This window comes from Megascapheus bottae, chromosome 17, assembly GCF_031878675.1.
Source record: "Megascapheus bottae isolate mThoBot1 chromosome 17, mThoBot2.hap1, whole genome shotgun sequence".
Classification (NCBI taxonomy): domain Eukaryota; kingdom Metazoa; phylum Chordata; class Mammalia; order Rodentia; family Geomyidae; genus Megascapheus; species Megascapheus bottae.
Genome location: NC_143525.1, coordinates 12,051,415 through 12,177,127, shown reverse-complemented (window position 1 = coordinate 12,177,127; position 125,713 = coordinate 12,051,415). Strand labels below are relative to the sequence as shown.

Here is a 125,713-nt window from a genome sequence, read left to right as displayed (position 1 = left end):
CTGGCAAAAAAAAATACATTATATATATATATCTGTATATATATATTTGGGGTTAGGCACTAGTGGCTCATGCCTGTAATCTTAGTTCCTCTGGAGTCTAAGATCTGAGAATCCTGGTTAAAAGCCAGCCTGGTCAGGAAATCCATGAAACCTTTATCTCCCAATAACTATCAGAAAGCCATGCCTTGAGCAAAACAAACAAACAAAAAACTTATGGACGACACTCAAGTCCTAAGTTCAAATCCAAGGATCTGCACCTAAATAAATAAATAAATACCAGTTGGTGAGAATTGGGAAGGAAATCAGTTCTACTTAAGAGCCAGAACCCTAAATCTCAGAAGTCAGTCTGCAGACTTCACTGGAAGCTCTCAGATACCCCACACCACGAAGTCACACTATTCTCTCTTCCTCATCTGCTGCCTTGTGCCAGGACCTTTCCCACCCCACCCTTTCCAAACCCCCAGCTACCGCTAAACCAGGAGACTCACCTGGCACTGGAATAGTTACTGCCCAGGGGATCTGCCCCACCCCAGCCCCACCTCGCCACTAGTCTATGTCTGAGCTGACCCAACCCAGCCACTGCCCCAGGCCAGAGCATTAGCAAACCACCCACCCAGGCTGCACCCAGAAAGGAATCATAGACTACCTCAGGCCCACAGGGGACCGTGGACAGAGCTCTGAGGGCCAAAAACCAGGGAGGACTCTAATGGAGCCCATGCATTTATTACAGCAAGAACAGTACTTTTTCTTCCTTTCTCTTTTCCTGATGGTATTGTTTTTCTCTGTAATAATTATACGAGGTTACCCAAGTGCTGGTGGCTCACACCTGTAATCCAGCTTCTCAGCAGGGTAAGATCTGAGGATCTCGGTTCAAAGCCCACCTGGGAATGAAAGTTTGTGAGACCCTTATCTCAAATGAACCACTAGAAAAGTGGAAGCGGAGCTGAGGCTCCAAGTGGTACAGCCCTGAACAAAAGAGTTCAGGGACAGTGCGCAGACCCCATAATGAACACACACACACACACACACACACACACACACACACACACACACACACACAATTATATGAGGTTCTTGAACACAACCTTTAGTTCATACACTTCTCCTTCATTTCCTTATCTTTTTCTTTATTCCTTCTCTCCTTCTTTGCTACTTAAATTTTAACACCTATACCAGTAATCACTTTAATTGCACAGATTAGCCTATACGAACCCTGGTTTTTTTTCTCATACAACTGTATTAGAGATGGAGCTGATAATTCCAGGTTTTTTTTGTTTGTTTTTTTTTTTTTTTTTTTGCCAGTCCTGGGCTTGAGCTCAGGCCCTGAGCACTGTCCTTGGACGTTCTCAAGGCTAGAGCTCTACCACTTGAGCCTCAGCACCACTTCCAGCTTTTTTCTATATATGTAGTACCGAGGAATTGAACTCAGGTCTTCATGCATGCTAGGCCAGCACTCTACCACTAGGCCAAACTCCCAAATTCCAGTTTTTTATTTGCCAGTCCCGGCCTGAACTCAGCCTGAGCACTATCCTTGGGCTTTCTCAAGGCTAGAGCTCTACCACTTGAGCCACAGCACCACATCCTACTTTTTCTATGTATGTGGTACAAGAAATCCAACTCAGGTCTTTGTGCATGGTAGGCAAGCACTCTACCACTAGGCCACACTCCTGACACCTAATTCCAAATTCCAAAACTTTTAACCACATTTCAATACTTGTCTTGGGGTCAAGCTTGGTAGTACATATCTTAATCTCAGCAACTCAGGAAGTAGCAACAAGATCACAGTTTAAAGTCAGCCTGGACAAAAGTTGGGAAGGCCTTATCTTTCTTTTCTTTTTTTTTTTTTTTTTTTTTGGCCAGTCCTGGGTTTGGGCTCAGGGCCTGAGCATTTTCTCAAGGCTAACGCTCTACCACTTGAGCCTCAGCACCACTTCTGGCTTTTTTTTCTATGTATGTGGTACCGAAGAATCAAACCCAGGTCTTTGTGCATGCTAGGCAAGCGCTCTACCACTAGGCCAAACTCCCAGCCTGGAAGGCCTTATCTTTTAAACAAGCTAAGTGTGAGGGTATGTACACAAAGCCAGCCCAGGCACAGTTAGTGTGAGGCCCTATATGCAAAAGGACTGGGGACATGGCTTGCCAGGCAAACAACAGGTCTTGAATACCATGCAAAAAGAAAACTAAAGAGAAAGGAAAACCAAAAGTGTGGCCAAAGTGGTACAATGCCAGCCAGGAATATTGAGGGCCTGAGTTCAAACCTAGTTCCATCAGCAAAAGAAAAAGAAAATATATATGCATATGTGTTTTCCATTTTGTTTTGTTTTTGGTGCCAGTTCTGAGACTTGAACTCAGGGCCTGGGTGTTGTCTCTGAGCTTTTTTGCTCAAGGCTAGTGGCCACTTGAGCCACAACTCCACTTTTAGCTTTTTGGTGATTGATTGGAGTTAAGAGTCAAATGAATTTTCCTGCCCAGCCTGGCTTTGAACTTCTATCCTCAGATCTCAGTCTCCTGAATAGCTAGGATTACAGGCATGAGCCACTGGCACCCAGCTAGTTATTTTATCAGTGCTGTGTGCTTTTTCTCCTCTAGCTGGCAGTAGACCTAACATATGTACACAACTTCTATCACAATACAGAAGTGCAAGTAATGTGAAAAAGTCAATATGACTCTTTCAGAATCTTCTAACACAGCTCTAACAAATCCAAAGATATTGAAAAAGTTGGAAAGCCATAAAATTTGTTTCAAAACTTTAAAAAAACAGTAAGTGACCTCAAATAACTCTAGTCAAGATTACTATACCCAATAAAATTATGCTTCAAAATTGATGGAGAATTCCTATCTGACATACTAGCTGCTCCAGAGGCTGAGATCCAAGGACTGAAAACATCCTACGCAGAAAAGCCTGCAGCTCTCATCTCCAATTCAGGAGCAAAAAGTAGAAGCAGAAGTAGGATTCAAGCAGTAGAGAGCACACCTTGAGCAAAAAAGCTAAGCGGGGATGTGAGGCCTTGAATTCAAGCCCCAGGATTGGGGCACACACACACACACACACACACACACACACACACACACACACACACACAGCATGCCTGCCACAGAGATATTAGGAAATATCACTTGATCTGAGGATCAAGTTCAAAGCTAGCCCGGGCACAAAATGACCGGAGACTTTTTATCTCCAATTAACCTCTAGAAAACGGGAAGTAGGGCTTGGCCAAAGGGTACGGTGGTATCCTTGAGCTGAAAAGCTCAGAGATAGTGCCCAGGCACAGAGTCCTAGCCCCACAACCAAAAAAACCAAAACCAAAAACAAACAAACAAAAAAAACAGTAATGATACTGCTACAGAAACTGAAGACAGCTAAGTTGACCTCCATATTTGTGTTTGGCAAGAGGATAATTCAGTCAAGACATGAGCATAAATGAAGGTGATAGGAAAGTTTACTAGAAATATAGCGGAGAAAGAGAGCACGTGGCATAGACATGCCATGGGAATGAGAATGTCAGCCCACCACAGAATGGTTCACCAGATTCCTTCTTGACCCATAGGTGAGTGTAGTAGCTCATGTCTATCATCCCAGCTACAAGGGGAAGAATAAAATAGGCAGATGGTAGCCCATGCATGAGCCCTATGTCAAACATAAACAGCACAGCTGGACACCAGGGGCCCATGCCTATAATCCTAATTACTCAGGAAGCTGAGATCTGAGGTTTGAAGCCAACCAGGGCAGAAAAGTCCGTGAAACTCTTATCTCCAATTAACCACCAAAAAGCTGAAAGTAGAACTATGGTTTAAGGGATAGAGTGCTAGCCTTGAGTACAAAAGCACAGGGACAGTGCCTAGGCCCTGCGTTCAAGCCCCAGGACTAGCACAAAAATAATTTTAAAAATAGCCATCACTAAAATGGGCTAAAGAGTCAGGTGCTGGTGGTGTACACATATAATTCTAGCTACTCAGGAACCTGAGATCTGAGTTCCAAAAGAGCCAGGCAAGACAATCTCCAATTAACCACCAAAAAGCCAAAGTGGAGCTGTGGCTCAAGTAGTAGAGTGTTAGCCTTGAGCAGAAAAGCTCAGGGACAAACCTTGAGTTCAAGCCCCAAGACTGGCCCTCTCCACAAAAAAGGGGTGGGGAAAATAAGGGATATGGCTAAGTGGTAGCAGAATGCCTGTCCAATAAGTGTGAGGCCATAAACTCAGCCTAGTACTATCTAGAGAATTACAGAGCTGAGCAAAGTGGTACACATCTATAATACCAGCATTTGAGAGGCTGAAGCAAGAGCGTTAAGATGGCAAGCTTCAAGTTATGTGTTTTTTTGCGGTTTTTATTTTTTGTGTGTGCCAGTCCTGGGGCTTGAACTCAGGGTACTGTCCCTAAGCTTCTTTTGCCCAAGGCTCGTGTGCTGGTTCTTTTTAGTAGTTTATTGGAGATGCAAACTTTCCTGGCTTCAAGCCACGGTCCTCAGATCTCAGCCTTTTGAGTAGAAAGGATTAAAACACTAAAAACATTTTTAAGCCAGGAACCAGTGGATCATGCCTGTAATCCTAGCTACTCAGGAGGTTGAGATCTGAAGATTGTAATTCAAAGCCTGCCCAGGAATGAAAGTCCATGAGACTCTTATCTCCAATTAACCACCAGAAAACCAGCCCAGAGTTCAAGCCCCACAACTGACAAATAAATAAATAAATAAATAAATAAATAAATAAATAAATAAATGGCACAACAGATGTAGCTTGATGGCAAACACTTCCCAAAACAATTAAATCAATTTAACATTTTAATCCCGGCAATAAGCATCAAAACTTACTTCAAGTTTTGGAGGCGGGGGTTGTTTTTTCTTTCTCTAAACAAGTTGAATTTTATTATTTTTTCCTCTCATATAACAAAATTCAGGATGGATGCACCACCATGTGGCCACACCTTCCGGGCTCGATTCCCCAGTCCATTCTCTCCCCCTCCCCCAACTTCTTCCAATTTTATCTCTTTCCCAATAGCCAAAGTGAAATATTAAACAGTAAAGACTCCTTTTTTTTTTTTTTTGAGGGGGCAGGGAATCATGGGGCTTGAACTCAGCCTAGGTGCTTTCCCTGAGCTCTTCAGCTGAAGCCCCACTTCCTGTTTTCTAGAGGTTAATTGGAGATAAGAGTCTCAGGTCCTTTTGTGCCTGGGCTGGCTTTGAACCTTGATCCTCAGAACTCAGCCTCCTGAGTAGCTAGGATTACAGGCGTGAGCCACCACTCCCGGCTTAGCTAATTTTTTTTTTTCTTTTTGCTAGTCTTGGGCTTGAGCTCAGGGCCTTGGACTTTCTCAAGGCTAGAGCTCTGCCACTTGAGCCTCAGCACCACTTCTGGCTTTTTTTCTATGTATGTGGGACCGAGGAATCGAAACCAGGTCTTCATGCATGCTAGGCAAAGCACTCTACCACTCCCGGCCCCGTTAGCTAAATTTTTTAAATGGACTCCAAGATCAATTTGCCAGTCATTTCTCTGATCATTCTTTTAACTTTGTATGGGTGCTGGTCGTGGGGCTTGAACTCTGGGCCTGAGCACAGTCCCCGAACATTTTTGCTCAAAGCTAGCATTCTACCACATGAGCCACAATCCCATTTCTGGATTTTTTTTTCTTTCTCCTAAGTAATTAGGATTACAGGCACTCAGCAGATCTTTTAATAACTTTTTCTGATTCAGTTTTACTGATTTCTCTTCAGAGTCAATCAAGGTATCCAAAAGCCCTGGAAGTCTGTAGCAACAATAAGAATGGTGTTTCTGTTTTTCTGCAGGGGTTATTGGGTCTTGAACTCAAGCCTCACACTCTTGCTAGCTTTCTTTACTCAAAGCTAACATACTACCACTTGAGCTGCATTTCCATTTGCTAGTTAATTGGAGGTAAGAGTCTCATAAACTTTCCTGCCCTGCTTGGCTTTGAACTGCTGTCCTCAGTATTTAGCCTCTTGAGTAGCTAAGATTACAGGAATGAGCCACCAATACCTGGATGAAATTGATTTTGTGGTGCCCAGGGTAGCCTGAGAAAACCGTAGGGAGCCACAGGCTGAGAAGCATGAAGAAGCTCAGGCTAAAACAAAAGTGGACAAATTAAATGCTTCTGGATTTTGCCAGAAGCTGAGGGCAGCTGGGGACCTGCTAGGTACAGGTAGAAAGAACAGCCAGAAGAGCCTGGAACACTTTTCTTGACCCCTCCACCACCACCCTCACAGCCAAGGAGTGTGATTCTCCTCATGTCAGACTTCAGGGCTGAAGGTGGCATGAATGTTCAGGAACGTAATCCACCCTTGTCCCCACCCAGCCTCGCTGGGAATCCAAGCCACCTGGCCTGCCTGCGACCCAGGATGGTAACAGCTTCTCTTCTCATGAACTTGTAATGATAAAGCCCAGTGCTGGCTTAGAGGAACTAAGACTTGGGTTTCTGTACCCACGCTGACATTTCAGAGTGGCTAACAATCTCCCTGGCAATTGGAGTCAGTGCATAACCTGGCAAGAGTTTCTTGTTCTGTTGCAGCCCATAGCTTCTGTTCAATGAAAGCCAGCACTGTGGGCTGGGAATGTGACTAGAGTGGTAGAGCGCTTGCCTAGCATGCGTGAAGCCCTGAGTTTGATTCCTCAATACCACCTACACAGGAAAAAGCCAGAAGTGGCACTGTGGCTCGAGTGGTAGAGCACTAACCTTGAGCAAAAAGAAACTCGGGGTGAGGGGGGCGGGCGGGAGTTTGGCCTAGTGGTAGAGTGCTAGGCAAGACCTGGGTTCAATTCCTTGGTACCACATACATAGGAAAAAAAAAAAAAAAGCTGGAAATGGTGCTATGGCTCAAGTGGTAGAGCTCTAGCCTTCAGAAAAGTCCAAGGACAGTGCTCAGGCCTTGAGTTCAAGCCCCACAACTGACAGAAAAAAAAAAAAAGCAGCTCAGGGACAGCTTCAAGTCCCAGGGCTGACAAGGAAAAAATGGTCTTTAGAGCTCAGCTTCCTGAGTCACTAGGATGACAAGCATAAGCCACCAATGCCCAGCTGTGGTTTCCCCCCCCCCCAATCCTGGGACTCAAACTCAGGGCCTGGGCACTGTCCTTGAGCTTTCTCAAGGCTAGTGCTCTATCACTTGGGCCATAGCAACATTTCCAGCTTTTTCTTTATTTGTGGTACGGAGGAATCAAACCCAGGGCTTCCTGAATACTAAATAAGCACTCTACCACTAGGTAATGCTCCCAGCCCAGCTGTGGCCCTTTTCAATGAGTAAGTCCCATGGCTGAAGCACTTTCTGATGAGGGTCAGTGGTTCATGCCTGCAATCCTAGCCACTTAGGCTGAGCCAGCCAGGGCAGGAAAGTCCTTAAGACTCTTATCTCCAGCCAGGAGTTTTGCCTAGTGGTTAAAGTGCTTGCCTAGAATGCATGAAGACCCAGGTTCGATTCCTCGTTACCACATACATAGAAAAAAGCCGGAAGTGGTGCTGAGGCTCAAGTGGTAGAGCTCTAGCCTTGAGAAAGTCCAAGGACAGTGCTCAGGCCCTGAACTCAAGCCCAGGACTGGCAAAAAAAAAAAAAGACTCTTATCTCCAATTAACCACTCAAAAACCAGAGGTAGAGCTGTGGCTTAAAGCGGTAGCATACTAGCCTTGAGCGTTAGAGCTCAGGGACAGCACCCAGGAAAGTCTGATGGGAAAATAAAGTTCTGTGCTTGGTGCTGTGGTAGAGTACTACACAAGAACTGAGAGCCAGAGTTCAAGCCCTGGCCCTCAATTACAAACAAAGAAATTGAGACTTCCTATTAACTGGTTTAAAGAGGCAGGATAGGAGTGTGGCCTAGTGGTAGAGTGTTTGCCTAGCATGCAGAAAGCCCTGGGTTCAGTTCCTCGGTACCACATACATAGAAAAAAAATGGAAGTGGTGCTGTGACTCTAGTGTATCTGGGCCCTGAGTTCAAGCCCCAAGACTGACCAAAAAAAAAAAAAGTCTCACCTGGCATGGTGGTTCACACCTGTAGTCCTAGCTACTCAGGAGGCTAAGCTCTGAGGATCAAGGTTCAAAGCCAGCCGGGGCACAAAAGAACCTGAGACTCTTATCTCCAGTTAACCCCTAGAAAATGGGAAGTGGGGCTTGGCTCAAGGGTAGAGCAGTAGTCTTGAGCTGAAGACAAGGCCCAGCTCAGGGACATCGCCCAGGTCCAAGGGTAGGTAAGAGGATAGCCTTGAGCTGAAGAGCTTAGGGACAGTGCCCAGGATGAGTTCAAGCCCTATGACCAAAAAAATAAAAGGACTCGATTTCAGTTGTATTCTATGTTGATGAAGTTTCCTTTACAGGTCTCCCTTGCCTCCTGGATTATGTAATGAAATGATTCACCATGGCATCAGAGGAATTAGCCTTCCAATGAAGTTTATACTGTTAGAGCTAAATGACCTTGCTGATTATATCTCTTTAAGGCTCCACTTCCGTGCCGGCGCCAGTGGCTCACACCTGTATTCCTAGCTATTCAGGAGGCTGAGATCTGAGAATCTCAGGTTCAAAGCCAGTCTAGGCACTAAAGACCCTGAGACTCTTATACTCAATTAACTACCAGAAAACTGGAAGTGGCGCTGTGGCTCAAAGAATAGGGTGGTAGCTTTGAGCTGAAGAGCTCAGGGCAAGTGCCCAGGCCCAGAGTTCAAGTCCCATGGCCGACAAAAACAAAAAAAACAAGCTGGAAGTGCAGCTGTGGCTCATGTCATAGAGCACTAGTTTTGAGCAAAAAAGGTCAGGGATGGCGCCCAGACTCTGACTTCAAGCCCCAGAATTGGTGCCAAACTGAAAGACTCAATTTTCTCATCTGTAAAACCATAATCATCTCCACTAGCCACAAAAGCCACTGTAAGGATTGAAGTACCAGGCAGTTAAACAGATCCTCTGTAAATGAATTTCCTTTCTTCCAAGATATGCACTTGAAGCCAGGCACTGGTGATCACATCTGTGGTGCTAGCTACTCAGCAAGCTGAGATCTAAGAGTTATGGTTTGAAGCCAGCCCAAGAAAGTCTATGAGATTCTTATTTCTAGTTAACCACTAAAAAGTTGGAAGTGGAGGTGTGGCTCAAGAGGTAGAGAACTAGCCTTGAGGGGAGAAAACAAAAACTAAGCAAGAGCATGCGGCTCTGAGTTCAATCAGCAGTGCCAGAACAAAACCCAATATGCACCATGGTATTGTATTTTGGAGCCCCAGTTGGATCCAACATAGAATATAGCATAGTATGAGCCCTCAATAAATGCCTGTAATCCTAGCTACACAGGAGGCTGAGATCTGAGAATGGCAGTGTGAAGCCAGACCAGGCAGAAAAGTTCCCATGAGACTCTTATCTCCAATAAACTACTCAAAGAAGCCAGAAGTGGCCCTATGACTCAAGTGGTAGAGTGCCATCCTTGAGCAAAAGCAGCTCAGGAACAGTGTCCAGGCCCAGAATTCAAGCTTGAGGATCAGGAGGGGGAAAAAACAAAAAATAAACAAAAAAATCTCATCCATCTGATTTTTTTTTTTTTGCCAGTCCTGGGGCTTAAACCCAGGGAGGGTTTAGACTTTGAACTTTCTCCAGGCTAGTGTTCTAACTAGCCGCAGCACCACTTCCAGCTTTTTCTGTATATGTGGTACCTAGGAATAGAACCCAGGTCTTCGGGCATGCTAGTGGAGCACTTTCTACCACTAGGCCACACTGCCGGCCTCAACCAACTGATTCTTAAATATTCCCTCAGAATGGCTCATCAGACTAGAGACTGTGTTTTTCCTAGGCTGTGCCTTTCTCTTGGCCTGGAGGCTATACCCAGGTCTCCCCGTCCCCCTTCCCAAAACACAATCTGCTTCTTCCAAGTAGTCTGGAAGTGTGGCTGCTGTAGGCTGGGTTTTTGCCCACCCATTGCGTCTCTCTCTCTCTCTCTCTCTCTCTCTCTCTCTCTCTCTCTCTCTCTCTCTCTCTCTCTCTCTCTCTCTCTCTCTCTCTCTCTCTCTCTCTCTCTCTCTCTCTCTCTCTCTCTCTCTCTCTCTCTCTCTCTCTCTCTCTCTCTCTCAGAAGGGGGACATGGGCCTTGAACTCTGGGCCTGGGCACTGTCCCTGAACTCTTCAGCTCAAGGCTACCACTCTCCCTCTGAAGCCACATCACTTCCTATTTTCTAGTGATTAATTGGAGATGAGTCTCATGGTTTTTAGTGCTCAGGCTGGCTTTGAACCTCGATCCTCAGGATTGAGTCTATGAGACACTTATCTCAGCCACTAAAATGCTAGAAGTGGAGCTGTGGCTCATATAGTAGAGCACTAGAGTTGAGCAAAAAAGCTCAGGGATCAGGATCCAGGCCCTGAGTTCAAGCCCCATGACCAACAATAACAAAAAGAGTCTCTTGGAGGGGCCGGGAGTTTGGCCTAGTGGTAGAGTGCTTGCCTAGCATGCACGAAGACCCAGGTTTGATTCCTCCATACCACATACACAGAAAAAATCTGGAAATGGTGCTGAGTCCCAAGTGGTAGAGTTCTAGCCTTGAGAAAGTCCAAGGACAGTGCTCAGGCCCTGAGCTCAAGCCCAGGACTGGCAAAAAAAAAAAAAAAGTATCTTGGACTTTTCTGCCCACGCTAACTTTAATCTGTGATTCTCAGCCTCCTGAGTAGCTAGAATACAGTCTAACTTGCACCCAGTTAGACTTCTTTTTGTTTTGTTCTGTTTTGTCAGTGGTGGAGCTTGAACTCTGGGCCTGGGTGCTGTCCCTGAGCTCTTCAGCTCAAGACTACCATTTGAGCCCCTTCTGGCATTCTGGTGGCTAATTGGACATAAGAGTCTCACAGACTTTCATGGCCAGGCTGGCTTTGAACCTCCATCCTCAGATCTCAGACTCCTGAGTAGTTAGGATCACAGTCTTGAGCCCCCGGTGCCCGAGTAAGATTTCATTTATTTAAGAACTGTTGACAAGTATACCCATTTTTACCCCCTCTTACTCCCCTTCCCCACCCCCAAATAAAATTTTATCCTCTGCTTTAAAAAAAAAAAGGGAAAACAACAACAACAACAAAAATTTGTGTCTCCTGTATCAAGAAACTTTAAATCCATCTTTTACTCTGTAAAACATGGTACCGATATTGTACATTTCTGGAGAGGGGGGTGAATTAATGTGGTGACCACATATATTTCCTATAATTGCAATAATTCATTTTGTTATTTGGTATAAAAAAAAAACTGTTCACAGTAAAGTTGAGCAGAGGTTACAGAGTTTCCCACAAACTTCCTGGCACCACGTATGAGTCTCTCAGCCGCCCAATCTGTCTTGACTTGTCTTGACTTGTCTGTCCATGTAGGTTATATCTCTGGCATGGGATTTATGTTTTAACTATTTATTTCAGGTGTATTTGTTTTTTATACACGCGCTGTCCACTTCCCAAACCCAGAAAGTACTGATAAGGAAGAGTTCTTTATCCTCAAAACAAATCTAAGTGGTTATTTCACCAGTGAGACTATGACCCTTTGTCTTTTGAAGTCTTTAAATGTTTACAATCAAAATACAATTAATCAGTACGACTAAGAGGTGTTTTTTTTAAAAACTTTAGTTCTTCCTTTAAACAACAAACTAGATTGTTGACCTCTTGTTAAGACACATTAAATATTTTGATTATGGTTCTAAAACGTATCCAAGAAAAACTAGTCCAGTTGTTCAATGAGAAAATGTAACCTTAAATTGGGTTTTAAAGAATTTATTTTGGATTTCAGGTTTGCAACTTACTCTCTTTCCTACTACAAAAGCAGGAAGTATGGCCTTGCTCTTCAGATAAAGAAGAACAGAATAGTGCCCCTTGCCAAAATGCCTCCCACCCCCTGGGAGGAGAGGGTGAGAGAGGACTATAAAATCCAAATCAAAGCTGAGTGGCATGGCTAACACCTGTAATCCTAGCTATTCCAGAGGCTGACTTGAGGATCACAGTTTAAAGCCTGCCCAGGCATAACACCAAAGAGAATCTTATCTTCAATTAGCCAGGAAAAAAAAAAAACAGAAGTGAGGATGTGGTTCAAGTGGTAGAGCTCCGTCCTCAAGCAAAAATAAGGAAAAACATAAGGCCCTGGGATCAAACTTCAGTACACATGCACACTACACACACACACACACACACACACACACACACACACACACACTCTCCAAATCAAAAGTTGCCTGCTTAACTTCCACTCCTGGTATTCCTGGACAGAAAAATAAACCACTAGGGGCCGGGAGTTTGGCCTAGTGGTAGAGTACTTGCCTAGCATGCATAAAGACCCGGGTTCGAGTCCTTGGTAGCACGTACTTAGAAAAATCCAAGGACAGTGCTCAGGCCCTGAGCTTAAGCCCAGGACTGGCAAAAAAAGAAAGAAAAAGAAAATCAAACCACTAAGAACCAAGACTCCTGATGATGGAATTCAGGTCACTGTGGGGGTGGGGGCTTAAACTGAAGTACTGTATCCATAGAAAGATGGAATACCCACTTGAAAACCACAATGAAAACTCAATGGGAGTGGAATCAAATCACTTCCAAGGAGCCGATAGGCTGGGCTAAAGGGATGTCTAAAAAAGGAAAAGGGACAAAATCAATGGAAGATTCCAAATTAGGAATCAATTAGTACACAGTTTGTTAGATGCACCCAATTTGGCTGGTGGTTGGGAACTCATCCCTGCAATCCGAGCTACTCAGGAGACTGAGATCTGAGATCGGTTAGCCAGATAAAAGCTGAAAGTGAAGCTATGGCTCTGGTGGCAGAATTCTAGCCCGAGCAAAAAAGCTAAGGGACAATGCTCAAGCCCTAAGTTCAAGCCCTGTACTGCCTACCCTCAAAAGCCAGACGCTGAAGTATGATTCAAGTGATAGATTGCCAGCCTGGAGAGAGAAAACCAATCAAGAACACAAGGGATTGAGTTCAAGTACTGGACTAGGACAAAAAGAAAAGGAACCTAGCCAGGCTCACGCTTGTAATCCTAGCTACTCAAGAGGCTGAGGTCTGAAGATTGTGGGTTCAAAGCCAGCCCTAGCAGAAGAGGCTCTTATCCAATTAACCATTCAAAAATTAGAAGTGGCTTTGTGCCTCAAGTGGTAGAGCACTAGCTTTGAGCACAAAAGAGGCTCAGGCCCTGAGTTCAAACCCCACTACCACCACCACCAACAACAACAAAGGAACCAATTCAAGAAACTAAATGCATTTGGCTTTAGGCATGACATATTTTGCTATTTCAGAGTCTACTTCCTTTTTCAGTTAGTGTTACATTATAGAAAGCGAGTCATTTATACCTGTTATTACTCTCCTTTCAAAAACGGCAGCATAAGCACTATAATCAAAAGATCTGACTATTGAATGAAATGTGCTAAAGACATGGGTGGGTGGAAGGTATGATATATGGCAGAAAGGTCTTTGGAGAACCAACCAATAACAGTGCCCCCCTGAATGTTGGGGACACTTCGATACCACCCCCCGTACGCTTTCTGCCATTCAGGAAATGCATTTAGTGCTGCGTTGGTGAGTGTATTTATGGTAGAAAACCAGTGGATTTGGGCAGGGAGCCTTCTGCTTCACAGAAAGGAGCTCGTTTATATCGAGTCTTTCTTTTTATTTTTAATCCAGTTAGGAAATACAACTTTTGAGCCACAGTTTTTTGAAAAGTGTCATGCCAGGCATTTGAAATAGAGAAAAAGAACGTAACAGAAATAAATTATTATTGGCATTAAATGTTAATAAATAAAAGTGATAGGATAGATGCACTGGATTAATTTAAGACTCTGTCTCACTACTATTTACTCCATTTTTTTCCTCTGATGCAAAACTTCTGGCTAATTATCTAAATTCCTACAGGTAACTTGGATGTGCTAGATATATAGTCAGGCACAGTGGCTCACACATGCCATCCTAGCTACTCAGGAGGCTGAGATCTGAGGATCATGGTTCAAAGCCAGCTTAGACAGAAAAGCCCATGAAACTCTTACTCTAATTAACCACTAAAAAGCTGAAAGTGGAGGGCCGGGAGTTTGGCCTAGTGGTTAAAGTGCTTGCCTAGCATGCACAAAGACCAGGGTTCGATTCCTCAGTACCACATATAGAAAAAAAGCCAGAAGTGGTGCTGAGGCTCAAGTGGTAGAGCTCTAGCCTTGAGAAAGTCCAAGGACAGTGCTCAGGCCCTGAGCTCAAGCCCAGGACTGGCAAAAAAAAAAAAAAGGTGGAGCTGTGTCTCAAGTAGTAGAGTGCCAACCTTGAGTGAAAAAAGCTAAGAGACAGTGCCTGGGCACTGAGTTCAAACTCTAGTACTGACATACAAAAAGGCGTGGGGAGGTGGGGGGGGAGAGAGGGGGGGAAGGAGGCAAGGGAGGGGGGAGAAAGAGAGAGAGAGAGAGAGAGGAGCAAGGGAGGGAGGAAGGAAGAAGAGGAGGGAGGGAGGAAGGGAGAAAGGGAGGGAAGAGAAGGAAGGAGGTCTATCCATTTGGTTGACCCACCCTCACCTCCGGCCCATCATCACCTCATTTCTTTTCTCTAATTTGACTATATTGTCAGGGTCGTGCACAGAGAGGCACCTCCACACTGCTCTGGTCTTTCACCTTCTTTCCACCAGGTCACTGCAACAGCTGCGCCGCAACCCTTGATCCCGGTTTATTAATACAGCTGACTCAAACAAAGCCAGTGTCTTCCCCGTGGCTTCAGGAAAAACAGACAGAGACCGAGAAGAACACGTACATTGTCAAGCTCAAGAGTATGTGCACCGGGAGCGGTGGCTCACGCCTGTGATCCTAGCTACTCAGGGGCCTGAGATCTGAGGACCAGGTTCAAAGCCAGCCCAGGCTTGAAAGTCCGTGAGACTCTAATCTCCAAGTAACCACCACAAAACCGGAAGTGGCACTGTGGCTTAAGGGGTAGGGCGGTAGCCTTGAGCTGAAAAGCTCAGGGACAGCACCCAGGCCCAGAGTTCAAACCCCACCATGGACAAAAAAAAAAGTATGTGTGTGTGTGTGTGTGTACGCGCGCGCGCGCGCATGTGCACTAGAATTGGGGCTTGAACTCAAGGTCAGAGCACTCAGGTGTTTTTATTTATGCCTGGTGCTTGTGCTTGAGCCCTACTTTCAGTTCCAGGGTTTTTTGTTCTGTGGGTTTTTTTTTTTTTTGCCAGTCTTGGGCTTGAACTCAGGGCCTGGGCACTGTCATTGAGCTTTCTCAAGGCTAGCGTTCTATCACTTGAGCCAGCTTTTTCTGTGCATGTGGTACATAGGAATTGAATCCAGGGCTTTATGCATGCTAGGCAAGCACTCTACCACTAGGCCATGCTCCAAGCCCTTCCAGGTTTTTTCTAGTTTATTGGAAGTAAGAGGCTCATGGTTTTTGTCTTTCTGGCTGGCTTCAAACCTTATTCTCAGATTTCAGCCTCCTAAGCAGATAGGATTGCAGGTGTGAGCCCCCAGCCGTCTACCACTCTACTCTTTTTTAATATCTGATAGTTGTTTGCACCCATCTTTTTTTTTTTTTTTTTTTTTTTTTTTGCCAGTCCTGGGCTTGGGCTCGGGGCCTGAGCACTGTCCTTGGACTTTCTCAAGGCTAGCACCCTACCACTTGAGCCTCAGCACCACTTCCGGCTTTTTGCTATGTATGTGGGGTACGGAGGAATTGAACCCGGGTCTTCGTGCATGCTAGGCAAGCACTCTACCACTAGGCCAAACTCCCGGCCCTGCACACATCTTTTGTACATTCCTCAAGGCTATTCTTTGGCCTTTTATGCTCAGGAATCCTCACCATTCTCACCAGAGTTTGAGGCTGGAGACCATAAAAGACACTGTAATGTCTTCCATCCCAGCTTCACGTCTTTGCTCTGTTGCCCACTTGCAACACAGTAGATATTTCCACATGGAATCAAGCAGCTCCTCGTGTGTCGGTTTGCTGGTGGCTCACACCTATAACCTCAGCTCCTCAGGAGGCTGAGATCTCAGGACTGTGGTTCAAAGTCAGCCTAGGCAGAAAAGGAGTTAAGACTTCTCCCCAGGACCAACCAACGTCAACAACCATGGAGAGCGAGGGCTGCTGGGTAAATGCTCCAGCTGCCCCATTCTGAAGTCAACCATTCTGTCTGCTCAGGATACTTACAGGCTGCCACTTTGCCAGTGCCTCCTTGTTAGACTTCCCTCCTTGTCCTCGCGCCCCCTCCTCTCCTTCACACCCAGCCTTTGGGGATCAGTGCTTAAGAAAGTCACTTCCCACAAGCCCTCCTTCCCAGCTCTACTTTTGGAAGATACTCAAAATAAGACGATCTTCCTCTGGGATTCTGACTCATAATGAAGCAACTTGAATCTATAGGAGACACATTTGAACCAGTTGGTTTCCCAGCTGCCAAGAAACCTACACTCAGCTGTCAAGCAGCGCTGGGACAGTGTGGCCTACAAAAAGGAGCTCACACAGCCATCGCTTCAGAGGGGGCAAGTCCTTGATTCAAGACCCTCGAAGGTGACAGGCAGGAATGGCTGGAGTGGCCTTTCTGAAAACCAGGGGGAGGTGGGGATGGAAAAGCCCTGATGGATACCTTTCCTCTCTGACTCTCCTGTCTAGCCTCCTGGTGACACATGCGCGTGCGCGCGCGCACACGCACACACACACACACACACACACACACACACAGATGTGGTACCCATCTTGCCCCCTGGGCTCCCTCAAGACCTTGAGTCTTGAATATATGGTGAAAATTTGTATATGCCAGACACCAGTGATTCACACCCATAGTCCTAGCTACTCAGAAGACTGAGATCTGAGAATCAAGGTGCAAATCCAGCCAGAAGGAAGAAAAAACAGTCTCTGAGACTCTTAACTCTAGAAAAAAAAATCAGAAGTGGAGGTATGGCTCAAGTGGCAGCATGCCAGCCTAGAGTAAAAAGCTAACGGATAGTGCTGTAAGTTCAAGCTTAAAAAAGGAGGAGAGGGGTTAAGATACATTCAACAGAAACCATGCTTTGAACTTGGAATGTAGATCTTTTCCCAGGCTATCAAGACGCAGTATGCTCCTTGTGACAATGCTAGATAGCACAACTGCAGCTCTGTTCCACCCCTCCATTGGGAGAGCAAATAGCATCTGCCCTGCAGTTTGCTGTGGAGCTAAACTGTGAGGGCCCATAATAGATTCAAATTTCCCCTGCAGCTTACCATAGACCCCACAGAGGTTTTATGAATGTAATAATCTCAGGGTAATGGGGACCAAAACATGAGAAAGGGTATCAATGTTTATGAAGTAATGCATCTTCTGTCTGCTAAATATAATGTAACCCTTCTATTAATTACAATAAAATTATATGAAAAAAAGAATCTCAGGGTAAGACCATAGCCATACACTAGTATTATGAAGAAGTTTTAATTGTATTTTCAGGGTGTGTGAATGTGTGTGTGTATGTGTGTATGTGTGTGTGTGTGTGTGTGCGCGCGCGCGCGCGGTGCGCGCGCGTGCATGCACATGCATACATGTATGTGCTGGTACTGGGGTTTGAACTTGGGGGCCTGAACACTTTCCCTTGGCTTTTATTCTCTCAAGGCTGCTGCTCTACCACTTGAGCCAAGCTCCACTTCCAACTTTTTCATGGTTACCTGGAGACAGAGTGTCACAGACTTTCTGCTCAGGCTGGCTTTGAACTGTGTGATCCTCAGATCTCAGCCTCCTGAGTAGGTAGCACTACGGGTGTGATCCACTGGTACTCCCGCAGGTGCTGTTGCTACACTGTACTCAAGATTCAGTGTTGTAGGAACAGCACCCCAAGGTAACATGGCTAAGTCATGCCCACACCCAGATTCAGCAGGAGACGAGGAATGATATGCTTCCTGGGATGCTTATGAATATAATATGAGATTCCTTAAAATAGAGAAGACAACGGTTTACTCTCCTTTGCCCATTTCTCCCTTGGGTGGTTAATTTTTTTTCTTGTTACTTTGTGGGAGTTCTTATAGTCTGGATATTAATTGCTTGTCAGAAATGTTGCAGATATTGCATCCAAGTCTATTGCTTGTTTCCAGTTTTAGTTGTCAGATCTGTCCATCTTTTCTGTAGAGGCAAAATATTATTTTCCCACATAGCCTTTGTAAAGCAAAATAATCATGCACTGAATTTGGTTAAGTAACATCCTTCAGCCCTGAAGTTTTTGGCTCAGCTGTAATGAATAAAATGTACAAAAGTTGGTGTAATATAACTCCTACTCTTCTACCATCACTGACTTCAGCAGTTACCCATCTTTACCCAGTTCTGTTTTCATCTATACTCTGCCCATATCTCACTAAACCCTGCTAAATTATTTCATAGCAAATCACAGATACATTACTTTACAGAATATTTTTTTTTGGTAGGTCGTGGGGCTTGAACTCTGGCCCTGAGTGTTGTCCCTGAGCTCTTCAGCTCAAGGCTAGCGCTTTATCACTTGAGCCACAGAGCCACTACCACTTCTTTTCTGGCAGTTAATTTGGTTAATTGGAGATGAGAGTCTCACAGACTTTAGTGCCAGGGCTGGCTTTGAACCGTGATCCTCAGATCTCAGCCTCCAGAGTAGCTAGGATTACAGGCATAAGCCATCACATTCAGCCACAAAAGACTTATCTCTTCAATTAACCACTACAAAGCTGGAAGCGGAACTGTGGTTCAAGTGGTAGAGCATGAGCCTTAAGCAGAAAGATCAGTGACAGTGCCAAATCCCTAAATTCAAGCTCCAGGCCCGGCAAAGAAGGAAGGAAGAAAGGAAAAAAGGGTGAAAAATGCCTAATCTAATGAACTATTCAATTTATCTGATTTTCCCAAGGGTTTTGTTGTTTTATTGTTGTTCATTTAGTTGTTTATTTCTTTGATTTCATTTGTTTTCACTATTGCAGGGGTTTGAACTCAGGCTTTGTGATTGGTAGGCAGATGATCTATCACTTGAATCATGTCTCCAGCTCCTCCAGTCCTTTTGCAATTAGTTTATTCAAGTTGGGATTCAAAGTCCAAGCAGTGAATGTAGTTGCTGTGTCTCTTTCATCTCTTTTAAATTATTAACTATTATTCATTTTCCCTCGTCACCAGCTCTTCCTCCTCCTTGCTTTTTAAAAAAAATTTTTTTGTCATCACATTTTTCTTCTCATTGAAAAAAATCAGAAATAGACTGTGCAAAAAAAAAATCATCACCCTCCTGGGATTGATGAATCCATTCTTCTGTGAATATTTCTCTCCTGCTGCCTTTCCCATAAACCAACAGTGAGCACTGGGGAGCTAGTCAGATTCAGGTTCAAGGTCCTCTGACGCAATCATTGCACAGGTCAGGATGTGTCTTCCCTATTGCATCACACACACACACACACACACACACACACACACACACACACACAAAAGCACATATGTCCACAAATGGGAGTGTGGGGGGGACATTTTTAGTGCCAGTACTTGGGCTTGAACTTGAGGTTTGGGTGCTATCCTTGAGCTGTTTTCATTCAAGGTTGGTGCTTTATCACTTGAGTCATACCTCCACTTCTGGCTCTTGGGTAGTTAATTAGACATAAGAGTCTCACAGACTTTTCCTGCCTAGGCTGGTTTTGAACCATGATCTTCAGATCTCAGCCTTCTGAATAGTTAGGATTACAGGTCTGAGCCACTGCACCCGGCTTGCTTGATTGCTTGCTTGCTTGTTTTTTTTTTTTGTTTGTTTTGTTTTTTTTTTTTTGCCAGTCCTGGGGCTTGAACTCAGGGCCTGAACACTGTTCTTGGGCTTTTTTCTGCCACTTGAGCCATAGCACTACTTCCAGCTTTTCTATGTATGTGGACCAAGGAATTAAACCTGGGTCTTCATGCATGCTAGGCAAGCACTCTACCATTAGACCAAAATCCCGGCTTCCTTACCCTTTTATTTTTATTTCTTTCTCTGGATGGACTTCCAGAACTAGTCCAGCCGACTAGAAACATGCCTCATCTCTCTCAGTTAGGATCTCTAGAGCTGCGGGGCTTCGAAGCTCTCGCATATTGTTCCTGCTGGTCTGGAGTTAGAGCTGGAGCTGCCCCCGCTGAGGTACCAGGCCCACTCTCACCACTGGTATTTTCTCATTTCCATTTTTTTCCCTTCACTCTGGTTACACATGCCCAATCTCCTTCCTTCCTAAGCAAACACTTGAATCGGTTTGACATTTATTCTGGAAAATGTATAGATCCTGCCAGGTGCAGGAAGCTCATGCCTATAATCCTAGCTACTCAAGAGGCTAAAATCTGAATATTGCTGTTCAAAGCCAGGCCAGGCAGAAAAGTCCCCATGAGACTGTTATCTCCAATTAACCACTCAGAACCCAGAAGTGGCACTGTGGCTCAAAGTGGTAGAGCACTAGCCTTGAATGAAAAAGCTCAGGGACAGCACTCAAGCCTCATAACCAATAATATATATAATGAATAATCATATAACATATAATCTCAGTCTCCTGAGTAACTAGGATTACAGGCATAAGCCACCAGTGCCTGGTCTACATAGCCTTTTTCCTTTTCTTTTCTTTTTTGCTAGTCTTGGTGACTGAACTCAGGGCCTGAGCACTGTCTTAGGCTTTCTCAGGGCTAGAGCTCTACCACTTGAATCGCAGCACCACTTCTGGCTTTTTTCTATGTATGTGATACTGAGGAATAGAACCAGGTCTTCGTGTATGCTAGGCAAGCCCTCTACCACTAGGCCACACTTCCTGCCCCTACACAGGCATTCTTAATTCCAATAAATACTTACACAATGGCTTCTAATTTACACTCCCTGCAGTAATGCATATGCTACTCACTTCTCCCACATTCTTTCTAGCACTTGTCTTTGTCTATTTTTGCAAGTTGGATAAATGTGAAATGATGACTCAGTAATGTTCGAGCTTGCATTTCTATAGTTGCTAGTGTATATACATCTTACGTGAATATTAGACCTGTACATTCCTTGTTCTAGAAGTTTCCTCTTTGTCGTGTGTGTGTGTGTGTATGTGTATGAGAGAGAGAGAGAGAGAGAGAGAGAGAGAGAGAGAGAGAGAGAGAGAAAGAAAGAGACAGAGAGAGGAGAGAGGAAGGGAGGGAGAGTCAGAGTGCTAGTGCTTGGATTTGAACTCAGAACCTCACACCATTTTCCTCTCAAGGCTAACCTACCCCTTGAGCCACGGCTCCACTTCTGGATTCTTGGTTGTTAATTGGAGATGAGTCTCATAGACTTTCCTGCCTGGGCTGTCCTTGAACCATGATCCTCAGATCGCAGCCTTTTGAGTAGCTAGGATTACAGGCGTGAGCCACTAGTGTTGGGCTAATCCTGTTTTCCCTACCCTCCTCCCCCAACCCTTCTGGCCCTTCTTCCCAGATGGCATATGGCTATTTTGTTGTTTGTCAGCTCAGGAGGCTAAGACTTTATGGTTCCAAAACAGACAGGAAAGTCCATAAGACTCCATCTCTAAAATAACCAGCCAAAAGCCAGAATGGAGACAAGGCCCTGAGTTCAAATCCTAGTACTGTTGTGCCAAGATTGTCCCATGTTCTGGGAATGACCCCCTCCCCCATGCTCAGGGCCCATGTACTAGGAATCAAAAACACCTGCTCCTGGAACTAGCCCGGACTTGAACCTCAGGTGGCAACAGCTCAATGCTCAGTGGTTAAACACCTGAGCTCTGACTAATCTTGAAGCGACCAGTGGTTCGAAGTTACCAAACAACCAATCAGGTGATTGTAACTATGGAATTCCCCTATAAAAGCTGTGTAAAATCTTTGTTCAGGACCTCTTAGTGTTGCCGGCTACGGGTACGAGGAGGTCCAAATTCAAACTCGTATCCAAGTTCAAACTCGTAATAAACGACCCTTGCTTTTACCTTTCACTATGGCTTCTGGTGGTTCTTTTGGGGTCCTAGGAATTCGGGTACAACAGTACTATGCAAAAGAAATGAGGGAAAGAGACTGGATATTCTGTTATTGATGAATGCAACATACTATATATGTCCATTTGATCATAATGATGCAATACAGGGTTCAACAGATCTATATCCATTATGGTCTTTTGTTGGATTGATAGTTTTACAACCTTTTCGGTTTTTTAAAAAAGAATACATTGGACTATTTTTACTTTGCACTTAAAAGTTTTTAGTTTCATGTGTTTTATAATTACCGGTGCATCTTTTCATTGAATTGAAACTTCTATCATTGGCAAGTGATCCTCTTTATGTCTAATAGGAATTTTCCTTTTTATTGTCAGGATAATGTAGAGAGAGGTTATAGTTACTTCTCATACATTGACACGCTTTCTCATGGTTTTTTCCTCATTTCCCTCCCCCCACTCTAATAGGGTTTATTGTAAAGTATACTTTGTATAAAATATTATTTGCCAAATAGATATCATTCATACTCTTCCCTTCTATTTCAGCTTTCATCACAGGCCACAAATCCAAATTTCTTTGCTTATCCTTAAATACTTTTTCTGGGTTTTTCTTTTCTTTTCTTTTGTTTCCTATATTCCATTAGAATATTTATTTCCTTCTATTTTCCTGTTTAGAAGTTACAACCTCTACTACGAAGGAATTTACCCAAGAAATGTAACAATGGTAATGGTAAATAAAAGTATTGTTCTTACTTTCTATTATACCTCTCCCTATATGGTATGGTAGCTAGATATATGCAATTGTTTCTTTCTTTCTGGTGCTATGTTTGGCTGGGATGGGGTGGATCCTTATCTTTGTTTTTCTTTTCTTTTTTCTTTTTTTTTTTTTTTGCCAGTCCTGGGCTTGAGCTCAGGGCCTGAGCACTGTCCTTGGACTTTCTCAAGGTAAGAGAGCTCTATCACTTGAGTCTCAGCACCATTTCTGGCTTTTTTCTATGTATGTGGTACCGAGGAATCGAACCTGGGTCTTCGTGCATGCTAGGCAAGCACTCTACCACTAGGCCAAACTCCCGGCCTTTATTTTCTTTTTTATGTGTCAGTACTGGGGTTTGACCTCAGAGTTTTATCCCCTTGCTTGGCTTTTTCTTTTTTCCCTTCTCTCTTTCTTTTAGGTGCAAGGCCAGGACTCAAACTCTGTACCTGATGCTTTGGCTCATTAGTTCGCACTCTACTAACTGAGCCACATCTCCAACCCCTTCCTCGTCCTCTCGAGTGAAACTGTAGCTAAGCCCCACCCCCACACATCACTTCTCATTGGTGGTGACTGTGCTAGGCACCCATGGGTCGCCAAGTGAAGCAGCTCTAGAACATTCCATGCTTCAGCATCTCACTGGGTTTCTTTAACTCCCTCATTTTCACTTTGATTTTCCCTTCCACCCAAATTATGTAGATGGATGTTGAGAAAATTAGCTGTTGAAACAGCTTCTAGGATGTACTTTTTTTTTTTGCCAGTCCTGGGGCTTAAGCTTGAGGCCTGTGCACTGTCCTTGGGCTTTCTCAAGGCCACAGCTCTACCACTTGAGCCACAGGACCACTTCCAGCTTTTTCTATATATGTGGTACCTAGGAATCAAACCCGGGTCTTCGTGCATCCTAGGCAAGCACTCTACCACTAGGACAAACTCCCGGCCTGGAGGATGTACTTTCTATGTTCATTTTTCTAGCAGCTTTAGCTTAATGAGAGCATGGCTCCATTTTGTAATTAGTTAAGGTCTTATTGAGGGGCAAACATCTTCTCCACTTCTATGAACAATTCCATAAGCATCTGTGAGCCCTGGTTGGTCCGTCCCCACTCCCCTCCCTGGTTGTTGATTTATTCCTGTGGGTGCTTCTGCCTTGATCCTGTTTGTGCTGTGTGTCTGGTGACTCTGGGCTGTTTGTCACCTGTCTGCACTTGCAGCTTCTGTTTACTATGATGACAGTGAGTGTCATTCCAAGTTTGTTTGTTTGGTGGGTCATGGGGCTTGAACTCTTCAGTTCTTCAGCTCAAGGCTACTGCCCTACCCTTGAGTCAAGACCCACTTTCCATTTTCTAGGGGTTAATTGAAGTCTCAGGTCCTTTTGTGCTCCGGCTGGCTTTGAACCTTGATCCTCAGACTTAGTCTCCTGAGTAGCTAGGATTACAGGCCGTGCCCAGCCTCATTCCAAGCTTTTGAAGCATTTAGAAAACTGGGGTAGTTCAACTGGGGGCATCACTGCTAACAATACTATTTTACATCTGAGACTCAGGAGATCAACTTTTCTCTTTTTTCTTTTTCTTTTTTTTCTTTTTCTTTTTGCCAGCCCTTGGGGCCTAAGCACTGTCCTTGAGCTTCAAACCATAGCACCACTTTCAGCTTTTTCTGTGCATATGGTACTAAGGAATAGACCCTGGGTCTTCATGCATGCTGGGCAAGCACTCTACCACTAGGCCACCCTCTCAGCCCTGAAATATTAACTTTTCCCAATCATATACTATAAGTAACAGAGCCAGGCTCTTAACCAGGCCCCTGGTTCAAAGCCCTCATGGCAGCCTGGCCCTCCCAAGGCTTCTGAACTCCAGTGAGTCCATTCCTGACCCCTAACTCCAACCATCAAACAAACTCCAAGTGGGAACATATATTTTATCTTCTTTTCACCTTAGAAAAAGTTGACAATAAAAAGTTGCACATTGTACCAAGTGTCATAGGTTCCCGTCTTCCTCATACCAAATCACTCACCATCCTTTCCCTTTCCAGTCCTAGAAGACACTCAAGCGTATGGAGACTGCCAGATTGGAGGACTCTCAACCCCAACTTCCGTGGCTCAAGGCATTGAGGAAATAAATTAGAGGAAGAAAGTTCCTAGCGGGCCTTGTCCAGCTTTGTCTCACAGACCCAGCGGTAGGGCCTCTGGCAGACGTCATCATTCCAGCGGCCATCGGGGGTGAAGTGGGCACAATCCTCTCCTCCTCCCAGCCCGTGCCCGTACCAGTTATCTGGCTGTTCTGGTTTCCAGTTCCTGCAGACAGGAGACAGCCATGTGCTCCAGTAGGTCAGCCTCTCAGCCAGGTCCCCAGGAGCCCCCAGCCCAGGCCATAGGCGTTAGACAACAGGAAGACCTCAAGCAGAGGAGCCAGCTACGGGCAGATGCACACTCACGTGTAGCCAATCTCGTAGGGAGTCCCATCCACCCATCTCCAGGTGACATTTTGGTCTGTTAGACCCATCCAGGTGTTTATAGGACCAGTATGATGCTGGACAAATTGCTGAAGAAAGAAGAGAGAGCTGTGATCCCTTCCTTCTACCAGCCAGACTTTCAGATGAGCCCCTTGGTGGGGGGGGGGCACCTTACCTGTTCACTCTGGGAGTTCACCACTACCAGGTGGGCATTCTCCAGCTGGCAGTACTTGTCAGCCTCCGGCCAGGGTTTCCCAGAGTTGGAGAACCAATAGCAGCTGCCTTCATACTCTACCCAGTTAATGGGGCAGCAGGACTTCCCAGAGCCTGTGGGGGGGGGGGAGTGGAGGGTGAAGCGTTGAGATGTTGCCTGCAGGGGAATGTGGGCAGGAGAGGAGAACGGATCCCCCACTTCTTCCCCTCACCATTGCCCTGCAACACAGCCATCTGGCAATTCAGACTCCGCAGGTCAGACACAAACTGCTTTACATGGAGCAGCAGGCTGATGTGATCTGGAGAGGAAAATGAGGTGAGTGGGAATGTGAGGAGAGACCCTTGCACTTCCCTGGGAAGGGTTCTCTCTGTTTCTCTCTGTCTACCTTCCTCTCCCTGTCTGTGGCTCTCTCCCTCTTTCCCTCACCTTCTCTCAGGTTCTGCTGCTGTTTCTCCATCTGGGACTCCAGCAACTTCATCTTTCTTCCCACACTGCCCCCTAGAGGAGAAACTCATTCAGTGCCTAGATCTCCCTCACCACCCCTCAGCCCCACGGACCCAGTCCCCAAGCCCCTCACCCTGGGTGCTCAGGGACTTGAACTCAGCCTCAATGCTCACTGAGAAGTTGCTGAAGATTGCTCTCAGAGACAGCAGCTCCTGCTGCAGCCGGGAGTCTGTGCAGCAGGGAGTGAAGGTGAGACAAAACAGTGGTATTCACTACCATCACATCCTCTCTCTCCCCTCCAGCAGCCCCCATTACCCCCCAGCCAAAGTGCTCTCCTCTCTGCCCATCCCTGGAACACCCACTTTGGGATCCAATCACACAGACAACCACCAGCAACAGGAGGCTGAGACCCAGGGAGAGGAGGAGAAGACGGGGTCCAGAGAAGAAACGCTGCAACAAGGGCTTGGAAGGAAGAGGCCCTGCAAAGAGAGGGTGTCACAGGTCAGAGAAACAGGGTGTAGCCAGGTTCTAAAAGGAGAGCAGGCTAAGCGCTCTAGTGGATTGGGAGGAAACATTTATTAAAATCTGGAGCCAGGCTCCAGTGGCTCACGCCTGTCATCCTAGCTACTCAGGAGGCTTAAGATCTGAGGATTGCAGTTCAAAGCCAACCCCAACACAAAAGGTCTGTGAGACTCTGATCTCCAGTGAACCACCAGAAAACCAGAAGTGGTGCCCTGGCTCAAAGTGGTAGCGTATGAGTCTTGAGCTAAAGAGCTCAGGGACAGTGCCCAGGCCCAGAGTTCAAGCCCCATGACTTATGAAAAAAATAAAAGAAAAGAAAGAAATCTGAGCAGCAGGTAACCTGTAAGGCCAGAGCAACATGATGTGGGGAAGGAGATGGGGGGCAAAACTTTGACCTTCTCTAGCACTACAGAGGTCCTGTGCCTTTACTGACACCTAGTGGTGTCATTTAGTCATTGCAACTTGTGGCCCTCATTACAGCCAACCCCCAAGAGCCACTGCTCCAGCCATGAAAGTGAAGAGGTTTCTTCCTCTCTCCGTGAATCCCATCCACTCTTTGGCTGTGTGCAGGAAGAATGGGCACGGCCCCATCCAGGGAGATCTGAAAGACCTCTCACCATGTACTGGAATGTAGGGTCCTCACCTCCATTCTCCTCCATCTCCTTTCCTATGTCAAAGCAAACTACTCACTTTCAACCTTCATCCTGGCTGAGAGGACAAAGAAGAGAGGATGGATTTGTCTTGGACATAAAGAACACCCTGCCTCACAACAGAGTCTCACCCTCCTCACAGACATCCCCAACTTACAGCCTTCAACCAAGCTAATCCGGAATACTCCCCGCCCCCACCACCACACACCTGCCATGGGGAACAGAAAAGAAAAAAGAGGCCCATGGGGACCCGACTACTTCCCTCTTCCTTCTCCAATCTCAAGTTGTCCTCCAGATCCACCTCTCCCTGGAGTCCTGAGATGTGGGTGGTGACACATTGAGGAAGCTTGGGCATCTGACACCAAGGAAGTGACTCCAACCCCCACCCCCACCTGGCACACACATCCATTCTCTTCACTCCTAGGAGCCACCATTTTCTTTCTTTCCCTTTCTTTTCTTTTTGTTGGCCCTGGGACTTGAACTCAGAGCTTGAGCACTATCCTTGAGTTTTCTTAAGGCTAAAGCTCTACCACTTGAGTCACAGCACCACTTCTGGCTTTTTTCTGTGTATGTGGCACTGAGGAATCAAACTGGATTCTTCGTGCATGCTAGGCAAGCACTCTACCACTAGGCCAAATTCCCGGCTCGGAGCCACCATTTTCTGTGAGAATAAGGCAGAGAGAGCCAGGAATAGAGCCAAGGGTGAAAGCCACCAAATGTGGCCTTTTACACGGAGAGGTGTTCCTCACCTCTCTGGAGCTGATTGTGGTCACTGTCCTCATTGTCCAGGTGCTGGAGATCTTGGTACTCCCTCGTCATGATAGGGCTGGTGCTGGAAGGTAAGTGGGGTCCCAAACCCTTTTCCCACCCAGCTGGGTTACCCTCCACACTGCCACCCCACGGAGATTCTTTCTCCTTCATCCCCTCCCAAGCCTCACACCCACCATCCATCCTCTGCCATTTCCCCCACACCTGGAGTCTCCCCCCACCTTTAGTCTTTCACCCCCATTTTACTTGCTGAAGGTCTGGAGATCTGACTCCCAGGCCCGTCACTTCTCTGCAGAGTCCAGGCTAAGGAGGGGCTGAAGGCAGGAGGGAAGGGGGGACAGGGTCCATACAGGGCCCTGTGTGTCTGGGCGTCTGAGCGCGTTGAACCTGGCATCTCAGGGCCTGGGACTTTGGACAGTAAACAGAGATGGGAATGGATTTGGAACTTGAGGGATCTGTGTGGGTGGGCATGGGGGATGGGCCGCCTATGCCCTCGGGTCATCGCTGGCTAGCCCCACGCGCGTGCGCACACATACCCACACGCAACCACAGTCACCTTACTCCTTATTGCAAAATTTGGGAGGGGCACCTAGACTCAAAGGAATGAGGAGTCTTTCCCTCACCTCTCTCTCTCTCTCTCTCTCTCTCTCTCTCTCTCTCTCTCTCTCTCTCTCTCTCTCTCTCTCTCTCTCCCTCCCTCCCTCCCTCCCTCCCTCCCTCCCTCCCTCCCTCCCTCCCTCCCTCCCTCCCTCCCTCCCTCCTTCCCTCTCTCTCTCTCTCTCTCTCTCTCTCTCTCTCTCTCTCTCTCTCTCTCTCTCTCTCTCTCTCTCTCTCTCTCTCTCACTTCCTCCTCTGAATTTCCCAAAATTGTTTCTCCAAATATTCTGGATCCAAAGGACCAACAAGTTCCCTGCTCTTGCCGGGTCCTGGCCTGTGGTTCTGGCATCAGGACCCAGCCACAGGCCTCAGCTTTCTGTGGCCCAGACCTAGCCTGACCCACTCACGCTTAGGCGGTCCTCTAAGAGGTGGAAGGAGGGCAGTGAGGTGTCTGCATTGGAGTTTGGAGGCCCCTCCATGCCTCTCACAGTCCCCAGGGTGCAGCAATCCTTTCTGCAGAGGAGCAAGCTGAGCCCTGACAACAAAGTTTACCAAGGTGACACTGCCAGGAAGCATGAGAGGGAGAGTCCCGACTGTGAGCTGCTCGCCGGACCACATGTGGAATGAGGCTCTTGGTCCACACGCCAAGGCCCACAGGCTAAAATGTGGACCTTCACATTTAGGGGCGTCAGACGGTTGTCTAAATTCAAACTCGTGTGTGTGTGTGTGTGTGTGTGTGTGTGTGTGTGTGTGTGCATAGGCATACACATACCCCAGTACGAGGGCTTGAACTCAGCTTTTTCACTGATGGCTGACACACTACCACTTGGAGTCACAGCTATCCTTTTGGCTTTTTACTGCTTAACTACCTGAGCCTACTTTGATTCACAGTCCTCAGATCTCAGCCTCCTTTCTAGCCAAGTGGCTAGAATTCTGGAATTGTCTGACCACCAGCACCTGATAGAAAAGGTAATAACGATAGACTCTGAATTTGAGGTCATGCAGACCTGACTTTACAGATCTCTCAAGGAGAAAACTAGACCGCAATTGTGAGAGTTTAGATTATATGATGTGACAGCAGCACATTGTTTGCATAATTGTCACAGCTCAGTGTGTGCCCTCATTTGTCCATGTCCTGAAAATCCTGGTGCTGTTGACATGTACTGGGCCAGCGGCCAGAGGTTTTGGTCACAACTGGACTGTTCATTTAGCACTGTCTGCTATTATCATTTAGAATCTGTTTTGTTCAGGCAAATAAAACTATGCTGGTTTACCCTCAGGACAAGTTCTACCAGGAAGCTAAAGAGGGGTTGGGGGTGGGGTATCCATCTAAATGCTGATTACACTGTTGCATTGAGTTTTAGTGCTGCAGAAAGCTGTTGGGCACTGGTGGCTCCTATTTATAATCCTAGGAGCTCAGGAAGATTGTGGTTCAAAGCCAGCTCTGGACGTGAAGACTAGGACTCTTACCTCTAATTAACAACTGAAAAGCTGGAAGTAGAGCTGTGGCTCAAGTGGTAGAATGCTAACCTTGAGCAGAAAAAGCCAAGCAAGAGTACAAGGCTTTGAGTTTTCAAGTCCCAGTTCCACTACAAGAAAAGAAAGAAGGAAAGGGGGAGGGGGGAAGGAAGGAAGGAAGGAAGGTAAGAAGGAAGGATAAGAAAGCCTTGCAGCAGCTATAAACATGATCTGATGATCTGTGAATCTTTCTATTTGCAGATTATCCAGAAGGAAAACATTTCAAAATCTGGCTTCTATCCTATAACCATGTTCTGAAATTTTATTTTATTAGGGAATAGTACTTGGATCAATACTGAATCTGTATGTGTATACATCTGTGTATATTTTTTCATCCCTTCTCTTTAGATTTCCCTGTCAAGGGATGTGTCTTATAACATATGCAATAAGTAAATATAGTCCTGGCACGTGTGAGTTAGATGTCTCTTACTACAAAATAATTACCTAGCAACGTAGAACCTTAAACAAGATGGAATGATCCATTTCCCAGGTCAGAATGCAGCTTTGCCCATCAGCGCTGGCCCAAGATCTCTCATGAGACTACAACCAAGATGTCAATGGTACATTCATGTGAAGGTGTGACCCAGGCTGGGAGATGACCATGCGAAGAGGCTAAGACATGCATTGGGCAACTTAGTGATGGCTGTGGACAGGACGCCCCAGCTCTTACCACAGGGTCTGCTCCAGGGTGGCATGAGTGTCCTCCCAGAGTGAGTGACATGATTCCTTCTATGGCCTAGCCTCAGAAGAGGCCATCCATCCTGGCTTCACTGTGCTGTCAGGTCATTCCTACTCCCTGGGAGAGGGGATTGCTCCAGGGTGCAAATCTCAGAATGTGAAGCTAGTTGGGGCCCTCTTAAAGGATAGGCAAGCGTCTGGTGGGAGGGGCCAGATGTGTGCTCTGGAATATTTGACTTATGGGAATGCATAATCAAATCGTAGGCTGTGAGTGCGAGGGTCATGCAGACGTATGGAGGCCTGAAGACATAGATCGGTAGTATGATGCATAGCCAACTGGTCCAAGCTCCTGAGCTTGATCCCAGTACCACACACACACAACGTTGCAGGCAGGTGAGCTTTAACTTGGCCTCAATGTGGAAGCTGGGTCAGAGATGGAAGGCACAGGTAAAGAGATCAAGCTGGAAGCTGTTGATTCCCGTGAGAAACTATGAGCCTTGAGGCCAGACAGGAAGAGACCACATGACAGAACTTCATCAAGAGACTCGAATGGGCCTGGTGGATATTAAATGCTCATGAGGAAGGAGACAGAAGGGAAGAGAGCAGCAGGTTACCTGACCAGGGTCTAGAAGATGATTGGAGGCCAAGTGTGGGAGACTCCCTGTAATCCTAGCTACTGGGGAGGCTGAGATCTGATGATTGTGATTCAAATCCAACCCAGACAAAAAAGCTTGTGGGGAAGCTTGCTGACAAGTTGCATAGCCTCCACTGTGGGAAGAAAGTTAATTGAACATCCTTCCCCACACACAAGCTGGGCACCCATGGCTCACACCTGTAATCTTAGCTACTCAGGAGGCTGAAACTCTGAGAATGGCAGTTTGAAGCCAGGCTGGGCAGGAAAGTCCATGAGACACTTTATCTTCAATTATCTACTCAAAAACCACAAGTAGCACTGCGGCACAGTGGTAGGGCACTAATCTTGGGCAAAAAAAAGAGAGCTCAAGGACAGTGCCCAGCCCCTGAGTTCAAACCTCACAACACACACACACACACACACACACACACACACACACACACACACACACACACACAGAGTCCTGTGAGACTCTTATCTCCAATTAAACAACAAAAAGACAGAAATGGAGTTGTGATTCAAGATCTTAGACGTGGATTGGGATGTAGCTCAGTGGCAAAGTGCTTGCTTAGCAAGTACAAGGTCCTAGGTTCAATCCCCAGTACCAAAAAAGAAAAGACAGAGAAAGAGGGGGGAGGAGGGAAGGGAGGAAGGAATATATATATATATATATATATATATATATATATACACACACACACACACACACACACACACACACACACACACACACATATAGTTTAAAAATCTTAGGCATGACCCAGTGTCCTGGGATAAGGCCTATGCAGTGAGGGGGTAGAGTGGAAAGAAAGCAACCAATAATTGGTTAAATTAACCGATGGATGAATTCATCTAATAACTGAATGGACTATTAGGAAGTAGTTACAGAAAGAAGGTCTCTGGGCATGTGCCTTTTCAAGGTCTATCTTACCTCTGGTCCCTGCATCTCTCTCTGTCTCTGCTTCTTGGCTGCTCTCAGGTAAGCAGTTTCTCCACACACTCCCACCTCCACAGTGCCCTGCCTTGACTCAGGCCCATAGTAATGGAACCATGAACTAAAATAAACCTTTCCTTCCTTGAGTTGACAGCAAAATCTAACAGTCTCAGCTGGGAAGTTGGAACAATATGAGGGTCCCAGGAATCCCATAGGCTGGATTGAAGTCTGCCAGGACAGAAACAGGGGAAGTTGAAAAAAGGAGAACCAATGGCTTGTGTCTGTAATCCTAGCTACTAGGGAAGCTAAGATCTTAGAATGGAGGTTCAAATCCAAACTGAATAAGAAAGTCCATGAGACTCTTACTTCCAAAAAGCCAAAGGTGAATATGTGGTTCAAGTGGTAGAACACCAGCTTTGAGTAGAAAAAAGCTAAGGGGCAGTGCCCAGGCCCTGAGTTCAAGCCCCAGTACTAGTACAAAAGAGAAGGTATGGAAGGGGGAGAAAAAGAAGAGATTATTTTTCAGCCTGGAAGAATAGGTCACTGAAAAGCAGAAAAGGAGCTGGCAGAAAATGAGCCCCTGGTCGCTGAGAATGAGTGTGAGCTGAGGATGTTCCAGGAGGATGTTAGGGGTGGGAGGGCAACAAGCTTCAAATTCCTTATTAGACAAAACTGGGCTTATCTTGTGGACATCTGAAAACTGGGTTTAATGCTCACCTTATAGAATTCTTATCAGGGTTAAATAGGATGATTAGTAAAAAGCAGAGACATTGGTGTCTTACACCGCTAATTCTAACGACTCAGAAGGCTGAGCTCTGAGGACTGTGGTTCAATGACAGCCTGGGCAGAAGAGTATATGAACATCTTATCTCCAAATAATCACCAGAAAACCAGAAGTGGTACATGTAGCTCAAAGTGGTAGAATGCTAACCCTGAGTGAAAAAGCTCAGGGACTGATCAAGCAAGCAAGCAAGCAAGCAAGAACTGTGCATAGTCTAAATGCTCAGCATATGTTGTCTACATTCATTTTATTTATTTTGCCAGGCCTGGGGCTTGAACTCAGGGCCTGAGCACTATCTTTCGGTTTTCTCCAGGCTAGTGCTCTACCACTTAAGCCACAGCACCACTCCCGGCTTTTCTACATATATTGTACCAAGGAATCGAACCCAGGTCTTTGTACATGCTAGGAAAACACTCTACCACTAGGCCAAACTTCCGGCCCTGCCTACAATTATTTTATCTTTGGCAGTGATGGGATTTGAATTCCAGGCCTTGCACTTGCTAGGCATGCACTCCATGGTTAAGACATGCCCCAAGCCCCTTTCTCCATTAGTTCTTTTTGAGGTAGGGTTTCACCTTATTTCAGGCTGGACTGCAATCCTCCTATATCAGCTACCTGTGTCACTAGGGGTGTACAGCACATGCCACCAAGCCCAGCCCTTGGTTAAGATGGAGTCTCACAAACTGCTTTTTCCTGAGCTGGCCTTCCAACTAGTTACAATTACAGACCTGAGCCACCTTATATGTCGTTTTATTTTTATTCTCAGTGATAACAAAACAGCTACAAATCAGGTTGAACTTTGAGGTCACTTCAGGTGTGTGGGAAAATAGGGGTTTGGGATCTCAATGGCATAGATTGTTTCTCTGTGCACCTCTGAAGATGAGCTTTTTTTTTTTTTTTTCAAGTCCTGAGGCTTGACCTCAAGGACAGAGCACTGCCCTTGGACTTTCTCAAGGCTAGTGGTCTGCCACTTGAACCACAGCACCACTTCCGGCTTGTTCTATGTATGTGATACCGAAGAATCAAACCTGGGTCTTTGTGCATGCTAGTCAAGCACTCTACCACTAGGCCAAACTCCCCACCCATGAGGAGTTATTTCTTTGGGACAAAGCTGGAATGCTGGGAGGGGATTCAATTCCAACAACCCCTTTCTTTCCACAGAAGACGAATACTGCACTCTAAACTGTCTCTTGAAACTTTTTCTTCTAACTTCCTGTGTACAAAGGGTGCCCCTGGACCTCTGTGCCCCTTAGCCCTCCCACCTAGCTTGCAGATTCTGCAGATCTCAAGATGAGGTGGCACAAGCCAGATGCCGGTGGCTCATGCTTGCAATCCCAACTACTCAGTAGGCCAAGATCTGAGAATCTCAGTTAAGGCCAGCCTGGATAGACAAATCTGCAAGACCCTTGTCCCAAAACAGCAAAATGCCAGAAGTAGAGGTATGGCTCGAAAAAGCCACTCAAAGAGTACTAGACTCTGAGTTCAAGCCCTAGTACTGGCAGACACACAAATAATGTGACTCAGCCCTGGCTTTTCTGAAGAGGAGGCCTACGAGTTCCTATAACTAGGAACTCGTAAATAGATGAAGCAGGAGAGGTCTGGGCTAGAGGACTCAGCACCAGGAGATAGAAACTGAGGAAGACAGGCTCACGGGCCTACAACGGGTTTAGCATCTTACGGCTCATCTCAGTGGAGCTGAGGCATCTGAACGATCTGGTTTTTGTTGTTGTTGTTTGTTTGTTTTGGCCAGTCTTATGGTTTGAACTTAGGGCCTGGGCACTCTCCTTGAGCTTTCTCAAGGCTAGCGCTCTACCACTTGAGCCACAGCACCAGTTCCGGCTTTTCTGTGTATGCATTTCCAAGGAATTGAACCCAGGGCTTTGTGCATGGGAGGCAAACATTCCATCACTAAACTACACTCACTCCTGGCCCTCTCACTTGGCCTTTTGACTCAAAGTTAGCAGTCTACCATTTAGCTACACCTCCACTTTTGACTTTTTGCTGATTATTTTGAGATGAGTCTCTCGGATTTGTCTTTCTAGGCTGGCATGAAACTGGTGATCTTCAGGTCTCAGCCTCCTTAGTAGCTAGGATTATACCAGCCAGTGCTTAGGTAATTTTTTTTTTAAGAAGGGAAAGAGGGAGCCAGGAGCATGGCCTAGTGGTAGAGTGCTTGCCTAGCACGCATGAAGATCCAGGTTCTATTCCTCCATACTACATGTTTAGAAAAAGGCAGAAGTGGTACTGTGGCTCAAGTGGTAGACCTCTAGCCTTGAGAAAGTTCAAGGACAGTGCTCAGGACCTGACTTGAAGCCCAGGACTGGCAAAAAAAAAAATAAGGGGGGAGGAGAGGGAGGGAAGGAGGGAAGGAAGGAAGGAAGGACTTCCTTAGTCACATTGTGTAAATGAGACATGGACACATGCCCAGCAGTCATTTTATTCGCTTAATAGCACTCATTTGAAATTATCCATATTCATCTGCTTCCTGTCACTTATCCCCACTGAATAAACCACACGTTCTCTGAGAACAGAGATCCTTGCCTTCTCTGGTATTTAGAATACTCTCTGGCACCAAGTGAGAGCCAAAGAAGGATTTATTGAAAGATATAGAAAGGACTGAGGAAAAGAGTTTGAACTGCCCAGGACACACAGCCCAAGACATTGTCTACTAAAGTAGCTGCCTTATTAGGGAGCAGGGGATGGATCATTCTCATAAACTTGGACGAATCCATCCCACACTGTTATCACAAGAATATGGAACAAAGTGGGAAGGGATTTCTTTTAAATGTATATGTTTCTAGATTCGAATCTTTGTCAGGTACATAGATTACTTTTTTTTTTTTTTTGCCAGTCCTGGGCTTGGGCTCAGGGCCTGAGCACTGTCCCTGGATTTTTCTCAAGGCTAGGGCTCTACCACTTGAGCCACAGCACCACTTCTGGCTTTTTGCTACGTATGTGGTACCGAGGAATCGAACCCCGGTCTTCATGCATGCTAGGCAAGCACTTTAACCACTAGGTCAAACTCCCGGCCCATGGATTACTTTTATAATGTAAAAATAAAGCATACAGAATTAGGTAACACTACCCCCTCTAACTCCGTAGGCCCAGGCCCATTACCTATATATCTTCCAGATTTCTCCCTGCAGCCCACAGTAGAAGATATTGGCGCAGCATCCTTCCACAGAACAAGCTACAGGGAGTGTTTGGAATCATCCTGAAGCAATAATGCAAGACATCAGAATTACCTGGGAAGTTTCCTGCAGTACTCCTCCAAGATCCCCCAGAACTAGACTTTTGTGGGCTGGATAGCAATCTGTACAGAGAATTCTGCCCAGCCATCTAGAGGATGACTGGTTTAAGAGACTCCCTAGGGGTCTCTGCCTTGATTCTTGGGCCTGTTGCTTTTGGTTTATGCCAGTAGTAGGGCTTGAACTCAGAGCCTCATGCCCTCACCTGGCTTTTTCATTCAAGGCTGGCATTCAATCATTTGAGCTACACCTTCCATTTCCAACTTTTTTGTTGATTAATTAGAGCTTAAGAGTTTCATAGACTTTTCTGCATTGGCTGGCTTTGAACTGTGATCCTCAGATCTCAGCCTCCTGAGTAGCTAAGATTCCAGGTATGAGCCACTAGACTTGAGCCTGTCTTAAAACCAAGAAATTAATGCTCTCCCGAGAATCAATGCCTCTGTGTAAAGTCTTTCGCACCCCTCACTCACTTTTGCAACTGTTCAGGATTTAACCACAATCCTTAGGGCCCTTCCCCAGCCTTCTCCATAGTCAGCTGGTCAGGGGGGTAGTATCATGGTGGCAAGCAGCAAGTGGCCTGTCACAGCTGACAACTTCATAGTGAAGCTTGGCCACCACAGAAACAGCAGCAAAGTTGAAATGCACTTTTCCACACAATCTGAGATGCTTCAGGAAGAATGGAAGGCCAGAGCCGGGAGTTTGGCCTAGTGATAGAGTGCTTACCTAGCATGCACCAAGACCCAGGTTCAATTCCTCGGTATTATGTACATAGAAAAAGCTGGAAATGGTGCTTGGCTTAAGTTGGAGAGCTCTAGCCATGAAAAAGTCCAAGGACAATGCCCAGGCTCTGAGTTAAAGTCCCATGACTGGCAAAAAAAAATTTTTTTTTTTGAAAATGTAGGGCCACAAAAATGTGAAACCATAAAAGTAAATTCTCCTTATAATAAGGAACTGAGCATTGGGCCACTTCCCCTTTCAACAGGAAACCCAGGGATCCTTACCTTTAGAGCTAGTATTTCTATTTCTGTCTTGGGTATCAAATTTATATTTTTCTTTTTTTGCCAGCCCTGGGGCTTGAATGCAGACCCTGGGCACTGGCCTTGTACACTTTTTGCTCAAGGTTAGCGCTCTGTCACCTGAGCCACAGCGCCACTTCTGGCTTTTTCTGTGTATGTGGTACCAAGGAATCAAATCCAGGACTTCGTGAATGCAAGGCAAGCACTCTACCACTACTGATCACGCTCCTAGCCCAAATTTCTACTTTTCTACCCTGGGTGTCAAGAGCACTGGGTCTCGTCAGTGATACTGGATATTTAGTATTTGGGGTTTTGTTGTTTTTGCCAGTCCTGGGGCTTGAACGCAGGGCCTGAGCACTGTCCTTGGGCTTTCTCAAGGCTACTTTAGCCACAGCATCACAGCATCAGCTTTTTCTATGTATGTGGTACCAAGGAATTGAACCTGGGTCTTCGTTCATGCTAGGCAAGCACTCTACCACTAGGCCAAACTCTCAGCCTTAGTATTTTATTATACAGCAAGATGTGTGTTTTATAGTTTAGCCTAACTATGAGCTAAAGAGTATTGTGAATATATTTACAGTAGCCCAAAGGCATGATATGTGGTAGGCCCAGGTATTTTAAATGCAGCTTTTACTTAAGGTATTTCCAACTTACGATGAATTTTTGTAGACAAGAGGAGCCCATGGTAAGATGAAAAGCTTCTGTATTAACCTTCAATGACTTATGTACTGTCCACCAGGCTGAGAAAGCCCAGAGCAGAGATGCAGGTTAGATTACTTGCAGGACCTAATGCAAGTGTTATCAATGACCTGGGAGAAAGCTCTAGCTCTTCCCAGGCCATTCATCATCATCCTCTGCTTTCCTGACTTGCTGATTCCTGCTTTGACCCTTTCCAAGCCACCCTTTTTCTCTCTGGGTTAGGGTGAAGGGAGACCTCAACTCACCAAACCCACCAAACCCTGGGCCCCCATGCTATCTCCTTCCACACTCAGGTCCCAAATAACCAGGCCACACACTGAATTTCAAGTATCTGTCTCTTCCTTTCACTCTCTTCAAAAGAAAAAAATAAATAAATTGCAGAAGGCGGCAGCACTTCCAGTCTTCCCCTGGACACCCGACCCCTGACCCCAGCCCCCCACCTCCCTCCCATTTCCCCAGTCCCTAGACCCATCCCTCCCCTTTCCCAAAAAAAGAAAAAAGAAAAGAAAAAAAAAAAATCCCAGGAAAATTAAAAAAAAAAAAAAAAGCCACAGACCTTCCACTCATGCAAACCGGCAAAGAAAAAAGGTGGGGGTGGGGGGGCATGTGGAAGGCAGGGGACCCCCGGGGGTCCCCTTACTTCTCCCTCCAAAAACCACCTTTGAGAAGAAAATAAAATGGAGAAAATAAATGGGAACTCAAGGAACATGGGGAGTTATGATGGGGGGCGGGAGGACCCCAGACCCTGCGTCAGGGGAGCGGAGGCCAGTGGCTCTGCATCCCTATAGAGGGTATTCCTTGAGAGGACCCCGACTTCTGGAATGTGTGTGGGAGTAGATGGGGGAAGCAGCAGCCCCCAGTGGGTCTGTGTGTGCGTTAGGGGAGGGCAGGGGGCGGGTCCTAAGGAGCAAGGGCTTGAAGCCAGGAGCCCTGCTCCCCCACCCAGGCCCCAGGTTCCTGGGGTTCAGGAGCCCAGTCTGGGGTGCAGGGATACATGCAGAGGAGTGTCCCCCCTCCAATAGGCTGGATCCAGTTAGAAAGGAAATAAATAAGAAGGAATGGGAGGGAGACTGGGGATATATAGGGCTTGGGCAATTCAGTCCAGACCAAGGGCCCAGGCGATGGAGGCAGGGCGAGTCCAGGCCAAGCCAGGAATCAGAGTCTCTCTCGGGCTGGAACCCAGATGTAGGGGCCTGAGAGGTCCTCGATGACACGCTTCACCTTGTGGTAAATCTCCTCAAAGCTGTCACCCTCCACGATGGCTAGGACGGAATGGAACCCAGAGTGAGACTAATGGTCTAAGTAAGGTTGTTTAACCAATGGAAGGGGAGCAGCCCACAGGAACACGTACCTTATTATATTTTATTTGGCTTTGATCAGTACTGGGGACTTGAACTCAGAGATTTGTACCCTCACTTATCTTTTCTTCTTTTTTTCCTTTATTTTGTCAGTCATGGGGCTTGAACTTGGGGTCTGGGCGCTGTCCCAGAGTTTTATTCATTCAAGGCTAGCGCTCTACCACTTCAAGCCACAGCACCAGCTCCAGTTTTCTGGTGGTTAACTGGAAATCAGTCTCATAGACTGTCCTGCCTGGGCTGGCTTCAAACTGGGATCCTCATATCGCAGTCTCCTGAGTAGCTAGGATTACAGGTATGGGCTACTAGCATTTGTCTTCAAATATATATTTACATTATTATTACATAGTAATATGTGTAATATATTGTATATATGTATATATTAATCGAGGCTGGTGCTTTATCAGTTGAACCACACCTTCACTTCCAGCTTTTTACTAGCTAACTGGAGAGAAACATCTCACTGGCTTTCTTCCCCAACTGGCTTCAAACCACAATCGTCAGATCTTAACCTCCTGAGTAGTGAGGATCACAGGTATGCACCACCAGCCATCCTTTTTTTTTTCCCTAATTCTCCAAGCCATGAGCCCTAGGACTGTGTCCCCCCACACCACACACACACAGAGACACCTCTTCCTACGCCATTCCCACAGTGGGGCATTTTGTCGAGTCTGAGCAAAGGCACCCTGCGAGCATCACCCATATGGTCCCAACCTGGCTGCAATCTCACCTGAGAAGCACTCTGTGAACTCCTGCTCCAGTTTGGTGGCTCTGTCGAAGGCTTTTCGGGCTTGTTCCTCTGTAATCCGCTTGTTAATCTCTCTGTGAAGAGGGAGAGAAACAGAGACCTGACGGTGGGCCTACCCCCTGCCTTTTACCTCCATTATTCAGGGATATTAAGTGGTAACCTGGATTTCCTTATTTGGACATGTAACAACAACAACAACAAAAAAAAACATGTGATATCCTCTGGATTCACAGCTGAGCCCTCACCCAGGTAACCCACCCCAACCAGGCTCACAGGACTTCTCAGGAGCTCAACCCACCAGCCTTCAGCCAAAAGACCCTCACTCTTAACTACCCTTGACACTTCAGCTTGCCCCTTGATGAGAGTTGTAATCCTGCCTGGCCCCCACCAAGGCAGAAGAGGATAGGAAAGGCCTGAAACTTCCTGCAACCTCAGGCCTTCAACTCTCCATGCAACAACCACCTCCGAGCTGCTGGAGTCTCTGTCCAAGGTTCAGAGGGGCGAATACAATGCAGAGGCCCAGGACCACACAGGTGTGGGGAGCAGAGGGGAGGCCCCCAAGACCATACTCACAGCACATTCTCCAGGGATCGGGGGCGAATGAAGATGGCGATAGGGTGCAGGTGGGCCGCCTGCAGCCGCCGCACAGCGTTGGCGGAGACATCGAGGATGCAGTGCTTCCCCTGGGGCAGGCAGGGGAGGCAGGCGGCGGTGGGGGACGGCGGGTAGCGGAAAAGGACAGACAGAGGTGCCAGGAAGGGATGGCAGGACATGGAAAGGTGAGCATGGGTGAGTGAAAGTGGGAAGAGGTATGGACGGACAGACAGAGTGAAGACAGAGAGAAAAGAAAAGAAGGGAAAATGGCAGGCCAGGTACGAGGGCAGGAAAAGAACAGTGGAGGATGTGATGAGAAACAGGCAGGGAGGGGATACGAAGCAGAGGCAACAGGCCGTGGAGTGAGGAAGGGGGAAGGCAGGCCAGGCCAGGTAGGGAAAGAAAGCCAAGGAAAAGGAGAAAAGAAGTAGGATACAGGGAGGAGGGAGGGGAGGACAGACAGAGGACAGACAGATGGAAGAAACAGGAGAGACAGATGGGAGGGAGGGGAGGCAGATGGAGAAAGGAGCCAAGGAAGGAGGGCAGGCAGGGTGCAGAGCAGCAGGAAAAAGGAGTTGGGAGTGGGAGGGGAGTTAGGACCCCAAGAAAAGGGAGGGGAGAAAGCCAGGGGGGGAGTTGGGAAGTTGGGAAAAGCCAAAGCACCAAAGACAAGGCCACAGGAAATGTAGAGAAATGAGGGCAAGGGAAAGGGAAGCAGAGAGGAGAGACAGATGGTGATGAGGAATGTGGGGTCAGGAGTGAGGGAAGCAGACGGTCAGAGTTGCCCAAGAGAAGGAGGTGGAGGAGCCGAGCGGAGTGGAGACCCAGCAGGGAAAGAGACAGAGAGAAAGAAAGTTAGAGAGAGCTGGAAGGAGGCAAGGGGGTGGGGAGAGGGCAGAAGGAAGAGGATGGGATGCCCACTGGGTCCTACCTGCTCGGCTACCTCTCGCACGGACTGGACGCTGGTTCCGTAGAGGTGGCTGTTATACTGGCCAGCCTCAATGAACTTGTGGGCCTGAATGTCCTTCTCCATTTTCTCCCGGGACGACACAAAATGGTAATCCCGGCCATCTATCTCATATTCCCGTTTAGGCCGTGTCGTATCTGCCAGGAAGTGACCCAACCCCCCCAGAGATCTAACCACCATCTCCCACTTTCATACTGCTCAAAGTCAACAAGCCTCCCTCCCCTCCCCACATACCCCAGAATGTCCAGCTGGTCTCGGTGAGGACCAAGACTGAGGAGACACAGAACTGATTCCCAGGGGAGGGGCCCCTAGTTTCTGGTTCAGACTTGCCTACTGGAGAATACAGGGGCGAATGAAATGAACCCTTTCTCCAATGAAGCATGTCCCCTAGAACCCCAATACCTACAGGCACTTCTATGACCCTCACAACTGGGGCTCCTAAGTCCCTCCCTACCCTCCATCCCCACCCCACCTCACCACCATCCAAGGTCCCAGCACTCACGAGGGACACAGGATCCAAACTTGTCGGGGAACTCGGAGAGGAGATCATCATTGGCTCGGTCCTTCGTGGGGCCAAGGATGATGATGGGGCGAGCGTAGTGCACTGAGGAGAGAGCTGGGTTTAGGCTGCGGACAAGCCTGGGGGGAGCAGAAGGGCTGGGGCCAAAGCAGGGGCCAGGTCTCAGGGCTCACCTTCCATCTGTGTCACTGTCTCGTAGCTCAAAACAGAGTCTTCTCGACCTGGTTGGAAAACAGACATTGGCAAAAGGCTCCAACAGAAGCCTGGGGCCCTCACTTGCCTTTTTTATTTTTGAGTCTTAGGGCTTGAACTCAGGTTTGAGCACTGTCCCTGAGCATGCTTTTGCTCAAGGCTAGTGCTCTCGCTCCACTTCCAGTTTGTAGGTGACTCACTGGGGATAAGAATCTCACAGCCTTTCCTTCCTGGGCTGGCTGTGGACACAGTCCTCAGATCTCAGTCTCCTTGAGTAACTGGGATGACAGATGTATGCCACCAGCACCCAGCTGTTTTTTTTTTTCTTCAGATACTGGGGCTTGAACTCAGAGACTGGATACTGTCCCTAAGCTTCTTTTGCTCAAGACTAGGGCTCTACCACTTCAACCACAGCTCCACTTCCAGAGAATGTGTGTGTGTGTGTGTGTGTGTGTGTGTGTGTGTGTGTGTGTGTGTGTGAATTGGATGTACAAGTCTCACAAACTTTTCTGCCCTGGCAGGCTTCAAACCACGATTCTCAGATCTCAGCCTCCTGAGTAGCTAGGATTACAGGTGTGAGCCACGGGTGACGGCTCACTTGCCTTCTTGAGGCAATCAAGTGCATCGCCACACTCCTCGTACCCCAGGGTTTCCTCATTGATCCTACCTACCCTGTGATCCAGAGCTGGAGCCCCAGTCCTAGGAAGAGAAAAAGGCCACATGGTGGGTTAAGAGTTCAGCTTCATGCAACCCCTGCTCTTCCACCAAGCTTACCTTCCTCCACCTACCTTGGCTTTTAACCTTGACCACTCCCGTCGCTCAACCCTGTGGGATACATGGAGGGATGAGGGATAACCCCTACTTTCTGGACCAATTGAGAACTCCATCTTCTAGCAGCACCTGGGCCCAGTTCCCCTCAATGGAGATATCTGACACAAAGGTTTATAGGAGCCACAGTCCCCAGAAGGCCCTGACCCCAGTGTCCCGCCTCCCCCACCCCCAGGAGTCCCACACTGGTTGCTCATGGGAGAACCTAGGAAACTTCAGGGCCTGTAGCAGGAGGCTCAGGTCCCAGGAGCCTCACCGTCGTTTGCTGGGAATAAAGCCAATATCGTCGGTCTCACTGTCAGAGTGGACGCGCCGTGCTTGCCACCACTCTTCATCACTAGCGTCAATTACGTGAAGCACATCCCCAAAGTGGAAGCTCAGGGCCTGGCTCAGGAAGCCGCAGTCCTTGGTCTTGTCATAATCAAACAGGGCCCTAGAGGGTAAGAGGCTACAGGTCAGGGCCTCACTGAGGACTCCAGGAAAGGATGCACCAGCCACCCTGAAACCAGTGAGGAGCTACAGGCTGCTAGCAGGAGCTGGAGGCTCGTACCTGCAATCCTAGCTACTAGGGAGGCTGAGATCTAAGGTTCCCAGTTAAAAGCTAGCCCGGGCAGGAAAGTCCTTGATACTCTTATCTCCAATGAACCACTAAAAAGCTAGAAGTGGAGCTGTGGCTCAAGTAGTTCAACACTATCGGTACTAGAGATGGTGCCCAGGTCCTGAGTTCGGTCCTAGGACCAGCACAAATTATTAATTAATTAATTATTAATTAAAAGAACATAGTTTGCACCAGGCGCTGGTGGCTTTTACCTATAATCCTAGCTACTCAGGAGTCTGAGATCTGAGGGTTAAGGCTCAAAGCCAGCCTGGGCAGGACAGTCTATGAGACTCTTATTTCCAACAGACTACTCAGAAAAAGTTGGAAGTGGTTATGGGGTTCAAGTGATAGAACGCTAGCTAGCTTGAGCATACAGAGGCTCAGGGACAGAGCTCAGGCCCTGAATTCAAGCCCCGGAACCAGCAAAAGAAAGAAAAAGAAAGAGAAAGAGAGAGTGAGAGAGGGAGGGGAGAGGGAACAAGAAAGAGAGAACCAAGACATAAGAAAGAGTATCAGGCCGGGAGTTTGGCCTAGTGGTTAAAGTGCTTGCCTAGCATGCATGAAGACCTGGGTTCGATTCCTCGGTACCGCATACATAGATAAAAGCCAGAAGTGGTGCTGAGGCTCAAGTGGTAGAGCTCTAGCCTTGAGAAAGTCCAAGGACAGTGCTCAGGCCCTGAGCTCAAGCCCAGGACTGGCAAAAAAAAAAAAAAAAGAAAGAGTATCAATGTTTGTGAAGTAATGCACCTTCGATCTGGTGAATATAATGTAACCCTTCTATTAATTACAATAAAAAATATATGAAAAAAAAGAGAGAAAGATCTGGACGCAGTGGCTCACGTCTGTAATCCTAGCTACTCAGGAGGCTGACATCTGAAAATCAAGGTTCAAAGCCAGCCAGAGCAAAAAGTCCATGCCTAGGTCCAGAGTTCAAGCCCCACGACTAGCAAAAGAGGGTAGGGGAGGGAGGAAGAGAGATGGAGGGAAAGGAAGGAAGGAAGGAAATTTGCAATACACATGAATGTCACAGTTAACCCTAAATCTATTCAGTGCATAAGTTAAAAAAAACTTCCTGGGGCTGGGAGTTTGACCTACTGGTGAGAGTGCTTGTCTAGGATGCATGAAGACCTTGGTTCAATTCCTTGGTACCATATACATAAAAAGAGCTGGAAGTGCTATGGCTCAAGTGGTAGAGTTCTAGCCTTAAGAAAGCCCACGGACAGTGCCCAGGTCCTGAGTTCAAGCCCCAGGACTGGCAAAAAAAAAATCCTCTTTCTGGGAAACTTTGGTAAACCTTAGAATCAGATAACTATCAGGGTCAGAGGAAAGAACCACCAGCTCAGGGTGAAGATGCAAAAAAAAAAATTCAATGGGACAAGAAAGAAGGGAGAGGACTCCAGAATCATGTTATCATCAGGCCATCCAAACTGAACAAACTGGAAGAGCTGACGGACCCAGGAGGGAGGGACAATGAAGCAAAAGCCTCAGCTGTGACATGAATGGATGGAGGTAAATTCAGGACCAGAACACCAAAGAATCCAGCCACAAGACAAGGAGTTCAGTAAAGGATATATGGAGTAAGACATACTCATGGACCTCTCGACAGAGACAGCCAGAAAGCAGATGGACAGAACTGCAGGTTTGAGCCTCTGAGAAGAGGTTAAGAGCAGGGCAGATAACTCTAACAGACATTTGCAGAGCAGAATAGCAGACAACAGACAAGTGAACAGGACAGAGAGGAGAAGAAAGGAGAGAAAGAAGCTCTGGTGCTCACCCCAGAAAAAGAAGAGAAAAAGGACTCAGCAAGAGAGGACCTTTGGGCCAGGAGTTTGGCCTAGTGGTAGAGTGCTTGCCTAGCTTGCACGAAGACCCAGGTTTGATTCCTCAGTATCACATACATAGACAAACACTGAAAGTGGTGCTGTGGCTCCAGTGGTAGAGCTCTAGCCTTGAGAAAGCCCAAGGACAGTGCTCAGGCCCTGAGTTCAAAGCCCAGGACTGACAAATAAATAGAGAGGACCTCTAAGAAGGGAGCAAAAGTTGTTGGAGAGACAGGAGACAGGGCTGGAGTGTCACTCAGTGGCAGAACACTTGCCTGGCATGCATAAGGGCCTTGGCTAGATACCAACACTGAAAGAGACAGGAAAAAAAGAGGGAGAGAGGGAGAGACACAGAGAGAAAGAGAGAGAGAGGGAGAGGAGACAAACAACATCCAGGCACAGAAGAGCTATGGTCTATCTCCCCCAGAATGCCTACAGGAATGCCAAGCCTACAAGGGTATCCCAAATAGCCCAAGGCCTGGCATCATGACAGGTACCCGTATAGTCCAGCTCCCCCGAAAACTGAGGCCGATCACTTGAATCCAGTAGTTCAAGACCAGACTTTTGTAGGAGGAAGTCAGGGAGTCCCTGGAGAACTGCCAGGGGTAGCCAGGGCAGCGAACTCCATGAGCAGCTGAGTGTCAGGCATGAGAAGAGGAGCAAGAGCCAGGCCAGAGCTCAGGAGAAAGCTGGCTTGAGGAACAGGGAAGAGGAAGCCACCAGAGCCAGAGAAGCCGAGCCCTGGAAATTTCTGACCTGATGTAGAAACCCCGTTTGGGGTTGCTCCGCAGGGAGGCGGTCCCTGAGCCCAGGCTGCTATTCATCAGCTGCTCCCGGAGGTCGTGGATCTTGGCCTCAAATCGGCTGTACTCTGTGGAAGGACAAGAAGGTTCTTGAACTCTGCCCCATCCTGCTGCCACTCTCACCCTCCATCTCTGAGCAATTTGACAGAGTTCTGGGAACTATCTTAGCCATACTCAAAAAATTCTCTTGCCAGGTTACAGTAGCTCATGCCTGCAGTCCTAGCTATTCAGGAGGCTGAGATCTGAGGGCTGCAGCAGGGGAGAAAAGGCTGGGAGACTCATCCCCAATTAACTACCAAAAAGCCAGAAGTAAACCTGTGGCTCAAGTGGTAGAGTGCTAGCCTTGAGCTGAAGAGCTCAGGAACAGCGCCTGGGCCTAGAGTTCAAACCCCACTATGGGCAAAAACTAAAAATAATAACAATAATGCACAAAGATAGCGCCCAACCCCCTGAGTTCAAGCCTCAGGATTGACCCAAAATGGAAAGAAGGCAGGAGAAAGGGAAAAGGAAGAGGAAAGAATGCCTCAGGTCTGGTACCTTCCGGTTTATACTGAGCAATGATGGTGACCGTCTGGCCCGCGTTCTTCAGGGCAATGGCAGCCTGCTCGTGACTGGCATTGCGGAGATCAACACCGTTGACCTACAGAGGACACGAAAGGCCGTCACCAGGGGTGGGGAGGCACGAGTCCTTAGGTCCAAATGGAGCAGGGAGTCATCCCGCAGGAGCATCAAGCTTCAGCCCACCCAGGCCCTCCCCAAGAGCACTGGGCTCAGCCTGGGCAGGGATGGTGGTGCGGGCGGGGGCAGGCCTTCCCTCACCGACAGGATCTGGTCCCCTTTCCGCAGCTCCCCACTGAGGTCCGCAGGGCCCCCGGCCAGGATGAAGGAGATGAAGATGCCTTCACCATCCTCGCCCCCCACAATGTTGAAGCCCAGGCCCGTGGAGCCCCGGTGGATCACGATTCGCCTCGGTTCCCGGGGAATGTCCTCCTCCCCGAGCAGGTCCTTGGCCACTGGGGAATAGCGGCCAGGGGAGGTGGGGGTCATAGCTGTGGGATAGTCAGTGCCCAGGTAGCTGCTGTGACTGATCTCGTTGTCCAGGTGCTGGGAATAAGCTGAGGGAAGACAGGGAAGGATGAGATGGAAAGGCAAGAAGCAAACAGGCCCCACCAACCTCCCCACTTCTCCAGAGGTACTCGGAGGAACCAAGAAAGCCACACTCAGGCAACAGAGAAGTTCACTTATGTATTTTATTTAATGCAATTTTTTTTTGGCAGTACTAGGGTTTGAACTCATGGGTTAAGCTTACTAGACAGAAGCTCTACCACTTAGGCCTCCAAATCCTTTTTGCTTTATTTTTGAGGTAGCATCTTGCTTTTTGCCTTTGAACCAACCCAGACTGTGATCCACCTATTTACATTTCCCACTTGGGAAGACAAGTATGCATTGCCACACCCAGGTTTCTTTTCAGATGGGGTTTCTTGAATATTTTTGCCTCATTTTGGCCTCCCCAATAGTTAAGATTACAGGTTTAAGACACTGTGCTCTGTTTGCTTGAAAGGGAAGTTATATTGCCAGAGACACTCAGGGGATGACTAAGGGAATTTAGACGTGATATCAGAGGTTGAAGTTCATTCTACTACAGGGATGAAAGACTCAAGGTTATATGTGTTCAACTTACCAGGGATGTTAAAATCAAAGGTGGATATTAATACTACAGTTTGGGGGGTTTCTTTTGGTTCCTATGTCTCAAAACTCTTTATCTATAAAATATCTTTTTCTTTTTTCTCTTGGCCATTCATTTGTTTAAAAACTAGGTCAGTTGTCTAGATTTTCCCACATTTTAACAGGGACATTCTTGAGCTTACATCCCTGTAATCCTGTAGCATATAAACCAGGGGCTTGACCTAGAGGCTCAATCAGATTTGAATTCAATGTGTGAAGGGCTGAGGATATAGCACTCATCTAGCACACAGAGGGCATTTGTTCAAGCTCTAACACAGCCAAAACAAAACAAAACTTAATTATCAAATTCAATGTGTGAGTGAGTATATTTCCCAGGAGGCACCGTGTGCATCCTACTGTATCATCACAAGATACAATGGCATCTGGTTGTCTTTCTGGTAGGGAAGATCCACTGGTAAGTTCAGGAGTTGCTAACCTGCATCACCCATTAGTCCTTCACCTAACCTTTCACAGCCATTTATGATCATTGCCTTATCCTGATAATGAGATTGCAAAAAGGGGAGTCTACTCTCTTGGGAAAGAGAAGGGATGAATACCAGTGGGACTTCCATAAAGAACATCAGGCACTGATGGCTCATGCCTAGAACCCTACCTGATCAGAAGACTGAGATCTAGAAGATTATAGTTCAAGGCCAGCCAAGACCTTGAAAAGCCCAGCCCAGAAAAGCTCACGACACTCCATCTATAAAATATCAACAAGCTTGTCCCTGGTTTCTCACACCTGTAATAGGAGCTACTCAGGAGGCTGAGATTTGAGGATCACAATTCATTTCAAGCCAGCCCAGGAAGAAACATGTTTTATCTCCAATTAAGTGGAGGTATGGCTCAAGTGGTAGAGCATCAGCTAAACAACTACATGGCCCTGAGTTCAAATTCTAGTACCATCAAAAATAAATAAATAAATACATAAATAAATAAATCAAGCTGGAGCCAGTGGCTCATGCCTACAGTCCTAGCTACTAAGGAGGCTGAGATCCGAGGACTATGGTTCAAAGCCACTCTAGGGTCTGCGAGTTTGGTCTAGTGGTAGAATGCTTGCTTAGCATGCATGAAGACCCAGGTTTGATTCCTTAGTACCACATACATAGAAAAAGCCAGAAGTGGTGCTGTGGCTCAAGTAGTAGAGCTCTAGCCTTGAGAAAGCCCAAGGACAGCACTCAGCCTGAGTTCAAGCCCCAGGATTGGCAAAAAACAAACAAAAACAAAAACAAAGCCAGTCTTGTTAGAAAAAGCCATGAGACTCATTTCCAATTAAACACACACACACACACAAAAGCTGAAAGTGAAGCTGTGGCAAAAGTGGTAGAGTGCTAACCTGGAGCCAAAAACAAAAACAAAAACAAACCTTAGGAACAGTGCCTCAAGCCCTGAGTTCAAGCCTCCGGGACCAACACACGCGCGCGCACGCATGCACACACACACACGCACGCACACGCGCGCACGCGCGCGCGCGCGCGCACACACACACACACACACACACGATCACCTTTTTGTTAACTCCAAGGTGCAATTTGTACAGAATAAGGATAAATTGATTCTATGTTACCAGTGTTCCAAATGAATAGCTTCCCCCTAAGAAAACCTATCATCCTCTAAAAGTACATCATTCTTTTTTACTTTAAGTGCTGGAGACTGAACCTAAAACCATGCTCATGTTACATAAGCTGTACCCTGAGCCCAAAGCTACCGATCATAGCTTGGTTATTGTGGTTCAAGTCAGAAACTCACTATTGTTCATGCTTGGTTCTGAACTCAAACAATTTTCTCGTCTCAGCTTCCTAAGTCCCTGGCTTCCTCACCACTTTTGGCAGAACTGGGGTTTGAACTTAGAGCCTCACACTTGTTTGGCGTGGTTGAATGTCATTCTGTCACTTGAGCCAAGCTTCCAGCTGCATTTTGCTGCTTAGTTTTGGAGATGGAGTCTAGCAAGGGTTTCTGTCCAGACTAGCCCTGAACCACTCTCCTCATGATGGCAGCCTGCTGAGGAGCTAGGATTACAGGCGTGAGCCACTGCACCTGGCTATCCTAGGAATCTTGATAACATCCTTGTTTTCTAGTTTAAGAGATATTAAAGCACATATTAATCAATTTTTGTGCTTTTTATGTGTGTGTGTCATGGGGCTTGAACTTGGCCTGGGCATTGTCCCTGAGCACTTCAGCTCAAGGCTACCACCCTACCCTTGAGCCAAGCCCCACTTCCCATTTTTTAGAGGTTAGTTCGAGATAAGAATCTCAGGTCCTTTTGTGCCAGGGCTGGCTTTGAATAGAGATACTCAGATCTAGGCCTCCTGAATAACTAAGATTACAGGCATGAGCCACCGTGCCCAGTCGTGCTTTTTTTTAAGTACAGGATCTCACTATTTAACTGGACTGAACCTCCTCCTTCTGGGATTTACAGGTATAATCACTTTCTCTCACCTTATATATTTCTTTTTTTTTTTTTTTTTGCCAGTTCTGGGCTTGAGCTCAGGGCCTGTGCACTGTCCTTGGACTTTCTCAAGGATAGAGCTCTACCACTTGAGCCTCGGCACCACTTCCGGCTTTTTTTCTATATGTGGTACCAAGGAATCGAACCCGGGTCTTCATGCATGCTAGGCAAGCACTTTAACCACTAGGCCACACTCCTGGCCCTCACCTTATATATTTCTTATCCAAGATTTGGACTCAGCCCTTTTTCCAAGGATCCCAACTTCCTTTTGGTAGGCAATAGTGTTTAGAAATAATCCTATGGTTTTCTTTTCTGCCAGTCCTAGGGCTTTAACTCAGGGCCTGCGCATTGTCCTTGTGCTTTCCCCATGGGTAACACTCTACCAGTTGAGCCACAACACCACTTCTGGCTTTTCTATCTGTATGGTACCGAGGAATCGACCCCAGAACTTCATGCAGGCTAGGCAAGCACTCTATCACTAGGCCAAACTCATAGTCCCAGTCCTGTGATTTTCTTATGGCTTTAAAACTAACTTGATTTTTGGTAGGGGAGTCATCTTTGATTCTTTTCTAAAATGTCTACCACATGTATTTTTCCAGGTGAACTTTAGAATCAACCGGCTAAGTTTCTAGGGGAGCAACAACATAACAACATTAAAATTCTAATAATAAAGAGGGGCTGGAAATATACCCTAGCAAGAGTGTTTGCCTGGAATGCACCAAGCCCTAGATTTGATTCCTCAGTACCACATACCCAGAAAAAGCCAGAAGTGGTGCTGTGGCTCAAGTAGTAGAGCACTAGCTTTGAGAAAGCTTAAGGACAGTCCCCAGGCCCTGAGTTCATCAAGCCCCACAACTGGCAAAAAAAAAAAAAATCTGATAAAAACTCTATAAAATTCATACACTAATTTGGAAAGGGTGAGATTTTTGCATATTGAGATTTTTCCACCCACGGGGCCAGGAGTTTGGCCTAGTGGTAGAATGCTTGCCTAGCATGCACGAAGACCCAGGTTGGATTCCTCAGTACTACGTACACAGAAAAAGCCGGAAGTGGTGCTGTGGCTCAAGTGGCAGAGCTCTAGCCTTGAGAAAGTCCAAGGACAGTGCTCAGGCCCTGAGTTCAAACCCCAGGACTGACAAAAAAAAAATGATTTTCCATACAGAAACACTGTTTTCTTATGTCTTTCAGTAAAATATCCTCATTTTTTTCTCATTTATATATCTATCAGATGATAATCCTCTTCCCTTTTACTTCCCATCTCCTCATAATCAAAAAATTATATGACAAAATTGCCCCTGCAAAGTTACTGTGGTTACTGTGGTTGAGAATCGCTGCTTTAAAGCAAGATAAGGAAAAATTGGATGCTACATTTGAAAAAGAGGGAGAGAGAGAAACAAAATTAGCTTGTATTTCAATTTCATACTATGGCCCATTTAGATTAAAACCTTAAGTGAACTGAAAGACTTAGAAGAATAAGAATGCAGCTATGTATGATAAATAACAAGAATCTATAGCAATAAAAAGACATTGTGGGGGGGCGGGAGTTTGGCTTAGTGGTAGAGTGCTTGCCTAGCATGCACGAAGACCCGGGTTTGATTCCTCGGTACCACATACATAGAAAAAAAGCCAGAAGTAGTGCTGAGGCTCAAGGTTCTAGCCTTGAGAAAACCCAAGGACAGTGCTCAGGCTCTGAGCTCAAGCCCAGGACTGGCCAAAAAAAAAAGACATTGAGGCAGGCACAGGTGGCGCACACCTGTAATCCTTGCTACTCAGGAGGCTGAGACCTGAGGATCAAGGTTCAAAGCCAGCCCAGACACTGAAGTCCATAAGACTCTTATCTCCAATTCACCACTAGAAGACCAGAAGTGTTGCTGTGGATCGAGTGGTAACGGGCTAGGCTTGAGTTGGAGAGCTCAACACTCAGGCCCAGAGTTCAAGCCCCATGACCGACAAAAAAAAAAAAAAAAAAATGCAGATACAAATTCTGTAGGGGTTAGAGATATAGATCAGTGGTACAGCCATTACTTAGCAGAAACCCTGAGTTTAATCCTTATCACTACAATAAAAAAAAAAAAGAAAGAAAGAACAGAAAAGAAAAGAAAAAGGAAAGAGTCCAGCACTGGCTCACATCTATAATTCCAGCTACTGGAGTGGCTGAGATCTAAGGGTAACAGATCAAAGCCAGATCAAAGTCCACAGGGCACTCTTCTCCAATTAATCACCAAAACAAACCCATAGTGGAGCTATGGTTCAAGGAGTAGAGCACTCCAGCCTGAGTTCAAGTTCCAGTGCTGGCACACAAAGAGAAGGGAGAAAGAAAAGGAGGGAGGGGATAAGGCACATAGAATCTATAAAGTGTCCATAAATGTTAACAGTATCAACACAGAGAAGCTCTGCAACAAAGCAATGAAAAATAATATCAATGATAGAAATACCCATGTCTAGTTTCTAAATTAATGCACACACTGCTAGGATTTTGTCATGAAATATTTGTTTGTTGCCAGTAATTATTCCTCATTATGTTAGGTAAACCTGCTTCTAATTTACTACGTTTCAAGTGAGAATAGGTATTGAAGCTGGCACCAGTAATCCTAGCTACTCAGAAGGCTGAGATATGAGGACAATGCTTTGAAGCCAGTCCAGGCAAGAAAGTCCACGAGACTATCACCAGCCAGCAAAAAAACAAAAATGGAGCTGTGGCTCAAGTGGTGGAATACTAGCCTTGAGCAAAGGAATTTAGAGGCAGTGTCAGGCCCTGAGCTCAAGCCCTAGTATGGAAGATATATAATTTCCTCATTTGACTTTCCTCCATCTATTCAAAATGATAGGAATTTTTTTCTTGTTTAACTTTTTAATATAATAGATGAGGAAGTGGATGTGTAGAACACCAGTCTTGAGCAAAAAAGCCAAGTTAGGGCATGAGGATCTGAGTCCCAGGAGCAACTCACACACACACACACACACACACACACACACACACACACACACACAAAGGTATTCCTAATATCGAACCAACTTTAGTTTTCTGAAACAAATCTCATTTTGTAACACTGTTATTCTTTTGCTTCTGTATTTAGGTTCCTACTATGGTATTGTAGACATACATTTCTACTCTGTTGTCTTTGTGACCACTTGAACTGGCTTTATAAAATGGTATGTGAGTTGGGCGGAGTGGCTCATGCCTGTAATCCTAACTACTCAAGAGGCTGAGATCCTCAGATCATGGCTCAAAGCCAGCACCGACAAAAAAGACTCTTATAGCCAATAACCGCCCCCTCCACACACACACACAAAAGCTTGAGCACAAAAGCTGAGGGACAGAGGCAAGGTCCTGAGTTCAAGCTCCAGGACCAGCACATACACACACACACACACAAAAAGACAAGTGGGACTTTCTATCTTTTCCTATACTTCTAAGGAGCAAAAGAATCCTCTATTCCTTGAGGATTTCATCAAATGAGCCTTCAAATTGAGTGGGCCTCATGTCCTGCCAGGGGAAAAAAAAATCGCTGATGATATTTTCTAGTGCTTCTGTGGTAACTGATTTTTTTTTCCCCATCTCTCCAACCACTGTGAGCACTGGAGGTTGTGGCCACATTTCATGGGGATAATTTACAGAGGAGCAGCCACAAGGAATGATACAGCCTTGCCTGTGATGAGGGTTATGAGTCAGGGGGGAGCTTTGGGGTTTGGAGGGCTCTCACAGGTTGTGATGTCTGGGGGAGCATAGCTGTCACTCAGGTAGGCATTGCTGGGCTTGGCCACTTTTAGGTAGACCACATCATACGTGTTCTTCAGGGCTGCCACGGCATCCTCATGCATGACGTCCTCTAGCCCCACACTGTTGACCTGGGGAGGAAGGAAGGAAGGTGGGGAGGGTAAACAGTGCGCAGATGAAGCCAGAAATGACCCCAAGATAGATGCAAGCATCCAAGGGAAGACCCAGGTCTGGGCTAGAAAAATAAGGCAGGTCCTCACCGCCAGGATCTTGTCTCCGATCTGCAACCTCCCATCCTTGTGGGCGGCTCCCCCTTCGATGATCTTCGTTACATAGATGCTATTATCACCGGGGATGTGCTGGTTCCCTACGCCCCCTGCGATGCTGAAGCCAAGACCTGGGTGATGGGGAGTACAAGGTGTGTGCCCGTGTGCCTGGGAAGTAGGCCTACGGGATGAAGGGAAGCAGTATAGCTTCAATGGAGATGGGAGAAGAAAAAAAAAGCTTACTACCTTTAGGCCCCTTGATGAGTTTGATCTCCATGACCTTCTCGGCTGGAGGTTTCCGGCGCATGACGTAGAGGCGCACGATGGAGCCCGCCTCTTTGAGGGCCTCCACTGCCGCTGAGTGGGTCACTTCCCGCACATCCACTTCATTTACAAACAGGATGCTGTCATTGACCCTGGGAACAGCAAAGTGGGACTGAGCCAGGGGCTTCCTGCTGTGCTGACCCTCTTTTCAAGGGTGCTGGCTTCCTAGGCCCTGCCCCTCTTCCCACCTGAGGCGGCCATCCTGAGCTGCGGCCCCACCAGGAATGATCTTGGTAATGAAAATGGATGGGTCATCACCGATGTGTGGGTTGTCAGTGCCACCTGCGATGCTGAAGCCCAGACCTGAGTTACCCTGGGAAGAAAGAAGGCAAGAAGGTCAGCTCCCCTTACTGCACAATTCTGGTCAAGGCCAAGTGGGGAGAGGAATGGATTGGAAAAAGCCTGCCAGAACACGAACAGACATGATGAAGAGGCTGGTCGCCTAGAAAACAGCGACAGACAGGCAAGGAGCAAAGGAGACCTGGACTGAAGAGCAGACTTACCCTTTCCAATGTGATCTCCTCGTATTCCATCTCCCCCTCGGTCCCGTTCACCTGCAACTCCAGCACCGGACAGAAACACAAAAACAGTGAGACAGATATTTCAGCATGGGCACCCGCCCCTCGCTCCCCGTGTAAGAACCACTATCCGCCCCCCGTGTAAGAACCACTATCCTCCTCCCTCCTTCTGCAATAGCCCCAGCTCCAAAATTTAAACAACTCACATATCCTGGGGCTTCTAGGGTGTCTGTGTTGACAATCACAGGGGGAGAATTGGCCTACACCGGGAGACAGAAAACAAACAAAACAAAGCTGCCTAAGCCTTCGCCCCACAGGGATCCCATATAACCAAGGGTGGGGTCCCACAGATTGACTCCTCTTTCAGTCACTTAGCAAAGCCCACTCTATTGCTCTTAGGGTGCCTCAAGGATCCAGCCAAAGTACACACACACACACACACACACACACACGCACACACACACACGCACATGTGCATGGATCCAACTCTGCTCAGTCACCCCCCCACCTCCCGCATGTGGAAGATATATGAGCAGGAAGGGAGAGACAGCCAGATGGGAAGGGGAGCAGCAGATGGTGAGGGGGGGGCATTCTCACCGGATGTAACACCACAGGGCGTTACATGCCTTACGTGCTACGCACGTATACCCTAGGGTTCATGTCCTCCAGGCCCTTCTCTCCTCTTCCTATCCCTGACTCCTTCTACTTAGCCGGGTACCTTCATAATCTACCCCAGATTTGACCCTCACCTTCATGTTATTTGCTGTAAACCCAGTGCACGGGAATCCGGGGTTTCCCCAGCTGCAGGTCCCTCCCTCCCTCTCGGCTCACCCGCCATCCAATCCACCCCTTCCTCCAGGGACCATGTTGCCTAGCAACGGTATCTAAGACCAGCCAAGACCTGGGGAGACCCACCTACTGGAGGTCCTGTCGTCAGGACAACGGGGGGCGTGGCTTAGGGGCGGCCAGACACACACGCGCAGAAGGACTACCGTTAGTCCCGCCCCTCCAGCCCCGGGCCCCGCCCTTCCCCGGCCCGGCCCAGTGGCAGCCAGGCCCCAGGGACGGCTGGGCATCCTGCGCAAGCTGCGACAACCAGATTTCCTCTCAGCCCTGCACCCTCACCCTGGGACAAACGGTGCCAGGGACGTCACAAAGGAAAAGGGGTGGAAGAAAGCCAGGACCCCAGCCTGCTCCCCCATCTCCTGAAGGAAAGGGTTAAGGGGGGGCGTGCCCGGGTCCCTGACGTCAGTCGACAGTCGCCCAGACGCTGCCAGGTGCCTAGACTCCTGGGGCGGGGCTAGCTCTTAGCCAGTCCTAGGGGCTTCCCCAATTGCCAGGGCAACGGAAGCTACATCTCCATGGCAATAGAAGGAGGCTGCTAAGAGCCTCCTTCCGGGGTCCCCAACCTAGTTCCTCATTCCGTTTTGGGGGCCAATCAAGGGCGAATATTCCTATCTCCTTTCCGCTTTCCTCCCCCCACCCCCCACAAAGGGTCCCTCCTTTCCTACTCCTATTTCTGAACCACAGAATTCCCCAGCCTTTTTCAGGCTCTGTAACTGACTTCATACACAAGCATCTATGAACGCCATCCTCCCTCCCCTCCAAATCGCAGCCAAATACTGTGGGCCAGAAATCTCCACCAAAAGTTCCTTCTCCATCTCATACCTGAGCCCCCATGCTTGATCACAGCCCCCACTCCCCCAGCCCCCATCCTTCATCCCCACCTAGTCATCATCTCTCTCACTACCCCACAGCCACCTAGATCCCTATCCTTGGCCTTCAGCTCCCATCTCCCAACCTCAGCCACCATTCTCCACTACTTTACCTTCCCTACCCCACCTTCCAGCCCCATCCCTTATCATCTGTCCTCACTCCCCATCCCAATGTGAGTCCCCAGAGAGAACCTCACCTTTGCCTGTTGCCCCAACTTCAAATCCTTAAGATTCTATCCCCAAACCATAATGCCTTCACTCTCAACACACTCCCATCTCCTCTGAAAATGAGGGCTTTTCCTGTTCCCAGGTGGAACCTCGTCATGCAACTTCCCACCTTCACCTAAGGGAAATCTCCCACCCGCTCCTTCCCCAGCTCTGATCCCAGGACTATAATATAGTACAGCCTCCCTTCAGGTCCGTCCCGAGAATACAACAGCCCCATCTTGCCAAAAAAAAAAAAAAAAAAAGCATCTGGAATCTTCCTTCACTGCTTGCAGCCACAGAGTTGTACACAAATACTCTATATCACCCCCGTGCCCAGGTTCTCATGTTCCTCCATCAACCATGCACTGCCATAATTTCAGATTCCTCTTTGTGCTCTGTCCCAGCACCCTTCCCTTTGCTAACCCTTTCCAAATCCTCTCAGGCCACTGCCAACCCAAGAGCCTCTCTGCCTCATCCCTTGGCTCAGAAACCTCCTCCTCATTATTTTGATAAAATGGCAGCTATCTCCCCCTTCCTGACTACATCTCTGACTACTCAGTGCACCCCCCCCCAAGTCTCACAGTTTCACTAGTACTCTCCATTCCTCCCTATCTTGTGTCCCCAGAAGAAAAGACTGGGGGGGGTAGAAGGGAAGGGGGGTGGTGGAAGGTCTGAGACACAAGGCCTCCTGGGGTCAGAGAAGGGAAAGGACACAGTAAGCACAAAGGAGAGAAGGGCAAACAGGTGGTGGTGAATAATAATGGAGAGGAAGGATGAGAAAGAAGAGAAGGGTGGAGGTGAGCCCAGCAGGTAGAAGAAAAGAAAGAGAACCTGGGAAGGACGAGACTAGGAAAGGGATGATGCTGGAACAAGAGGGATCAGGCCGCAGCAGAGGCCTGGGCTGGGATCAGCGAGAGGGGGAAGGAGATGCATGCGTGGGAGGAAGAGAGAGAAAGCATCAAGAACCAGCCAGCCAGCCAGCAGGGAGGGGATAGGAGGAGGAGGAGGAGGAGGAGGAGGAGGAGGAAGAAGAAGAAGAGGATGGGGGGAACACAGGAAGAGAGCAAAGGCTGGGGTAGGCAAGGGAAGAGGCAGGAAGGCCCACGAGGACGACGACGACATAAAGTCTCAGGCCAGACAGATGGATAGGGCCGGAGACTGAGGTCAGGGAGAGCCAAGCCCAGAGGCGGAGGTGGGAGGGGAGGGGGGCAGGGACGGGAGAAGAGCAAATGAGGGCAGTAGGCACGTGGAACGGAGCTCTGGACACGGAACAGGACCCAGAACACGGGAGTGGAGACTGGGGGTGTGATGGAAGGAGGGCCTCTTGGCTTGGGGGGGGGGTTCTTGCGCACCCACACGTCTCCACATGCTCACACAGCCCAGCTGCGGCGCACAGGTTCTGGCTCCGGGTCCTAGCCCACTCCCCCTGGCCTGGCCTGCTTCTCCTTAGCAGGACCAAGCTTCCCCAAACGCCCCCTCCCCCGGGCCCCCAGGAGCCCAAGACCTAGACGCCCCCTCCCCCGCCCGCCTCGGCCCTCCCCCACAGCGGCTGCCCTACCGGCCCGTGGGGTTGGCTGCAGCTCCGAGGCTCCCTCCGCGGGCCGCACTGGGGAGGGGGCCGCCAGGGTCTCCTACCTTGAGAGGGGAGAGGCGGGCGTGGCCCGCGACCCCGCCGGCAGCCTCGAGCGGGGACCAGTTCCTCTCCGCCACGTGCGCCAGCTCGGGGGCGTTTACCTGGTTGGGGAGGTGGGCCGGGCTGTGCTCCAGAGGGGGTGTGTCTTCATCTTGGTAGCGGTATTTCTGAGGATGGGGGACCGAGGCGTCACCAGGCGGGTCCAGTGCGTCCTCGGGCTCCGGGCCACCCAGCCGCCTCCTCTTCCCCTGCCAGTGCAGTGCGGTAGGCCCTGGGGCCTGACCAGCTCCTCCCCCCCTCCCTCTCCTCCTGCCCATTGGCTCCCCTCTCTCCACCCTCCGGACATCCCCTTCTCCTGCCAGACACTCAGTCTCATCTCGCTCCAAGTCTCAATCCCATCTACCCACCCCCTCCTACTCCTCACCTCCTGGGGCCTTGGTCTTCCACCATACATTTCCCCGCCCCCCCATCCATTATCTTCACCCCTTTCCTAAACCTTCATCTTCCACACCTATCTTCAAGAGCTCTAGGATCCCCCTGACCTTTGTACCCCTATTTCCTGCATCCCATCCCTAATTTTACATCCCTCTTCATAATCCCACTCCCATATTCCCTGTTCCTTCACCACCTCAGGCTCCCCTTTTGCAGTTGCTTCCCTCATGAGCAATTGGTTACATGCCAAAAGCAGGACCAAAGTCAGGTCCTGCAACTAAAAGGTACTTGCCATCCGTCCCCTATCCCCTCCCCACCCCCTCCGGGCAGGTCAAGGCCTGCTCCTGCTCTCCCTGGTTGGTTCCCAAGTATCTGTCAGCAAAGGGCCCAGGAGATGGCCCCAACCCTCCAACAGTCCTCAGGCCAGTTGGCTAATCCAGATATACCAGACAGAGATGACATAGGAGGAAGGGAGGGATAGGCAGGGGGGCTTGGGAGGTGAACAGAAATGGGTTGCATGTCCCCTGACAGAAGAGGAGAGCATGCTGGGCCTAAGAGTGAATTCCTTGTCTCCCTTTGGCTTTTAGGGAGTAAAAGGCCCACATCCCCTGACTGCCTAAAGAGCAGCCATCTCAAGGGCCTGTCATGCAAGCTTAATGGTGACACACTAGAAAAGGAGATTAACTGGGGAGCAGAAAGGAAAGAGGCAGATGGAGGCAGCAGTGAAGGACAGCAATTCTGCAGGTGCTTTCCACCTCTGCCTCTGCCCTCTGCACTGCTCTGGGGCTGACCCTCACAGAAGCAGGACAGCCCAACTCTCCAGACTCAGAAAAAGAGGAAATGCCTGATGCAGGGCTTCCCCAGGGACTCGAGAAGACAAAATACGCCCACTAGTGCGCATGGGCAGAATTTCCCTCCCAAAAGTTTCTGAGAAGCTACGAGTACCCCAACATTTGGAGAGTAACATTTGAAAGATCAAATAAAAAGAAGGACAGTGCCTGATACTAGAGTGATTCTGGAACTTCTGAGGATGATGAGTCTAGGCTGAGGATGTAAGCCAATTTTGCTGAAGATTTAGGGGTATGAGAATGGCGGTATGAAAATGGTTCTGTCTATGGGGCTGGGAGTTAGGCCTAGTGGTAAGAGTGCTTGCCTAGCATGCACGAAGACCAGGGTTCAATTCCTCAGCACTCCACATACATAGAAAAAGCCAGAAGTGGTGCTGTGGCTCAAGTGGTAGAGTGCTAGCCTTGAGCAAGCCCAAGGACAGCGCTCAGGCCCTGAGCTCAAGCCACAGGACTGGAAAAAAAAAAAAGAAAGAAAATGGTTCTGTCTATATCAATACTTTCAAGTTAGGACACAATTAGAATAAAAAAGCATCCTTATATGTTTAAAGAGCCTTAAAGAAGGAAAATAGGTAGCCAGGCACAGGTGGCTCATGACTGTAACCTAGCTAGCTACTCAGGAGTCTGAAATCTGAGGATCATGAAATCTTATCTCCAATTAACCACCAAAAAGCCAGGAGCAAAACTGTGGCACAAGTGGGAGAGCCCTAGCTTTGAGCACAAAAGCTCAGGAAAACCACCCAGGCCCTGAGTTCAAGCCCTCCTCAGAGCACACAAGCACACACCACACACACACACACACACACACCCATACACACAGGGTGGAGGGGCAGGCGCACAGGTGGCTCACATCTGTAATCCTAGCTACTCAGGAGGCTGAGATCTGAGGCTCATGGGTTCAAAGCCATTCCAGGCAGAAAAATCCAGGGACTCCTATTTCCAATTAACTAGCAAAATGCTGGACTATATTAATGACTCAAGTAATAGAGCACTAACCATGAGAGAAAAAAACAAACAAACAAACAAAAAACTGAGGCAGAGTGTAAGGCCTGGAGTTCCAGCCTCTGTACCAATATACATATATGTAAAATAGGGCCCAAGGTCCAACTGTGGGCCGCAGACTTACAGAAACTTGAACTCTAGAATCAAGACCATGGACACAAAAAGTAGAAGAAGAAAAGTAAAAGGAATGTAGGCAAGATAGCACTGCTCAAAGGCTGAGTTCACCTGGATTAACAATTCTATGACAGAAAGGCCACGTTCACAGCAATCCTCATCTTCAGCCCAGAGTGCACAAGCTGAGGCTCAATGCCCCCCAATGGTGGGACTCTGGGAAGAAGGGGAGGAAGCAGCTCTCTCCCCTCACTTCAGAAAGCCCCCAGATACCTGAAATAGAAATTTACCAGCGCCAAAACTTGAGACTTTGAACTTTGAGGGACTGGAGGAGGATTTGAGCCCAATGTTCCCATCATCACCCCACCTCCCAGAGAAAAATTCTTGAACCTGATGGCAAATTCTCAGAGTGCTCGAAAGGAAATGGAAAGGTGAAAAGGCACAATATTACCATTTATTCTAGGGAAGAATAAGGAAGGTTAGCTTTTTAATCCCAGAGATCTCACCACGGCTCAGCCCCCAGGGAGGAGGGAAGTGGATGTGAGGCAACTGAGGAAAAAGGTTTTGGAGCTTGGAAGTCAATGTGAGGAAAACAAAGACCGCAAGATGAAAAAAGTTCCCCAAATGTAGCTAGAATATGTTGGGCCAATCTCTAGACACATTTCTAATGTGCATGGGGGGAGGGGGGCATGGGTGGAAAAGATGAATTTTTTAAACTGCAGAGTGGGGGAATGCGGGTGCCAGAACCTCTCTAGATTACAGAGCAGCTACAGCAGAGCCGGAAGGAAGACATCCCCCCTCGGTTAACCCACTGGGATTCGGGCCCTTAAGGATGACACGCTCCTATGCTACTGGGACAAGTCTGCATCCCCCATACATTAGGGCTTGAGACAAGAGAAAAGACGGGGGGGAGGGGAGAGGACACAGTTGTACCTTTCCCCTTCCCCTAACCTCCAAAGCCCCAGAGGCACAGAATGACCTGGAACCCAGGATTGCACCCCAAAATTGAGGGGTGTGAGTTAAAGTGGATGACCAGAGGGGGCGACCCCACTGCTCCTGTCCGCGAGAAGCTGCAACCCAGAGACCCCGCACCAAGCAGAGGGAAGAGCGACAGCACTTGAAGCTCCCACGCTGAGATTTTTTTGGGGGGTCCGGGAAGAGGGGGAGCGCGGCCGGATCCCGTACCGCGGCACGTACCACGCAGAGACACATGGAGGCGAATCTGTTCCGAGCCGACACGGACATGGAGAAGGGGAAGGGGCGGAGGGGAGGGGGTGGGTGGGTAGCTAGGGTCCCGGGCTGGGGGAGGGGGAGGGGCAGAGGGGCGGGGGCTGCGGCGGCCGCGGCGACCGGAGGCTGCGGCCAGGGGGGGGGGGGAGGCGCCTGCGCAGTGAGGAAGAGCGTCACGACGGGAGAGAGCGAGAGGGGGGTGAGGGGAGACCCTCACTTCCCCAACTTCCTTGGTTCCAGGTGTTTCTCTGCCGACTTCCCCTTCCACTGCCTCGACCCCTCTGCAAATGGAGACACTTGTGAAATGTATTTCTCTAGTTCTCAGATATCCAGCATCCCACCTAATTCACCACCACCACCAAATCACCAGGCCTCGAACCATTCCAAAACCTCACTGGCCGGACAGCGCATCAGCACGGTTCTCCCCGGGAACAAGGAAGGGGCCAGCATAGATTCTTCAATTATTAGAACCCCTAGAGCCCCCACCCTCGTTGCTCCTATAAACTGCAATCTCTCGGATTCCAAAACATCTCTTGCTCTAACCAGCACACCTCTCCCCTGTAGTCCAGCTCTACCCTATAACTAGACAAGGGTTCTTAGAGTTTAAAGAACCGCATAGATCTTTCTTGCATCCTGAAAGTAATATGCCCCTTAAATCATACCTTTGAAAAGTATATATGTTCCCTAGTCTTCTCAGAGATACCTTGAAATTAATATAACCAGATAAGGAGTCTTCACATTTAGGGTCCTCTGTCTAAATCACTGAACCCAGTGATACTCAGGACCCACAGTGGAACTCATCTTCAGAGACCACTTAATCTACCTTAGAGCAAGACTCTCCAAATTAAATTCCGATCTCTTTGAATTATTCAAATCAATTTCTTGATTTCTTTACCCCAAAAGTTAAGAAATTACTTCCTTCTCTGACTACCCTCCCTAGATCTCCATATTATCTCTTTGAATTATGATTTTGCTGGGCTATTTTTCCCAAATATATCTTTTGTACATTTGAACCTCAAAAAACAATCATCAAGGGGCTGGGAGTTTGGCCTAGTGGTAGAGTGCTTGCCTAGCATGCAGGAAGACCCAAGTTCAATTCCTCAGTACCACATATATGGAAAAAGCCTGAATGTTGGCAGTGGCTCAAGTGGTAGAGCTCTAGCCTTGAGAAAGCCCAAAGACAGTGCTCAGACCCTGAGTTCAAGCTCCAGGACTGGCAAAAAAAAAAAAAATCTCCAAAATAACATTGGGGGGGGGAGGTGCGCTAAGAATGTGCCTTATTGGTAGAGTGCTTGCCTAGCAGCCATGAAGCCCTGGACTTGATTCCTCAGTACCATATAAAGAAAGCCAGAAGTGGCACTGGAGTAGTAGAGTGCTTACGTTGAGCAAAAGAAACTCAAGAGACAGTGCTTCATGCCCTGAGTTCAAGTCCTAGCACTGACAAAATTACAACATTGGGACTCAATTTACAGTGGCCTACAAATCTTCCAGAATATCCCAAAACAGCTGTCTCAGGTCTCTTTAGAGGCTTTTTCCTCCCAAATATCTGAACCTGAAAGCTTCTCTTTTAAATATTCCCTCATTGAACTCCCACTTTTCCAGCTTTTAAAACCCAATGAAGGTTCTCTTCAATTTAACTAGTCATGTTTTTTGTTGTTGTTGTTGTTTTTGGCCAGTCATGGGGCTTGAAGTCAGGGCCTGGATGTTCCCTGAGCTTTTTCAGGCAAGGCTAGCTCTGTACCACTTTGAGCCACAGTGCCACTTCCGGGTTTTCTTGGGGCTAACTGGAGATAAGAGTCTCATGGGAAGTGGTTCTGTAGTTCAAGTGGTAGAGTACTAGCCTTAAGAAGCCCAAGGACAGTGCCCAGGCCCTGAGTTCAAGCCCCAGGACTGGCAAAAAAAAAAAAAGTCATGGACTTCGCTGCCCGGGCTGGCTTTGAATTCAATCTTCAGACCTCTGCCTCCTGAGTAGTTAGGATTACAGGCGTGAGCCACTGGCTTCTGGCTAGCTGTTTATCTTATATAAAATGCCAGCAAGGCCGGGATCAGTGGCTCATAGCTGTAATCCTAGCTACTCAGGAGGTTGAGATCTGAGGATCTCAGTTCCAAGCCGGCCCCGGCATTAAAGACGGAGGGATTCTTATCTCCAATTGACCACTGGAAAACCGAAAGTGGCGCTGTGGCTCCCTGGGTAGCGGGCGGTAGCCTTGAGCTGAAGAGCTCAGCGACAATGCCCAGGCCTAGAGTTCAAGCGCCACGACCAGAAAAAAAAATTGCCAAACACTGTAGAACTGGATGATTTCTATAGAATCTCGCTCACACATTGATAGGCATCTGTTACATGGTCCCCAAAAAAGATCCCCCAATGTCCTAGTTTCAAATCTGGATAGAATGCCTGAGTCCTCAGACAGCACAGAATGGCCTGTACTCAAAGTTCCTTTCTAGAGAAGAAAATGTACAGGCTCGGCTTCTCCACAAGTGGGCGCCATGGCCCATTAAGACCCTCCCTGAGCCCCCATTTCCTTTTTTCCCTCCATTTTCCGTTTCCCCGTTGCCAGGCAACGAGGCAATCAAGGACTTTGCCGTCGCCTAGCAACCGTATCCGTGGAACACAGCGCTGAGGTAGGAGGGGTATTCTGATGAAACTGTACAGGCCTCCATCTTAGGAAAATTGAGACGTCAGACCTCCAACCCCCGGATTCCCCTTGCCCAAGACCCCCGGCGCCCACAGTTACTTGGACGACAGCCCCTCAAACGCGGCCTCGCTTCCGCACAGGAAACCACGCACAGTCCTCTCAGGTCAGCCCCGCCCTTGTTTCCAGTCAGGTAAGCCAGCCCCGCCCCGTTCCGAAGGCTGCGGCCCGCCCCCTCGGATCGAGTAAGCCAGGCCCCGCCCCCCGCCTCCGGGAGACCACGCCTCCGTCCACTTCCCGCCCATCGCTCCCCCGGCCTCGCCCACACTGGTCCTTCCGCCACGCCCCGGCCGGCCAATGAATGCGGCCCTTGGCCACACTGCCCCGCCTCTGGCATCTTAGCTTTGCCCAATAAGGACCACCCAGAGGGTTTAACCGCTTCACCTCCGGGGCCCTGACGCACACCCGCGGTCTTTTCCCCACTTTACCCCCACCCTCACTGTTCTGCTCCGCCCTCCGCCACCCTCGCCCGGCCCTCCAGTCCGCCACGCAACTTCAGTCGTCGCTGGTTACCATAGCAACGGCGGCAGCAGCGCGGGGAGCAGGGGGAGGGACGGGGGCGGAGTGGGAGAAAGAGATGCTCAGAGACAGAGATAACTGGCCGAGATAGAGGAAGCGAATCAGATTAAGTGAGAGCTGTAAAGCAGTTGTCACAGATCACGGGGCTGAACACATAGTAGGCATTGAATAAATGTTCTGTAAATCACTGCGGCAAGCGTCTATAAATATAGACGACGAAAGATGGTGGGCCGTCAGACAGAGCTGGGGAGCTCAAGACCAAAAAACCCGAGCACGCCCTAACCCACCCAGCACGCTCGAAGGGCAGGAGCCATGTGCCCCCTGCTGGTTCTTCCTGGGCTGCCCTCCTCTGCCCTGAATAGAGATGAACCACAACTCCCAACAATCCTACGGGCAGAAACACTTTAACACTGAGAGAGCTTATGCCTCGAGGCCTCATGGGAGTTGGAGTCCCCTCATTCTCCCCCACCTCCACCCAAGACTGACAAGTTTTCCAGCCAAGGAATGTGGCAAGCCTGGGTCTCCACGCATCATAAAACCCCTGAATGCATGATCCTCTCTGCAAGCCTCCTTCTTTCAGAGATGCTCCACCCTGGGCTCCAGGAAAGAAATAAGAGTCTGGAGGTGGGAATGAATAAACCCACCCACCCACCAAGAATAGCTGCCAGTGCAGGCAAGCCCCTCACCTTTGCTTGCATTCACGTGTTAGAAGCAGAACCCACACATCCCAATGGACTTTCTGTATACATCTGTACACAGGAAACATCAGTCAGAGGGCCAAGGCCAAGGAGCAAGAGACAGAGGAGCACAAGATCTCACAGATATTTAAGAGGAACCCTAATGCCAGAGGAACTGAAGTACAAAAAATTTACTAAAACTGCAGGAGATAGAATAAAGAAGCAACCTGAGAGAAACCTACAGACATGGGAAGAAACCCCACAGAATGGGGGGGGGGGAGGGAGGGAAGCAAGTAGCCCAGATGGAGACAGGGTAAGAGAACAGAACCTGAAGGACCTCGGGCTCCAGTCTCTTCCTGCCATGCCCACACGTGCCCAACGCATGTGTACACACATGTGTGAGTTTGTGGCAGGGAACATGTGTGTCCTCAGCATCCTCCCATGAGAAGCTGCAGTTCCCACTAAATATAACCCCCTCCCCAGCCTGTGACTCACTTGGACCCCGCCTTCCCCGGCCCCCACTTCCTGTCCCACCCCCCAACCCCCAGCTGCCTGCCACCTGCCCAAGCCTCCCTACACACACACCAGGCTCCAGCTTGCCAGTCCTAGAGTCTGGAAGCAAAGACCTAGGTATTCTGCAACCCATCAGGAACTTGCTTGGACTCCTCATTCAGATCTGCTCCTTCCCAGGCTTCCAACCACAGGGACACTGGTACACATGAATATTCTGCCAGTGCTCCCTTCCTCCTATATACCCTTTCACGCTAGTACCCTCTTCACTCCATAACCTTGGTCACCAGTCCTTAGGGACCCTTATTTCCAGGTGTCGTCCGCCACCTTGTTCTGAAGTGTCTGGGATAACAGTCTCCTCTATCTGCTCTTCTCCCACCCTCTTGACCAGGGCTAGAGGCAGTGTAGGAGGAGATGGGGCTACTGGGCACATGATTGGGCCACCCCCAAATTTTGCACCATCTACCTACCCCCTCCTAAAATCCCTCTCTCCTCAACCTCCTTATCCTTATCCTCCTCTGAAACGGACAACCTGAGCTGCCTGCACGCTTTTTAGTTTCCATGGAGTACCCCAGATCCTAACCTCACCTGGATGATTCTCTCAGGCCTCAAGCCCCCCAACAACTCCTAACATTCCATATAACTGAACCTCAAATCGAGAGTTCCCTCAAATCAAGAGAGAACACATATATCAGAAGAGGCTTGGTCTGGAGCCTGAAGGTTCCTTGACAGATGACATCCCCAAACCAGGCACCATCAGTCACCTTTACCCTTCTGCCAAGAGGAACCCCCTCCTCCCCCAAAACCCAACAAGGCATCTTGAAACCAGCTTCTTCGCCAGGAGAGAGAGGAAAGGAACCCTCACACACACACAGAGCCCACCTTCCCACATACACTAGCACGACTACCATGTGAACCAGGCTTCTCCTTAAATCAGTCGCCCTGAGACGTTATCGAACCCCCAAACCCACCAGGCTGCCAAACTATGGAATACCCCCAAATTTCCACCTCTGTAGGTAGACAGTGATCACTCCAGGGGGCACCTGTGGCCAAACCCAGCATTTCCTCAGATGTGAACCCCCAAACTAAATGGTGACCCCCAAAATACATCTTACTTCTGATCCAGCCCCAGGAGGCCTGCCTAACCCTTCCCCACAAATTCATTATCTTTCCCCAGTTCATACCCCCGCTCCCCGCATCACGCTTACCTTGGTTGTCACTATACAGAGACAGTCCATGTTGGGGGGCCTGGCCGCGGCGGCGGGTAAGGGGCTCTGACTTCATTGGAGTTTCCTTCCTCCCCTCGGTGGGTTCTCACCCCTCCCCCCTCCGCACCCCACTTTTGCAGGGGGGGCCAGGATGGGGGGAGGGGTGAGAGGGGAAGGAGGGGGTTGGAGAAGGGAAAGGTAGGGGAGCGTGGGAGGGAGGAGAGGGGGGCCCTAAAATGGGCTCCCCAGTGGGGGGGAAGGGGCTTAGGGAGCACACCCCGATTCTCAGGAGGGGCAGGGGAACCGGGGGCTGGCAGCCCCGGAGTTCGGGGGCTGGGGCATGAGCTGGGGTGGGGGAGGGGAACTGGATGTCGGGGAGGCCCGGGATAGGGAGGGGTCTCGCCACACGGCCAGGGGCTAGGGCCGCGGCGGGGGAGTGGGGGGGGTTGGAGACGGCAGCGGCCGAGGGAGCCTTGGAGCCGAGGAGGGAAGGGGAGAGAGGAGGAGAGAGGAAGCAGGGGGAGGGAGGGAGGGAGCAAGAGCCAGAATGGGGGGGTGCCTTGGCAGAGTTAACTCCTTCGGTGCTGGCAGGAACCCGGATAATGGGAAAGGAGATGGAAGCAAAATCAGAGAGGCCCTAAGGCAAACATGGAGACCTGGACAGCCTCCAACGATGACAGCCAAGACCACGGGGATGGATTTCGTTTCCCTTCTAGGGCTGGGGGCGTCCTCAGGTGTTTAGCCACTAGAGTGAGCCCAGGGTGGGGGCTGGCATGTGAGGAAGGGGGCTGGCACGAGAGAACCCCTGGGGAACCCATTTTCCCTCAGGACTCACAGGAGGAAGCCTGAAAATCAATTATGCCTTGGACTCTTCAGTGTCTGAAATGGGGGCAGGCAAAAGAAAGGGGGGAGAAAAGGAGAAGGGCTACGGGACTGACAGAAGAAAGAACATTTTCAACGTCCCCAACTCCTATGTCAGTGACTCCAGACTTTGTGACCAGGGGCCCCAAATCTCAGCTTAATATTAGCAGGATTTTGCTCCTGCCGGAGGCAGCACACCCATCCCCCCAACTGCTTACCTGACTCTGGGAGATGGAATCCTCGTAATAGTCCAAGATATCTGTCACAAAAGCCCAACTAAGTCAGTGGACCTGGACCGTTCCCACCCCAGGCCTCTCTAGGCTGCCTGGCCATGGCACTTCTGTTTGTTTGGTAGGGGAGACTCTCCTCTAGCAAGATAGGTCAATGCTGAGGGAAGACACTATGGCAATGACCCCACAAGGGACTCCATCTTAGACCAATTGTTCTCCAAGGGCCCAGTGAGACCTGAAGTTCAGTACTTGCCCTTATAGCCCAGGCCAGCCCTTTTCACCATGGCCCCTAAATAAAAATTGGAGTTACTCACCCAGTAAAGCCTGGAAGAGGTCACTGTGCAGTACTGTGAGAAGAGGAGGTGCCCACCGCAATAGTGGGGGAGCCAGGAGCCAAAGGGCTGACCTGGGAGCTGGTGAAAAGCAAGTGACAGAGGATTGGAACCAAAAAGAGATTTATCAGACTGTCACCTCAGCTTCCCCAGACACTATAGAAAAATTTGGGGAGAAATAGGACTAAGTCCCAGACCTCCACTACTCTCCCAGGCTTCCCTTCCACAAGGACCTGTTATTTTTACCTCTTGGTCTCTGAGACATCTCTTTCTTCTCTTCTCTCACTGTAATCTCCCTAATCCGCCAGGATTGGAGTTGAGCTGCCTCCTCCCCTCTCAATTCTAGCTGATAGGTAAAATGGGTAGACTCTGAGCCAGCTGAGTGGCTGTTCACTCATCTGCAGGTCCCAAACACAGCTCTAACACCCTGTTTCCCATGCTGTGGTCCTCCTCTTCCCAAAGCCAACCATAATAGAGTTACACTTCCCTGTGGGGTTGAAAAGAACATTTTTTTCCCAAAAGACTCCAGCAGCTCAAAAGAGAAAGATGAGTCCAGCTCTTTTGCTTCTCCTAGGCCTTATCCCAGTACAAAAAGGAATATAAATGTCTTATAACTTCTTGACACAAAGTTAGAGAGATAGGATGGAAGTTGTGAGTGTGAGAACTTCTTGGGCCTGGAAGAATCCATCTGTCTAGAGGTCTAGCCCAGGGCACAAGGACTCTGCAAGAAAGAGTACAGATGTTCAAGAAGTTCCCAGAGGTCTTAAGGAATTGGCAGTGAATCCAGGGGTTCCTCCTACTGTGTACTTTTTTGTGTTTTGAGTTAATAACAACTCCTAGGTCTCAAAAGAATTTTCTTGGGACATACTTCAGTTCAAGTCTGCTGCCACACCAATTCTCTGTTTGTATTAATAGGGACAAATTTCATGAAAACCCATGTCCGAGTCTGGAGCATCTACCTTGCATTTCTCACTCCACTTACTACCTGGGAAGTCCTCCCTTCGTTCTACCTCCATACCTTTGCCAAAGCTCCTCTTCTTAGCCCATCCTATCCCTTAAACAGACTATACTTCAGTTCAGACCCGTAGCATGAAGTGTTTGATGGGGGTGGGGTGGGGGGAAGACCAGAGAGGCTTGAAGATCCCACCAAGTCAGAATATGCAGGGACTGTGGGGTGGCCAAAACTACAACTCCCAGCATGCATTAGCATCCAGAATCCCCGCCTCCCCGCCGCGCAGTGCATTGTGGGCGATGAGTCAGGGCCGGGACACCCAGCGTTGTACAAGTGGGACCAGCGAGAGAGATCGGTGTCCAAGGAAGTGGCCTCTGGAGCGGCTCAAAGATGCAGACGGTGGGGCGGCAGCTGCTGAAGTTGAGGGGCCGAAGGTCTGTGTATAACAAGAAGTTTTGAGGGGGGCAGCGAGCCTGAAAATGGGCCAAAACTAAACTCCCCATTCCCCACAGCCCGCGACCCAGTGAGTTCCTGGGGCAGCCCTGGCCTGTCCCTGCCCGCCGACCTTATGCTAGTGGGGCCACTCAGGTAAGTGACAGCGGTCCTCGGGAGGCCGTGGAAGTGATTCCACCTCGGCTTCCACCACCCTGCTACCGGCAGAGGTCTCCCTTCTCCGTGTCACCTGGTGGCTGTTCTGACAGCAAAAGTAGGGGAAAGGGCAAGCCAGGGTGACCCAGGGTGGGACTAGGGAAAAAGGCATCGAATCCATGCCAACTTTTCCCTTGAGCTCTGCTTAGCTCCAGAAATTCCTTTCCCAAACTGCCAAACTATCCCTTTCCCTAGGCAGCTCTGGACAAATCAGACACCCTCTCCTCAGGTGCTGCCACCAAAGAAAAACCGGCCAAGGCGGTATGTGACTGGAAGGCAAAGTTTACCAACGCCTGGGGTGGATCTACCCCAACCAGTTCCCTGAAACTGCTTTCTCCTTGCCCAGGAATCCAAGTCCTTTGCTGTGGGGATGTTCAAAGGCCAGCTCATTACTGATCAGGTGTTCCCATATCCATCAGGTAAGGGAAAGGACAGTGCTGTGTGTGGATCAGGGGAAGCTTCTGACCACCTCACTTGACTAGCCTGTTTCTCTCCTCCCCGCCCCTGCAGTGCTCAACGAGGAGCAGACTCAGTTTCTCAAAGAGATGGTGGGGCCTGTGTCCCGTTTCTTTGAGGTGAGGAATAACTTTCATCCAGTCCCTGGTGACATAGGTGATGTGAAGGAGCATAAAAAAAGCCCCACACCTGTAATCTGAACTGCTCAGGAGGCTGAGATTTGAGGATTATGGTTCAAAGCCAGCCTGAGCAGCAAAGTATGTAATTCTTATCTCTAATTAACCACTAGAAAACCAGAAGTGGTACTGTGGCTCAAAGTGGTACAGCACTGCTAGTCTTGAGCTAGGGACTGCTAGTCCTGAGATCAGGGACAGTGTCCAGGCCCACGGTTCAAGCCCCACAACCAACAACAAAAAAAGAGCCCAGACCAAGTGCCCATGGCTCACACCTCTCACCCTGGCTACTCAGGAGGCTGAGATCTGAGGATCATAGCTTGAAGCTAGTCAAGCAGAAAAGTCCAATGGCTACTCTAAAAAGGCTGCAAGTGGCGCTGTGACTCAAGTGGTAGAGCGCTAGCTTTAGCAAAAGAGGTCTGAGACAGGCAAGCCCTGAGTTCAACAGAACAGGCCACAAAAAAAAAAAAAAAAGCAAAATGCCTGTGTGTGGGATTCTATGCTTTCTCTAGGAGGTGAACGATCCTGCCAAGAATGATAGTCTGGAGCAGGTAGAAGAAACCACTTTGCAGGGGCTCAAGGAGCTGGGGGCCTTTGGTCTACAAGTGCCCACTGAGCTAGGTGGTGTAGGCCTTAGCAACACCCAGGTGAGAGAAGCCTCCTATTTCACATTATCCCACTCTGTTCCAGTTTGACAGATTCAGCTCCTTCTCACTCCTAGGACCAAGGTCTCTTCTATGCAACTGCTATGCCTAGGGTCTCAGCTTATGTGGACAATCCTTACCCTAAAACAAAACACAGTGTATACCTAGTCTCTTAGCCCCCATGGATCTCACTCAAGTAACAGCAGGGTAATAGGAATCTCTAAGACCTAATGATATACACCAGTACCTTTCACCACAGTCCCCCCTCACCTACACTCCCTCACCCACCAACACTCAGTGCTGACATGGAACTCAGGGCTTTACATGTGATAGACAAGCATTTTTTTTTACCACCACCCCTAGCTTGCATCTCTTTTTGATTGCTCTAACTTTGTCCACATGGAGAAATGGCCCAGACCAGGCACTGCTCTCCTGCTAAAGGCAAGCCCCTGTACAGCCAGTTACAGCCCAGATGCCCATTTCCCCTACAGTATGCTCGCCTGGCAGAGATCGTGGGCACGCATGACCTTGGTGTGGGCGTTACCCTGGGGGCACATCAGAGCATCGGTTTCAAAGGCATCTTGCTCTTTGGCACCAAGGCCCAGAAAGAAAAGTACCTCCCCAAAGTGGCATCTGGTAAGGCAGCCCTGAGACTGACTGGCAGCAGGGGGGCGGGGGGTGTTCTGAGCTTGGATCAATTCTACCAGTTGCTGTTTAGATCACCCCATAGTTGGCATATCTTTTTGGGGTGCAAATCCCAGAAGGCGTGGAAAGTTCTGATAGGAAAATGCAAAGAAACTGGATTCTGTCAGAGGTGTTAGGAAGATCAGCCTGGGAGGACAAGAGGAGATGACACCAGTTGGATAGGCATCAGGACTTCTGGTAAAAGAGCTCTCTCGTCACTAGGGGAATGTATAGCTGCCTTCTGTCTAACTGAACCCTCAAGCGGGTCAGATGCAGCGTCCATCCGAAGCTCAGCTGTGCCCAGCCCCTGTGGAAAATATTTCACCCTCAATGGAAGCAAGCTTTGGATCAGGCAATCTTCATCCCGTTTCTCCCTTCTCCCCCTCAACCTAATTCTGCCTCCTTTGCTCTGAGCCCTCCGTGCTAACCACCTCCTCATTCTTCCTCAGTAACGGGGGCCTGGCAGACATTTTCACAGTCTTTGCCAAGACACCAGTTACAGATGCAGCCACGGGGGCCGTGAAGGAGAAGATCACAGCTTTTGTGGTGGAAAGGAGCTTCGGAGGTGTCACCCAGTGAGTGGGTTTGGGGAAGATGTAGAAAGCCAGGGGACATAGCCAGGGTGAATGTGGCTGTTATAGGTTGTCTTGGGGGAAGGGGGGCAGAAGCAAAGCATGTGGGCAGTATGTGCCTTCTAGGATGTTTGTATGGAACTGACATAGAGCCTCTCTCCAGCAACCAAATCCAATGCAGGGTAGTAGCAGTATATAGCCAGGCCTCTCTAATCCCTAATTACAAGGAGGCACAATGCATACAAGTACTAACAATCTGCAAGTTGCAGCTCATGCTTGATCGTAAGAAATGGAGGGGTTATATCCCCACGGCAGCCATGTTTCTACCCTGACTTTCCTGCCCTATCGCAGTGGGCCTCCGGAGAAGAAAATGGGCATCAAGGCCTCAAACACTACAGAGGTGTACTTCGATGGAGTACGGGTGCCATCTGAGAATGTACTGGGTGAGGTTGGGGGCGGCTTCAAGGTCGCCATGTACATCCTCAACAACGGAAGATTTGGCATGGCTGCAACCCTGGCCGGCACCATGAAAGCCATCATTGCCAAGGCGGTACGTATCCTGAGTCTATTCATACCCGAGGCCCGAGCTGGCCTAAGCAAATCATTCTGTCCCCTTCTCCCTGAGTCCCTGTCTCCTTGCAGGCACTGTGCACTTTAGAGACCCCTCCCCTACTGGCAGCTCCAGACCTGCTAGCTTAGGTCTCCAGCAGGTGTGAACTTAACTCTTAGCTGTTGCCAAAGCCCATGCCTCCACTCCAAGCCCAGCCCTCTCCTAGACAGACTGCAGCCCCACAGATGGATGCATCCGTGTACTGTCTTCCAGGTGGACCATGCTACCAATCGTACCCAGTTTGGGGACAAAATACATAACTTTGGGCTGATCCAGGAAAAGCTGGCCCGGATGGCTATGCTGCAGTATGTGACAGAGGTGAGGGGACTCCTATGCCTTTCTTTTGAAGTCCTGTGTGGCTTTCTTCAGGGTCGGTCAGACTACAACTCCCAGCAGCACCTGGGGCAGTGGGTCTCCAGCTTTACACCAATGCCCTAGGGGATGCGGGGAGGCACAGTCAGTCCAGCTTCTGGGAACAATGCTGTCCCACTAAGGTGCTTCCCAGAGGTACTGAAAGTTCATTCGACTCCATCCTTACTCCTTATCTCCACCCCTTTTGAGAAGTCCAATGTCCAGAAGCCCCCTGGCATACCACCTCAGAGGACCAAATATCTAGATGTACTTAACCCAACAGAGTCAGTCAGATGGTGAATGCAATGGGCTGTGGGTGGAGATCAGACCTGGTCTTAGAGATTTGGGTGTTGGGGTCAAGTCTGACACAGCCCTTCACAATTTTCCTTTCCATGTCTCGATCATGTCACCTCAGTCCATGGCTTATATGCTGAGTGCCAACATGGACCAGGGATCCACAGACTTCCAGATAGAGGCTGCCATCAGCAAAATCTTTAGCTCGGTAAGGACCCTGGCCTTTGGGGAGGGAGAGTCTAGCTTGAGAGCTCAGACCTCAAAACAATTTCATCTGGTGCTTTGTCTCTAGGAGGCCGCCTGGAAGGTGACAGATGAGTGCATCCAGATCATGGGTGGCATGGGCTTCATGAAGGTAGAGGCTGGTCTCTGGCAGGGGCAGGCGGGAGGAGCAGTTGTGTCCACCGTAGCAGAGGCTCATGTGTTGTCCTGTGTTAGGAGCCTGGGGTAGAGCGCGTGCTCCGAGACACTCGCATCTTCCGGATTTTTGAGGGAACAAATGACATTCTTCGGCTGTTTGTGGCTCTTCAGGGCTGTATGGTAGGTAGGGAGAATGGGGAAAACAAGATGGGATTGCAGTGAACAGAAGGGGTCACAGGGATTCCTGACTGTGGGATCCTCCTACCCCACAGGACAAAGGCAAGCAACTCTCTGGGCTTGGCAATGCCCTAAAGAATCCTTTAGGGAACGCTGGCCTCCTCATAGGAGAGGCCAGCAAACAGCTGAAGCGGTAAGCTCAGGGGCCAGGCAGGGGAGGGCAGAGTAGCAGCATGGAACAACTAACCAGTCATTGTCCCTCTTCCTCCCAGGCGGGTGGGACTGGGCAGCGGCCTAAGTCTCAGTGGAGTTGTCCACCCGGAGTTAAGTCAGAGCGGTGAGTTGGTGAGTAGTCAGGGGTAGGGCAGAGGCTACAGCCAGGTCTGCCATGATGGCTCCTGAGCCCTGAACCCAGCCCATCTCTTCAGGCAGTGCAGGCTCTGGAGCAGTTTGCCACTGTGGTGGAGGCCAAGCTGATAAAGCACAAGAAAGGGATTGTCAGTGAGTGATCTCTGCCTCCTACTGCTTCCCCCACACACACCCGTGTCCCCTCCCCTCAGCTAATGCCCCCCTCTTCCCTGTCTACCTGACAGATGAGCAGTTTCTGCTGCAGCGCCTAGCTGATGCGGCCATTGACCTGTATGCCATGGTGGTGGTTCTCTCCAGGTGAGAAGCAGGGCGGGAGGCCTGAGCTGCAGGGTGGCGAATCAGGGCCACACCTCAGGGCTATCTTCTCCTGCTTCCCTACCAGGGCATCAAGATCCCTGAGTGAGGGTCACCCTGCAGCCCAGCATGAAAAAATGCTCTGTAACAGCTGGTGTATTGAGGTGAGCCTTGGGTCTAGCTGAGGCGGGTGGGAGCTAGAGACATAGGCCTGATCCCCTACCCCCTCTTCCCAGGCCTCAGCCCGGATCCGGGAAAACATGGCTATGCTGAACTCTGACCCACGGCAGCAGGAACTCTTCCGTAACTTCAAAGGCATCTCCCAGGCAATGGTGGAGCGAGGCGGTGTGGTCACCAGCAACCCCCTGGGCTTCTGAATTCTCCCAACCAGGGCCTGACCCAGTTATGTATGTGCCTTCTCTCAAGTCAACACGGAGGCCCCCATCCTGGGTATCCGGTTCATCCTTGGAGGGGGCCTGTGTTCCCAAGACCGTGCCTGTCCTCAGGAATGCTTAGTGCCTCACAATACAGCTTCTAACAAGGCAAGTTTTATTCCTGGTGCTCAGTTCTTTCCCTCCACTGTCTACCTCCCTCCGAAAGAAAGGAGCCAGAGGCTTGGGGAGTTTGCCTCTATTGCTTTATTTAGTGTTTTATACAAGTAACTAAAATAAATAGAACAAAGGCAGCTACATGCCCCCCAAGTACCAAGTATCCCAGCTTCCTTGGGCTGTGCTCTGGGGTAGCTAATCCCCTTCCTCCTCTACGGTACCATTGACCCCCACCCCTCACCCTACAAAGGACAGCACTGCCTGGGTGTCTGGAGGAGATCACATTGTGGAGTTAGAAGGGACTTAGGGGGACAAGGATTTTTCATATAAAAAAGGAACTATCTATTTTAAAAAATAGTACCCAAAAATGTAAGAAAAGTCTATTGGAACCCCCAAAAAAGGCTTGTAAAAAATAAAGCTAAAAATAACCAAAGGGCCCTCCTTGCCTACCCTTGAAGCAAGGGGAAGGACCAGGCACTGCCGGTGAGAGTCACAGTGGTAATAATGTGAGGGCAGCAGCCTCAAGGCTGAGCCTGTAGGCACTGTAAGGAACAATGAGGATGTTATTGACAAAAACACCCAGTCACAGAACGGAGCACCAGACCAAGAGTGCCTCAGGTACAGACCCAACATGGCCCCACAGTGGGCTCTACATCACATCTACAAAGAACTCACTGGGGTTACCCATAGCCATGTGGAAGCTCTGGCGGCTGGCTGTGAGCTCTGGGGGCACAGAGCCCAGGTCTCGGACTGGAGGGGCGCCTGGGGGCTGCACTGCTGCAGGGACAGGGGGTGGGGGGGGTGGCATCATGACCACCATCATGGGATTATAGGGGAGAGCCATGCCAGGGGGAGGGCCATAGGGATGGACCCCTGGATGGGCTCGGAGATTAGAAGCGCCACCCGCTGAACCCCTGGATGGAGGAGGGCCCCCACTTCCAGTCCCACCAGCTTCCCCACTCCGCCGAAGGCTGCACCCCCGACTGGAGGGCTCCGACTCACTGCCGCTGCCCGACTTGGACTCGGGGGCCCGCTCCTCGGGCCTCCCTGTGCGCCCGGCTCCCCCATCGCTTCGTGTTGACCCACTGCTCCGGCTCCCTGTGCGGGGAGACAGGATGGGACGAGTGAGCACCAACCCATTCCCCTGGCTTCGGCAGCCCTGGCTCCGTCTGGCCCCTCCTTCCCCTCCACTGAGGCCTCAGCCTCTGGCTGTATGGGTATCAGGTGACTTACCCTCACTGTGCTGACTGCTGGCACTGCCCCCACCATAGGTGTAGGATGAAAGCTCATGGTAGGGTGGAGGCTGGGGACTGTAGGGATGAGGAGCTGGATACTGGTAGGAGAAAGTGGGCAACAGGGGCCAGGGAGTGGCCCCAGGCAGTGGAGCCAGGGTGTCTTGGTCTGAAGCCCCACTGGAGCCATCATTGTCATTCAGAGACAGGTTGACTAGATCTGGAAAACAAAAGGGTGAGGAGTAACAAGCCACTGCTTTAAGCCAGACCTCCCAACAATGGAGACCATGTCTCCAGAGCCACTATGATAGGGATCCAAGAGGTTGCAAGGGCTCTGACAGGATCTGCTTACAGGTCAGGGGTACAGTCAGGGCCACCACTAGCTCAATATGCTTTTGTGGGACTCAGGAAGAGGTGCCACCCTAGGGGACACAGTTCTACAGCCGGCACATAGCTTATTCTATAGAATATGGCTGTCTATCGGCCAGCCTGGCCTCATCCTCGGCTAGTGCAGGACATGTAGTACCATGACCGCCGATGACCGACCTGGCTGTAGTCTGGTTGGTACAGAAGAGGACAAGGTAGACTGATTTGCTCTCTCAGGGCAAGGGCTGGGGACTTACAACTCTCACAGCCACCACTGAGGTCCCCAAAGACGTAATAGCATTGCTCCGAGAAGGTGATCTTGTTCACAGTGTGTCGGATGAGGCCGGCCTTCAGCAGCCCGCTGGCGTACTTGCGGGCTTCTCGGCGCTCAGGGAAACCCTCCACGTGATGATAGAGCCAGTCCACCACATCTGAGCCTGAGATTACCCACAGGAGAAATAGGCCTCAGATTCTCCTCCCAATCTCCCACTCTCCATCTTTCCTCCCACCTACACCATCCCTAGCTAGAGTCCCTTCCTCTCTTTTCCATGCCACATTGCCCAGGGCCCAGCAGTACCCAGAAAGGCATTGGGGATGGTGATCTTGAGCCACATGCGATCCCGAACTTCCAGCCCAGATTCTGGAGCTGCCATGGCTTTGGTCACAGATGCCATGTCCATATGGATGGAGAGACCCCGGCCCTCACAGCCTGACAGAGGAGACAACAAGGAATGAGGGCAAGGGTCCACTGGCATGGAGTTAACAGGGCAGATCACTCCTGGCCAGTCTACCAAGAAGGTGGGCTGGGGGTTTACCATCAGGAAGAGAGGATCCAGATGTGATAGTGCTCATGGATGATGAGCCTGGATAGGCTGGGAAGGTGCCAGTCAGAGCAGCCGAGTGTGACACCCAGGCAGCAGGGTCAATTGGCTGGATAGGCTCATCTGAGACAAAGGAAGACATCAAGATAATCACTTCTCAATCCCAGGAAACCAGCCCTATCACTCCAGAACTCAAGACTCCAGTTCCACCTCTTCCTCCATACTCTCCAACCCATTTTGTTCAGTACGCAGGCCCAGACCCAGACCCAGCACAGGCCTCCCAGCCTCATCTCTTGACTACAGGCTCCTATCACTTACTTCGAGGGAGGGTGAAGTAGGCCTGAGGAGAGGGATCCCAACACTTGGCAACAGTCAACACAATGGGACTGTGAGGAAGAGAAAGCCAATTAAGAGAAGATAAAAAAGAGGCCTCAGAGAGGCGAAGGCTTAGGCCAAGAATGAATTGAGAGACAGAGAAGGAAAAGAAATATACAGTGGCTGGGCCAGAGAAAGTAAGCGTAAGGGGGTGGGGAAACTCTACAACGTAGACAACTCACCAACTCGGAAACTTAAAAAAAACATGCTAGTCGGATGCTAGTGGCTCAAACCTATAATCCTAGCTACTCAAGAGGTAGAGATGTAAGGACTGAAGTTCAAAGCCAGCCCAGGCAGGGAAGTCCATGAGACTTTTATTTCCAATTAACCACCAGAAAACCAGAAGTGGGGGGCTAGGAATATAGCTTAGTGGTAGAGGGCTTGCGTTGCCTGCATGAAGCCCTGGGTTCGATTCCTTAGTACCACTTAAAACAGAAAAAGCCAGTGGCTCAAGTGGTAGAATGCTAGCCTTGAGCAAAAGAAGCTCAGACACAGTGCCTAGGCCTTGAGTTCAAGCCCCATGACTGGTTAAAAAAACAAAAACAAACAAAAAACTCCTAAGAGAAGGAAGGAGTACATACATGCTGTACAATTTTATTCACAGCAAGTATCAGACAGGTAACACTGAACCATGTTACTCCAGGACTCACACATGGTAGAAAAACCATCAAATGAAGCAAAGACTTCTTTTTTTTTTTTTGGCCAGTCTTGCAGCTTAAACTCAGGGCCTCAGCTCTGTCCTTGGGCTTTCTCAAGGCTAAAGCTGTACCACTTGAGCCACTGCACCACTTCCAGCTTTTCCTGTGTACGTATGTGTTAACCAATGAATGGAACCCAGGGCTTTGTGCCTGCTAGGTGAGCACTCTACCACAAAGCCAAACTCCCAGCCCGAAGTAAAGACTTTCTTGACCAAAGAAGTCAAGAGGGTAATTACTGTCTGGAAGGGGGGGCGGGGAGAGGTTGGAAGTAGGAAAGGAAACTTGAGCAGCAGATTTTCTGAGGTATCAGAACTCTCCTGCTTCATAATCTAGGTGATACATGTAATCACACTAGCATTATTTGTTATATTCTACATTCCTATGCATAGTAAGTCTTATGTTAATTTTTGAATTTCAAGATAAAAGGTGAAAGAGCCAACAGGCCCAAGGACCAGAGACAGCTCCGAGGCTCACCCAGGCTTGTGCACAATGTCTCTCAGTACCCGCACGGCATCATCATTGCTCATGTTTTCGAAGTTCATGTCATTCACCTGGAAGTGAGGGGAAAGGAGTCACCAGCAGGATGGCAAAGGCAGGGTCCCACCTGAGTGAGGAGAGCGGCCCAGCCTACACACTTGCAAAAGCATGTCCCCAGGTTCGATGCGCCCGTCTGCCGCTACGGCTCCCCCTTTCATGATGGAGCCGATGTAGATGCCTCCATCTCCTCGCTCATTGCTTTGGCCCACAATGGAAATGCCCAGGAAGTTGTACTTCTCTGTGAAGGTAAATCCATGTGAGGAAGGGAAGGGGGACCCCCCCCCTGGCCTGGAGACCCATACTTGCCCCGTCCCCCAGCCAGACTCCTCCATACCCATGTTGAGCGTGACTGTGATGATGTTGAGAGACATTGTGGAATCTGTGACACTGCTGAAGGATGAGGTCTGAGATGGAAGGAAGGAAAGGAGATAGACTGCCCTTCAATGACCTGGAAAGAAGCCTGAGGCTCCTGTGTCCCAGGGACCACCTAAATGAAGTCCCACTTGTCCTATGAAAGCCCTCTCACCCTCTCCATACGAGGCGGTCGTTGCTTCCGCCGTCGTCGATGGCGTTTCAGGAGGCGGGAGGCACTGCTCTGCTCCGTGGAGCTGCTAAACCTAACCGGGGGTGGGAAAGGAAGCGTTTGGAGACTGAGAAGGTCATGGGACCATAAGATAAAATGGATGAGAGGGTTGACTGCAAGGAAGGGTATAAAAAGAGTGTGTGTGGGGGGGGGGAATGGAGGGAAAACACTGGGGTAGAACCATACCTACTCATGGTGTCATCCTCATCTGAATCACCCAGGCTGGTACTCTCCAGCTCACTGGTCATAAGAGTAGAGGAGCTCTCGTACCCAGCCAGGTGGCGCTCAAGCCTTGAGGGGCCACTGGGTCTGTGACCCCCAGCTACACAGGAACAAGAAAATGAGCAAACAGGACTCCTGGCCTTCATACCCTTATCGAGGCTGGGGTCCCCTTCCCAGCTTCCAATCTAACCAGGCATTCCAGAGTCTAGGCCCCCTCACCGCCATGCTCACTGCTGTCTCTCCTTCGAGGTCGATCCCGCCTCAGGGACACAACTGACTCTGTTTCTGTCTCAGGCTCCAGATTTTCGTGGCTGCTGGACACGTTTGGGCTAGATGGGCAGAGAGAGTTCCCAGCCCATGTCAGCAGGACAGTGCTCTGAACTGTCAGCCTCTTCTTCCCAAAGGCCTGGATTCCCTCCTCATCTCCCTCCCCTGGTCTCAGGAATACAGGGGACTCACTGGAAGGATGGAGGCCTTGAGTCCCCAATGCCACTGGTCCTCTCAGGTGGCAAAGGGGGTAATGGTGGGGGTGGAGGCACCAGCTCCGTCCGAGATTCATGGGTTGGGGGAGCCATTTCAGGTTGGGGATTATCTGATGACACTAGCTAAAGAGGGTAAAGGAGAAAATATAGCTCCATTGAGAGTGGAGCACAAAAGCAAAGGCTAAAAGATATGATCAGAAAGGGGACAGAGTCTCAGAGATCCTGGGGAAAGAGCCTAGAAAAAGGGTAGCCTGTATATGAGGCTCCAGAGATAGAAGGCTAAGGAGCTCACACTGGCTGTTCAAGGTGGTGGGGCCTCTCACCACTGGAAAGACAGGGCTATGGAAATAGACTAAAGCTCACAGCAGCTTGGCAATGAGTCAGGGCCACTTACCCAGGACACCACCCTTCCATTGAAGCAAGGTAAGCGAGCATTGTCATCTGATATCTCTTCCTTCACCACCCTACAGACACACAGGAGAGGTCAGCAAGGCTAGACAAGCCATCCCCACCCTCCATCCCATTCAACATTTCTCCCAAGCTCCATCCAGCACAAGGATGTCAAGTCTCTCCTGCCCTAAGTCCTCTTTCCTTACACTAAAACTATTTGTCTCACACTCCTTTTCTCTTCCCAGTATATCCTCAAGAGCACAGAGCTATTCCAAAGACTTTCTTCAGTCTGATTCAAATCTTTCAGGATAATTTCAAAGGCCACCTCCCATGGTTATTACCCAGATGCCTAAAATACCTGTCTGACTTAGGAGTCTGGCTGGCAGCCTCCCTCCAATCCAATCCCTGTGCTATCTGCCTCAAAGGGCTTCGGCCCTCATAGAAGCCCCGACTGTTCCTCTTCCCTTCAGTTTTCTTTAATTCACACCAGCCCAAATATGTGGTCTTTGCCTGGCTAAAAACATTCATTAAGATGAAACAACAAAGCCAAGCACTGGTGGCTTATGCCTGTAATCCTAGTTATTCAGGAGGCTGAGATCTAAAGATTGCAGCTTGAAGCCAGTCAGGGCAGAGGTGTCCTTGAGACTCTAATATCCAATTAACTACCCCCTCCCCCCCCCAAAAAAAACCCACCAGAAGTAAAGCTGTGCCTCAAGTGGTAAAGTGCTAACCATGAGTTAAAAAAAAAAAAAAAAAAAGGCTCAGAGATGGCATCCAGGCCCCTGAGTTTAAGCCCCAGAACTGACACAATACCAAAACAATATCCATTAAGATGAAACAACTGTTATCTTCATATCCCTTCATTAGAAGGAAAGCTCCCAAGAAGAGGGGAAGCCAGGCTTCCCATTCCCCTGTGGTTCACCTGGCACAACTCTGCATGAAGCAAGCTGCTCAGCCTAATTAATCAACCCCAAAACCCAACCACAGAGGATCAGCATCTCTGCCACAGTTTCTTGAAGTGGACTGGATTTGCCCCTTCTTCTCACCTCCCCATCCAATCATTAACACCCATTCTATCCAGCACTGTTCTGAGCACATGGCATCATCCCTTACACTTAGTAGGCATTAACAACTACCTGTTGACTGAATGGGAAGAACAACAACATCAGGCTCATGAGGCTCTCATACACAAACCCTCATCCTCAGATGGGGATAACTGATAACTTTTTAGCTTCTGAGTTTGGGAGAGTTGATATATGTCATCTTAATCCATTTGGTATCAAGGTGACAACACAACATATTGCAGTTTTCTGGTCACTGTATCCCAACCTGAGCATAGCTCAAGCTACTCCAAGACTAGATATTCTGTATCACTAGAATCAAATGTATGGTGCTAGCCTCAATACTGGTCAAAACTGGCATGTGCCAAGAATTTACAATGTGCCATGCACCTGGATTGAACATTTCACACTGTGATTATCTCTGTGTCACAGATGAGGAAATCAAGGAACCAAGGTTCAATAAATTGCTCAAAACCACAAGGCTGACAAACAGAATCTAGATTTAAATCCAACAGAACTACCAAGATGGCACCATTCCTCCCATGTTGAACAATCTTAAGTAGAGTCTTCAGTTCTCTTAGTCAAAGGTTATATTCTTCACTGGACTTCAGGCATCTTCCCAGGCACACAGTGTCTTTCTCATTACTTTTGTGTCCTTTGTACACTCCTACACTTGTCATTGACAACCCAGGTTATCCCAACCTAATCCAGCCCACCTTCAAAAAGGTGGAGAACCCAGAGAGCCCTGTCTCAAAGAATATAAATAGAGGAGGGTTAATTCCGCACTTTTACAACCCCAATGTAGCTCAGGATTATCAAAAAGATCCCAAATTAATCCAGGATTGGCCAATCTATTCTAGTGTGGCCTACAACGTCTCAACAAACACTTTTCTGCACCAAAATAGACAATATTCCAATTACATTGTCTATACTGGTTAGCACAGGCTTCGATGGCCATATTGACTCAATGGCCCTATATTGACTGACCCAATAAAACCATGACTGTCTCTGTCCCCAAGAGAAACTTAGGACCAAACCAGTGTAGTCCAGAATGGCACCAAGTTTTTCTGGGACAATCTACTCTGGACATCAGCTCAAAAATAATCCTAACCTACTGTAGGCCAAAACATCTCAAACTGTCCCAATCTACAACAGATCACACAATATTCCTACACAACCTCTGTGCTTTGGGACTGCTCAGTACATACCGAACTATCAGAAGATGGCTCAATCTATCCCAGTCCAGTCCAGAATATCCTCCAAACCAACCAATGTGCCTCCATCTATTCCAGTATAGCTTAACCTTTATTCTGGTCAACTAAAGCCCAGCTTTGGCTTTCTGTAGGCTCGGGTACCAGGGTGCAAGTATAACCTTACCTTCCTGGGATAAACAATCGACCCCCAGCATAATACAATCTGCTCCCTTATGGGCAGAACATCCGAGTGCAGATCTGTGCCCCTCAACTCAGCCCGATCCGCTCTAGTTCTGCCCCCATCCTTCCCAGTCAAGGCCTTGTGCTCACCCGAAATCCTGATCCATAGACTTGAAAAAGTACTTAGCGCCTGCGGGCCGCTGCAGAACGCTCTTGAAATCGCCGAGGGTGATGCGCTCGGCGGGAACGGGGATCTTCACCAGGTACGGCGTCTCCTCCTCATCCAGGTGGTAAATCACCTTCGTCTCGCCGACACCACCGCACCCCGTGCCGCTGCCCGCCATGGTCTCGCCCGCGCGCTCCCGGGCTCCGGCCGCCCACCCAACGCAGCACCGAGCCCCTGCTGCGCCTGCGCACAACCGAAAACAGATGTGCGAACGCCGATAGGACCGGCCTGTGTGGAAGACGGCCGAAGGATAAGGCGTGGGACCGTCGGAGCTCAGCGAGGGAACCGGCGGAGGGGGGGTGGAGAGGGAGGTGGGGGGGGCCTAAAGCGCAGACGCCGCTGCCGCCGCCGCGCGCCGCCGCCGACGTGAGCACTCCCCCAGTCCCCGCCCACCTCTCCCCATGCCACGTGATCCAAGCCTGCCCACGGCGCGCGACGGGGACCGCCCCGTCACGTGGCTCGCTCCAATCACGTGACCCCTGGGATCCTCCAGATCGCCCGCACCACGTGACCGCCTCCTGGAGCAACGGCCTCCTGGCCCTCAAGGACCCCGCCCCCCCCATACTCCCACCCACCCCAAGGGCCGCTCTGCTAAGCGGCCCCCGCCCTCCCGCCGCCTCCCTTTACCCTGGGAGGATGGCAACAACTGGGATGGGAGCAGGACTGGGAGTGGGAAGTGCAAAGCCAACTGGGGGCCTAGGGTTGGCTACTCCCAAGTAATTCTGGGATAAACAGCAAGCCCAGGTCTTTGAGATGCATTTCCAAAGCCTCCCCTCCAAAGCAGGACAATCAGTGAGGGCTATGAACACAAAAGAGCCCACTCTGCTTTATTTACAACAGTAGGCTGTACAAACAGCTGGCCAATATTATTAAAAACAAGAGGTGAGTGGTAACCATCACCTTTCTGTTTTCCTTCCTCACTCAGCGAGGCTCTGGCACTTCACTTTTGAGCTGCCATGCTCAAAAGGGGAAGTCCAAAATCAAAAATACAACCGGTGTAGAAGAAAATAACTGGAAAGTGAAATAGAGGATGATGGAGGGGGAGTGCTATATTTACACTAGTTTTGTAGACAATTGTTCCACTCCAATTAGAACCCTGGCCCAGAAAATGAGGGATAACAGGTCCAAGGGACAGATTGTGTCCACAGATCCAGACAGTCCACTCCTACCCCCCACCCCCCAGCCAACTCCAACAGAGTCCAATTTCGAGCCGTGGAGCAGGAAGGGTAGGGTAGGAATGAAGACAATTCCAAACAAGTCTCCTTTGGAAATCCTGCCTGAAGTCACAATATCCAAGCTCCAGGGAATAGGCTGAGGACCCCGAGGCTCAGTTCCCAGTCGTGTTGTCATTCAGAGTTCCACCCCAAGATGCTCATGTCAGGGCTCTCCGGATTTAGGGAGCCCTCCTAACCGCCGGGCCTCTGGCCGAAGTTCCTTGCATTTCTGGCAATAAAAGAAGTCAGGGACATTGGTCTTCTTAATCTTAGCACAGGAGAGGTGGATCCAAGTGCCGCAAAGGCTGCATTCAATCATGGGCCGTCCTGCAAAGGGCTTTCGGCAGTAACATGTGATCAGATCCCATGAGTCATCACCTGGGAAAAACAAAGTTTGGTTGGAGTTTTGCCTCAGCTCTTGGATCCACAACATACTCCCACCCCTGAAATCCACTATCCCTGGACAGTGGCCCCCTAGGCAACCAACCCCACACTCCTCACCTGATTCTACCATGATGTCTTCATCCATGACCCGCATCTCGCCTTCACTGGAGCTGGCATCACCATCCTGGCTTGTTTCGGTGCTGCCCACTTCCTTGCCTTCACTGTCAGTGGGGGGAGCTCCTTCAGGGTGCACAGTGGCAGGGGGCCTGGGGGCTTCAGGGGGTGTTGGGAGTACAGGGGCTGGGACTTCACCCCCTACCACTGCTGCCATTTCTTCATCCTCCTCATCCTCCTCCTCCTCTTCTTCCTCCTCCTCCTCTTCAGAGTCTGTATCACTGGGGGGTGCCCGGGGAGGGCCAGGAGGTGGGAGTCTATCCCCTCGCTCTGCCTTTTTCAACTTCCGCTTCTTGCTTTTCTTGATTCGAGATCTCTTTTCGCCGTCCCCAGGAGCTGGCCGAGGCCTCCGAAGCACCCCAAAGCCAGACCCACCTCCTGGCCCCAATTTTCTGTTCTTTCGGTCCTTCTTTCGGGGAGGCTGTGAGAGATCCCCCTGGGAAAGGGGCACTGGGGTGAGAGCAGCAGGGGGCCGGGAGGTATGTGTGAGGGACGTGGGTGCCAGTGGAGATGCCACTTTGGGCCCATCCAGATCGAAGAGAGAGTCCTTGAGCTTCATCTTCTCAAGTAGGGTGGCGCTGTCAGGAGCCTGCAGACGAGAGAAAGTGGACCTTGGGGGTCCTGGCTGATTGGGAGCTGCTTGAGCTGCCCTTCTTTTGGATGACTTTGCTTTCTTAACAAAGGTCTGGATTGTTCGAAGGTCTGAGGGGGCTGAGTCCCAGCCATCACTGTCTGCTGCACTCTCACCTCGCAAGGGAGAGCTAGAGCCTGAGGCTGGCCAGTCACTTTCCTTAAAAGGAGGAAGAGACCAGGATCAGCAGGAACCTAGTGTTGTCCCATTCCCTCCAGAAATCTACTCTGAATGTCAAGGACTAGACTTATGCTTAAGTATCCGAACCCTCCCACCAAATGGAGTAAGTACACAAAACTTAGAGGTCCGGTGTCATTGTCTCCTAATCAATTCCTGTCTGCCAAAGTCTACACAAAACTTAAAGAGCATTCAGGTCTCATTGTCTCCTAATCACTTCCTGTCTACCCAAAGCCTAAGCCATCTCTACACTCCTCCTAGCCTAAACCTGCCTCTTCCACAGGCATATTCCTTTTGTTGGGTTTCTACAGAAAAAATTTCCACTAACAGCAAGCCAAGATTATTCTAAAATCTCAACCAATACATCCACATTCCCAATCAGGGAATGCCCAAGCCAGCTCAATTCTGTTATCCCTCTCCCCCAGACCACCACAGCCCCACAAAATGGCTTATTTCTTCTGTGTTGCATATCGTCCCTGGTAGGCTCCTCCCATATAATAGTTCCCCTCAACTGGGTTGTTGCTGTGTCCCTACCTCTTTGCTAGGGGGGATGTAACCAGCATAGGCCAAGACAAAACTGCAGAACTTGTTGAAATCCTCAATTGTTCTCCTACGTTTTTCTGGTGGCTGAAAGAAAGGATGTAAGTCATATGGAAGCCAAATACACATATTTAAGAGGACAATCCCACAGCCACAGTCCCTACAGGGAGGAACATGGGAATGGAGGGAGAGCATAGGCAAGTCACACCGGGCAGCAGACACAAGAAACTTCTTACCTGAGTCTCTGGCTTAAGAGTCGGAGGTGGGTCTGTGGAAGCAATAAAAAGCTGAGTCAAGTGACTAGGAAATAGTACGCAAAAACCCCGCCTTTGAACCTTGGAGATTCCAGGTGATGAACCCCGTCCTGTCCTAGGTGGCCGGCCCCGTCGGGGCGAGAGGCGCCCAGCTGGACTGGACACGCCCCCCGCGCCCCTTCCGCCCGGGAGGGGCGGAGTCTGGGCGCCGCGCCCTCCGAGGCCTCGCTATAGCGCTCCCCTTCCCCCACCCCACCGGAGGCCCGGCGCCCCGCCCCCCGCTCGCGGCTCCGCCAGTCTACTTGGCTCTCTCCGCGCCCCACCCCGCCATACCGCTCCCGGAGCCCGGCCCGGGCCCCCACTCGGCTCCGTCCTTCACACGCGCTCGGAGCTCCGAGTTGGCGCTCGGTCGGGCTCCGCCGCCCAGGGGCCGAGATGACCACGCCGAGCCGCTCCCCGCCCTCCGGCCCCTTCCCCCGGCGCACGAGGCCGGGCGCGCCCCTCTCCCCCACCCCCGAACACGCTCCGGCACACACACAGCCGGCCCTCCCGCGCGTCCGGGACGGACCCGGCGAGCTCGCTCCCGGACGCGGCCCCCCGGCCCCCCCACATCGTGCTCCCCTCAATTTCGCCGTCCCTCCGCCCCCATCCGGGGCCTTGGCCCCTCCCCGTCTCGAGCTCTCCGGGTTCCCCGCCGGGGCCCCGGGCCCCGTCCTGAGCTCCTCCAGCCGCCGGCCGCCCCCCCTCCGCTCGCCCCCCCCCGCCCCCGAACTCACCAAGCTGTGAACCCCAAACTCAGTCCCCTCCGCCCAAGCAGCGACTCCCCAGCAGCGCCGCCGCCGCCGCCGCCCGCCTCACCCTCCACAACTCCCGGGCTCCAGCCCTCGCCGACCGGCCCCCCCCGGCAGGCCGCCGGTCCCCGCTCCACCCCCACCCGCCCCGCCGTCCCCGCACCGGCCCGGCGCCCTCGCCCCGCAGCCGCCCCGGCAGCGGGCTCCCCGCCACAGACAATGCCCAGACCCGCTCTGCTCCCCACAACTACCCGATCACCCCTAACAATCGCCAGGCGAGCTCCGGCGGCAACTCCCGGAGCTCCGGCACCGCCGCCACGAACTCGCCCGCCGCGGCCAACTCCGGGCCCCTCGCTCAGCCCCGGCCCCGGCCTCCCGCCTCCCAACTCCCCGGCGCCAGGGCCCCGAGCAGTCCGAGGCCCTCTCAGCCCTGACCCCCGCACGCCCGGGCCCCCGGCCCCGGCCCCGGGCCTCCCCCTCCACAAACACCGCCGGCTCTCAACTCCCCTGGCCCGGCCTCCCACCTCTTTCTCCCAGGGCTCGCAACTCGCCGCCCTCCCAGCCCCGGCGCCGGGCCCCCGACCCCGCTCCGCACATCCCCGCGGGGCTCCGGGGCTCGGCCTCCAAGTTTGCCAATGGATCCCCCAGCCGCCCCCCACCGCTCGGTGCCGGTCGAGGGCTTACCTTCGGGACTGGGCTCCGCCATGGCTTCCAGCATCGCCCCCTCCCCACCTCCCGGCCCGGCGCCCCCTTCCCCTGAGCCGGGGATCCCGGTGCTGCCTCCGGTGCTGGCTGCTCCTACGGCCTCGCTTCGCAGAAGTGTACGCTTCGGCCGGGCTGGAACTCCAGTCCGCTAGCCGCTGCCGCCACCTCCCTCCACCACAGCCTCCCGCACTCCCGGACCGGGCCCCCCTCCCCCCGCGCCGCCGGCCGCCTGCTCCCTCCTCCTCCTCCTCCTCCTCCTCCTCTCTCCTCCTCCTCCTCCTCCTCCTCCTCCTCTCTCCTCCCCCCCCACTCCTCGCCTGTCCTACCCCCACCCCTCCCCTCCAGCGCTGGCGCGCAGTGCATCAAGGGCTTTGTAGTCCGCCGGAGGCCCACGGACAGGAGCGCGTAAGAGCCTCCAGAACTTCAGTTCCCAGCAAGCCACGTGCTAGAACATGCGCAGTAAAAACGCTCCCTCTCCGCCGGGGAGTGGCGGGGAGATCAGGAGCCTAAGAGTAGAGCGGAAAAGCGCGCGCGGACTCTTGGGAGATGTAGGCTGGGCGGGACCAAGAAAGGAGAGGAAGAAGGGATTAAAACTCTCGGCCACCATACTGCCTCATTTGCACCTTCTTTCTCCCCAGGGGGACCGCCCCACTTCCGGCCAGACGGTGAAATGGTTGCTGGGAAATGAAGTCCTTCTGGCAATAAAGGCATCCTCTTCCCAGTTTTGTTCCCAGTTGGAATTCCACTCCATGGCAAGCTCACATGCTGGCATAAGTTCTGCAAATGACATGCAGCTGAAGACACTCCTATTACTACCTGCCACACTAGTATCCCCTCTTAACCCACTGAACTGTGATAAGCTTAATCTAAAGCAGGTGTTTTCCAACTTCTTATGAATTCATAATAAAAAGCAGAGTACTACACTGGGTTCAAAGCCAGCCTGAGCACAAAAGTCCTAGAGACTCTTATTTCCAGTTAGCCACCAGAAAACCGTATGCAGTGTTGTAGCTCAAGTAGAGCACTGCTCTTAAGCTGAAGAGCTCAGGGACAGCTCCCAGGCCCAGAGTACAAGCTCCATGACCAGAAAAAGGAAAATCAGAGTACTTCTTTAACATCAAAACGTAGTATAGTATATAAAACTAAAGTTTAATGAAAAAAAATTCAAAAATATTCCACTCACAGAAAAATGTACCTGCCAAACAGCCAAAACAAAAGGAAGCACTCAGCCAGGAATGGTGGCTCATGCCTATAATCCAATCCTAGATACTCAGGAGGCTGAGATTTGAGGATCTCGGTTCTAAGCCAGCCCAGGCACTAAAGTCCATGAGACTCTTATCCCGAGTTAACCACCAGAAAAGCGGGAAGTGGTGCTATGGCTCAAGGGGTAAGGCAGGAGTCTTGAGCAGAAGAGCTCAGGGACCATGCCCAAGCATTCAAGTTCCACGACCAGTAAGCGGGGCAGGGGAAGCACTCAAAGCCCTGAGCTCAAGCCCTGGAGTTGGCATTTTGTGTGTGTGTGTATGTGTATGTGTGTGTGTGTGCAAGCACAGGCCGGTATATACCAAATACCAAATAGTATACATGAGAAGCCTACAAAATGTATATTAAATAACATTTAAAAAATACATTTAGATAAATATACCCTTTTCAGAGAAGGAAACCCTCAACTTGAACAAAATAAGCCAAAATCTATTTTCAGCCTTCTTCCTTTTTCCTCATTCATCTTTTCTCCACCTGTGAAAGAAACATTCCAGAGACAAAAAGCAAAAGGAGAAAGGAAAAACACAGGCAAAATTCAGTTCAGCTTGGTGGTTTCCTTTTTATTGATGTGCCTCCTACCCCTCCAATTTCAGTCCATTCCATCTACCCTCCCAAAGAGAAGGTAGTGAAAGGAAGGATTGTTGGGGTTTTGAGCCCCTTGGGCAGTTAGAAAGGAAATAGAAACCAAACAATCGCTGGATGTGACAGAGATTGACAGTCAAGAAGCCTAAAGCAGAATGGGTCAAGAGGGTAAAAGGAAGGAGAAGAAAGAAAAAGGAGAGGTACAAGAGGCCCCGTCCACCATTACCCCTCCCGCTGAGAGAGGATGGAGAGAAAGCCTTGAACATTAATAAGTGTAGGTCCTGAAGAAGGGAGATGGTGTTTGAGCCTGAAGGAGATGGTTGAGTCAGGGAAGGGACACCACCTCTCTCCTCGAAGAATGGGACCCCCCACCTTTGGGGCAGTAGCTTCACAGACCGTAGACACTTTCATCACTGTAGGCAATGTATAGAAAGAAGTCTTCTTCATGGTGTTCCTAGAATGAAAGTAGAAAATGGTACTCAGGTAACCAGGCCTCCGTTACTTGACTCATCTATACCCAGACACATTCTTCAATTCTTTTTTCTGTTGAGATGGAATCTAACTATGTATCCTCGATTGGCCTTGAACTTACTATATGTAGCCCAAGCTGCCTTCCAACCCATAATCCTTCTGCCTAAGCCTCACAAGTGGTGATATTACATGCATGCATCCCCATCCTTAGGTAAGAACATTTTAGCGTGTGTGTGCAGATGCTGGAGCTCGAACTCTGGGGTCTTTTGCTCTCAACTGCCACTCTACCACTTGAGCTACACCTCCAGTTCTAGCTTTCAGATGATTAACCATTGGTAAGCATCTCAGGATTTTTCTGGTGGGACTGGCTCTGATATGAGATCCCAGTCTCCAGAGTAGTTAGGATGAAGGTTATAAGTCAGGAGCTCTTAACAATAATCACTGTTGTAGCTGATCCTAGGACTTGAACTCTGGACCAGGTCCCTGAACTTATTTTGCTAAAGGCTAACACTCTAACACTTGAGCCACAGCCCCACTTCTGCCTTTTTCTGAGTAGTTTATTAGAGATGAAAGTCTCATGGACTTTCCTGCCTACACTGGCTTTGAACCATGATCCTCAGGTCTCAGCCTCCTGAGCAGCAAGGATTATAGGCGTAAGCCATTAGCACTTGGCAAGAATTTTTTTTTTTTTTTTCCAGTTCTGGGGCTTGCAGTCAGGGCCTGGGCACTGTCCTTGAACAATTTTTGGTCAATGCTAGCACTCTGCCACTTGAGCCACAGTGCCACTTCCAGCTTTTTCTGTGTATGTGGTACTGGTTGAACCCAAGGCTTCATGCACATTAGGCAAGCACTCTACTACTCCCAGCCCAAGAACTATTATTTTTAAAGGCCTCAAAAATGAGTGCCTTGACTCACTCCTTCAAAGTCCAGGCCCTGGAAGCCAAGCAATATTATCCTTGCAAAATCCCGAGTACAAGTATTTTGCTGGTCTGCTAATGGCTCACATCTGTAATTGTAGCTACTCAGGAGGCTGAGGATTATAGTTCAAAGCCAAGGCCCAGCATGAAAGTCCATGAGACTCTTATCTCCAGCTAACCATTAGAAAACCAGAAGTGAAGCTGTGGCCCAAAGTGATAGAATGCTAGCCTTGAGCAAAAACAGCTCAGAGACACCGCCCTGGCCTCACAACTGACAAGAAAATGTTATATGTGTGTATATCACACACACACACACACACACACACAAAATACATTTCCAGTTCTGGGGCTTGACTCAGGGCAGGGATATTGTCCCAGAGCTTGTTTATGCTCAAGGCTAGCACTCTATACTTCAACCACAGAGCCACTTCCAGCTTTTCCTGTTTATGTGGTACTGAGGAATCAAACCCTGGGCTTCATGCATGTTAGGCAAGCACTCTATCACTAAGCCACATTCCCAGGCCATATATAGAGATATATCTTTAACTGTTGTTTGATATCTTGGTACTAGACAGACAGCGAGGCAGAGTCACCATCAGAATAGTTCTTCTAACTCACTCGTCTCTTCCCTTCTCTCTACTCTCACTTCTCTGTGCAAAGCCCATCCCAAGACTATCATGAAATTTTAAGGCTAGCAAGTCAGCAGTCCAAGAACTGAAGATTTTCAACTCTCTTAAGGCTTCTCTTGAAAACCCCCACTAGTTCCCAGGTACCATACCTGGTAGAGCTGACCCATTGTGGCACTAGTGGGTGGAATGACATTGTTGACAAAGAAAAACAAGGCATCCTCAGCTCGGAGATGAATTCGCTTCCTGATCAAGAAATAGAACTGACCAACTGCCAAAGATAAAAGGTGCAAGAGAGTTAGAGATCATCAACATAAGAAAATAATAAACCCAACCCAGCTGTTAGGTGGAGCATCCCCAGAGATGGCACATCCACCCTCAGGAGGCAAATTTGGGTCTTAGGTCAAATTCCTACCTGTGAGATCAGAAGGCACCAGGTATTTCTTTTTGTCCAGATCTCCTATCCGAGCTTTAGGAGCCTTTTCTACTATCACCTGACAAAAAGAAAATGTAAATTAGAAGATGTAAGACATACAGCTCCACAAGTCAAGAACTCAAGCTACAATGTTTCCAGTACTTAAACCTATGCCAATCTCATTTCTCTTTGTCCTGTACACAAGGTGCGGTCCCTAAATAGTGGCCGGAACCCACCAGTTCACCTTTCTATCCACGATCGATCCCAAATAGCGCGTCATAATAAACAACCATCTTACTCAGAGGTACAGGGTGGTGTACCTGGGTGGATTTAGCTTCACTGTCGAAAACCTAGCTAGCTGGGAGGATGAGTGCATGACCATGTGAGCTTCCGGCTGTCAAACTTAAGTCTTAAGACCTCCACTCCCAGGGAGGCCAGGATCGGTGTCTCTGCCAGGCTGTCTCTGTGTGTGTGTCTCTCTCTGCTGCATCCCTTCCCCTCCACTCCACTCTTTTCACTCCCGGCCACAGAACAGTAGTTTCGAGCTTTCTCAGCCCCACCACAAAGTGCAGGCTGAAGCCGCCGCGTAGCCCGTCCCGAAACCCAGGCCGAGCTGTGGCGTCAGCGCCCGCGCCCGCGCCCGGCGCCCGGCGCCGCCTGGGCCCTGGCTACCATCCTCACCGGGACCCGGTCCGGGTATTTCTTCCTGATCTTCTCGCCCTCGGAGCGGCGCTTCTCGAACGGATGCTCTTCTTTGTACACGAACTTCATCCTCCCGGGAACCGGGCTGGACCGAGACGCGCAGAGGGAACCCGGGGGAGGGGGGCCGGGATAGGGGGCGGCGGCGGCGACAGCGGCGGCGGAGGCGACGCGCAGGCAGACTCAGCGGAAAGATCCACGGCTTTGCGCCACTTCCCTATTCACCAACCCCGCCCCCGACCATCCGGGAGCACCCCGCCGGCTGAGCTACGCCACTAGCGGAGCGCAGGATCGCCGCTAACGCGGCAACACCCTCACCCCCCCCCCCCCCACGGCCCCCGACGCAGTCGGCGTAGTCGCGGTGGAACCTAGTTGTGGGCTGCGCAGGAAACGTGGCAAAGATGGTTGGTTTTTGCTGTTGCTGTAAATAACTGAAAACCCTTCCCTGATCTCCATCCCCCACGAATCGGGGGAGACAGGGGGTCGGCGGTGGTGAAGGGGCTTGGGTCTCCAGACGTTCTTTTCGGAAGTTACGCAGGAGGAAGGGCAGACAATTACAAGGCTGGCTATTCACGAAACGCGTGGTTACGCTGAAGGCGGCCGTTGACACCAAAACAAAATAGTACCCTAGAGAAGATGAGATCCAGAAATAACAGTGTGGAGAGGCAGGAGAGGCTTTGAGAGGCGCGCACAACACTTAAGGTTCACAAACGCGGGGCCCGGTAGGAACCGCAGAAGAGATCCGAAGACTAGGGGCCATGCCAGCGCGGAGGAACACTGCAGGCGCGTAGCTGAGGTCATGTGACCTCGGAGGGCGAGCGTCACGTGGCTAGTGGGAAGTAGAGCCGGCTAGGGGCGGAGCCGCCGAGGAGGTGGAGCCGGACAGGAGCGGATAGGCCGCAGCCCCGCCCCGAGCTGAGCCGCAGGGCGCCTCGGTGCCAGCAGCCAGAGGGCAGTGCCTGCTTAACATATTCCTGTCAGCCCCCCGCCCCCCACCGGTAAAACCCCGCCTGCATTTTTAGGGGTCAGGTTTCTTCTTTAGGTCCTGCTGCTCTGAAGCTGTCCTTCCATCCCCCACCAAGGCATCTGGTCCCTTAGGCCCCTGTTCCATCCTCATATACTAAAACCCACTTTTCCCTTCACCCCAGTGGCAGTCTTTCCCCCTCTGTCTCAGGGACAGAGTGGGACGGGAACAAAGTTGCCTCCATTTCCCCAATACCCAGTGAAGGACCTAGGGCAGATTTGGTTTCAAAGTTATAATGCATGGTTTAAAAGAGAGGAAAGGGGGAATAAAAGAGAAAGTTGGTTACAGGTAATGGGGACTCTAGAGAAAGAAAAACTGAGGGAAGGACAAGTTTGGGGGAAGATCCAGTGGCCCAAAATCCCAATCTCCCACCCATAGCCCTTGGAGCAGGAGTGAAGAATTAGATCAGTTTTGTACAAGAATTTTTAAAAAATCAAATCACAACAAAGCTGACTTGGCTTCTCTTTGAGCCTCCGGGATCACTGTATATATGTCTCCCACTCTGGCCAGTCCTGCCTCTCCAACAGACATTGTTTCAGCTCTCCAAGGCTTCCACCTGTCCCAGTCTGGGATTTCCATGGAGTGTGAACACGAAGTTAGAGTGAGGCTGCTTCACAGTCTGGCCCATGTGTCCATCAAGACTCCAAGTGGAGTGTAGGGCTCCCAGGGCAGAGAGGGATGGGAGGGGTAGACCCTGCCCAGGCAGTCCTCACATTGGACAGAGCAACGAAGGCATCCCAAGGGCTGGCCCTCCCTTTCCCCCCCACCCCAATGCAGGTGGAGGGGGAGCAGCTGTCACCAGAGCCTATGTTGGTGAAGGTTTCGGCTCAGCACGGAACGGACATCAGCGGTGAACCTGGGATGACAATAACGTGTTGGTGAAGTACCTTACAGTTGACATGTTCACAACACTAACAGAAGGCAGCCTCACTGGAGAAGTGAGACTTTCACATGAGACAGGTTCAATGGGACTAAAATCTAACAGCTGAAAGTGATGATCTTTGGAGTAAGAAGATCTGTTTCAAACACTAAATCTTTAAGGGAAGAGAGGTAAATAAGTAAAACAGGACCAACTTTTTTTTATTCTCGGGATTCCTCATCCTTCTTCTTTCCTGAGAAATCGAGGTGTCTACAGCCCACTTCCCTTACCTGAGAGCATCCAGCATTGGGAGCAGGTTAAGAAGGGCCGTGTCACTCGGGTCACTGAACCAGGATTTGATCGGGATAGCGTTGTCTAGAGTGGATGAGATGCAGATGAGAAGAAACGAAGAATTCAAGAAAACCTGTTTTGTTTATTCTAGAAAAATTCCTTTAAAATCCATACTGTCCATGTCCCACTCCCACAATCAACAACTTAACACTTCAGTTTGTTCTCAAAAGCAAAATTAAAGGGCCTGGTGCATGGCCTAGTGGTAGAGTAAAGCCCTGGTTTCAACTCCTCAGTACCACAGACACACAAAATCTGGAAGTGGTGTTGTGACTCAAATGGTAGAGTGCTGACCTTGAGAAAGCCCAAGAAACAGTGCTCAGGCCCTGAGTTCAAGCCCCAGGACCGCCCCTCCCCCCCAAAAAAAAGTAAAATTAAATATGAATCTCCAGATATCAGATTCGATGTGAGGCTCCTAGTCAAACTTAGTATATTAGCGGGGCCTCACTTCATGTTAATTGATTTGGAAATTAATTATGAAATGGACAAATGGAGGAGGGGTATTATTTGAAATAACTAGTGTTTATACCTGCAGTATACCAAGGAATCTTAGCTTTGTAGGGCCAAGGCCAAGGTGTCCTGCTTACCAGCTCTCTATATTTGAAATACTTTCCTGAGGTGGGGTAGGGATTTAATTCAGTGGTAGCTTGCATAGAATGTATAGTCAGTCCCTGGTTTCAATTTCCAACACAAAAACAAAAACAAAATCAGAGGTACCTGGGGTGTACCTCAGTGGTAAAGATCCTGGATTCTATACTTAGTAGCACCACCAAAAAGGAAAGAAAAAAATAAGTTCAAGCTAGCCCAACTATACAATACTCTGTTTCAAAAAAATAAAATAAAATAAATCAGAGATAGCATGACTCCAAATGGTAAAGTGCCAACTGAGCAAGCAAACCCAAGGGCCAGAGTTTAAACTCCAAAAAAAGAAAGGAAGAAAAGAAAGAAAGAAAGAAAGAAAGAAAGAAAGAAAGAAAGAAAGAAAGGCCTCCCCAACCTCCCCCCATACCTGGATGGCTCCTATAAGCCCCTGGGGAGTTATCTAGGATCACAATGCTGGAGAGGTCACTGTGGACTACAGAGAGGTCCTTGATGTAGCTGCCCAACTCCAAAGTGCAGTGCTGGAAAGCAGAAGATTATGTATTGCCATATCCCCATGAGGACAAATGTCTCACTCTCAGATCCCTTCCTCCCTCTTTTCCCAGTCTGCATCTCCAACCTTAGTCTAGCCACTTACCTGTCTATAGTATCTCCTCTTGAGAATGCTTCTGCTGTTGTCCAGTTTGTCTGCCACTGCAGAGCCATAAATCTCCATGCTTGCTGTAAACACCACCAGTTCATACCACTGGCTTACCTGAAATAGATTGGTGGGAGGATAGAGGTTTAGGAGAGAGACAGATGTGTATAATATAAGGTGATTCATTTGTTTAGACACTTCTCTTTCAATCAAGTCCTTCCGGTCTTAAAGCAACATCACATGTCTCTAAGTACACAAAACTTTGAACTTCCTCCCCCAAACTTTCAAATTCAGTGTCTGAGATATCATGTAGCCTTTCAGATTCAGATATACAGACACAAAAGCACAGGATACCTGTGGAAGGACAGAATTACATTAATATAACAGATGAATCACCAAATACTATAAACTACTTCCTTACAAAACTTCTTTAGCCCATGTCTCATCCTTTTCTCCAGAGCCCAGCAACTAGTTCATCACAAAGTTTGCCTTTATCTCAAGTGCACTCACCACTTCTAGGAAGAAATCCACATGAGGTCTCTTATGTACAAAAAACCGCACAGGATGTTTGTCAATTACCACCTATAAAGGAACAGGGAATGGCTGGGGAAGTCCCAGTATGCCACCATGCAGGCCTCCAGGACACACACACACACCCTGTTACCACCACTTCCACTGGTTGCTTCTTTGCTTTAAGGAACCCAGCCCTGGGACGACTGGGTAAGAGAGTGGGGGGGTCAAGGCAGGGTAACAGACGTAAGCATTTCATCCCTCTCCAGCCCTACACACCTTGAGGATGAAGTCAGGAGGTGTTCCGGGCCGCACTGTAGGCCTCAGGACCCCATCATGATGAGAGTGAATAAGTGTCTCATCCAGATCCAGCACCAGGATCTTCCTCTTCACCTGGGCTGAACCACAATGGGAAGGAACAACAAGAACGGACCTCCAGCCCAGAGCTGGGACCCTACCTCCCAAAGCCTTTCTAGCCAGTGTACTCACCTAGCCTATTCCGGGACACAGGCGATAAGGGAAGGATATCATATCGAACAGTTTGATACTGAATTACCTAAGAATAACCAGAGAAAAAGAATTAGACACTTTAACAAGGAAACCTTTTCTAATAACAATAACAGGCAACAAATAGTGGACATTTGATAGGCATTATATGTATGATTTAGGATTATTTCACTTAATCCTTAAGATTTAAAAAATAGGGCTGAGCTAAGCATGGTGGCTCATGCCTGTAATACTAGCTACTCAGAAGGCTGAGATATGAAGATCACGGTTCAAAACCAGCTCTTGTTCAAATCTAGTCCCAGCACTAAAGTCCATGAGACTCTTATCTCCATTTAGACACTAGAAAATGGGAAGTGGTACTGTGGCTCCAGGGGTAGTGTGGTAACCTTGAGGTGAGATCTGAGGATCATGGTTCAAAGTCAGCCCAGGCACTAAAGTCCCTGAGAGCCCTGTGGCTCTAGGGGTAGGGTAGTAGTCTTGAGCTGAAGAGCTCAGGGACAATGCCCAGGCCCAGTGTTCAAGCTCCAAGACCTTACCAAAAAAAAAAGAAAAAAGGTTTAAAAAAGCTCAAAGAGTGGCCGGGAGTTTGGCCTAGTGGTAGAGTGCTTGCCTAGCATGCATGAAGACCCAGGTTCGATTCCTCGGTACCCCACATACATAGCAAAAAGCCAGAAGTGGTGCTGAGGCTCAAGTGGTAGAGCTCTAGCCTTGAAAAAGTCCAAGGACAGTGCTCAGGCCCTGAGCTCAAGCCCAGGACTGGCAAAAAAAAAAAAAAAAAAAAGACTGTAAAAAAGCTCAAAGAGCCAGTGACTGGTAGTTTACACTTATAATCCTAGCTATTCAGGAGGCTGAGATCTGAGGATCCTGGTTCAAAGCCAGCTCCAACAATAAAGTCTGTGAGACTCTTATCTCTAATTAACGACTAGAAAACCAGAAGCGGTATGGAGGCTCAAGGGGTAGGTCAGTAGTCTTGAGCTAAAGAGCTCAGGGACAACACTCAGGCCCAGAGTCCAAGCCCCACCACTGCCAATAAATAAACAAACAAATAAGTAAATAAATACATAAGGGTGAGGGTGAAGCTCAATATAGGGCACTCGTGTAGCCTATAGGAAGCACTGGGTTCAATCCCCAAGACAAAACAAAACAAAAGACAATTCTCCTATTATTCCATTTGTGTGTGTATGTGCCAGTACTGGAACTTAAACTCACAGCCTCTCACTCTTGCTTAATTTGTTTTGTCAGTCATGGGGCTTGAACTCAGGATCTGGGTGCTGTTCTTGAGCTTTTATGCTCAAAGCTAGTGCTCTACCACTCTGAGCCACAGCACCACTTCTGGTTTTCTAGTGGTTGAGGTAAGAGTCTCATAGACTTTCCTTTCCTGAGTAGGTTTCAAACCATGATCCTCAGATCTCAGCATCCTCAGTAGATAGGATTATAGGTATAAGCAACAGTACGTAGTTATTGCAATATTTTTTGAGAATGGTGAAACAGGCTTGGGGAGGGGGCTTTAATAACCCTTGTCTGATGCCACATAGCTAGACTTATCTACTCAACCAAATAAAAACTCCGTGAGAGCATGAATTTTGTTTCAATCATGGCTATTTCCAAATGCCTAGAACACTGTAGAGAAAGGGTAGTAAGTAAAAATTAGTAAATATCCTCTCAGCCTGATGATGAGCGAACACATAGATGCATCATTCTCACCACAAGGACTCTGGTCATTCGCATCCTCTCCCGTTGGGAGCCAAGGGCCTCAGACTCTTGGCAGACAAGGAATAATAATCATGAGAGGAAGTCCTTGGATCTCTAAGGGGAATAGAGGATAAGGGAGCCCAGAGGTTGTCAGGTCAGCTAAGTTCTTCTGGCTAGTGGCCACCAAGCCTATTTTAACCAGCCACCTGTCTACTCATGTCTTTACTAGCCAAGTCACAAGTTGCAGCAAACCTCAGCCCTCTGAACAGCTTCCTTACCTACGGCAAGGCGGAGAGTACTGGAAAGCCCCACCTGCCAGGCTGGCTGACAAGAGTATGGAGAAGGCTAGTGAAGTAAGAGAGCTGAGAGAGGTGATGGATGGAACAAGGACATCACCACCTCAACCTTCCAGTTCTGCTTCTCCAAGCAATGTCCAAAGGCTATTTCCTCATACTCATCTCCATGTGTGATGATTTCCTTCCTGTTACTTTCTTGTAAAGCAAAAACATTCTTCAGTCCATACGTAGGCCCCAAGCCACACTAGAACTAGTCTCCCTTTCTGCAAACCTACAGGCTCTCTTCCCTTTAATCCCAAGCTATCTGTCCTTCTTTGCTCCCTGGGCCTATGATGAGGGCTGAAACAGCTCGGGTGTCTTGCCCTGCTATCTCAGGTTGCACATGCTGGGCATGTAGGGAATGCTCCAAGTATCTGTCAGAAGAGGGGGTGGGGAACCAGAGTGAAGAGAAGAGAGGACAAAAGGCTGCAGGGTCAGTGCTGCTCGAAGGAGAGCAATTTTAACTGGAATTAAGTGTTCAAATAGATGGGCTACACTATTTACTACTACATCTAGGAAATTCATGAGTTACAGAGAAGGAGAGATTCTCAGAACAGGGTCCAGCAGAATAGACTGACAGCTGTCAACACATAAAAGAAAATCCCACAAGCTAGCTGTCTCAGCTTCTCTGATCTCAAATTTTTCTTCTTGTCTCCTTGCTGCCTTAGGAGACTAGCCCTCCCTACAATCCCCAACATAAAGCAAAGTCCTCATCCTCAATCAGGATGTGGAAGGAATATTCTGGTAGTGGAGTGAGTGAACCCAATGTCAGGCCATTCCTCCAAATCAACTAAGTCAATCCCCACTACTTCTAGGACTGTCTCATAATTTGCTTTGCCTGAGGCTGTCCCTCTGTGATTCTATTCTGTCAACTTGTATTGGAGTATGCCACAAATATAGCCCTCTGTAGCCCTGCTCAGTCAATGTTCCTTAAAAATCTGACTTCAGAGAATTTGTCTCAGGGATGATGAGAACACAAGAGCACATTCATTAAATGCTATTAGTTGAAGGAGCTTTGACCTTGGAGAAAAGCTAGGGGGAGGGAGCCCACAGATGATTGGGAACATGAACACAGTCTCCACTGGCCACAGTATCCCTTCATAATGCACTGGGACTCCTGGGGAAGCAAGCTCGTCTCCAAGTGCAAGGTTCACAATTGATCACCCAGTTCTGTAACAGGGATGTCCAACATGAATGTGTTCCCTTCCATAACTAAAGACATCCATCATAAAAGCAGCTTTTTCAATGCCAAGACTTTCACTATATCCCTATACCCACACCCACACTGGGAAACGTTTCCTGGGTCTTTCTGGAGGACTTTCCTTTGATGGGAAGAACCACAGCGGTTTCTCTACACCCAGGACTTTCCCCTAGTTTCGTCCATCCTGGTTACATATGCCCTTCAATCCACCCCCACCTTGACACACAAGCCAATCTCTCCTAGACCAAACATACCCGGAGGCTCTAATAGGAGGGTCTTTCTCCACCCCAAATCAACAGTTCCGGTTGCCAGCAAACAGGTGTTCCCCGACTCCCGGTTTCTTTAGCAACTCTAAGTCTTTCTTAAAGAAAGCCCCACCCACCACTCTAGCCCCCAAGAGTTCCCAGATCCTGCACCACCATCTAGGCCACCAAAAATGAGATCGGAAAAAAAAAAAAAAAAGCACCCAATCTCGGTTCCATTGTAAGGTCTCCTCCCCCCTCCAAGGTCCCCAAGACTCCATTCCTAGGCCCAGAGGCTCAACATACACCAAGTCCAGAACCGCTGACAGTGAACCCCAACAACCCCAGCACACACCCCAACTCACCGTGCGGATCTGCCTCCGTAAAAGGTAAATGAAGAAGCTCCAGAGCTTGGCGGCGAAGGCCACGAACGTGCGCAGCCCCAGCAGACACTGCGTCCGCATCATCCCGATGACCCCGGCACCGCCGGCCCCGGGGCCCCCGCGGCCCAGCTCCGCCAGCCCCCCGGGGGCAGCCCCCCGCCTCCGGGAGGGAGAACGGGGGCCCCGAGTGGCAGGAGAGGCTGCAGCGATTGGCACCAAGCGGGCGGCTCACGGAGCCACCCCCGGCGAGGGAGAAGCCCGGCGGAATCGGGAGCTGGGGGACAGGCGTGGGCAGCCCGCGGGGGCCCACATGGACGGGGAGTGGCAGAGATGCCTTCACGGAGGTTTCTGGCAGAGACAGGTCAGGCTAGGATGGGGTCCTCGGAGACCAGGAGGGAAGGGGTATAGAGAAATGGGGGAGGGGGCTGTGGGGGAGGGGGTCAGGGAGGGAGGGGGAGGGGAGGAGGGGGAAGTGGAGGATGGCCCGCTGCGCAGGCGCGCTGGGGAGCTGCCCTCGGGAAAGGGGCGGGTGGGGGCCAGCGGCGCGCGAAAGGCCTCGACGGCAGAGAAGGAGCAGGCGGAGCGCTGGAGCGAGGAAGGGGGAGGGGGGGCCGGAGGGCGCGGAGCGCTGGGCGGAGGTGGCCTCCCCCTCCCCGAGGCCGGGGGTCCCCTAGCCGCTGAAGAGCTGGGCTGCAGCCTCTGCAGCTGGTTTTCCCACTCTGACAGGCGCCATTTTACTGCCCAGAGGGCTCCCTCCTCCTGTTTCCCCCCTCCCCTTCCCTTCTGACAATACTTCCGGTGGTGACGTGTAATCGCTTCACCCGGATTACTGTTCCTTCTACTCGGTCTTAAGGGGAGTAGGGTTCAGGAAAGTGAAGAGTCCCCAGAACAAGGCTGCAGTCCTGCGCACGCGCGGGAAGGGCGGCTAGGCGGGGCGTGGGCCGCAGTCTCCAATGACGTGACGGGGCGGGGCACGTCACGTGCCCTAGGTTCGGCCGGCGCGGGGGAGGAAGGGAGGAAGACTGGTGCGACGCCCTTCCTCTCCCTCCGACAGCTCTCCCCAGGCCTCTTCCCGCCGCGATCACAGTGAACATGCAGACCGGATGGCTTTCTGTACGTGTTCCGAGGCCGGGGAGAGGATCCTTCGCGCCAGCGCCCTGGGAATACTGAACACGAAATCCCCTCTCATTCCAGACTTCTGGTGGCTGTAATCCTGAGCGCCACGCCCCGGCGAGGCGGGGCCGGCGCCGTGACGTCATCGGGGTGCGTCCGCAGACGCGCGGGCTGCGTGGAGATGCTGGAGTCGTTGGCCTTCGGTGGCCTGGTGCTGCTTCGAGGTGGGAGGCTGAGGCCGCGGGGGTGGTGGGGAGCCCGGCCTCGCGGGGAGCGGGGGAGTAAAGGGAAAGGGCCCTCGGTCACAGGGAACGGGAGAGGTCGCCACAGGCTCATGAAGTCGGAAATCTCGTGAACGAATGGATTGGGTCCCTCGCTCTCCCCAGATTCCGTGGAGTGGGAGGGGCGCGGTCTCCTGAAGGCTCTGGTCAAGAAATCTGCGCTAGGGTGAGTTAATCTCCCAGTGCCTCTCCATTCTGCCCTGGCTTGGAAGGGAGTCTGTTCCTGACTCTTCATTTTCCCCTCATCTCCGCCCTAGCGGGGAGCAAGTCCATGTCCTGGGCTGTGAAGTGAGCGAGGAAGAATTTCGAGAAGGTTTTGAGCCGGATGTCAACAGCCGGTAAGTAAATTTCGGAAGGGATTTCATTAGGTGTAGGTTCTCGGGGGTCTAACGGACTTCCTCAGCAGTTAAAAACAACCCACAACTTGGTGTGTAGGTAGTGACATTGGACAGCCATATCTAGCGGGAGGGAAGCAAGTGAGACCATACTACATGTTTCCAACAAGCTCTTTGGTTCCCAACTATTATCCTAACCTTCAAGCCATTAGATGTTATCTCCAGCAAATTAGTGGAAGCTAATAGTGTATTTCCTCAGCTGTATGCCTCCAAAATTATTGATTTGTGTGTATGTGCGCACGCATGTGTGTGCTAATACAGGTGTTCAAACTGAGGACCCTGTCCTCTTGCTTGGCTTTTTTTTGCTCAAGGCTGGAGCTCTACCATTTGAGCCACACTTGCGCTTCTGGCTTTTTGTTGATTCAGTGGAGATAAGACTCTTAATGGATTTGTATGACTGGACTGGCTTCAAACTGGAAGTCTCAGATCTCAGCCTCTTGCATAGCTAAAATTACAGGCAGGAGCCATCATCACCCAGCAAAATCAGTAATAGTTTTAAGTCAGCAAACTGATTTTTCTGACAGGTTTGATTACTTGTAGCATTTCACAGGCTGAAGTTTTCTCTTGGTAACAGTTTCTTACTGTCTTTGTCATTTGTCGGCCATTTTAAGGCCCGCATCCCTAAACTTGAACATTGCCTAGTTAAAAACATTCTACCTTTGTGAAACATTCTGATATTTCATAGCAAAATTGTCAGAAGCCTGTTTTTCACAGGCAACAATTTTAAGAGCCTAAAGTTTATTTATCTTTTGTTCCCTGTGGTGAGCAGCTTCTTCCCTTCTCCCCTCACCCCCAGTCTTGGGGCTTGAACTCAGGGCCTGAGCACTGTCCTTGGACACTTTCTGCTCAAGACTAGCATTCTGCCACTTAAGCCACAGCACCACTTCTGGTATTCTCTGTGTATATGGTTCAGGGCTTCGTCTATGCTACACCAGCACACTACCACTAGGCCACGCTCCTGTCTGAGCAGCTTAAAAGTATTCACTGAAAGAATGGATGTGAATCTTGAGGAGGATGAGTAAAGATAAGGAAGGAATAGTGATGATTTAAGCCATTCAAAATAGAGACCCCAGAAGTTAAGAGAGTAATAGAAATGAACTGGGTGTATAGATCATGCCTGCACTCCTAGCTATTTAAGAGATAGAGTGAGGGAGAGGAATTGTCCATGGTGTGAGGCCAGCCTAAACATGAAAGTTTTGTGACGTCATCTCAGATAATGGCTAGATTCAGTGGTGCTCACCTGTCATCCCAGCCATAAATGGAAGCACAGATAGCTTCTTAATCCAGAATTTTACAGGCATAAAGAAAGATCCCATCTCAAAAATAGCCTACATAAAAAGGGGTTGGCAAAGGGACTCAAGCAGTAGAGCACCTGCCTAGCAAGCACAAGGTACTGAGTTCAGAACTCTACCACAAAAATAAATGAATAAAGCCAGGTGCCAGTGGTTCACTCAAGTGGCTGAGATCTGAGGATTGCAGATCAAAGCCAGCTCTGGCAAGAAGGTCCATGAGATTCTTATCTCCAATTAAGCACCACAGAAGCCAGATGTGTAACTGTGGCTGAATGGTAGAGCACTAACCTTGAGCAAAAAAGCCCAGGGACAGTGCCTAGTTCCTGAGTTTGAGCACCAGACCAGCACAAAACAACAAAGCATACATAGCATACATAAGTAAATGGAAAACAATAGTAGTTTGGTACTAGAAAAGTTACTAAAGGGTAAGAATAAGCAAGCTCTGGGAAGTGGGAATGTGACTTAGTTGTAGAGTACTTGCCTAGCATGTGTGGGTTTGATTCCTCAGAACCACATGTACAGAAAAAGCTTGAAGTAGTGCTGTGGCTCAAGTGGTAGAGCTCCAGCCTTGAGCATAGAGACAGCCCAGGCCCTAAGTTCAAGGCCCAGGCACAGCTAACAACAAAGCACGCCTTTTGACTTATTTAGAATCTAATGGTACTTAAATCCAGTCATAGGATCTAGACCTGAGTCAGTATTTAATTGTGGGCTACTGAAGAGTTGTCTTAGAAACAGCAAGTATAGGCCAGGTACGGTGGCTCACGCCTGTAATCCTAGTTACTCAGAAGGCTAAAATTTGAGGATGAAGGTTCAATGCCAGCCCAGGCACAAAAGGACCTGAGACTCTTATCTCCAGTTAACCTCTAGAAAATGGGAAGTGGGGCTGTGGCTCCAGGGATAGGGCAGTAGCCTTGAGCTAAAGAGCTCAGGGACAGAGCCCAGGCCGAGTTCAAGCCCCATGACCCCCCCTCCAAAAAAAAAGATACAGCAAGTGTAGAACTAGGGACGAATAATAAGGGGTTTCTGTTCATAGCAGGTAGAAGAGCTTACTAATGTACTTACTAAAGAAATTCTTGACTTTTGAAAGGTCTTACAGAGCATGAAAAGGAGTTGAAATGGTATCCCAAAGGCAATTGGGAAGAGAATGCTAACACTATACCTGATAGAAAGAAGTCTAGGGGCTGGGAGTTTGGCCTAGTGGTAGAGTGCTTGCCTAGCATGCGCAAAGATCCGGGTTCCGTTCCTCCGTACTGCATATATAAAAAAGTCAGAAGTGGTGTTGTGGCTCCAGTGGATCACCATATGGAGAATGGATTGGAAGGAAGCAGCCTGGAGACTGAGAGATGGGGTAGGAAGGCTACTATAGTAATCCAGGTTCACTTACTAGTTATGTATATAGGGGCACAGATTGTAAACCAGGTATTACGTTAGGCACTGGAGGCAGAGCAGTAGAAGAGTTAACTTATTTCCTGCCCTAATGAATCTTAGAAAATACTGCCAGGAGTTTGACCTAGTTGTTAAGAGCGCTTACTTAGCATGCATGAAGATACAGGTTCAATTCCTTAGTACCACATATATATAGCCTTGAGAAAGCCCAAGAACAGTGCCCAGGCCCTAAGTTCAAGCCCCAGGACTGGCAAAAAAGAAAAAGAAAATGCTGCCAGAAAGTGACAAAGTCTCTACTTCATTCAGTGGCGGTTTAGATGGAGAGTTTAGGACAAATGTCACAGAATTCCCAGATAAGAAACTTTGGCCAATAATAAAGTCAAACATAGCAGCACTTAGGCTGCCAAATGCTAAAGTCAGCTTCTAATCATTGGCTTCTAAGTAATTGGCTCTCATTAATACTTATGATATTAGAGAAAATTGAGGAAACAAAATCCCAAAGACCTAAGGAAAAAATTTGGAGGTTGAAAATAAAGGTAATAGCTTTCCTGTTTTCCCCTTGCAGGCTCGTTTACCATGACCTCTTTAGAGATCCCCTCAATTGGTCAAACACTGGGGAGGCCCAGCCTGGGGGACCTCTGGGAACCTTGAGAGCCCTGTGCAGGACAGATTCTGGCTCTGTCACCATTGCTGTGGATTCACTCAGCTGGTTGTTGCTTCATCTTCCTTGCACCGAACTCTGCCAGATGCTGCATGTTCTGAGCCGTGGAAACTCCTGTCCTGGTAAGACCTCTCCTTTAGTGCTTCCTCTTATATCTCCTGCCAAGCAATGTCTCCCTGTTCCCTCCACCCTAAGAAGAATAATCAGGGATCTCTAGTTAGGCCTTCTGCCATCTCTGACTATTTGGGTTAGGGGTTGGGGGGATTGGTTTTCCTTGTTTTCTTTTGTGTGTGTGCCAGTACTGGGTCTTAAAACTCAGGGCCTGGGTGCCATCCCTGAGTTTCTCTTGATCTGGGCTAGCACTCTACCACTTGAGTCACAGGTACAAAGAATAAAGCCGGAAGTGGTGCTGAGGCTCAAGTGGTAGAGCTCTAGCCTTGAGAAAGTCCAAGGACAGTGCTCAGGCCCTGAGCTCAAGCCCAGGACTGGCAAAAAAAAAAAAAAAAAAAAAAGTTTATTTAAGATTAAGAGTCGTGTACCATGATCCTCAAGTCTCAGCCTCCTGAATAGTGGGATTCTAGGCATGAGACACTCACACCCAAGTGTTAGGCTTTTATTTTTGTCATTGTTGTTACAACTTTTTGGTTTTTGCTTTATATTTTTGAAACAGAATCTTGCGGTGTAATTCAGACTGAATTAAAGAGACTAGGAGTCAGTCCCTCCCCAGTGCCCTGACTATAAGCATCCAGCTTAGGTTTTTTTGTTTTGTTTTGTTTTGGTTTTTTGTGGGTCATGGGACTTGAACCCTGGGCCTGGGCCTGGGCGCTGTCCCTAAGCTCTTCAGCTCAAGGCTACCGCTCTACCCATTGAGCCACAGCCCCACTTCCCATTTTCTAGTGGTTAATTGGAGATAAGAGTCTCATGTTTCGTTAGTACCCAGGCTGGTTTTGAACCTCAATCCTCAGATCTTAGCCTCCTGAGTAGCTAGGATTACAGGCATGAGCCACATGCTGGTTAGCTTGGGTTGTTTTGCTTTTGGTTTTCTTTCTTGGAGATAAGGTTTTGGTGTATAGCTCCCTGTGGCCTTGAACTCAGTTTTACTGGTTCTGCCTTCCAGCGCTGGCAGATCTGTGCTACCATACCCATACTTTCAAAGCTTTTAAAAAAAAAAAAATCCTTTCAGTCCTTCAACAAATACTAAATACATACAATGTATCTGATCCAAATAATAAATAATGAAAAAGTAAAGATTAACTTGTAGTCTTCCTGGAGCTCAAAGTCTCTAAGAAACACAGAGAGGTAAACAGGTAGTTACAAGATAATCTGATAGGGCTGTCATGACATAGGTAGGGACTGTGATGATAAAGGGATGTGCACCAGACACCTGAAGAAAGGAATTATCCTGAAGAGCAAAAGATCAGCTAGGCAGATTTGGCCCGGGCACTGAATCACACAGTGATACTAGCATACACTTTGGGTCAGACACACCCAGCTATATATTGGAGTACTTGATTTCTCAGTGCTTCAATTTTCCCTGTAAAGGATTTAAAATGGGGTTAAGGGTGGGCATGAATGTAATCCTCATGTGTGGGAAGCAGAGGCAGCAGAGGGGCATGTGATAGATCGCATTAAAATTAAAATCCTTAAAATTGCCACATGATATGAGCTGACTTTGTAAGGATTAAAACATTAATGTTGCTGGGTGCTGGTGGCTCAAGTCAATCATCCTAGTTCCTCAGGAGACTTATATCTGAAGATAGTGGTTCAAAGCCAGCCTGGGCATGAAAGTCTTTGAGACTCTTCAGTTAACCACCAGAAAACCAGAAGTGGTAGAGCACTAACCTTAAGCTGAAGAGCTTAAATAGCTGCTAGGCCTTGAATTCAAGCCCCATGCCTGACCAAAAAAAGAAACACAAACATGGGCCAGGAGTGTGGCCTAGTAGTAGAGTGCTTGCCTAGCATGCATGAAGCGCTGTGTTTGGTTCCTTAGTACCACATATACAGAAAAAGCTGGAAGTAGTGCTGTGACTCACATGGTAAAGTGCCAGCCTTGAGAAAGGTCAAAGACGGGGCCAGGAGTTTGGGCTAGTGGTGTTTGCCTAGCATGCAAGAAGACTCAGGTTCGATTCATTGCTACCACATACATACAAAATTCTGGAAGTGGCGCTGTGGCTCAAGTGGTAGAGCTCTAGCCTTGAGAAAGCCCAAGGACAGTGCTCATGCCCTGAGTTCAAGCTCCAGGACTGGCAGAAAGAGAGGAAGGGAGGAAGGGACAAACAAACATTAGCAGGTGCCTGTGGCTCATGCCTGTAATCTATTCAGAAGGCAATCTGAGGATTGCAGTTCAAAGCCTGCCAGGGGGAGGAAAGTCCATGAGACTTTTGGCTGCAATTAATCACAGAAAAGGCTGGAGTGGTGCCATGACAAAAGTGGTAGAGTACTAGCTCAAAGTTGGCACCCCAGCTCACACTTCATGTGCCAGGAGCAGTCCCCCTTCCCCCCCAGAAAAAAATTGTGGGCTTCAAGATGCTCAGGGCAGGCAATATTGGCCACAGATGGGGCTGAGAGTTTGGCCTAGTGGTAGAGTGCTTGCTTAGCATGCACGAAGATCCAGGTTTGATTCCAGATACATAGAAAAAGCTGGAAGTAGTATTGTGGCTCAAGGGGTAGAGCGCTATCCTTGAGGAAAGCCCAAGGACAGTGCCCAAGCCCTGTGTTCAAGCCCCAGGACTGGCAAAAAAAAAAAAAAAAAAAATTGGCTTGCTAAGTTGAGCTTGTGGTAGAGCTGTGACAGATATGCACCTCTCTAGGCATACCCTGAAAGCTTCATACCCTAATTTTTTTTGTGGGGGGGGGGATTCTTTCCAGGTGTTAGCGCCCCTGTAAGGCAGGTGTGTGTGCTGGGCCTACTGCATGAAGAGCTTCATGGACCAGGCCCCTTGGGGGCACTGAGCAGCCTTGCTCAAACGGAGGTGACCATGGATGGCAAAATGGGCCACACTTCTGTTCACATCCTCTACCGAAGGCCCCAACAGCGCCCCGTTTATCAGGTCAGCAGAGGCAATAGGGAAGCCTAGAGATTGGGGTCAGAGAAAGAGGTGACATAATGGAAAGCACCATGAAAAACCTGACAGCTCCAGTGCCAGGAGTGTGGCCTAGGGGTAGAGTGCTTGCCTAGCATGCAAAAAGCCTTCCATATCATATACACAGAAGAAGCCGGACGTGGTGATGTGGCTCAAGTAATAGAGCGCTAGCCTTGATAAAGCTCAAGGATAGTGCCCAGGCCAAGTTCAAGCCCCAGAATGGACAACCCCCCCCCCCCCAAAAAAAAAAAAAAACGTAATGATTCTAGTACTTCCCCATGTTGTTATTCTTGTGGTACAAGGAACAGAACCCAGAGCCTTAGGTCCTGAGCCACATCCCCAGCCCCTTTTCTTGTGTTTTCTACCATTTACCCCCTTTAATCTTCACTGTGAGTATATTATATACTCATTTTACAGCCTGGGAAGCCAGTCCATGGAAGTTTAAATTTAAACTACTTGGCCAAGGTAGGAAACTAGAAGTGGCAAGTGGCATACCCAGCACTTGAACTAAGGATTGTTTTTGACTTAGCTTGTCAACTTAACCATGGAAATAGGCCCTCTTCCAGAAAATGGGAAAACTTAAAAGCCCAGGATTATTAGATAAAGGAGTTATGAGTCCTGATTTTTTTTTTTGGGTGGGGGGGGGGGTCATGGGGCTTGTACTCTGGGCCTGAGCACTCTCCCTGAGCTCTTCAACTCAAGGCTACCACCCTACACGTGGAGCCACAGTCCCACTTAAGATAATCTCCCAGGCAGGCTTTGAATCTGGATCCTCAGTAGCTAGGATTACAGTCCTGAACCGCCACCACCACTGTGCCTGGCTGTTGTTGTTGTTGTTTTTAATCTTTTCTTTCTTCAGTACAGACTCATTGGTTCTCCATCCTTCCTGACTTCAGCCTGGATCTCCAAGAGGGGCCTGTGGAGTCCCAGCAGCAGCCAAGTTCCTCTGTGCCTCTGGTATTTACGTTTGGCTGGGTATCCATGGCTCCTACCTCAGGAAACTGAGATCTGCAGCTTGTGGTTCAAAACCAGCCCAAACAGGAAAGTCTGAGAGACTATATATCCAAATTACTCACCAAAATCCAGAAGTGGAGCTGTGTTTAAGTGATAGAGCACTAGCCTTGAGCAAAATAGCTCAAGGATTGGACCCAGGTTCAAACCCCAGTTCCAGCCCCCCCCCCCCCAAAAAAAATAAGTGTAGTGGGGCGGGGAGCTGGGAATGTGGCTTAGTGGTAGAGTGCTTGTCTAGTATGTGTGAAGCCCTGGGTTTGGTTCCTCAGTTCCACATAAACAGAAAAAGCCTAAAGTAGTGCTGTGGCTCGATTGGTAGAGTCCTAGCCTTGAGCAAATGAAGCTCAGGGATGGTACTCAGGCCCAGAGTTCAAGCCCCAGGCCTGGCAAAAATAGAAAAGAAAATACTTGGGGCCGGGATCATGGCCTAGTAGAAGAGTGCTTGCCTAGCATACATAAATCCCTAGGTTCAATTCCTCGATATCACATACACAGAAAAAGCCAGAAGCAGTTCTGTGGCTCACATGGTAGAGTGCTGGCCTTGAGAAACCAAGGACTGAGTTCAAGCACCAAGACTGGCCCAAAAAAAAGAAAGCAAGAAAAAGTGTGGGGGCTAGAACAAGGAAGTGGAGCTTAGGAGTGTAGGGTGTGGTCAAAGGAGAGGAAATACAAAGTGCAGAGGGTTGGGGGTTGAGGCTAGGACTCCAGTGATGTGGCTGAGTAGCAGCATATTTTTGTACCTACAGGTGGATCCCACAACTCACTTGACTTTTAACCTTCACCTGTCCAAGAAAGAAAGAGAAGCCAAAGATAACCTGACTCTGCCTTTTCAATTCAGCTCTGAAAAGTAAGATTGGAGCCTAAATGCCTGGGTCCCTGGGTAGAGCTCAGCATCTAGGTCGCAGAAGATAGGGTGTTGACAGGTTATTGATTAACCTTTCATGACTTTATAGGGGCTGAAGTCCACCTTACAGACAAGTAGGGAGTGGTAGTGGCTCTCTGGTCACATATACCTCCCACAATGGCAAGAAGGTTTTGTCTTCTCCCTCCACTAGAGCTCTGAATTTCACCACTGTGGGCCTCCCCCGTAATAATCTAGGCCTTGGCTAAGCCAGACTAGATTGGAAAGGTGGCTTGCTAGGGCAAGGAGCTGTCATGGCTGGTTAAGTAGCTGAGTAGATACCTGTCCCTGTGAGTGGGCAGGTGAGGCTAGGATGTCAAATCCTTGCCCTCAAGCTGCTGAGAACATGAATGTGCTGTTAGAGTAGTATCAGAGTTCTGTCCCACGACCAAATGGTCCTGGAAAACTTGAGCTCTAACCAAACATGAAGGTCAAAGAAAGGGACTTGGCCCAAGAAAATGGTACAGGGGCCTAGGATGTTTGCCTGAGTCATGTGGAAAAGTGAACCCACACCTGACTCCTATCACTCATCCTCTTCAACTCTTGTCTTCTCAGACAGCAGGCCCTGCTGCGATCTGGACCAGGTCAGTCTACCAGCCAGATCTTCTATGAGCCAGATGTTTATGATGATCTAGACCAAGAAGACCCAGACGATGACCTAGACGTTTGACTGGCCAGATCTGGCTAGACCAGTGAGAAGAAAAATTGTGGACTTAGAAGCACCCTTGTGTTATTTGAATTGACCTTACCCTCTCCCTGCACCACCTTTGTTGTAGGCCCTACCATGAACTGAGATCAGGGGAACAAGCGGATAGGAACCTTCCTTCCCAATAAATGTGTGTGTGTGTGTGTGTGTGTGTGTGGTAGCGGTAGCTATTTGAACTAGTGGGTGGGAGTAGAAATGGATGGGAAGCCAGGCATGTGAAGTATTAAGCCTAAACAATGACAATAAAGTGGACTGGATGGCCTGGTACCATTGGTGCTCTGTAGACTCACTGAACTGAAGTAGACTTATGTGGAAAGAAAGCAAGAGGCATGAAAAGAAGAGAGAGCCTACTTTCCAAAATGTTTATTACTGTACAAAAAGCACATGCTCCCCTTTTTTTCCTCCCCCTCCCCCACCCCCCAGAGAACTGTACATGGTGTGCAGGGATAGTGGCCGGGATGGCCTTTGGTACCTTGCTCACAGGCTGAGTCCTCTGCCCTAAGTTTTTGAAACATCTGGGCACCCCCAGCCCATCCCACTGGGGCACAAGGGTGCCAGGTTACACATATTCCTTGGCAGAGTTGGACTTAGGGTAGGAATGGGGTGCCCGATACACAGCTTTGCTCTCACTCCCAGGGCAGGAGCAAGACAGCAGCGCACCTCCCAGGAGGACCAGAGCAGACCCCGCCCAGCCAATAAAGATGGCAGAACCAAACTCGTATCTGTGGAGAGAAGGGGTTGGAGTCAGAATCTGGCCTGTCTCTGCCTTGTTTCCTATCCCAATATCCCAGGACCTCAGGTCTGTCTGAAGAAGCAGGGCTCCCAAACTTACTTAAAATTCATGGGGGTCAAGGGATTATAGAAGTCTGTGACAATCTGATGGCCGTACCAGGAGCATGCTATCAAAGCGGCAAGACCTGGAGAGAGAAGGATTCTGTTCATTCCCGGTGGCCAAACCATCACCTCACCCACCCCCAGGCCCACCTTGGAGCCGAGGCTCACCAGCCACGATGAAAATGATGCCTCCAGTCATGGCTATTCGGGCCTTCTTCACTTTATCGTCTCCCCCACAACGTGTGCACTTCATACCCATTGTAGCCACAAACATGGCCAGGAAGCCCAGCACCAGGGATACCACCATGAGGGCCCGAGTGGCCTGTATGGCCCCTGTGGAGGAGAAGTAGCCCGGTTATTGCTGGAAATACGGGAGGCCCGGGAAGGCACGGGCCTTCAAGACCCGGAGCGCACCTGCTAGGTTCGGAGGCTTTATCACTGGGTCGTTCCGTTACCACGCAGATCTGCCCCCCCTTCTCCCCCGCCCTCCCCTCCGCCAAAGCCACCTGCCCCCGCCCCTCGGCCTCGCGCAACCGCCCCGCCCCGGCCCCGGCCCCGCCCTCTGCCCCAGAACCCGCCCGGGGCGCCGAGGTTTCGATGAAACCGCGCCCGTCAGGGGGAAGTGGGCTAGGGGGCCCTGGGAAAGGAGCGCCGCGCGAGGGCCCGGCCACCCCGGCCCGCCAGCCCCGGCGCCGGCCCCGCTATCGAAGCCACCGGGTTTGTGGCTTGGCTAATCTGCCGATAAGATTAGAGGTCGCAGGTGGCGGCCCACGTCTAACAAAACACCACCCGAGCTCTGCGGCCCAGGCCGCGGCCTCCGCCTCGCGCCCTTGTGTCCGTCCGGGGCGCAGAGGGCGCGCCTCGCGTGGGCCCTGGCCTGGACTCCCCGAACCGAGGGAGAGGGAGCGGGCCCGGCGGGCGCCCGGGTGCGGATTCACGCAGCCCAACAGAATGGTACCAGATCTAACCGCGGCCCCGGGGCGTCCACTCCCTCCAGCTCCCTGGCAACCCGGGGCGCAGCGCCGTGGGGCTCCGGCCCTGACCTACCCGCCCCGCCCGGGGCGCGTCCGCCCCGTCGGCCCGAGGCCTTACCCGGCAGGGCGAGCACCGAGTCGTACATCTTGCAGCTCATCATGCCGGTGCTCTGCGTGACGCAGTCCATCCACAGCCCCTTGTACATGGCCTGGGCGGTGATGATGTTGTCGCCCGCGTACGAGCTCATCTGCCACTGCGGGATGGCGGTGCTGGCCACCAGGCCCACCCAGCCCAGCATGGCCATGGAGAAGCCTAACAACTGCAGGCCCGAATTGGCCATTTTCGCCCTCCAAAAAGATGGGGACCCTGGGAGCGCGACCCTACAAGCCAAACAGAGCCAAAAAGGAAGGCCCCCCCAAAGACAGACCGGGTGTAATTGGAGTCACCCTAAGAGACAAAAATAAGAATTAAAAACGTTGGTGCCCGGTGACTGCAAATCTGGTCACCCGAAGTAAAACACAAATCCACCCCTGGCAGCCGAGGGAACTGGCTGTGCTCGAAGGACAGGTTCCCGAGGGAAGCCGTGCCGGAGGCCAGGCACTTCCCGGGTACTTCCCTCCGGCGGTCTCCCGACCCTACCTCCAGGAAATGGAGGGGCCCTCAGGGCGCGACCCCGGGGGTGTTTCTGGGCCGTTCCGCCCCGGGCGGTAGCGAGCAGCGGGCGGAGCGCAGAGCAGCGCGGAGTCCGGAGGTGCGGGCCGGCAGGTGCGGCGCACCTGAGTATAAGTAGGGCGCGGGGCGCGCGCGAGGGGGAGGCGGGACCGGAGGGCCAGTCGAGGGTGACCTGACGTCACTACAGGGACACTCACCTGAACCGGAAGTCCTGGCCCCTACCCCTCCGGGCCCAGGTGGTGAGGAAGAAACCTGAGCGCCAGGGTCACGCCCCCTTCACTTGCCGGACTTTGAAGACGGCGGGTGAGGGAGAGGCGGTAGCTTCTTGGAGATCCGAAAGTCCACGGACTGAGTCCATCCGAAGTGGGCAGCCCCTGGCACCAGGGTGGCCCCTCTTGGCAGGTGTGCCTGGGGCGCAGCGGAGCCGGAGCTGGCGGACGGTCTTTCTCACTTTTCTTCTATTTCCTAAGCTTGCCTTTTCACCTTGAGACCCTGGCCAGTCCAGGAGAATCAACCCTCGCTGCTGCCAAGAGACCACGCTCAGCACCCCCTCTCTTTTGCTATTGTTGCCTTCCAACACACAGTTAGTTGGCTTCTGGGCGTGGTTCCCAGCAGCTCTAGCTTCCTGGTCCCCCATTTCTACCCCAGACAGAATCTAATGTATGAGCCTCTCACCATTCTCTTCATCATCAAGGCTTCTCCCAGCATGAGGAAGAAACCACCACTGGGGACAGCCAGCAGAGGGTGGGGAGTAGGGTAAGGCCTAGGTCAGACTCTCACACACCCAACATTCGCCTTCCTACTGAGTTTTCTCCATTTTCCCCACCCGCCTCCTCTCAGGCCACACACTCATTTGAATCTGGGCCTGCCTGTTTACCAGCTCTGTGCACACATGCCTACCCCCTGTCCTCCTCTATTCCCTAGACTTCCGTTCAGCATTTCTTCCAAGATTCTCATTCCTCTTTTTGATCATTTCCCACTTGTAGCCATGTCTACTTCGTAGTATCACTCTCCCTTTTACTCTACCCTGGTCCCCTTTCTCCAGCCTAGCAACACTATCACACTTGTTTTATGTGCTGGTATGGTAGCTGTCCCTCCACTTTTTGCACTCTGCAAAGTGGAACTCTACCACATGAACTACAGCTCCACTACTGGGGTGTGTGTGTGTGTGTGTGTGTGTGTGTGTGTGTGTGTGTGTGTGTGTGTTCAAAATAAGACTCACAGACTTTCCTCTCAATGCTGTCTTTGAACTGCTACTCTCAGGTCTCAGCATCCTGAGTAGGTAGGATTATAACAGTGAGCCACCAGAGGCTAGCTTTCATCTATTCATCTATTTTTTTTTTTTTTTGGTGGGTCATGGGGCTTGAACTAGGCCTGGGGGGCTGGCCCTGAGCTCTTCAACTCAAGGCTACGAGCCCTACGCTGGAGCTAAGCCCCACTTCCCATTTTCTAGAGGTTAATTGGGGATAAGAGTCTCACGCCCTTTTGTGCTCAGGCTGGCTTTGAACTTTGACGTTCAGATCACAGTCTCCGAGGCCGGGAGTTTGGCCTAGTAGTAGAATGCTTGCCTAGCAGCATGCACGAACACCAGGGTTCGATTCCTCGGTACCACATACATAGAAAAGAGCTGGAAGTGGTGCTGTGGTTCAAGTGGTAGAGCTCTATCCTGAGAAAGTCCAAGGACAGCGCTCAGGCCCTGAGTTCAAGCCCAAGAACTGGCAAAAAAAAAAAAACAGATCTCAGCCTTCTGGGTAGCTAGGATTACAGGCATGAGACACTGTGCCTGGCTGCTTTCAGCTATTTTTGACTTCAGTTTCAGTTGCTTCAAATTTATGTTCTTCCTTTTCAACCTTTTTTGTCCTGATAACTCTTAAACAAATATATTACAGGGCCCGGTGCTCAGCTGATATAGATATATAGATATATTCATGAACTTCATTATTTATAATATTGTTGTAGTTTTAGACTGATGGAAGCTTCTAGTTTTGTTTTGCCAGTACCAGCAGGATCTCTTAGCTTGCTTGCTCATAGCTGATTCTGTACCACTTGAGCCATGCCATCTCTACTTGGACTCACATGAGCATTCTACTGCTAAGCTACACCCTCAGCTCTCAGTGGCTCTTGTGTTCTTGAGGAAAAAAGCACATGCGTCCTGCCTCTATATCTCCATCACGTTGTTCTTCTCTGTTTTGGAAATATGCTACACACATTCTGTCCCTGCGAAGTACCTTTCCACTCTGTTCTCTATGCCTGAATACTCTTCACCATCTCCTCCACCTCTCCCACCTCCCTCTCCCCAGATAACTGAGTCACCCTTCAGTTCTCAGCTCAAGTATCACTTCTAGAAAGCCTGGCCTAACTACACCCCACCCCAGACTGAGTCAGATCATCCACCAATGCTCTCATGGCTATCTGGACTTTTCTTTCAAAGTCCTTCTGTTATTCTGAAACTATTTACTTTGTGTACATATTGATTCAATGCCAATTTTCCCACTTTACTGTAAGTTCCAAAAGAGTTGAGATGTGTCAGGATTTTATTACCAAATGGAGATTTAACAGGAGGAAAGAAAGAAAGAAAGAAAGAAAGAAAGAAAGAAAGAAAGAAAGAAAGAAAGAAAGGGAGAGAGAGAAAGAGAAAGAGAGAGGGAGAGGGAGGGAAGGAAAGAGAGGGAGGGAGGGAGGAAGGAAGGAGGAAGAGATGGAGAAAGAGAAAAAAGAAAAGAAAGAAGGAAGGAAATCAAGTAAACAAGAAAGAAAAGAAAGAAAGAAAGAAAGAAAGAAAGAAAGAAAGAAAGAAAGAAAGGCAAAGAACTTGCTTACTGTTCAACAAATATTTTCTGAGTGGTTATAATGTATCTGCACTATATTTAACCCTAAGGCATAAGGAATGAGAAAAACAGATAAGGAATCTATGTCCTGTGACTGATTTTCTAAAAGGAGGAAGCAGGCAATACAGACCAAAAAAAAAAAAATGGTGCATGCTTCAAAGGCAATGCAATAAGGTATTCAGTGAGATTGGATCTAACCCCAGCAGAGGCCAGGAAGTTTCTATTCAGGGAAATGACTTAAATAATGAGTCAGACAGGAGTGAACCAGTTACAGACAGAAAGAACTGTAAAAGCAAAGGCCTTGTGTCGATTGTTTAAGATTTATAGTCATAGTCGGGCTCTGGTGCTTTACACCCATAATTCTAGCTACTCAGAAGGCTGAGACCTGAGGATTGCAGTTGGAAGCCAGCCTGGTCAGGGAAGTCCATCTCCAATTAACCACCAAGTTAACTGAAAGTGGAGCTGTGGCTCAAGTGATAAAGGGCTAGCCTTGAGTGAAAAAAGCTAAAGGACAGTGCCTAGCCCCTGAGTTCAAGCCTCAGACCAGCACATCCTCAGACTTCCTGGAAAAGGGGTGGGGGTCAAAAATGATCTTCAGTTAAGAACCATTAGTTTAGTGTCACATTACTATGGATTTTTATTTCTCTCTGTGTGTCTAGAAGACTTGAAGTAAACAATTGGGTACAAGAATCCAAGTGGGTGGATAGATGGATGGATGGATGGATGGATGGATGGATGGATGAAATACATTAAGACTGAGGATTTGCCGAAATGAAGGAGATTTTGGAGTAATGGTCTCAACTACACCGGATTTTCTAGAAAGGTAAAGTGAAGTACAGATAGCATTAGCCTTAAAGAAAACAATCTATCTGAAAAACAACTAAAGCAAAACAGAGCTGGGAATGTGGCTCAAGTGGTAGAACAACTGCCTGGGCAAGCTAATGTACTGAGTTCAAATAAATACTCAACTGCTATGTTGAGTGCCTGTGGCTCATGCCTGTAATCCTAGCTACTCAGGAAGCTACAACTTGAAGACCATGATTCAAAGCCAGCCCTGGCAGAAAAGACAGCAAGACTCTCCTCTCCCAATTAACAAGCAAAATGCTGCACTGGAGGTGTGGCTTAAGTGGTAGAGCACCAGCCATGAGTAAAAAAAGGTAAGTGAAATATCATGGGCTGAGCTCAGGCTTTCGTATCAGCATGCACCAAAACAATTTTTTAAAAAAGAAAAAGAAAAGAAAAGAAAAACCCCAGTATCACCAAAAAAGAGAAAGAGGTGAACTTTGTTATTTGTTGCTAGAGATGTCACTGGGCACTGTCCCCTCACTGGTAGAATTCTTGTCAGCGTATACAGAGGTTCACGCCAGGCACTAGTGGTTCACATCTGTAATCCTAGCTACTCAAGAGGCTGAGATCTAAGGATCGTAGTTCAAAGCCAGCCCAGGCGGAAAAGTCCCTGTGAGACTTTTATCTCCAATTAACCACTCAAAAACCAGAAGTGGTGCTGTGGCTCACATGGTAGAGTGCTAACTTTGTGGATAAAGAGTCTCAGGGACAGTGCCCCAACCCTGAGTTCAAGCCCCACAACCCACTAAAAAAAAAGAAAAAGTACTTGGGTTCAATCTGCAGCACTGTGTACATACTCTGTGTACACTGTGTACATGCTGGCATGCATGTGTGCGTACACACACACAGACAGGAGCTTCAAAGAAGGAGGGGATTTGGAAAGATAAAGGGTAATGAATAATGGTCCAGAGGCAGTCTCTCAACGGAAGATTCTGAAGTATGTGAAACAAGATCAACAAACAAACCTGTATGAAACAGGACTGCCAAGAAACATGTCTGCCTGGCAGCCAGGTGTCAGTATTGTGAAGGAAAGGGACAATTCAGAGAAGAGGCTGGGCAGTGTTCAGAGGTCATGCTGAAAGAACTGAAGAGCATGTCTGGTTGGAAGGTAGACCCAGTATAGGGAGCACATAACCCTGTATGAGGATGATCGATATTTTGAATTAAATAATCTGTACAGGAACCCAATCAACTTCTTTCTTCCTTCCTTCCTTCCTTCCTTCCTTCCTTCCTTCCTTCCTTCCTTCCTTCCTTTTTCTTTCTCTTTTTCTTTCTTCTTTTTTTTTTTTTGTCAGTCATGGGGCTTGAACTCTGCACTGTGGCTGAGCTCTTCAGCTCAAGTCTAACACCCTACTACCTGTGCCATAGCTCCACTCCTGGTTTTCTGGTGGTTTATTGGAGATTCGGGTCTCGTGGACTTTTGTTCCACAGGCTCACTTTGAACCATGGTCCTCAGATCTGAGCCTCCTGAATAGGTAGGATTACAGGCGTGAGCCACCAGCACCCAGCTTTTTCTTTTCTTTTCTTTCTGTTTTTTTTCTTTTTTTGTGCTGGTACTGCAGGAGGGCCTGGGTATTTTTTCACTTAATGCTAGAGCTCTACTTCTCATGCCACACAGTTCCACTTCCAGCTTTTTTTTTTTTTTTTGTGTGTGTGTGTGTGTGTGTGTGTGTGTGTGTCATAGCGCTTGAACTCTGGGCCTGGGCGCTGCCCCAGAACTCTTCAGCTCAAAGCTCAAGGCTACCACCCTACCCCTGAGCCACAGGCCACTTCCCATTTTCTAGTGATTAATTGGAGAGAAGAGTCTCCAGTCCTTTGTGCTGGGCGAGTTTTGAACCTTGATCCTCAGATCTCAGCCTCCTGAGTAGCTAGGATTACAGGTGTGAGCCAACATGCCTGGCATTCAACTTGTTTATTTCTTTGGGGGAAAAAAAAAGTTCTAGCTGGGTGATAGCTCACACCTGTAATCCTAGCTACTCAGGAGGCTGAGAAGTGAGGATCGTAGTTCAAAGCCAGCCCTGGCAGGAAACTCCATGAAACTCTAACCTCCAATACACTACTCAGAAAAGGCCAGACATGGTGTTGTGGCTCAAGTGGTTGAGCACAGAGTCCCAGGGATATCACCCAGGCCCTGAATTCAACCCAGTTTCAGGGCTGGCCTGAGCTGCATATCTCTAAGTCTATATCCCCAGAGATAAATCCTGAGACATCACTTGCCTAACATGTGCACATCCCTGCGTTTAATCCCCAGCACCCCCAAAAATCATATGATTACTACAATCAGTAATTTTTAAAAGCACTTGATAAGATTTAATGCCAGCTTATGATAAGACTATTTAACGAAGATTAGCAAGGAAATTCTTATGATTAATGAAGTCGTGCTATGATTGGGAAAAGGGGAAAGGTAGGTCTACTTTTTTCTCTTTTTTTTGTAGTGCAGAGAATCAAATAGAAGGCTTTGAGCTCGATGTACCACTGAGATACACCACTAGTTTCCGAGTGTTTACTTCACTATTTCCATTCTTGTTTGATCAAAGTCTGGCAGTCTTTTTTCTTTGTGTGTGTGTGTGTGTGTGTGTGTGTGTGTGTGTGTGTGTGTGTGTGTGTGCGCGTGCGCGTGTGTGCTAGTACTGGGCACTGTCCCTGAGCTTTATTTTTTCCTCAGGATAGTACTCTACCACTTGAGTCACATTTCCACTTCCAGCCTTTTGGTAGTTAATTGGAGATACAAGTCTTGCGAGCTTTTCTGCTCAGGTTGGCTTTGAACTGTAATTCTCAGATCTCAGCCCCCTTAGTAGCCAAATACAGATATGAGACACCAGTGTCCCAAGGAAGTCTTATATAATTCCTTATACTTCTTTTGTTTTTGCCAGTCTTGGGACTTGAACCCAAAGCCTAGGCACTATCTCTGAGCTTCTTTTGCTCAAGGCTAGCACTTTACCACTTGAGCCACAGTACCCCTTCTGGCTTTTTCAGTGTATGTAATGCTGAGGGATTGAACCCAGGGTGTCATGCATGCTAGATAAGCACTCTGCCACTAACCCACATTCCCAGCCCTTGCGTAACGTTTTTTATTCAAGACTGGTGCTCTACCACTTGAGCCAAACATTTCCTTTTTCCTGATTAATTAGAAATAGGAGTTTCTTGGACTTGTCTGCCTGAGCTAGCTTCAAACTGCAGTCCTCAGATTTCAGCCTCCTGAATAGTTAGGAAAGTAAACCCATCTGCTCCTGGCACAGATTTCAAGCCCCAGACAAAAACAAAAATAATCAAATAGGAGTTCCAGCTCCATTGACAACATAAAAACACAAAATAAAATAAACAAACAACAACAATAACAAAAAACCCTAGTCACCAGTGACTCAGTAGGCTAACACCTAGAGGACTTAGGTTCAAAGCTATTCTGGACAGAAAACTCTGTGAGACTTCATCGCTAAGTAATAAGCATAAAGCTGAACTGGAACGCCAGGAGTTTGCCTAGCATGCATGAAGACCCAGTTTCAATTATTTGGTAAATAGAAAAAGCTGGAAGTGGTACTGTAGCTCAAGTGGTAGAGGGCTACCCTTGAGAAAGTCCAAGAAAAGTGCTGAGGCCCTGAGTTCAAGTCCTAGGACTGGCAAAAATAAACAAGCAAAAACACTGAACTGGAAATGTGGCGATGGATCACCAGTTGTGAGTAAGAAAGGCAAGCAAGGAATTTGAGTCCTAGTCCTATGACAACGACAAACAAAATATTAAAAAAGACTTGTACAGAAATGTTCCTGGAAGCTCTATTTGTTGTTGTTTCATTTTGTTGTTTGCCTGTCCTAGGGCTTAAATTTTAGGCACGGAAGAAATCTCAGCTTTTATGCTCAAGACCAGTGTTCTATCATTTGAGCACTTCTCAGTTTTTGTGATTAATCAGAGATAAGAGTTTCAAGGAGTTGGGTATGGTGGCTCACACCTATAATCCTAGCTACTCAGGAAGCTGAGATCTGAGGATTACGGTTCAAAGCCAGCCTGGGCACTAAAGTCTGAGGCACTCTGATCTCCAATTAACAACCAGAAAGCCAGAAGTGGAGCTGAGGTTCCAGGGGTAGGAGGTAACCTTAAGGTGAAGCACTCAGGGACAACACCCAGACCAAGTTCAAGCCCCATGACCCACACACACACACAAAAAAAAGTCTCCAGGACTTCCTTTCCTGGGTGGCTTCGAACACATTCCTCGGATTACCAGTGTGAGCCAGGGGCACCTGGTGACCAGATTTATTTGTAATAACTCTAAATTGAAATGTTGAAAACGCACAAAAAGCCAGACACTGGAAGCTCACACTTGTGGCTCACTCCTATAACCTTAGCTACTCAGAAGGATGAGATCTGAGGACCAAAGTTCAGAGCCAGCCTGAGTAGGAAAGTATGTAAGCCCTTATTATCTCCAAGTTATCAGCAAAAGCAAGAAGTACAGCTATGGCTCAAGTGGTAGAGTGCCTTTAGCCAAAAGAAAGAAAGAAAGAAAGATCCTAAACCTTAGGGGCTGGGAATGTGGCCTAGTGGTAGAGTGCTTATCTAGCATGCTTGAAGCCCTGGGTTCCATTCCTCAGTACCATATAAACAGAAAAGGCCAGGAGTGGCACTGTAGTAGAATACTAGTCTTGAGTGAAAGAAGCTCAGGGATAGTGCCCGGGCCCTGAGTTCAAGCCCCAGGACTTGGTGCGGGGGAGAAGAAAAAGAAAAAAAAAATCCCCTAAAGGATAGTGCCAAGGCCCAAAACTGAGGAAAACAAAATATAACAAAAATCTACATATCCCTGGGCACCATGGCTCATGCCTGTAATCTTAGCTACTCAGGTGGCTGAAATCTGAGGATCAAGTTTTGAAGCCAGCCTGGGCATTAAAGATAGGGAAACTCTTACCTCCAATTAACCCCTAGAAAAAGGAAGTGGGGCCTTGGCTCAAGGGGTAGAGCGGTAGCCTCGAGCTGAAATGCTCAGGGACAGCGCCTAGGCCCAGATTCAAGCCCCATGACCCCCCAAAAACAAAGCAAAACAACAAAAAAACCCTACATATCTATAGTATATTCATATAGTGGCACATTATTCAACAATAAGAAGTCAACTTTTTTTTTTTTTTTTTTGTCATCGGTCTTGTGGCTTGAACTTGGCTTGAACTCTTGGCCTGGGCGCTGTCCCTGAGCTCTTCAGCTCAAGGCTACAGCACCATTTCCAGTTTTCTGGTAGTTAATTAGAGATAAGAGTCTCACAGACTTTAGTGCCCAGGCTGGCTTGGACCCTTGACCCTCAGATCTCAGCCTCCTGAGTAGCTAGTGTTACAGGCTTTTGCCATCGTGCCTTGCTAACTTTTTTCTTTTTAAAGACAGTCTTGCGGGGCCGGGAGTTTGGCCTAGTGGTAAGAGTGCTTGCCTGGCATGCATGAAAACCCGGGTTCGATTCCTCAGTACCACATACATAGAAAAAGCCAGAAGTGGTGCCGTGGCTGAAGTGGTAGAACTCTAGCCTTGAGAAAGCCCAAGGATAGTGTTCAGGCCCTAAGTTCAAGCCCCAGGACTGGCACACACACACACAAAAAAAGACAGTCTTGCTACATGGCTGGGGCTAAACTCAAACTCTTGATCCTCCTATTTCAGCCTCCCAAAGCAGAGATTGTAGGCAGAATTACCAGGCCTGGTGTCTTGCCTATGCAACCACATAGATGAATCTCAAAATCATTTATGTTAAGTAAAAGA

The 125,713-nt window shown here is 49.2% G+C and overlaps 9 protein-coding genes across 27 annotated transcripts; 2 read left to right on the top strand and 7 right to left on the bottom strand.

Moving 5' to 3' along the window:
* Nucleotides 1–24,444: 24,444 nt before the first annotated feature.
* LOC150051062 (asialoglycoprotein receptor 1-like) lies at nt 24,445–27,769 on the bottom strand. 2 transcript variants are annotated; one of them, XM_090349747.1, is made up of 8 exons: nt 27,578–27,769; nt 26,019–26,135; nt 25,790–25,885; nt 25,639–25,710; nt 25,424–25,510; nt 25,174–25,325; nt 24,981–25,087; nt 24,445–24,840 (listed from the first exon to the last, which is right to left on the bottom strand). In XM_090349747.1, the coding sequence occupies exons 1-8, from the start codon at nt 27,747–27,749 to the stop codon at nt 24,684–24,686; spliced, it is 960 nt and encodes a 319-aa protein (XP_090205873.1). In that variant the 5' UTR covers nt 27,750–27,769; the 3' UTR covers nt 24,445–24,683. The 2 variants fall into 2 exon arrangements, with proteins under 2 accessions (XP_090205873.1, XP_090205874.1); XM_090349748.1 differs by lacking the exon at nt 26,019–26,135 and having other exon boundaries at nt 27,578–27,768.
* Nucleotides 27,770–38,022: 10,253 nt separating this feature from the next.
* On the bottom strand, nt 38,023–68,377 carry Dlg4 (discs large MAGUK scaffold protein 4). Of its 11 annotated transcripts, none has more exons than XM_090349731.1 (20): nt 67,909–68,377; nt 58,684–58,848; nt 55,333–55,386; nt 55,112–55,171; nt 54,797–54,921; nt 54,531–54,700; nt 54,279–54,415; nt 54,005–54,149; nt 46,946–47,241; nt 46,664–46,766; nt 46,080–46,194; nt 43,162–43,338; nt 42,866–42,902; nt 42,749–42,776; nt 42,059–42,106; nt 41,868–41,969; nt 41,330–41,502; nt 40,378–40,487; nt 39,787–39,878; nt 38,023–38,963 (listed from the first exon to the last, which is right to left on the bottom strand). In XM_090349731.1, exons 1-20 carry the CDS (start codon nt 67,936–67,938, stop codon nt 38,857–38,859), a joined length of 2,274 nt encoding a protein of 757 aa, XP_090205857.1. In that variant the 5' UTR covers nt 67,939–68,377; the 3' UTR covers nt 38,023–38,856. The 11 variants fall into 11 exon arrangements, with proteins under 11 accessions (XP_090205857.1, XP_090205858.1, XP_090205861.1 ...); XM_090349732.1 differs by having other exon boundaries at nt 55,112–55,162; XM_090349735.1 differs by having other exon boundaries at nt 58,783–58,848; nt 67,909–68,376.
* Nucleotides 68,378–70,587: 2,210 nt separating this feature from the next.
* On the top strand, nt 70,588–76,461 carry Acadvl (acyl-CoA dehydrogenase very long chain). Its single transcript, XM_090349746.1, has 20 exons — nt 70,588–70,717; nt 70,796–70,871; nt 71,127–71,192; nt 71,278–71,350; nt 71,442–71,506; nt 72,073–72,207; nt 72,696–72,840; nt 73,111–73,240; nt 73,338–73,463; nt 73,812–74,010; nt 74,284–74,388; nt 74,837–74,923; nt 75,008–75,070; nt 75,154–75,255; nt 75,348–75,445; nt 75,525–75,597; nt 75,681–75,753; nt 75,846–75,918; nt 76,004–76,079; nt 76,152–76,461. Exons 1-20 carry the CDS (start codon nt 70,674–70,676, stop codon nt 76,290–76,292), a joined length of 1,950 nt encoding a protein of 649 aa, XP_090205872.1. The 5' UTR covers nt 70,588–70,673; the 3' UTR covers nt 76,293–76,461.
* An 86-nt stretch (nt 76,462–76,547) lies between these two features.
* Nucleotides 76,548–85,092, bottom strand: Dvl2 (dishevelled segment polarity protein 2). Of its 5 annotated transcripts, none has more exons than XM_090349745.1 (15): nt 84,754–85,092; nt 82,174–82,243; nt 81,757–81,902; nt 81,517–81,626; nt 81,262–81,397; nt 81,019–81,109; nt 80,827–80,896; nt 80,591–80,730; nt 80,430–80,506; nt 79,201–79,268; nt 78,853–79,005; nt 78,639–78,809; nt 78,319–78,498; nt 77,697–77,915; nt 76,548–77,561 (listed from the first exon to the last, which is right to left on the bottom strand). In XM_090349745.1, the coding sequence occupies exons 1-15, from the start codon at nt 84,945–84,947 to the stop codon at nt 77,113–77,115; spliced, it is 2,274 nt and encodes a 757-aa protein (XP_090205871.1). In that variant the 5' UTR covers nt 84,948–85,092; the 3' UTR covers nt 76,548–77,112. The 5 variants fall into 5 exon arrangements, with proteins under 5 accessions (XP_090205871.1, XP_090205867.1, XP_090205868.1 ...); XM_090349741.1 differs by having other exon boundaries at nt 78,639–78,770; nt 78,877–79,005; XM_090349742.1 differs by having other exon boundaries at nt 78,639–78,770; nt 78,877–79,005; nt 81,529–81,626.
* Nucleotides 85,093–85,629: 537 nt separating this feature from the next.
* Nucleotides 85,630–89,895, bottom strand: Phf23 (PHD finger protein 23). Of its 2 annotated transcripts, none has more exons than XM_090349727.1 (5): nt 89,679–89,895; nt 88,186–88,217; nt 87,944–88,036; nt 86,545–87,391; nt 85,630–86,421 (listed from the first exon to the last, which is right to left on the bottom strand). In XM_090349727.1, exons 1-5 carry the CDS (start codon nt 89,710–89,712, stop codon nt 86,207–86,209), a joined length of 1,221 nt encoding a protein of 406 aa, XP_090205853.1. In that variant the 5' UTR covers nt 89,713–89,895; the 3' UTR covers nt 85,630–86,206. The 2 variants fall into 2 exon arrangements, with proteins under 2 accessions (XP_090205853.1, XP_090205854.1); XM_090349728.1 differs by having other exon boundaries at nt 86,545–87,190; nt 89,679–89,894.
* A 1,603-nt stretch (nt 89,896–91,498) lies between these two features.
* Gabarap (GABA type A receptor-associated protein) lies at nt 91,499–94,899 on the bottom strand. Its single transcript, XM_090349726.1, has 4 exons — nt 94,652–94,899; nt 93,971–94,049; nt 93,708–93,826; nt 91,499–91,995 (listed from the first exon to the last, which is right to left on the bottom strand). Exons 1-4 carry the CDS (start codon nt 94,739–94,741, stop codon nt 91,930–91,932), a joined length of 354 nt encoding a protein of 117 aa, XP_090205852.1. The 5' UTR covers nt 94,742–94,899; the 3' UTR covers nt 91,499–91,929.
* Nucleotides 94,900–96,098: 1,199 nt separating this feature from the next.
* On the bottom strand, nt 96,099–103,897 carry Ctdnep1 (CTD nuclear envelope phosphatase 1). The gene is made up of 8 exons (XM_090349722.1): nt 102,990–103,897; nt 99,137–99,203; nt 98,927–99,045; nt 98,648–98,719; nt 98,138–98,254; nt 97,910–98,021; nt 96,843–96,927; nt 96,099–96,549 (listed from the first exon to the last, which is right to left on the bottom strand). Exons 1-8 carry the CDS (start codon nt 103,089–103,091, stop codon nt 96,489–96,491), a joined length of 735 nt encoding a protein of 244 aa, XP_090205848.1. The 5' UTR covers nt 103,092–103,897; the 3' UTR covers nt 96,099–96,488.
* Elp5 (elongator acetyltransferase complex subunit 5) lies at nt 102,941–114,103 on the top strand. 2 transcript variants are annotated; one of them, XM_090349721.1, is made up of 9 exons: nt 102,941–103,013; nt 104,202–104,344; nt 104,507–104,567; nt 104,659–104,739; nt 108,040–108,257; nt 111,004–111,185; nt 112,083–112,175; nt 112,976–113,076; nt 113,686–114,103. In XM_090349721.1, exons 2-9 carry the CDS (start codon nt 104,302–104,304, stop codon nt 113,798–113,800), a joined length of 894 nt encoding a protein of 297 aa, XP_090205847.1. In that variant the 5' UTR covers nt 102,941–103,013; nt 104,202–104,301; the 3' UTR covers nt 113,801–114,103. The 2 variants fall into 2 exon arrangements, with proteins under 2 accessions (XP_090205847.1, XP_090205846.1); XM_090349720.1 differs by lacking the exon at nt 102,941–103,013 and adding an exon at nt 104,020–104,120.
* Nucleotides 114,104–114,242: 139 nt separating this feature from the next.
* Cldn7 (claudin 7) lies at nt 114,243–116,420 on the bottom strand. Of its 2 annotated transcripts, XM_090349724.1 has the most exons (5): nt 116,285–116,420; nt 115,763–116,092; nt 114,839–115,003; nt 114,669–114,753; nt 114,243–114,558 (listed from the first exon to the last, which is right to left on the bottom strand). In XM_090349724.1, exons 2-5 carry the CDS (start codon nt 115,983–115,985, stop codon nt 114,396–114,398), a joined length of 636 nt encoding a protein of 211 aa, XP_090205850.1. In that variant the 5' UTR covers nt 115,986–116,092; nt 116,285–116,420; the 3' UTR covers nt 114,243–114,395. The 2 variants fall into 2 exon arrangements, with proteins under 2 accessions (XP_090205850.1, XP_090205849.1); XM_090349723.1 differs by having other exon boundaries at nt 115,763–116,420.
* Nucleotides 116,421–125,713: the final 9,293 nt, after the last annotated feature.

Excerpts from the sequence above, each read along its gene's own strand:
- LOC150051062 (XM_090349747.1), bottom strand. The coding sequence starts at position 27,749 with ATGAAGGAGAAAGAATCTCCGTGGGGTGGCAGTGTGGAGGGTAACCCA. Across the intron at positions 26,136-27,577 it reads CCACAATCAGCTCCAGAGAG|GGCCTCTTCCTTCCAAGCCC; the intron begins GTGAGGAACACC and ends CTCTCTTTGCAG. Across the intron at positions 25,326-25,423 it reads GGCTGTGTTGCAGGGCAATG|GCTCTGGGAAGTCCTGCTGC; the intron begins GTGAGGGGAAGA and ends CCCCCCCCACAG.
- Dlg4 (XM_090349731.1), bottom strand. The coding sequence starts at position 67,938 with ATGGACTGTCTCTGTATAGTGACAACCAAG. Across the intron at positions 54,150-54,278 it reads TCGGAGACAAGATCCTGGCG|GTCAACAGTGTGGGGCTAGA; the intron begins GTGAGGACCTGC and ends CTTCCTCCCCAG. Across the intron at positions 40,488-41,329 it reads TGCGAGAGGTAGCCGAGCAG|GGGAAGCACTGCATCCTCGA; the intron begins GTAGGACCCAGT and ends TGCCTGCCCCAG.
- Acadvl (XM_090349746.1), top strand. The coding sequence starts at position 70,674 with ATGCAGACGGTGGGGCGGCAGCTGCTGAAGTTGAGGGGCCGAAG. Across the intron at positions 72,841-73,110 it reads CCTCCCCAAAGTGGCATCTG|GGGAATGTATAGCTGCCTTC; the intron begins GTAAGGCAGCCC and ends TCTCGTCACTAG. Across the intron at positions 76,080-76,151 it reads GTAACAGCTGGTGTATTGAG|GCCTCAGCCCGGATCCGGGA; the intron begins GTGAGCCTTGGG and ends CCCTCTTCCCAG.
- Dvl2 (XM_090349745.1), bottom strand. The coding sequence starts at position 84,947 with ATGGCGGGCAGCGGCACGGGGTGCGGTGGTGTCGGCGAGACGAAGGTG. Across the intron at positions 81,627-81,756 it reads TCAAGGCCTCCATCCTTCCA|CCCAAACGTGTCCAGCAGCC; the intron begins GTGAGTCCCCTG and ends CTGCCCATCTAG. Across the intron at positions 77,562-77,696 it reads CAGCAGTCAGCACAGTGAGG|GGAGCCGGAGCAGTGGGTCA; the intron begins GTAAGTCACCTG and ends CTCCCCGCACAG.
- Phf23 (XM_090349727.1), bottom strand. The coding sequence starts at position 89,712 with ATGCTGGAAGCCATGGCGGAGCCCAGTCCCGAAG. Across the intron at positions 88,037-88,185 it reads CTCTTAAGCCAGAGACTCAG|CCACCAGAAAAACGTAGGAG; the intron begins GTAAGAAGTTTC and ends CCTTTCTTTCAG. Across the intron at positions 87,392-87,943 it reads ACATCCCCCCTAGCAAAGAG|GAAAGTGACTGGCCAGCCTC; the intron begins GTAGGGACACAG and ends CCTCCTTTTAAG.
- Gabarap (XM_090349726.1), bottom strand. The coding sequence starts at position 94,741 with ATGAAGTTCGTGTACAAAGAAGAGCATCCGTTCGAGAAGCGCCGCTCC. Across the intron at positions 94,050-94,651 it reads AATACCCGGACCGGGTCCCG|GTGATAGTAGAAAAGGCTCC; the intron begins GTGAGGATGGTA and ends TCTTTTTGTCAG. Across the intron at positions 93,827-93,970 it reads GGTGCCTTCTGATCTCACAG|TTGGTCAGTTCTATTTCTTG; the intron begins GTAGGAATTTGA and ends TATCTTTGGCAG.
- Ctdnep1 (XM_090349722.1), bottom strand. The coding sequence starts at position 103,091 with ATGATGCGGACGCAGTGTCTGCTGGGGCTGCGCACGTTCGTGGCCTTC. Across the intron at positions 99,204-102,989 it reads TACGGAGGCAGATCCGCACG|GTAATTCAGTATCAAACTGT; the intron begins GTGAGTTGGGGT and ends GGTTATTCTTAG. Across the intron at positions 98,022-98,137 it reads AGAGGAGATACTATAGACAG|CACTGCACTTTGGAGTTGGG; the intron begins GTAAGTGGCTAG and ends TCTGCTTTCCAG.
- Elp5 (XM_090349721.1), top strand. The coding sequence starts at position 104,302 with ATGCTGGAGTCGTTGGCCTTCGGTGGCCTGGTGCTGCTTCGAG. Across the intron at positions 104,740-108,039 it reads GAGCCGGATGTCAACAGCCG|GCTCGTTTACCATGACCTCT; the intron begins GTAAGTAAATTT and ends TTCCCCTTGCAG. Across the intron at positions 112,176-112,975 it reads CAAGTTCCTCTGTGCCTCTG|GTGGATCCCACAACTCACTT; the intron begins GTATTTACGTTT and ends TTGTACCTACAG.
- Cldn7 (XM_090349723.1), bottom strand. The coding sequence starts at position 115,985 with ATGGCCAATTCGGGCCTGCAGTTGTTAGGCTTCTCCATGGCCATGCTG. Across the intron at positions 115,004-115,762 it reads CTCGGTGCTCGCCCTGCCGG|GGGCCATACAGGCCACTCGG; the intron begins GTAAGGCCTCGG and ends TCTCCTCCACAG. Across the intron at positions 114,559-114,668 it reads TTGACCCCCATGAATTTTAA|ATACGAGTTTGGTTCTGCCA; the intron begins GTAAGTTTGGGA and ends TTCTCTCCACAG.